The 144,179-nt window shown below is 39.5% G+C and overlaps 1 protein-coding gene across 1 annotated transcript; it reads left to right on the forward strand.

Moving 5' to 3' along the window:
• The first annotated feature begins 5,629 nt into the window (after window positions 1–5,629).
• Window positions 5,630–120,338, forward strand: CPE (carboxypeptidase E). The gene is made up of 9 exons (XM_047091999.1): window positions 5,630–5,936; window positions 86,479–86,675; window positions 88,596–88,763; window positions 97,770–97,887; window positions 99,362–99,544; window positions 110,001–110,140; window positions 114,871–114,970; window positions 118,241–118,359; window positions 120,191–120,338. The coding sequence occupies exons 1-9, from the start codon at window positions 5,630–5,632 to the stop codon at window positions 120,287–120,289; spliced, it is 1,431 nt and encodes a 476-aa protein (XP_046947955.1). The 3' UTR covers window positions 120,290–120,338.
• Window positions 120,339–144,179: the final 23,841 nt, after the last annotated feature.

A 144,179-nucleotide genomic window follows, 5' to 3' on the forward strand; every position in this document is an offset into this window, starting at 1 on the left:
ACAAGCACAAGTGGAAGTGGCAGGAACACTGTGGTGGCACACCTGACTGACCTTGATACGCACACAACCCAGCGGTGAGACAACTGCGAGAAATGTGAGGAGTGAGAAGTGAGAGCAACAGGAGAGCCTCTACAGCCCTGGCCAGGCACACGGGGGTCCGCCAGAGTGTGAGCAGAGGAATGGTTGAGGGGAGGCTGGCTGAGAGAATGTCGTCAGTGCTAGCAAGGAATGTCAGACATCAGTGTTTGGGGTTCAGAAGGGAGGAGGAAGGATGCGGGAGCAAGAATACCTAGATGGGGTGCTGCAGTGGCCAGTGAGAGGGTGCCATGATGGCGGTTCGTCCCAGCAAGGAGTGAAGGGGCACGGAAGGCTTCCGTTTATAGAGCGCTTCTCTTGTGCCCAGCCCCTTGCTGGCTTTATTTCATGGAATGCTCATAGTATCCCTCGTTTTCAGATGAAGGCATTGAGCAGTTTCCAAAACAAGAAGGCCTGGGACTAGAACGCTGTCCTGTCAGATGTCAAAGCCAGTCTCTTGACTGAGTGTTCCTCCAATTTGTACTGCATCAGAATCACTGTGAGAGGGTGGGGTGGTGGGGTGGGGAGAGCTTATTCAAATGTAGATTTCCAAGCTCTGTCCCCAGAAAATTAGATTCAATTGGTTTGGAACAGGGCCATGCTTACTAGGTGATTCTGATACAGAAGTTTCATGAAAACTGAATAACGGTACAATATCGCCTCTGTGGGGAACTACGGAGGAGGGCCAGCCATAAACGGAGGGCATACTGCTAAGTGAAGAATGGAGACTAGAAATAAGTATAGTAGTTTGTTGGAGGCAGCTTGACCCACTTGCAAGAGCCAATTGTTAAAACTTAAGACATCTTATGAGGCACTTATTAAACACAACCAGTCTTCACAAAAAATAAATTATATAAACTTGCCATTAAATAAATTATATGTAGAACAAAGGCAATAAATACTCAAAATTCATCACTTCTTAATTTAAAAATGTTTATTTATTTTTGAGAAAGAGAGAGACAGAAAAGTAGAGAGGGAGAGGGAGACAGAATCCCAAGCAGGCTCCACGTTGTCAGCGCAGAGCCCGACTCAGGACTCAAACTCACAAACCCTTAGATCATGACCTGAGCTGAAATTGAGGTCAGATGCTTAACCGACTGAGTTACGCAGGTGCCCCCATCACTTCTTAGTTATGTTGCCGCATTGTTACCCTCTTCTGTTCTTGAGGTTATTTGTGTCTATTGCATCTGTATCGAGGAAATAACTATGTGTATTTGTTATTGGGTGCTGTGTAACAAATTACTCCATCAGCAGCTTAAAACAACATCTATTCTCTAACAGTTTCTGTAGGTTAGCAATTTGGTTGCTGCTGAGCTGGGTCGTTTTGGTTCAGGGTGTCTTCTGAGCTTGTAGTCAGCTGTCAGAGATGCCACCATCTCAAGGTTTGGCTGGGACTGAAGGATGTACTTCCAAGCCTGTTCACACGGTTGTTGACAGGCCTCAGTAATTCACAGGCTGATGCACTTAAGGATGTCAGTCCCTCTCAGCTGTTTGACAGAGGCTTCCGTTCAGGTCCTTGCTATGTGAGCTTCTCCACAAGGTGGTCCAGGGCGAATTGTAAGAGGAAGAGTGGAGGGAGAGAGAGAAAGATTGAAACTGCGGTCTTTTTATAACCTGATTTTGGTAGATACGTCCCATCACTTCTGCTGTATTATGTTCACTAGGGGTGAGTCGGTAAGTCCTGCCTACACTCACGTGTAAGGGAATTAAGCTCCACCTCTTGAAAAGGAAGAGTAGAAGGAATGTGTATGCACACCACGCCATCTAAAGGTGTGCTAATGCCTATCTCTGCTCAACACCTGTGCTCGGTAAGGTCACATCCTTAATTTGACATCAGCCACGGTGGGAATAATTACACCGCGGAAGTCAGCAAACATTCTAAATCAGGTCTCCTCACCCCACCCCTGGAGAGCTAAGTGGAAAACGTTTACCAGCACACCACTGGATGGATATAGAGCTACGTGCTCATGGAACTTATGTGGGGTAGATGAATTTTAGACAGGGCTTTGGAAGAGAGAATAAAAGGCTTGGAATAGAGGAAGAGATAGTTTCCGGATTTGAAAAGAGTAGAAATGATGCAGGAAATGGAGGCTTGGGGAGCTTAAATATGCCCATACCGATGTCCAAAAGTGATGTGAAAAAAGATCTCTCTTTTTTACACATGCACAATTTTAAAGTTTATTTATTTATTTTGAGACAGAGAGTGAGAGTGAGAGAGAAAGAGAGAGAGAGAGAGAGAGAGAGCAGAGAGAGCATGAGTGGGAGAGAGGCAGAGAGAAAGGGAGAGAAAGAATCTCAAGCAGGCTCCATACTGTCAGTGCAGAGCCCAGTGCGGGGCTTGAAATCACAAACTGTGAGATCATGACCTGACCTGAAATCAAGAGTTGGAAGCTTAACCTACTGAGCCAGCCAGGTACCCCACAAATGCCCAATTTGAAATGTAGGTTGCATACTAGATTTAACTGTAGGTATACAAAGTCAAACACATTAGAGACTTAGCATGCAGGATTTTCTATCTGGCAATAAGGATATATGTGTATATATATGTGTGTGTGTATATATATGTGTATACACACATATATATGGCTTTTATATAATTGGCTATGAAACCACAAACAAGTAGTATGTGCTCCAATGAAGATGACCTATACCTAAAATAGTCCAGAAATTCAAGGACCAAGTTTTAATTCCTTTAGACTTGTTCCTTAGTGTATGTAGTATGCCTCCAAATAAGGAAGGAGCTCTATCATCTATCATCTATTTTTTTTTCTAAAAAAACTCTTCCAGAATCATAACATTTTAGATCTGAAAAAGACCTTAGGAAACATGTAGGACAGGGGCACCTGGATGGCTCAGTTGGTTAAGTGTCTGGCTCTTGATTCCAGCTCAGGTCGTGATCTCACTGTTGGTGAGTTCAAGTGCCGCATTGGGTTCTGTGCTGAGAGTGTGGAGCCTGCTTGAGATTCTTGCTCTCCCTCTCTCTGCCTGCACCGTTCCCACTCATGCTCTCTTTCTCAAAATAAATAAACACTAAAAAAAAAAAAAAAAAAAAAGAAAGAAAGAAAAGAAGACATTTAGGACAGTATTTCTCAAGTGAGATGGTCCATCAAATATCAAAATCGAAAATACTTGGTGTTCTTGTGAATACTTGGAACACATGTCAGACCTGCACTGATGGGGTTCATGAAGCTGCATATTTTACAGACTCTCTAGATGATTCGCTTGTCCTCAAATGAATAATCCAATCAGAGCCTTTTGTTTTCTATACAAGGGAAACGAACTTCTAAGGTGCAAAATTTCCTCCTTAAGTGAGACCACATAACCATTAACATTCCACCCACTTAAAAACAAGTAAAAGCAACCCATAAAAATGAGATTTGGAAAAAAAAATGAGATTTGGGAAAAAACAGAAAACACGCCCTTTGTTTACGGAGACAGCTAAAGGGCAACACAGGACTTCAATGAATATTATGTTGTGCATGTGTATAGTTACTAGTTGATATGCCCCACCTAGCCGCAAATTAGTGTGGTTACCTTAAATTGCTAACATGAAAATCTTAACTTCCCACTTCTGAAGGTATTGGTTTTAGCCTCTCCGTTTTCTTTTTCTAGGTTTCCAAGGTTGCTCTTTTGGGCATGATTTTAGAAATGTAATTATAACTCTGGTTTTAAACTTCTGGACTATGTAATCAAGCACAGACTGGTCCTGGGGGAAAATTACAGTTCTTAGCTCTGTGTACATTGACAAGGAACATGACTGTATTCAAATCTAATGAGTGGCATATGTCTTCACAGTGGCAGCTTCCCCCCCCCCCAAAAAAAAAAGAAATCCAAAAAAGAAGACCCATGCTGCTGTAGGAAATGTAGACAGAGGGGTGTGGAACCAGTTTCTCTAGAAACATTTTTCTGTTTTTCTTTTTTAAGTATATTTATTTATTTTGGGGCGGGCAGGGTCAGAAAGAGAATCCTAAGCAGTGTCTGCCCTGTTAGCATGGAACCTGAGGTGGGGCTCTATCCCACGAACTGTGAGGTCCTGAGTTGAGCTGAAATGAAAGGTCCAATGCTTAACTGACTGAGCCATCCAAGCACCCCAAAACAATTTTTTTTATCCAATAAAATCATTTAAATGTCTGGGTCCTTTTCCAGGAGAAAGCTTTTATTCAGTGTGATACATTGTTGGGCAGGTAGAAAAAGAGTAAGTTAAGGGAAAAAAAAGTGTCTAACATGAAAAATGACCCACACGGTGTCCAGTTTTTCTGCTTGCTTAGAGTACTCGATGGATTATTTAATTAGATGTATACAGTTCTTACATCCAAATGGCAACCTCTTCAGAATCACATCTATGTCAGAGTTGCTCCAGGAATATAAATCTTGTCCAAAGGGTGGGCATTTAAAGCTCTAAATGATTACAGATTTTTTACAATAACTTTAGGAGGGTTCCGGAGACATTATTTCTCAGGATCAGAGTTTTCTTTCTATAACAGAATTTCATCTTTTCATTTTTAAATGTTTTCTTGGAAAAGATTCTCCAGCCCCAGTCAAGCATTCAGATGACAGCAGTCCCACCCAACATCCTGGTTACAATCTAGTAAGAAACTCTGAGCCAGAACTACCCAAATAAACTGCTCCTGAAAGATTTAATCTTAATGCCAAACTACATCCATTGTCCCCAGCGTTACACTTTGTTTTCCAGAGGGGTGTTACAGATGGATGTTGGCACAGGAACTGCCAAATGACAGCCTCTGTTTGTTTTTTCCTGAAAGAATCCAGAAATGTGCATTTAACGCAAGTGAAGACAGTATTTGCAAGATGATAGAATGCATTTTTATTCTCTTAAGCCTCTAAATCAAAGTGCACAATATTCTGTTCTCCAGCAAGACCTTGCAATAAATGAAAATCCAACTCTTGGGTTTGTGTTTGGACTATCAATACAGTCATTAGAGATCCATCAGAGGAACAAGGTAACTGGCTGCCAATACTTCCTCTTTCTTTCTTTCTTTCTTTCTTTCTTTCTTTCTTTCTTTCTTTTTCTGGAATATTCTCTAATTATCGGTGCATCAAGATGGAAACCCTGGTCTTAGAACAGATGTTACTTTAAAAGCCTCCACCAGCAACCCAAGGGTACTTTTCCGGTGCCGTGGGTCTCTCAATGACATCAACGTTCCCAAACCCAGCCCTGAGCTGTCACTTCACCTGCGTCGTCCCCTGCGCCATTCCGCGTTTGACGTGGTTCCGAGCCAAGCACGCCAGCAGCCCTCCCCGACCACTACCGAATCCCGCTCGCGGGCGCCGGCCCCCTCCTCGCAGTGGTTTCTCCTGCTGCTCCCCTGGGCTCGGCGGCCGGTAGTGCGGCCCGGAGCCGGCGCTTCGCCCGTCCCCTGTGGGTGGCCCCAGCGCGCAGCGCGCACTCAGTGGCCCGGGGAAGGTGAGGCGGGCGGAGGCTGCTGCGGAACTTGGCGCCCACAGCAGCGCCGGCCGGCAGAGTCGCCGAGCGCAGACAAAAGAGGCCGCGGGCGCAGCGAGGCACGGGCGGCGGCGGCGGCGGCGCGGGGCGATGGCCGCGAGAGGAGGCCGGGCGCTGCTGGCGCTGTGCGGGGCACTGGCCGCCTGCGGGTGGCTGCTGGGCGCCCAAGCCCAGGAGCCCGGGGCGCCCGCGGCGGGCATGAGGCGGCGCCGGCGGCTGCAGCAGGAGGACGGCATCTCCTTCGAGTACCACCGTTACCCCGAGCTGCGCGAGGCGCTGGTGTCGGTGTGGCTGCAGTGCACCGCCATCAGCAGGATCTACACGGTGGGGCGCAGCTTCGAGGGCCGGGAGCTCCTGGTCATCGAGCTGTCCGACAACCCCGGTGTCCATGAGCCTGGTAAGGGCGCTGCACCCTGCCGTCTCTGGGGGGCGTCTCGGAGGGCCGCAGAGGGGTGGACTGGTGGCGGTGGGGGAAGGTGGGGCCCGGGTGCCTTTTGGGAAAGGGCGGCTGGGGTGGAAGGTGAGGAGTGCAGGGAGGGATGGCGATGGAGATGAACCTGACCTAGAGCGTTGCGGGTCGCCGGGTCCCCCGTCCCTGCGGTCCTTCCTGCCCCCCACCCCCCCACCCCTGTCCCCAGCCTCGAGCCCACCCCAGCCCTTAGCTCGCCCTTTGGTGAACATGGGCCAGAGAGGCTGGCGGGGTGGAGGTGGGAGCGCGGAGCAGGCGAATCTGCGCGCGAGCAAAACGCGGTGTTCACTTGGCCGAATCAACGACCCGGGAGAATAACTGAGAGTCCCCAGCGAGGACATCAGTCCTCCTTGCAGACAAGAGTAGAGAGACGAGGTGCAAAAGTCAGGGACTTAGAGGAAACGAGGAAGAGCCGTTTATCATTCGTTTCCTCATTTGCAGAGGACCAGCTTACTGGGTCCTGCGGGCTCTGCATACCCATCCCTACCTGTGTGTGTGTGTGTGTGTGTGTGTGTGTGTGTGTGTGTGTGTGTGTGTGAGGTATGCGCGCCGCTGGGGTGCTCTCGGGGTGTTAAAGATAGCGGCAACACGGCGGGGGGGGGGGGTGGCGGGGGGTGTGCAGACACGCAGGTCTTCCTCCCAGGGTGCGAAAGTGGCCTCTGACAGACGTTTCCATTTTGAAACCGCAGAAGGCCTAAGGAAAAAGGAATACCCCATTTCCCCTGCTTTAGCCAGTTGACACGAATAGTTTGTGACCAGGTTTTTATTTCAGCTGATGTTCCCATAAGGAACATTCTCATAAGGCGTTCTTAAGCACCTTCTGTCTAAATATGTTAAGCACGTTTTATTTACGTTAAATAGGATTCATTCAGTATCAATAAAGGGATTTAAAAAATGTTCTTGGGGCCCTTTTCAATATGCTTCTGCTCTTTGGAAATGATGTAACTCTTAGAGTGATATAAGGCCTTGTCTTCTGATAGTAAAGATACTGTTAAAATAATCTGGCCTACTAATATCATCATGGGATGCTTGTTTGTTTGTTTGTTTGTTTGTTTTATGACAAAGAAACCTAGAAAATAGGCTAAAAATTTTCAGTGTAGGGCCAGGATAGTTTTATAATGATATTTAAGAATCAAATTGAAAAAAGATGAAAGTTAAGTGACTAATAGGGACACTTGGATCTTCAAATGCAGAGTGTATGGGTTGATCCATAGTAAATCTTCAAACAGGAAACATTTCTTACCTTCAGCTAATATAAGAGGAAAGGTTTGTATAAATTTGCTGTCAAAACCCTAAAATGAAATCCTAGAAAACATTTTATGTAGTAAGGTCTAATAGGACTCAGCGTGTAGACTTAGAAAGTTTGAAGATTAGTTTCTTACTTACTATTATCTGAAAATAAAGGAACATTTGAAATGTGATGACTCCTTTTCGGTTATTTCCAATAACCAAAGTCCAGGTACCTCAAATAACCAAAATCTCCAATAACCAAAGCCATGATATCCCAGGCACAGATAAAGCTAATCTGAATATTTGTGTCTCCTGTTGCCTGTTTAATAAGAACCTTTTGTTATTCTGCTTTTAGAGACTGTTCCTCAGAATTTGTTACATTGTTTCTTCAAGATTATATGAAAGCTAATGTTAACGTTTTTGTTGTCTTGTTTCAAGTTTAGAAATAAAATTCTTAAAAAAATTTTTTTTCATGTTTATTTATTTTTGAGAATAAGAGAGAGAGCACAAGTTGCGGAGGGGCAGAGAGAGGGAGACACAGAATCCGAAACAGGCTCCAGGCTCTGAGCTGTCAGCACGGAACCTGATGTGGGGCTGGAGCCCACAGACCGTGAGATCATGACTTGAGCCGAAGTCAGATGCTTAACCGACTGAGCCACACAGGCGCCCCTAGAAATAATATTCTAAAGTGATATTACTCTTAGAATGCAATGTGCTTTTGAAGATGAAAACAGTAATTTTTTTACTTTAATACCTGGAACGTATAGACTTTCAAGATTTGCAAATTTTTCTTTTAGATTGCAAACTCTATAAGCGGAAGGGAGGGGGTTGGTGGATGAGGGGGACTATGCCTCCAACACCTAGCCTGAATCTGGCACACAACAGGCACTCAATATGTATTATGGAAAAAATGAAATCAGTCATTAGTTGAATAACACAGTGTTTTAAAATAAAATGTTTTATTCCTCATAAAGACAACAACAAAAAAACAAGCAAACCCATTTTACAAAAGTGAACTCAAATGTTTTACATTATGTGCTTTATAGTTCCTTGTTAAATGAAGGGAACTTTAAGTTCATGGTATTACTTAATAACAAAATACAAATGTCTATCCATTGTATTTTTATTTGTTTTTATTTTATTATGATTTTTAATTAGGCTCCACACCTGATGTGGGGCTCGAACTCACCATCCCAAGATCAAGAGTCTAATGCCCCACCGATTGAGCCAGCCAGGTGCCCCATCCATTGTATTTTTAAAGGTAGAAATGACCTATTATGACCCAACACTAAAAAAAACCACAGGGGTAATTTCTCCCTCTACCACTTATAAGAGGAAATAAGTAGGTTAGAGATTTTCAGTGAACTAGTGTTAAAAAACAAAATTTAACAGTAAATTTTAAAGATCTTATCGGCTTTATTCACTGATTCATGAATGGGGTAGCATCCAATCTAGCAGATAGAAAGGAGCTCCAAGGAGTTGTGCAAAATGAGCACATTTTATGCAAAATAAGCAGTAGAGAGCGGGAAGAAAGAAGTTAGGCAAAAAAGCAGATTGATTATTGTAAGGTTACTTTCCTTTAGGGGATGGTAGGGATCTATCAGGCAGAATCCCGAACTAGTGCTGATCACTAGTTTTGATTGACTAGTGATTCCTGATTGGCTGGTTTAAGAGTTTATTTCTGGAACAGATAAAACTGTAATTAAGTTAAGTCTTGGTTTGGTGATGTGGGGCTTAGCATAAATGACTCCACTTTGGGCCTGTTGTCTTATTTCTAACACTAGTAAACAGAGAGGTCTGATTAATACATAAGTTTGATACGGGACGTCTGGGTGGCTCGGTTAAGCGTCCGACTCTTGGTTTCAGCTCAGGTCATGATCTCACGGTTCGTGATATCGAGACCCACGTCAGGCTCTGTGCTGTCAGGCTTGGGGCCTTCTTGGGGTTCTCTCTCTCCCTCTCTCTGCCCCTCCCCTGCTCCTGCTCTCATGCTTGCAGTCTCTCTCTCTCTCTCAAAATAAATAAATAAACTGAAGTTTGACAGTACTTGTATGAATAACTTCTTAGGGAGTTGGAGAATATCCACCTTTCTCAAATGGTTTTCAAATTCTTTTTAGAGTAAAATATTTTAAGAAATGAAAAAGAAATATGCACACTTATTCTGAGGTAGAAATGGATGCATTCAATGCTTTTTTTGTTGCTGGTTTTTGTTTTTGTTTTTGTTTTTTTGAGCACCCCACACTTTAAGTGGGCCAAGTTCTTTTTTTTTTTTTAATTTAATTAATTTTTTTTTTTTTTTTACATTTTCATCCAAGTTAGTTAGTGTATAGTGCAACAGTGATTTTGGGAGTAGATTCCTTAATGCCCCTTACCGATTTAGCCCATCCCCCCTCCTGCAACCCCTCCAGTAGTCCTGTTTGTTCTCCATATTTAAGAGTCTCTTATGTTTTGTCTGCCTCCCTGTTTTTAAATTGTTTTTGCTTCCCTTCCCTTATGTTCATCTGTTTTGTATCTTAAAGTCCTCTTATGAGTGAAGTCATATGATATTTGTCTTTCTCTGACTGACTAATTTTGCTTAGCCTAATATCTTTTAGTTCCATCCACGTAGTTGTAAATGGCAAGATTTCATTCTTTTTGATTGCTAAGTGGGCCAAGTTCTATGGGCTCCGCAGTGATACCCAAGCTACTCCCTGTGCTCTGGGGAATTGAGAATTAGGAACTGGAAGAACAGTGTGGGAGGACTGGGTAAAGCAAGATTGGGATCATTAAGTTACTGAAGATTGGAGGGCAAGAAATGTGCAGTTGATGTATGTTTTAACAGAGTCCTGTGCATCTAAGGTCAATGTCTTAACTATTTTCACCTTGTAAGTATCTTTTTTGTTTGTTTGAAATAATATTTCTTTCCTTTTTTTTTTTTAACTTTAAAAAAAAATTTTTTTAATGTTTATTTTTGAGACAGAGAGAGACAGAGCATGAACGGGTCAGAGAGAGAGGGAGACACAGAATCGGAAGCAGGCTCCAGGCTCTGAGCCATCAGCCCAGAGCCCGATGCGGGGCTCGAACTCACGGACGGCAAGATCGTGACCTGAGTAGAAGTCGGACGCTTAACCGACTGCGCCACCCAGGCGCCCCATTTTTAAACTTTTTAATGTTTATTTACTTTTGAGAGAGAGAGAGAGGGAGAGAGACAGAGCATGAGTGGGGGAGGGGCAGAGTGAGAGGGAGACACAGAATCCAAAGAAAGCTCCAGGCTCTGAGCTGTCAGCACGGAGCCTGCTGCAGGCTCGAACTCATAAACTGCAAGATCATGACCTGAGCTGAGTTGGATGCTTAACTGACTGAGCCGCCCAGGCACCCCTGAAATAATATTTCTGATTAAGCTAGCAGGAGATAATATTGGGGTTAACAAATTCATTTACTTGATTAGGACTTTGATCAACTTGCCAATATTCATTTTACCTTCCAGTAAGAGAGAAGTGTCACGTTTGTTAGTTTCCTAATCAAAATTGTAGCAAATAAACTTTAAACTTAAAAAAAAATGAACTTTAGAAAAATGTAGCAAATGACTAAGGATTTAGTTATTATAATAGAAGAGCTCTCCCAAAACAAAACAACATCTACAGTACACATAAAGCTTTCCCTGTGGTAGAACTGTCAAGTAAGTGGTTTACTTGGTTAGATTAGCAGGTTATGGATGGAAGGTGTTGGTTGACATCATCAACTGTCTTTCTGAGCAGAAAGAGGTGACCATCATACTTGCTTGGTACTAGGCTGTGGGCTGAGCTCGAACTTCTCTACTGAAAATGATTCATTCTCTCAGATATTCTGCATTTGAATTCATCAAAAGGGAAAGAAAGTTCCATTTTGAATTGATCAGCAAGGAATATCCATATCTATTCTGTTGCGGCACCAGAGGAATCAACTTGATTCTTGACTGGTTGAATGTTGGGTCTTAGTTATTATTTTGTATCACTTGGAGACCCACAAAACTGTATTGGAGGAGGGTTGTGGGTATCAGCCATCCTCAGTTAGAAGAACCACAAGTAGTCCTGGAACCAGATTCATCTCCTCACACTTTGTGAGTCTGGACCCCAGATGCAGGACTAGAATGAGGGCTGGGATAAGAGTGAGTCCGTCCTCCAACTGGGCTCTTGGCTGGTCCTAGATTCTTAGATGTGTTCCCTTCCATACGATACCTTCCAGGACTGTCATGTTCCTTATTTTTCTTCCTGTTTGCTTATATCTTATACTTTAAAAATATTTCTACACCTAGGGACTCATGTGCTCAAACCCAAACATATTCTCTCCTAAGCATGCATATCCATCATCGCAATACTCATAAAAGAAACCTATAGTATTAATTTATGTCTATGCAATGAATCTTTATTCCCAGACCACTCCTCCCAGAGTTGAACTGGAGTTTAGATTAGTGTATTTGAAGAAATAAACTAATTTGAAGAAGAAGACATGAATTCTTTTACATGTAGTTTAAGATGGCTCTTGGGAAGTAAATCTGATTTATAGCTAAAATGCTATCTTAGAAACATTCTTTGGAGCATAGATTTTTCTCTCTCAAAGGCTGGAATGATTATTTTGGACCTATTCCTTCCAAAATCTGTTAAAATTGAAAGTGTACGAATGCCAGTATTCATTTGCCAAATATTGTGATGGAACATTTAATGTTGGCAAAATTTCTGTCCAAATTAAAAACAAAGTGGGGATTTTGATTATTTCGTATGGCCTTTTTCATACCAAGCTAGTATGTTATGTATTCATGGGAAGTGATTACAACTGAATAACACCTTATAGTTAGTGAACATAGAGGTTAGATTCTGGAGAAGGATCTAGATGTGCACCACATATGGTCAAGAGTTATTTTTAGACCTGAGTCATTGCAGCTCTTGCCAGAAATTGTGTATTTGATTGACGTGTGATTGGCTTATGGAAGCGAGGAAATGGGACTGGCCCCTAACATTATATCCTGTGCTCAGTACCAGTTTTTTATGGAAACTGATTTGAGAGATGGCAAAGGAATCACCTCCCAGCATTCCTTATTGGCATACCCTACGGGTGAAATCCCCACATTTGCAGTTACTTCCTTTGGGAATGATATTTGTGACAAATACAAAAATAGCCCCCATAAAGGGTTACACATAACCTAGCTTTCCCCCAAGTATATTCAATGGGACATTTGTTCAGCTTGACTTGAGAAATATTAGGTAAACAAAAATAAATAGGCTTGTATATTGCAAGCCTTATCAGAGCCCTTAAATAAGCTAGCCTATATTTCAAATCTCCAAGTTCGATGTATACTATACAGTATTTTCCAATATTTTTTCCCCAAGGGCTCTCCTCCCCCAACCCTCCCTTTTTTTTTCCCAAGGAACTCATCTTGGAACTAGTATTGCACAGAAGCATTAGTACATTATCATTCATTAACATATTATGCAGGATTAGTTTGGCAATTCTGTAGCCGAGAGACTCATACAAGGAGTTCCTCAGGGATGGAGAGCATATGTTTTCCTTTTTTATTTTTGCCCATAAACATCTAGCATAGTGATTTGTGTAAAGTCTTTAGATATGCTTATTGAATTGAGAAGTACGGTTCTGAGGCAATCATAGGACAGATAATTTTGATAGGAAAGGTTAAACTAACAAATGCGTTCCAATTCCTTTACTGGGAAGTAGCATTATGCCTTTTTTTAAAATTTTTTTTTAATGTTTATTTATTTTTGAGAGAGAGAGAGACAGAGTGTGAGTGGGCGAGGTGTAGAGCGAGAGGGAAACGCAGAATCTGAAGCAGGTTCCAGGCTCGGAGCTGTCAGCACAGAGCCTGATGCGAGGCTCGAACTCATGAGCTGTGAGATCTGAGCTGAAGTCGGACGCCCAACCGACTGAGCCCCCCGGGCGCCTCAGTAGCTTTGTGCTTTCAATTTCTGTTTACCTGTTTTTCTTATCTCTAAAACAGGAATACTTAAAAACTCAGACCTCGTAGGGTTGCTGTGAGGCCGAAGCAGTAGAATACATAGCAAATAATTTAGTGAGGTCGCTTGCCTCTAGTCATTGAGAAGACGGGCTAATTTGTTAAAAATCTTCACTTTCAGTCAGTCTGGAAAATGTGCTCCATTGGCTCTGCTCATTTGGAGAAGGCCTTCTTGGCTGCGTTTTCACATGACACCTGACGGATGCTTACCTGTTCTGATGGTACCGCACAAGGCCAGCTGACAGCCCAGGGGGACTTTTCCCTGCTTGTCACTGTTTCTTGTTCACAAACATTTGCCTTTTATCGATTTTTCAAATATGAGGCTTTTCTGCTTTTCTTCAGTTTAACATCTCCTTTTGCTTCATTCAGTAAGAACAGTGAAAGTGTTCATCATTATTTGCGAATGTCTTTATGCTTGTTCCTTCAGGTAGCTAAATAAATCCAGGGCAATCCCAGGATTTACTTTGGCAAACTAACTTGTTTTTCCAAAAAGTTTATAATGAAACTGTTCAGGTCCTGAATACTTTATTCTTTTACAGACTCAGTGTGAGTGAAAGCTCTTTGAAACCTCCTTTCTCACCCCTCCCTCATTTTGTTACTCTCAGTGGGGTCCATTCTTTGTTTTCCATAGTTCTTTGAATAGCTGTAACATAAAGGTTTATAGTACACACATTGATGTCAGGAGGGTTTTGTTCAAATTTTGTCTCTTCCTATTTTTTTTTTCTTTTCCATCTCTTCTTAGTTTTAATTAATTGCTCTTGGGTGAATTACTTAACTTCTCTTTAAGTCTGAAATTCATCACCTATGAGATGACAATAATCTGATGTTTTTAAATGAAATAGTAAATATAAACTCCTCAGTCTATTATTACCTCTATTATGGTATTTTCCAATGTTGGTCTGTGTTCCCCTAGTGGACTGTGAGCTTTTTGTGGGCAGGGATTGTATTTATCCTAAATGTTTACTACTGTGTGTAAGACATAGTGGCCACTCAGAGAATGGTTGTGGAATAAATGAAATTTCTCAGACAGACAAAAATGGTGCATCACAAAACGAAGCTGTATTGAAGGTCAGTGTTGATTTCATGCATGCTAGCATACCAGAAGTGTGACAACAAGAAGGGGTAGAACTGGGGCGCCTGGGTGGCGCAGTCGGTTAAGCGTCCGACTTCAGCCAGGTCACGATCTCGCAGTCCGTGAGTTCGAGCCCCGCGTCGGGCTCTGGGCTGATGGCTCAGAGCCTGGAGCCTGTTTCCGATTCTGTGTCTCCCTCTCTCTCTGCCCCTCCCCCGTTCATGCTCTGTCTCTCTCTGTCCCAAAAATAAATAAACGTTGAAAAAAAAAATTAAAAAAAAAAATTAAAAAAAAAAAAAGAAGGGGTAGAACTGGGATTTTTCTTATATATACACTGATGCTTTGTTGTGATGCATCCAGTTTTGCTTAATGGAGAATCCACCACCTGTACGTTTCAGTAATGGCTTGCTGTGTTTGTTGTCTGCTATAACTAGACTCCTCCCCTTGAGACATTGTAGAAAAATCAGGTGGCTTCTTAAGCATTAAATAAAAGTTCTAGAGATAATCAGTAAAAATTTACTTAGTAAAATTTTTGACCTTTAAAAAATCTGCATGAGCCTTTGGTGTTGTGTACTCTTTAAAAAAAAAAATTAAGTTTATTTATTTTGAGAGAGAGAGAGAGAGAGAGAGCGAGCACAGGTGGGGTAGGGACAGAGAGAGAGAGGAGAGAGAGAGAATCCCAAGCAGGCTCTGCACTGTCAGTGGGGCTTGAACTCAGAACTGTGAAATCATGACCTGAGCTGAAACCAAGAGTTGGATGTTTAACTGACTGAGGCACTCAGGCTTCCCTAAAACTGTATGCTCTTTTGAACATAGAAAGCACACTACCCAGGTTTTAATCATCCCTTCCTTCATGAGATGGCACTCAAATCATGCCTTTGAAAATGCCATAGAAAAGGAGGTTTATCTGAAAGCCAGCTGATGGGCCGAATGAGCTCAAATTTGAAATACGTTTAAATTTGCTCTTTCCTTCCCTTGTTAATTACTGTAATTGCTGCCAGTCCATTCCTCTGCGAATGTTTCTCTTTCTTCCAAAGTTCAGGCTATGGTGTTTTGTAGGCAATCCAGCAGCCAGCTCTTTCTAATAAAATGTGGCTTCAGAAGAGATCCTGTCTGTATTAGCAGAGCCTTTTATTATTTTCAAATGATTGCCTACATCTTTAACTGTCCTCAAATAGTGATCCTTAATGGATAAGGTGGCTCATGTAGGGAATTACAGAGTTGATTCTTAAAGAAGAAATGAATGAATTATAATAAAACTCAGAAATAATTTTCTACTGCCAATAAATACCTTGTGTTCTTTTTATATAGAAATCTGTTTACTCTGAAGTCACTGCTAAGCATCATAGTTCTATAATAATAATAATAATAATACCTCTCATTTTTAAGACATTTGCTTTCAAAGACAGATTATTTAAAAAATGGATACAGATCACTCATTTCAAAAATGAGACTAAATATCTTTAACTTAAATCCTGGTTCCTAAAAAAATCCCTTGTTGTGGTTTTGTGTGTTGGGTAATTGGGAAAAACAACAATGATCTCACATATTTGCATTTGCAGGCAACGACTCACATGTTCACATCCCAGAGCGATGCTGTCTGATTGGACCTACCCCATTTCTCTTATTACATGGCTTAAATTATTCAACACCAGAAAATTTTCTCTTTACCACATAGCTGCTATTCACCGCCATTGTGCAATTATTTTCTCCCAAGGAATATTTTGTCTCTAGGGCTCATTTCAACAACTTGCACAAATCATGAGCTTCACCATGAGTTCAGAGTAGGAAAACCTCGATATAAATATTGGGCTGTCACCTCCCTGATCAATATTCTGAAACTCCCCCCCCTCCTTTTTTTTCTTTTTCTAGTCAAGGGATAGTTTTAAAAATGGCCTTTTCTCATAACCATTATAAAAAATTGCTATGTAACATCTCAAGGTAAAGGCATCTTTCCAAGATGAAAAGAAAATGTAGGCTTTTGTCAGTGTAGCTAATACCATTCTTTTAATTTAGAGAACTTTTACTGAATCCCCATTGAATCCCCACAATAAAATGCTATTTTATTTTCTCTGCTAGTCACCCCTTCAGGCAATGCCTTTGCATATCATGAAATGAGTTATTTAGTTTCTTGACTTGCATTTACTCTTTAACACACATTGAGCTTAATTTACATGCTGTGTCACTAGTGGTCACATTACTTTATTCTGTAAAATGTGTGCTGCATATAAATATAAGGGTCAAAGTGTTCCCTATTCTATTCTTGCTGGATCACTCGTAAAAACAGTATCTGGAGGGGAAACTACTGGAAATGTTAGACATTTGCAAAACAAAATGTCTTCTGTCCTTTTTGTGTTTTGAAGGTGCAGTGTTGGACATCTGTTTTAAAGTACAAACAGTCTTATTGAAATAGTTTAATTTGTCTCAAATTGTGACATTGTTCAGCACAGATCTTTATTTATTTATTTTTTTGAAGTTTACTAGAGCAAACCAGTCTCATTCATTGTGGAAACTCAGTCACTCTTAAGCCAGATTCTTCCCATAATCAGCTTTATGGGAATTAAGTTAAGGGACTTTTGGGAACCTGTATTAACTCTACACAGTCAAGAGGACCTCTAGAGTGCTCGCACAAAGAGAAACCCAATTGTAAATGTATTTTCTCAAGAGTCAGATTCAGTCTTTGGAAGATGCTAAAGCAATACAAAATATAGATGGATAATTCTCATGTGAATATTTTATGGATGTGAATGGTACTACATAGACAAATAGACTAAAATACTATATAGACATACAGGCTTTGTCTAGATGATGGCAAGATAATCATGAATGGAGAAATCATTTTAAATTATTTGAAATTTCAAATTGGTTTAAGTATTTATATTCATAGATTCCACTTGCATCTCTAAAATGGCCTTCATTTTCCTTGTTTTCACTCCTACTCATAGCTACCATCAGGAATGAAAGACGTTTATCTTTTATCTAAGTGGCTTATTAAGAAAAAAGTCTTGGGGCACCTGGCTGGCTCAGTCGGTAGAGCTTGCAACTCTTGATCTCGGGGTTGTGGGTTTGAGCCCCACGTTGGGTGTAGAGATTACTTAAAATTGAAATCATAGGGGCGCCTGGGTGGCTCAGTCGGTTGAGTGCCCAGCTTTGGCTCAGGTCATGATCTCACAGTTCCCGAGACTGAGTCCCACGTCAGGTTCTGTGCTAACAGTGCGGAGCCTGCTTGGGAATCTCTGCCTCTCCCACTCTCCCTCTTCCTCTTCCCCATTTGTGTGCTCTCTCTCAAAATAAATAAATAAACTGGAAAAAAAAGTCTTCTCAGAAGATTTTTTCTTTCAGGAAGGTTTTTTGAGTTATTGTTGCTTTCTCTAAATCTGGTCAGATATTCCACCAGGGTTTTAGATATTTGGTCAGAGTTGCCTTTATTTTCATGAGGATTCCAGCTAGATACCCTCTGAGGTAGGTTTGGAGAACCTAATGGGTTAATGTGGGCCCACATTGTGTTCCCATGCCACCTTTGGCTATTCCTTTCTTCTGTGGCTATTAAAATGGAGTCGTCATCGGAATAACGATTGGGAGGCTTTTGTCTGTTTCCTTGGGGTTATAAACACTCAGGGATGTGTACCAGCTCTTTTCCTGCCCAGCCTTTATTCAGCAGCTCTCCCTCTCTTTGTAAACAGCCTCCAGTTTGGTCCTCCATGAACTGATTTTCCATACCCGTCACAGGTGAGGAATTGGAGAGTATTTATCTTTATGGGAACTTAAAGATGCAGAAAGAGTCTGCCTATTGTTGAAAAAAAAAACAAAAAACCAAAACATTTGAAAGATTTCCTTGTGTGTTTTTTTTTAGGATCTTGTCACAAGTGATCTTAATTAATCCCCTGTAAAAATGCACATAACTTGCTGTTCTTTATGCATTAGAAAAGACTTCATAACCATATTAAGAATAGTTACACTATAAAAAAGACAGGTAACTTGAGGAGGTTATTTTTTAAGACCCTGAAATCAAGAGTCAGATGCTCCACCGATGGAGCCTGCCAGGCACCCTTCAAGGGGGTTATTTCTAAGATGTGGCATGGGGCCGGGCGCCATGAGTGGCTCAGTCGGTTAAGCGTCTGACCTCACCTCAGGTCATGATCTCACAGTTTGTGGGTTCGAGCCCCCCATCGGGCTCTGTACTGACAGCTCGGAACCAGGACCCTGCTTCGGATTCTGTCTTCCTCTCTCTCTGCCCCTCCCCTGCTCGCACTCTGTCTCTCTCTCTCTCTTTCAAAAATAAACATTAAAAAAAAATTAAAAAAAAAAAAAGAAGTGTTATAGGGCTGTAGAAAGAAGAGTCTGAGTCCTCAGGCACATTTGGGTTAAGTCTATACTGTCTTTGTTTATCAAACAGGGACAGCCTATTATCAGCTACACAAAAAAGCCGAATTTCTTGGCTTCCATGTCCTGAGCATCGTCATTTCATTTATCGCAAAAATCAGAGTTGCAAAATGAAGTTTCAAAAATCTGGTTGTATATTCAGGTACAAGTTAATAATGTAAATCATTGCTTGTGCTGGAGTTTTCCTTTTCTCCAGAGGACTAGGCCTTCTTGCTAATTTTTTAATTGATTTGACAAATATACTATATACTATATTTAGTATGCAATTGAATACTCTTTCAATATTTGTAAGAGTAGTGTGACTTTGTCAAACAGAGCGATAATGGAAAGAAAGAAAATAGCTTTGAAACACGATGGAAATTTCTTGGGGCATCTGGGTGGCTCAGTCAGTTAAGTGTCCGACTCCAGCTCAGGTCATCATCTCACTGTTGGTGGGTTTGAGCCCCTCGTCCGGCTCTGTGCTGACAGCTCGGAGCCTGGAGCCTGCTTCGGATTCTGTGTGTCCCTCTCTCTGCCCCTCCCCTGCTCGTGCTCTCTCTCTCTCTCTCTCAAAAATAAATAAACATTTAAAAAAATTAAAAAAACATTGAAAATAAAGAAGCAAGATGGAAATTACTAAATTATTTTAAGAGCCAAGGAAGTATGAAGTCAAATTAGTGGTATAATCCCCTGGGAGGGAATTGCCAAATCCAATTTGTCTTGAAAATCAGATGAAGAGAGGGCATAAACCTAGGGAGGTGGGTAGGTCACCATTGCTGTCTTAAGTTTTGCAGTTCATGAAGTAGAAATTGAGCTCAACATGGCAGTCAAGGTGGTGACAAAAATTGCCCCCAATAGCTGTCAGCTTCATTTGACCAGAACTTCAGCCAACTGAGGTGGTAACCCCCGACACTGCCCACATTCCTTTGGGAAGGTAACCCCAAAACTGTGTGGCTCGACGTAGCTGTTTGCTTTTGAGTAAGACTCTTAAACCCTAAAGAGATTTAGAAATAATTTATATATTATTGGGATTTCAAGGACTTTTAAAACTTAAAATGTTTAATACAATTTGGTAGGTTCCATTGTCGAAAGATTAATCTTGTAATTCCAATAAGAAAGTGTGTTAATTATGATTTTTAAGATGAAACTTTAACAAGTTTGTAAACTGTATTAGAACATTAAGAGAACGTAAGAATCACCATGTATGGAGCAGGGTGTGGGAGAAATGGGTGAGCTATTTTTGTTTTGTTTTGTTTTGTTTTGTTTAAATAAAATTAAAAGAAAGAATGATCATATACATTTAATATTAAATTTACCGTATTATGTAAGAAGGAATGTTTGTCAATCAAACAAAGTACTTAAAAAGGAAATTGAACGTATTAAATTTAGTTTTACAGTTTGAAATATTTAAGATAATTTAATTCAGTGAGCAGATTTCCCTTGAAGGTAGGATTATAGAATCTGCTAGATTTGTAAATACATCGGTATGATTTATCAACTGAACTTAAATGCTTAAGGAATAACTAGGATTTTGAGTTTATAATTTGTAACTCTAATAAGTTCAATCTTGAATTTTAAAAACCAAATTAATTTCTAAATTGTTTCTGTTTGCATAAATCACTCTTTCGGGTGTCAAAAAGCTTGCATTTAGCATTACTTTCTGTATGCAGTGGCTCAGAGGTCAGTAGGGAGATTAAAGTAGGGAGACATCCCCCTCTGAAAGAATTTTTGCTTCCCAATTCAGGAGCGATAGGAGATTTTGGAAGCGTTGTACATTTGCAAAATATCTGATAAAATGCTTCCTTCTGTCTGCTAATGGATGGGAAGGATCCTATAAGCTTCCCTTACATCACCTTCTCCAGGTTAGAACAACATCTGGGCCTGTGTGTTGCTTAGAAGTCTCCCCAATATACTTACCTGGTGTTTGGTTGATTCCAGTGTTTCACTGTCCACTGTAGTGTCTGGGATTAAGAGTTTCATGTTTTCATACAAGTGAGTGATGCACAATTTTACTGTACTGCTCAAATCCATTTCAGCAACTGATTTTTCTCTCCTCTGGTCACTGTGGACTGAACTGGAGAACCTTCATTAAAAAAGTGCAATAATTTTACTCACGTGTCTAAATTGGTGGTGTATGTTGGGAATGACTCTAAGCCTTGCACTTGCAGTGAAAACCATGAACTATGTGTCAGTTGTTTTTAGTATTTCTGAAACCTTTGTTCCATTATTTTTAGACTTCTGGGTATGCTTTTTACAGTTGATTCAGATTGCTGGATAGATGGGAGTTGGGGTACTTGATACTGTTCTAATAAACATTTCTCCTCTTTTGACTGTAGTTTAGTTTGCAAGACAGTATCTTAAAAAATTACATGTAACTTTCAGGAACATTAAGTATTTCTTCCTGAATAGTTTTATCATTGCTGCCATTGTTATTTTAATATCGAAGGTGAACCATTGATCGCTATAATTCAGTGAACTCTGTGTACAGGGAGAGGGAATGAATGAGAATGTGTTTCTTAAATGAATGTACAGAAGGGTGAGATGGGCTGGTATTTCCCCCAAAATTCATAGAATAAAGTTAATGTATTTATGGAGTCTGTAAAGACAGTAGTATAAGCAAAGCATTTATACCTCTGCCAACATTTCCAAGAGGACAAGAAGGCTCTCATTTGTAGACCATACCACATTTTCCATGATGTTCTTAGTTCCCAGACCAAGGTAATAAGAACACTGTATTATCAAAAAAGGCCCTACTTACAACTTGCAGGTATAAATCACCCTAAATGCATAACTAAAAACATTCATTCACTAGGCATTTAGAAATGCCGGAGAGAAGTGCTTTTAACCCAGTTCACATTTGGAAATCCAACTCTGGGTAGTAGAAGTCAGTAAATGATGTGCATCTTTTATTACTGTATATTATTATATTTGTATCTCTAATGAACCTATTTAACAATAATAGCAAGGTACTTATGACTGACATTCTGCAAATTGAAGAGATACTTACAAAAGGAGCAACAAACAACAGTTTACCAAGTACTTATTATGAAAGTATTGACTCAGATTCTGTAAGGGGTTGATAGAGGAATCATGAAGGGAGGGCTTTCAGAAGGAAGGGGGACTTGAACAGGTCTTAAAGTGAATCAAATCTGGAAAGTGGAGGAGAGGAATTCATTCTATGCCAGTATAAGATTATTGTTGTATCTTTTTCTTCACTGTCCCTGTTAGTGGTGATATGTAAGTATTCAATAAATGTTGTGATAGATAATTACTTTTCACTAACATGTGAAATTTTTACCTCGTTAAAGAGAATACAGTGTTTAGAATGTTGTCCCTTGGGGTAAATTTCCCTCCTCCGGAGGGTAAAACTATTCGGGATAGAGATTATGCTAACATTATATATTATAATGTTATATATATATATGTAATATGTAACATATTGTGTACATTATATATAACACTTTATAAATTAAGCATATAAATGATATGGTCATATCAGATATCATAATTATATTAAGCACATAATATATATTATATTGTAATAAGTAACAATTAATTACCAATATTTTTCCACCTCTACGTAGCTATTACTGGAAATTCGCTAAAAGTCTTGGAGTAAAAAGATGTCAAGTAATTTTGATTTTGTTGGACCAAGTTCCTGCAGTTAAATATAGCTCAATTATACTTGACTATACATTTCAAAAACTGTCCTTAACAACAAAATAAGAGCAACACCAAAAAATGATGTAGTTTGAATTATTGAAGGAGAATTCAGCCCATAGCTCTTCTCCATGTGTTGGCAGCCATTCCAGAATGTTCATCCAGATGTATTTGTGTAACATTTGAATAATGATCATGTAGTTTGTCAGACGATTTTGGGAGAGAAATTCACTATGCAGAAATATTTAGTATTTAACTAATTTTTCAAATTATAGCTTTTTGATTAGGGTAAAATTATTTTAAATTGTTCCTAATGTTAAGCCCAGTCTTTATTAGTGCTACATAGAATTGTGAAATGGAATCATAGAATTTTTTTTTTTTCCTATCTGGAAGGAACACTCTCATTTTATAGATGAATAAATTGAACCCCAGAGACAGATTAAACAACCTGCCAAAGCTTATGTAGCCTAGGAGGCCTAGAACCCGTTTCCTGATAGACAGTTGGGCATTCTTTTTAGAGCATTTCCCATAGCGATGTGGATACAGAGAGGGGAATAAACATGACTGTTTCTTATGTGGCCGTTGAGGGTCATAAGCTATTTGCATGGACTGAAGTCTGTGAGGGAGTTTACAGGAATGTGACTTGTCCGTGTTTTCAATTCCTTGGATTAGAATTTCCCGCCTCTTGTGCTGTAAATGGGTATGGGTGTGCTGGAGGTGGATGGACAAGGCCAGGCCCAGGGAGGCCGGAGAGTGTGTTAAGTGGCCGGATCAGGAAAGGATTGAAATGAATCACTTCAGCATACTCTAAGTGTATATAGAAAATGTTATTTATTTATTTCTTTTGGCTGTAGTAGCTACTCTCTAGGAAGAAATAAGCCTTTGTTGGAAGATTGTTCTGATGAACTCTTTTGAGGGCTGGACATTCAACCCTGAAGAATTTGCTAACTTGAATAAAAAGGAGAGGAACATGTTCAGAGACGGTGTGGATGGTCAGAGAGGGAGAGAAAGACTTAACGGCTGATGGCTTACGAAACTTTGGGGAGGACAGAAATGCCGAATGCAGAAGTCAGCAGAATCTACTATCCTCTGTGATGCTTTGTGGAGTGCATTACTTTGGGAGACAAGATGGGGTACTTTATCTTGCTTCAAGATAAACACTGACAAAACCAGAGGTTGTCCAAAGGACACTTACACATACGCTACATTTATGAGAATTTATTAACAAAGGTCAGATATGCACTATATCACAGCACTTCCTAGAAAACATACAGGCAATTTGGGGGGAATGTAATCCAGACATCTCCCATCTCACTGACCCTTTATAGTGATGTCTTAGATTCCTAAATTATGTATTCCAAATTGGAATCCTAGTCCCAGGAGAATGTAAACAGTGGGAGAAGACCTTTGTGAGGGTGTTGTGGTTTGTAAGGCCAGCTCAAGGTTTGTGTGCCCCATGCAGAATGAATCATACATTGTGTTGTTGGAAGTCAGGGGTACAGAATAGAAATAACTAATATTGGGTGAGGTTTCTTTTTCAAAAATAGTACTTGTGTTGCCCTGTTCCTATGTCTACATTAAATTTTAACGTAAATAAAGTTACTTGTGCTAAAGAAGAGTACATATTTACTGAGAATTTTTTTCAAACCAACAATCAGGACACAGTTTCTTAAAGAACTTTATTTCTAAGGACACCTGGGTGGCTCAATTGGTTAAGCATCCAACTTCAGCTCAGGTCATGATCTCACAGTCCGTGAGTTTGAGCCCCGCATCAGGCTCTGTGCTGACAGCTCAGAGCCTGGAGCCTGCTTCAGATTCTGTGTCTCCCTCTCTCTCTGCTCCTCCCCTGCTTGCGCTCTGTCTCTCTCTCTCAAAGATAAATAAGCATTAAAAAAAAAAACTTTATTTCTATATTTGTGTATGTTTTCTAAAACATAATGGTAGAAGAATTATTAATATTATACTGCATATCTAATAAATAGGCTATATCTAAAGGATACAGTTTTGTAGGTACTATACCTCGGAAAAATGCCCCTTAAATTATTGTACAGAAAATAGTGGTATGCATTATTGGAAGACATTAAGAATGTATATGAAATATATATGGGTGAATCATTTTTGTTTTGTGTTTTGCCATTTGCGAGACCCTATCAAGATGATTTGATGATAGATTCTGTTGGTAATTTACAGGCAGCATTGGGCAAGCAGTAAAAATGCTAGAATCTTCAGGCTGATGTTTGAGTGAGAGGGAGGGTGTGTTCTCATGAGCAGGAAATGGGTTCATACTACAATGAAAAGAGTTGAGATAAGTTTAAGTTAATTCAGGATAAAATAACTTGCCTTCTGGTTATCATATTGTTTCAGGTGAAAGCATTGTGTCTGAATTATTCAGACAATGGCTCTAATTCCCCATTTGCTCTGTGCGTGGTCATTTGGGCATCCATGAGGGTGGGAGTCGAGAGGCCAATTGGCGCGAGGTCAGGAAGAAGGGGTGGGGAGACAGTCTTCTGTGTGTTAAGGGTCAGGGAATAATACTGGTAATGATTTGCTTGGGCAGTTTCGTCAGCAGCTACTTCTTTGCCAAGTTAATAAAAAAGTGACTTTTTAGGGTCGTTTTCTAAGTTCTCTTATAGCAATGGATTAGAATGAAAAAGAGTGTGGATTACATTTCAGCTTGTTTCTTACTTTCTGTTAAGGATATGCTCTGCTTAGAAGCTGAATAGACAATGCAGGATTAAACCTGAAATCACAGATGCTGCATTTTTATGTGGTTCAAAGGTTTTATGTGATATTTCACATAGAAAATTTTACAGGACTCTTGTGAAATTTCTTTTTGTTTTAAGTTTACTTATTTATTTTGAGAGAGAGAGAGGCTTGTGAGAGAGTGCACGTGAGTGGGGTGGGGACAGAGAGAGGACCCATCAGCACAGAGCCCGTCATGGGGCTTGATCTCAGGACCTACGAGATCATGACCTGAGCCGAAATCAAGAGTCAGACACTTAATAGGCTGAGCCACCCAGTCGCCCCTGGAAATTTTTTTCAGAGAATGCTAGCTGGGCACATACAAGGCCTGTCGATGACTGAAGGACTTCAGAAGTAGAATGACCAAAAATATTTATAGTGTTTGTGACAACCCAGTCTTGCATGTATGGGCCAAAGAGTGGGCTAATTCTAGTATGAAGAAGAGCCATCCCTTGTCGTAAGTAAATAAAAACTAGTAGACTTTTTATCCAGTCAGTTATTCTAAGACCACTGCAACTTTTTTCTCCTCAAAAAAGGACTTCTTTTTTTCCTCATAAAAAGGAGTTACCACTCAAATGTTGCATTCACCCTTTCTTTTTTCCTCCCTTAAAAGGAAAAAGAAAGTGTGTTTGTATTGTGTGTGTTTACATATGTTGAAATTTTAAAGTTAGTTGCGTTTTCATGAAAAAAATGTTTTAGTTAATCAAATGTGTTCTTTGTGCAATGAGGTTTTTTGTTCTTGGGAGATATATTACATCCCGTTTCTGAATTCGTTTCCTGAGCTATCTTTAACTGGACTGAGGAATCTATTAGGTTGTGTGCTTGTGTCAGACTCATCACGGTTTACGGCCTGGGGTCTTTCTGCTATAGCTTCTACAGCCTGTCTTTGAGGTAGCTCAAAATGGTATAAATAAGGGAGAGTGAAAGAGCAAACATAAGCAAAATTATCGAAACGTTGTAAAAGGAATAGGAATTGATTTTGTGTCTTTGCTCATACTTATATAATGCATAGTATGTGCCAAGCACTGTTCAGAGGCTTAACTCCTCTAATCCTGAACCCCTGTGGGATTGGTACTGTTATTATCCCCATTCTACAAATTTGAAAACAGACGCACAGAGAGGCGACATTTAACATCACAGGCTTGTAAGTGGCAAAATCCAGATTAGAATATACATGGGTATATAGCTACATTGTTAAATCAATACACAAAATCAGTACATTAAGACACCTGTTTGCTTCATCCATCCCTTTCTTTTCTGCTCAGACCAGTTCCTCTCTTCTTGCCTCTCTCTCTCTTTTCTCTTTGGAAAAATTCTCCTTCTTATATGTGATTTGAGCAGGGGTCGCTGCTATGTTCCTAGACATCCTCTCTCCTTGCTTCCAAGGTCTCCTTGCTACCCCACCACCATATCTTGAGTTTACAGTGTATTTCCAAACACTAGGTTCTCTGCATTTTCATCAGGTAAAACGAGGTTATCTGCCCTTGGGCAAATTATCATTTCAACTTAAAATTGGAGTTGAATTAAAAATAAGATTTAACTTATGTAATGTAAGTTATGCAATTTTATTTGTATTAGATAGCTTAGAGGCTGGTAATAATACCATTCTGGTCGTTTGTACATTATTTATTTCCTTGATTAATCTCTTTAATCAGATATAATATTAGCAACAGACTCATAAGAGTATGTACTAGTGAAAATTTTCTAAGACATTTGTCATTATATTTAAAACTTAGCCTACCAGTGTATGCACACACACATACACACACCTTTAAATGGAGCGTGTTTATCTAGGAAATCAAGAGAGTTAGAAACAGTATAGATAAACATTTCAAAATGGAAGGGCAAATGACTCTTCATAGGTGGACCTGATGTGAGATGAGTGAAAAGATCTAGTCAATTACTTTAGCTAAAGTAACCTGATCATCATAGCTTGGAACATACTGGAGTTTTAAGATGGGTGCTCATTTTCACTGGAAGATCCAATATATTTTCTGAAGTAGGTGTTGCCATGGTGACAGAATGGCTTAGCCACTGAAGACTAATTTCATTGGTTGAGTGTCTGAAGACTTGCTTGTTGAGTAACATTAATATGTTGCCTCCTGCTGTTTTTTTATTGAGGAGACCATCTGGCATTAAGCCGTATTTAAAGGTACAGTTCTGTTAGACAAAGAATATCGGGTGACGTACGCTGAGGTGTTAAAAATAGGTTTTGTAGGAATTAGTTGTTTTAACTAATCCGTGACTAAGAAATTATACCTCAAATTACTGCATATTATAGCCAATTTTATTAATTCATCTAGGCTTTGACACTAGGAATTAAAAGCTTTATTTTTGAGCTTGCTTATGTTATACAAATTTATTTGCCTAAATATACACCTTTACATGATCATATTAATCTTGATGTGTCCAAAAATGAATCCACTTGATAAACTGTTCTCTCCCATTGTATGTCCACAAACCATATGGTTAGAGATATATTGTAAAAATAATGATTATTGAAGATGTTCAACATATTGGAACAGGAATAGTTGTCAGTTTTTCTTTTGTGTTTGAGGGTGATAAAAAGAATGGATTTTCAAGTAAGAAGTGAAAAGATGTGAAATGCATGTATTATCTAAATAAGTATCCATTCTAAATAATAAGTGTCTGTTATGTATAAAGAGATATACCCAATTTTTAAAAAATTTTTTTTTAATGTTTATTTATTTTTGAGACAGAGAGAGACAGAGCATGAACGGGGGAGGGTCAGAGAGAGAGGGAGACTCAGAATCGGAAGCAGGCTCCAGGCTCTGAGCTGTCAGCACAGAGCCCGATGCGGGGCTCGAACTCACGGACCGTGAGATCATGACCTGAGCCGAAGTCAGACACTTAACCAACTGAGCCACCCAGGCGCCCCGAGATATACCCAATTTTTAAGAAGCTTCCAATATGGTAGGAGGGGATAAGGTGCATATATATGATAATCAAAACAGAATATGGCAAGTACTTTAATAGAAATGCAAAGTGAAGTTTGAGATTAAAGAATGGAGGAAGATATATTCAATAAGGATTCCAAGAAGTCTCTGAGGAAGAAGTGATGCCTGATTGGCCTGGATCTTAGCAAGCTTAGATGAAGAGAGGATTCTAGAAGAAGCAATAACATTCATGTAAATTATAACCCTTTCCCCCGAATTGTAACCCCAAGCTCTCTAAGAATGGGTTCCAAGGTAATTCATGTTTGGAGAATAACAACAGCATACTTTGTGTCCAGCGCTTACCGCACATGCAAAGGCAGCAAAATCTTAACAGACAGGCTTTAGTCATATTATGATGTCCTTAAGTAGAAAACGTATGGGCTGCTAGTTTAAGAAGAAGGGAATGTGTGCTTTTGACAGGTTTAGTGAGGTGTTGTGGACCAACCACCAGGAGAGAGATGTATGGTCATTAGTTTGAAATGAAAACTCTCAGGAGAGAGTTTGAGGACAGAGGAAGAGTTTGGGGAATCATTGGCATGGCTGGTGCAGGTGAAAGTGGTGCTTGTGGATGAGACCGCTGAGGGAGAGAGAATAGACCAAGGAAAGGAGGTGTCTCAGGGGAGAGCCTTAGGATTATATTGACATTTTAAAGATTAGAGGTGGTAGATGGAACAGAGAAGTAGTCAGAGAAGTGGAGACAATTGATAAAATTCAGTGCCATAGAAATCATGGGAAGAGAAAGTTTCAAGGGCCGGGGGGCTAGGGCAATGCCAGGTGCTGTTGTGGAAGTTGATGAAACAGAGGTCTCAGTGAAGGTCACTGGCTTCCTGGACCAGCTGGAAGTCACTGTGACATGTCGGGGAGCAGGTTCAGTAGAACTGAGAGGAAAGAGCCAGACCAAGGAATAAGGAGTGAGTGGAGGGTCGTTTCCCCTCAAACACGAACCCTTTCTTATTCATCCATCAAACCAAGCTTCTTGAAAGATTAATCTCTCTCTGCCTCTTCGTTGCACTCATTCCAAACTCACAGCAGTGTGGTTTCCATGGCATCACGCTATTGAAACTGTTCTCATGAAGGGCACTCATGATCTCTTCCTAGGGTGACCTTGGGTCCTGGCTTTCACTGGAGCCATAGTCTGTGGTCCTCAATCTGTGGTCCTTGAGTATTTGTTAACAGAGCCTCGCTTTGCTCTCAAAACTGTCCTGGTTTGGATAAGTTCTGAGTCACCTTGGCTCTCAACTACAACTTCCACTGAACAGTTTTCAGTCTTTGTTATACTTAACCTTATTTATTTATTTTTGCTTTATACAGTTGATCACATTCCTTTATTGTGACTTGTAGCTCCTCTTCTTTGAGTTGTGCTGGGTAAGTCCCCTGGTTCTCCTTTTATCTTCTCAATCTTTTATTTATTTTATTTTTGAAGTTTATTTATTTATTTATTTTAACGTTTTTATTTATTTTTGGGACAGAGAGAGACAGAGCATGAACGGGGGAGGGGCAGAGAGAGAGGGAGACACAGAATCGGAACAGGCTCCAGGCTCTGAGCCATCAGCCCAGAGCCCGATGCGGGGCTCGAACTCACGGACCGCGAGATCGTGACCTGGCTGAAGTCGGACGCCTAACCGACTGCGCCACCCAGGCGCCCCTGAAGTTTATTTATTTTGAGAGAAAGAGAGAGAGAGAGAGAGAGAGAGGCAGAGAGAGGGAGAGACAGAATCCCAAGCAGGCTCCACACTGTCAGTGCAGAGCCTAATGCACGGCTCGATCCCATGAACCGTGAGATCGTGACCTGAGCCGAGATAAAGAGACACTTAACTGACTGAGCCACCCAGGTGCCCTTCTTCTCAGTCTTTTTGAGGTATCCTCCTCTGTCTACTCTTTCAGTAGTGGCATTGCCCAGAGTTCTGTTCTTGGTTTTTTCTCTTCTCGTTACACAGCTTCTCTTTGGACAAGCTCCTTCATAGAGATAGGTACAGTTAAGTACAAGCCAATGCCTGCAACACATAGCTCTAGTTTCTCCCCTTTAACTTCAGGTTTGCATATTCATCTACTTGGTCGACACCTTTACTATAAGGGAAACTCAACATACAGGCAAGAATATGAGCATTGGAATAAGACACACATAGGTTGCCAGCTCTGCCATTTAGTAGTTTAGAGACCTTGAAGAAGATATTGAATCTATGGCTCAATTTTCATTCTGTAAGATCACATATGAATGGATAAAGAAGATGTGGTGTGTATACACACACAGACACACACACACACACACACACAGACACACACACACTAGAGTATTACTTAGCCATCAAAAAGAATGAAATCCTGCCATTCGCAACTCTGTGCACGGAACTAGAGGGTATTATGAGGACTTTAAGACACAGAACAGGTGAACACAAGGGAAGGGAAGCAAAAATAATATAAAAACAGAGAAGGGGACAAAACATAAAAGACTCTTAAATATGGAGAACAGAAGGTGACTGGGGGGGTTGTGGGAGGGGGGATGGGCTAAATGGTAAATCACTGTTGCACTGTATGCTAACTAACTTGGATGTAAATTAAAAACAAATAAAATAGAATAAAAAGAAAACCTATCACATAAGGTTTATGTGGGGATAAAATGAGATAGTGCATGTGAAGTGCTTTACATAGTTCATGGCACACAATGTACATTTAATGAATAATAGGGATTGTTTTTATTCCCCAAACCTTGTTCTCCCCCCCCCATATTTCCTGTTTTGATGAGATATGGAATACCTACTTGAGTGGAGGAGGGCCCATGTTTGGGGGAACATGAAATATTTTTGAAGATTGGTGTGGGATGCTGAAAGCTGGACAGAGGAGTTTAGATATGATGGTGGGTAACAAAGGCTCTTGTGAGCTTTTAAGCATAAGGGTAAATCTATGAAAAGTGGTATGTTTGTAAAATTTGTTATTTTAATGTTAAGCTAGATGTATTAAAAGTAGGGGTGGGGTAGGGGAGGCTGGCCAGGCAACTGTTGAAGTAAGAGTCAGATAATTTGAGGAAGAAAAGATAGGTAAAGAAAGGTGATAAATCTACAGATTATTTTTTTCATATTAGTTCTTCTTCAGCAGACTACAACTTTATTTTCATCTGCAAGATATATTTAATAAAGATTTAGTAATTTTTTATAGACCAGGATGTCATTACGTTTTGTTCCAATCTATTAGTGGTAGAAAACGAGAATGTGCCAGTGATAATGATGGCAAACATTTTCAGCCTGATTTACTCACTATTTAACTTAGATGTTAACTTACCTCTTCAGGTTCAATCTTTGAATGAATTTTGTAAAAGACTGGTCCCATTTGTGATACATTTACTATTGTCATAGTTACAGTCTGTTCGTGATATGTAATTCACTCTTGGAGGAGGTTTGTACTTCAAATGATTCTGGACTATTGCATGGCACCATGTGAATTAAAATACAAACTTTCAAGTATATCACAGGAAGATATACTCTCCACTGAACAGGAAAGAGTCAATATTAAAAGCTCAGAAATTTGGCAAATTGAAAAATGGAAAGGAGAAAACTACCCATGTCTTTAAAAATATTTGTAAATTTCCTTCTTCCCTCCCTCCCTTCCTCCCTTCCTTCCTTCCTTCCTTCCTTCCTCTCTCTTCCTTTCTCTTTCTTTCTTTCTTTCTTTCTTTCTTTCTTTCTTTCTTTCTTAATAATTACTGTTTTGAAATCTGTAATGTAAAATGCAAGACTTTTCCTCCCCGTTTCAGGTTTTGAAATAACCAAACATTAGGAAATATTTGGTCCTGAAGTGAAGAGCAGACTGACCAAATTTGAGCTCAGATTTAAAAAGTCAGCTCTGGGAAACATCTAACAATAATGGTGATCATGAAGATTATTTAGGGGCTCCTGGGTGGCTCCATTGGTTAAACATCTGACTTTGGCTCAGGTTGTGATCTCATAGTTCCTGAGTTTGAGCCCTGCATTGGGCTCTGTGCTGACAGCACAGAGCCTGGATCTGGCTTCCAGTTCTGTGTCTCCCTCTCTCTGTCCCTTCCTGCTCACACTCTGTCTCTCTCTCTCAAAAATAAATTAACATTAAAAAAAATTAAAAATGTATTTAGATGGCTACTTGATTCTTTCATAGCTCTGTATAAGTATCTAGACAAATTATTAAAAGGAAAAGTTTGAATGGTGGATGATTTATGATTTGTTTACATTACAAAGGAAACCATCACAGCAAAGGTTCAAGTCAATTAAGTGTGAAAAGAAGACAGTGTAAGAAATGTAAGATAAAAAAAAAATCTGCATTCTTCAGGCCATGAAACATATGTTCCAGAAGACAGTTTATTAGAATTTCATTAAATAAAAACTAATGTTTGCATACTGATGGGGAAGCAGTGTGAAATGAAATGAAAAATGTTAAAGAAGTCTATTTTTGTAAAATTAGGGGGTTGGGAATAGACCCTCACTGGAGCCCCTGCTCTCAAATCCTGCCGCTACCATTAAATGTGACAGTTGATTTCATTGTTAAACAGAATTTAAGTTATGACATATGCTACTGATATTTGTTTTCTGGCTTGCTAATAACATAAAAAGAGGAAGTCAGAAACACTTTATAATTCATTTTTTTGGTCTCATTTTCTTCTTTGTATTTCTTTTGATACATTATAACTAGGAGTATATAATTGAACTGACTTCATAGTTTTTTTTCTTGAGATTTCAGAGTTATACTGTTCTCAATCTTTACCCTAAAACTTGCCTCTTTTATTTTAATGGCCAAAAATCCTTGCTGTTATCATTTTTATTACAGATTTATTGAGATAGACTTCACACACCAAACAAGTCACATAGTGAAGGGATAAAATTCAGTGGTTTTTAGTATATTCACGGACCTGTGCAGCCTCCATCATAACCAATTTTAGAAAATTTTCATCCCCCTGAAAAGAAACCCTATGCTGATCAGCAGTCACTCTCCATTTCCCCATTTCCTCTCCACAGTCCCCCACCAACCCTAGGCAATTTACTTCTTTTTTGTCTTTGCAGATTTGTCTATTCCGGATACTTCCTATACATGGCACCTTATTATATGTGTTCCTTTCTGACTGGCTTCTTTTATTTAGCATAATGTTTTCAGGATTCATCCATATTATAGCATGTATTAGTACTTACTTTTTATTACCGAGTAATATTCCATTATATGGATTTTTCCACTGTTTACGTATCCATTCACCAGTTGATAGACATTTGGGTTGTTTCCACTTCTTGACTGTTATGAGTAAGGCTGCTATGAACATTTGGATACAAGTGTTTGTATGGACATATGTTTTCATTTGGGCATATACCTTGCAGTGAAATTTTTGGGTCATATTGTAACTCTTAAACATTTTAAGGAACTGCCAGACTGTTTTCCAAAGTGGCTGCACCATTTTATATTTCTACCACCAGTGTACCAAGGTTCTAATTTTCCCACATCCTCTTGAACTTGTTATTTTCTGTCATTTTAGTTATGACCACCATCCGAGTGTAAAGTAGTATTTAATTGTTGTTTTGATATATATGTCTCTAATGGCTAATGAAATTGAGTATCTTTTTATGTGCTTATTGGCTATATGTATATCTTCTTTGGAGAAATATCCTTTCAAATCTTTTGCCCATTTTTGGTTGGGCTATTGTCTTTATTGTTGAATTGTAAGAGTTCTTTATATATTCTGGGATCAAGTCTCTTATCAGACATATGATTTGAAAAGTTTTCTCCTATTCTGTGGATTGTCTTTGCACTTTCCTCGTGGTATTCTCTGAAGCACAAATGCCTTTAATTTTGATGTAATTTAACTTATCTATTTTTTCTTTTGTTTCTTGTGTTCTTGGTGTTATATCTAAGAAGCCATTGCCTAATTCAAGGTCACAAAGATTTACATATATGTTTTCTTCTAAGAGTTTTACAGTTTTAATGCTTATACTTAGCTCTTTGATCCATTTTGAGGTAATTTTTGTATATGGTGTGAGGTAGGGGTCCAACTTCGTACTTTTGCATCTGGAATCCAATGTCCCAGCACCATTTATTGAAAAGAATATTCCTTTTATTTTTTTTTAATTTTTTATTCTTTATTTTTGAGAGAGAGAGAGAGAGACAGAGTTCAAGCGGGGGAGGAACAGAGAGGGGGGGTGGGGACACAGAATCCGAAGCAGGCTCCAACCTGATGCGGGGCTTGAACTCATGAACCACGAGTTCATAACCTGAGCCAAAATCAGATGCTTAACTGACTGAGCCATCCAGGTGCCCCTGAAAAGACTATTCCTTTAAAAAGTAACTCTCCCTCACAATATTTTCACCTGTCATGGATAAGCTTTATTGGTTTCCCTAGATATAAAGGATTGAGATAACTTCCTAAGACCTTCTCTAAATCCCAGAATACAATATGGGTGGATAGTTATATATTTCTGACTGAAAGGAGTTATTTAACAAACAACTTCTATAGTATAAAGTTTATGTGGATACTGTAAGTATTTGCAGTGACTGTTTAGGGATTTGGGATATTGATGTCTAAACTTTAGTCCTTTATGTCTAACAAAGAATGGAATTCTTATTGTGGCAAAGATATGTCAGGAGTTTGAGATAACAGGAGAGTCACTATGAGATAAAGCAGTAAGGATTATTGACCTAGAATATTTCCCCATTGGCATTTTACGTGACTTTCCTCTTCACCCATTACCTGTATCTATCAGTGGTGTTGCTTGCAGACACATGATTTGGTTCCCAATGGTCGTGCCTATTCTTTTAATTTCATTCAGTTCATTTGGTTTAGTTAGGTAAATAAATGTGAGAACAAAGTATTTTCAGTGTTGACTAGATACCTGGGGTTGATGATACAAAATACAAAGACAGCAGTATAAAAATAAAGACAGACATTATTTGTCATGCATCGTTTAATGTTCTTTCCATTTCATAGATGAGGAGGGGCAACTCAGAGATGTCAAATCACTTAATATCATCATGGTACAGTAGGAATTAAAAAAAACAAACAAACAAAACCTTAGATTATCTGCTTCCCAAACCCATAGTTGTTTAAATATAGTGGAGGTTCTCAAACTTGAGCCTGCATCAGAATCACATCAAGGACTTGTTAAAAACGTAGGTTACTGGGACCCATCCCTAGAGTTTCTGACTCAATAGATCTGATGTGGAGCCTGAAAATTTGCATTTCTAACAAGTTTCCAGCGATGCTGATGCTGGTGGTCCAGGGACATTTTGAGAGTCACTGTAATATAATCTGATGATTCCCCTAGATATATGTATATGGTTTCTGATACTCAAGGAGCTATTAGTTGGAGTGGAAGGAGACTCAAGAGAAAATAATATAAAGTCAATAATAGTTACAAAGTGCTAGGAGTACATAGAGGGAAAAAAAACACATTGACTCTGATTATAGGATTAGGACAAGTTTCTGCAGGAGACATTGTGGGAATGGATTCATTTATGTATCACAAGAATTTACCTCCAACTGGTGAAATCACAGAGCAGCAACTGACCTTTCTGATACTCGTTTTGTCACAAATATGTCTAGAGCAGCTAAGTGCATGACTGTATGAGCAAGCTCATCATGGAGGGCGTGGTGGTTCTGGGGAAATACGGAAAGCAGCCAGATTATGAGACTGAATACTAGAAAGTAAGGTGAGTGAGGCTGGTTGGAATCTATTAGGCACTCTTATATCCATGGTCAGGTTCAGTGACTTGATGCCATCTGTATGAAAGACTAAAAATAAACTTAATTTGATGATTCTTTTTGCTTCTGAGTCTTTCAGTGTACAAATGAAATCTTGATAAAGAAAACATCAAAAATAGCAGTGTCGCAATGCTTTTCGAAGAAGCTGCGAAATACTGTGGTGGTCTGGTCTACTATGGTAGGCTGGTCTTTATTGAATTGTTTTATGCCATAGTTCATTTAGGGTGTATGCTCACCTGGTACCCTTCATATTGCTGAGTTCTGTAAATACAGACTCAGTATTAATGGGCTGTCCATAATCTCAGGACTGTGAACCTGTTGTCCCTCTTCCTGAAGTAGTTTTGTCCGTCAACTATACAAAGCTTTTAAATGAATTAATTAAAAAAAATTAGAGATCTTAATGGGTCAGTTTTGAAATGTATGAACAATTCACTCAGAAGAACAACTTCAATTTATAAAGGGTCAAAAAAAAATAATCATTGAAACCCAGAGCTATGAACTGATCCCTTTTTAATGCAGCCTCATTATTAAAGGCCCTATTCACAGCTGTGCCTAAAGTAGAAATCACACTGAGCTGAGTGAGTAAACGAAAGGGACCAGTGACTCTCTCAGCTGCTAAAGGTCCAGCTATTAATGGAGATTTATTTTTATTACACATTTGGAAACTTGTCATCCCAGAGGGTGCCGAAATAGAATCTCAGTACTACTTGATTTAGGAGGCAGAGGTTTTATACGTGCAGTTACTAAAAAAAAAACAAACCAAAAAAAAAAAAAAAAGAGGGAGGGGACCATATTTGTCTTTGTATTTGTTCCTTTCCCATAATGGAAGGTGGAGTAATTTATTAGAAGATATTTTAAAGGCCTCACAGAAAACCTGGGATTAGTTTAGAGAGTGGGGAAATCTTGTTCAAAATTAATTTTCTTTTCATTTATTGTGCTGTCATCTCTTGTGTGTGTGTGAGTGTGTGCACGCCCATGCAGGTGTATGTGTTGGAGTTTTTGAGGATGCCATAGGATCTGAGGCTTAAAGGACAACAATTCTGTAGAAAGCCTGGTTTCAGGGGATGTCAAAGGTAATTTCCTGGTGGCACTGGTAGATGAATCCAGGACCAGAGAGAATGGTGAATGTAGGACATTCTATAGTCTTTCCAATGTTCAAGGAAATAAGGAAATGACTATTTCAATATTATCTCATGGGATCTTGATCCCAGTATTACTTAAGATCAAAACCTAGCTCATTGTATCTAAGAGGTGGTCTCTTTCTCTTCTCTAGAGGGAATATTCCCCCCCTTTTATTTCCTCTGAGGAGAGAAATTATTAAAATAAAAGACATTGTTGGAAAGGAAGTTTTTGTTTGTTTGTTTTTTAGTAGCATAAGAGAAGTGCTATCAGTTCTTGTTTACTTAAAAGTGGATTTTTTGGTCAAGTTTTTTTCTTTCATCCTTTCCTCTTCCCTTCCTTTGTTCCTTTCCCCCCTCTCTCCCTTCCTTCCCCTTTCTCTCCTCCTCTTTTTACTCCTTGCATTCCAACTTCTCTTGATTCCTTGTTTTACTTGGTTTATCTCATTCTGTGGAACTCACAGTCCATCAGGTAGACTACACTTGACGTTCTACACAGCTGATAAATCAGTGCCATATACATGGCTAAATCATTGGCCAAGAACAGCCTTGATCAATGAATGCACTTCCCCTCCTCATTCTCTGTTGAATGAAGATGGAAACCAGTTTTCTCCTCTTTGGGGGTGGGGGTATGGCCACTTGAATTCTAACTCTTTATAATACACAATGGAAACCTTGTGATGTGCTTAGAGCGGTTTTCTCATGGGTATCTAGATTCCTGTAAGGGTGTAGGCTACATGGCAAACACATTCTGTTTATCGGATCAAATGATTAATGAAATAGTTTTATTCAAAATGAAGAGTGTGCTCTCATACTATGTGGTAAATTGTTCAGTGGATTCTAGTCCTGCTAGTTGAAACTCTACACCTGTTGCTGACAATTTGAGAAGCAGACCTTCCTTTACCAGAAATGGGGAGAAGAGCAGTGTGGGGAAGAGAATAGGACCCGAGTGTCCCTTAGGTCCATGAGGATGAAACCATCTCTTTCAATATAAAAACATTTTCTGAACACAAGGGAACCGTCTTTTTTTGTAATTACTTGTAACTTCTAGCAGGGCTCATTGGCTGAGCTAATATGGCTTTTAAAGGTGTTGAAGCTGCTACCAAGGTCTTCCAGTGGAACAGCACCTCTGCACATGCAGAGCGGGTTTAGATGATTTTAGAGGGCACTTGGGTGCTAGCCAGCCTGAAGTTAAGGTGTACCAACTCATTCAACAGAAGTCGTCTTGTTTGAAGGAGTAAAGCACATTCTGGAAAACATAAGAAAGAAGCAAAAGAGAAGAATGTAAATGAACTTTTATGTTTAAAAGAACATAATTGTGTGGTTTATGTAGAGGCTGTGGATTTTTTTTTAACGTTTATTTATTTTTGAGAGAGAGAAAGAGACAGAGTGCGAGCAGGGGAGGGGCAGAGAGAGAGGGAGACACAGAATCCGAAGCAGGTTCTAGGCTCTGAGCTGTGAGCACAGAGCCCAACATGGCGCTTGAACTCACGAACTGTGAGCTCATGACCTGAGCTGAAGTCGGATGCTTCACTGACTGAGCCACTCAGGTGCCCTGAGGCTGTGGATTTTTAAAAATATAGTTTGGTGGCAGGAAAATTTTGGGCAAGTATATTTTACAGTTACAGTGACACCTTACAATGATGTAGTCCTTTATAGTTTTCAAATAATTACTAGTATCAGTAAGCATTTTCTACTTACCAGGCAGAGTTCTAGATGCTGGAGAAGGCCATAAATAAAACAGGCATTGTTCCATTAAGTCCTCTCAAGAAACACGATGAGTCACCTTCTATTATTATCTCTATTTCGTCTATTTTATGTGTTAAGAAACTGAGTCACAGAGAGGTTTCAGAGGAAGAAACTGAGTCACAGAGAGGAAGTAGAGGAGCCAGGATAACACCCAGACTGTCTTACTCCAGAGTCTGTGCCCTTCACCAGCACTCTGTCCCATCTCATGCGATCAGCTCTGTCCCCACGCATTGAATCTTAAAAACAACCCTGTGAAGGAAGCAGTGTTTTATTCACACTTAAAAAATGTGCAACTACGAAAAAAATTTAAAAGTGACCTATTTAAAATTATATGCCAGGAAGAAGTTATATAGTCTTTCTCGTCTCTGGCCTTGATTAATGTCTGTCTCCTTGGCTTCCCAGCCTCTCAGCAGTCACATCCCTCCATTGCCCTTTCTTCCAATTGTGGCAGAGTGGCTTTTCTCAAACACAAAATCTTTGTTGCTCCTCTGCTTAAAACCGTTTGCTTGTACTCTTAGGATCGTGCCCAAACTTCTCAGCATGCTTTCTTGCTCTCTCTCATTTAAAAAATTGAGATAGAGTTGACATATCACACTGAATGAGTTCAGGGAATACGATATGTTGATTTGATACATTTATCTATTGCAGTAGAGCCGCCGCAGCATCATGAGCTGTCACATCTGGTAATTGTCATTTCCTTTTTTTGTGGTGAGAACAATTAGGATCTAGTTTCTTAGCAGCCTTGAAGTTTCTGGTGCAGTGCCGTGGAGACTTCTTGACGGACTCTTGCCCCCCTCTGCTGCCTCATCACTTGCTACTCCCCTCTCCCCCTCCAGCTCTGGCCCTACTCAGTTTTGTTTATTTTAAACTTTTTTTAAAGTTTATTTATTTTGAGAACGAGAGAGAGTGGGGGAGGGGAAGAAAGCGAGGGAGGGAGAGAGAATCCCCAGCAGGCTCCGCACCAGAGGCATGAAGCCCCACATGGGGCTCCAACTCACAAATCGCGAGATCGTGACCTGAGCAGAAGTCCACGCTTAACGGGCAGAGCCACCGAGGCGCCCCTCAACTTTGCTTATTTTAACAAGACGTTCCATTTCTTGCCTCTTCCATGTTACATATGCCGTTTCCTCTGCCTCAAGCATCTTCCCTTCCTTCCTCTTACTCTGCCTTTCTTTTTAAAGTTGTTAAATCCTATTTCTTTTTCAATCTTCACCTAAATACCACTTCTCCACAACGTGTTGTATGTTCATTACTTCCTACCCTGGCCTGGAAACCCCATGACGATGGAGCTGAAGTGGAGGCTGGGGGGACAGGGGATGGCGATCTTATTTACTCTTGTTCTCTCTAACACAGAATGCGATGCAATCATACGTTTACTCAATACACGGACATCTTTTGAACACCAGCATTGGCAGGTAGGATGCTAGGTATTGAGCAGAAGTGAAGTATAATGGGGAGTGAGGGACTTTGGCATCAGATAGCTCTAAATTGAATTCTAGCTTTTTCACTTACTACTTTCGAGACTTTAAACCAGTTATTTAACCTTTCTATGCTGTTTTCCCAAATAATAAAAAAAAAAACAAAACAAGGATCACTCAAATGGCTTGGAAACATATGTGTGGGAAACTGACTTGTGCATAGGTGATTACGGCACATGCTATGTGTTGGGCATGGGCAGAGTGCTGTGGGAACATAGACTGAGGGGCAGCCAGCACAGCCCAAGAGATCAGGGAAGATACCATTGAAGCCTTTCCTTCGTCTTCCTCAGAGCTTCTGGCGTAGAGGTGCCTCGAGATACCTGAAAATTGGCAAGCTGCTCATCTTTATAGAAAAGGGTAGTCCAAAGTCTTTCTGAGCAAGTGATCTTCCATTCATGCATATTTATGATTCTACTCTAAGTTAAATTATTAATAACATTTGGAGAAATATTCTATTTTTAATACGGACAAGAAGAATGTTCAGTTTGAAACATTTCCTGAGCTTTCTTATGGCATACTGAGAAAAATTGTCTTAGCTTTGTTATTTTCTCAAGATAGTTATATGTTTTTCCTGCAATAAAATAGCAAAATAAAATCCATGAAGGATTTAAATTACATAAAGCTTATGTAATTCACATTTTAAGCTTTTATTGTTTTATTAGTTTTCCTAAAATAACTTAAAGGATTACTATTTGAAGAGAGTCTTAATCTATCAAATTGACCAGATGAATGTATCTTGAAAATAATTCTACATGTTTGGATAAAATTGGTTTTATTCCAAAGAAAGCTTTTTTATGACAAACAAAAGCAAAGCTATATAATTTTAAGAATCTTATGATAAATAAGATGATCTGCTTTAAAGAAGGGTGAGTTTAAATAATCTTAGTGTATTTGTATAGAACTTAAAGCCAGATGTTCTTACTTGAAAAGCAAAATTTGTTATGCTTCTAAGAATAGTTTTTATGTAAGAAAAATGAAAACAGCGATGCAATCAGGAAGCTAAGAACATTTTCTTACGTAAATTGTGTTGTGTGTGTTAATAGCTTGAATTGTGTCCCTCGTAGACTACCTGGCTCCATCAGTACAATATTTGGTGAAAATCAACAGGTTTACACAGTTTGTCCAAAGAAATGTTGAACAGAAATAACACACACACACACACACACACACACACACACACGCAAAGTAAAGTAATCCAGAAGAAGGCATCCAGAAATAAAATGGAGCTTGAAAAGTACCACCTCGCATGAGGAAGGGATAGCTGGTTATTTGCTTAGGATAATATTTGCATTTAGAAGTGACCTGTAGTGACTGCAAAGTGCCACGTTGGGAGAGCAGGAAGCCATTTTTTTTTAAGCAAAGTATAATTTACAGTAGAAGAATGAGTTTTCCTATAACTACCTAATTATAAGTGCATTCCAAATGAATATGTTGAATGAGACATTGGTCTGGAGTCTGTATTTCACCCTTAGCCTTGAGGCTCCCAAATCATAAGCAAGTACAATGGTGAAGATGTCCGTAGTGCCAAACCTGAAACTGTGTGTGGGTCATTGACCTTCTGATTTGAGGAAGAGCCTTCAGAGAAAGGTTTTTACAGGTTTCCACGGCAGGGAGCTAATCTACTTCTCCCAACATGGGGGCAGCAGACAAGTGTGTTTCTTCCTATGTTACTTTGTAGGATTCGTTGCTGTTCTCTGGGGAGCTATTGTGTAAGAACTGACTTGAATTATCTTTTAAAGCTCCTCCTACCTGGAGGGTAATGTTAATAAATTCTTTTATCGTGTGGATTAAATGCAGCAAAGTGAAAGCAGCACTATTCAGGGTAAGGGTCACCACAATCCTTACTATTTTCTCAGCATTATTTTCCCTGAAAGTATGTTTTGGGATAATTAGCAATAAACTAATACTTAAGTTTTCACCATGAGTACAAGCTCATTGGTGAACATTTGTATTCCGTGTCTCTCTCTTGTCTCTCTTCCAATCATCACCTAATTATTTTATAACTTGAAAGTGTGTAATTTCAATGTTCATTTTATTTATATTTTTAGAGAGAGAGCAGGGGAGTGGCAGAGAGGGAGACAGAGAATCCCAAGCCCTAACACTGCAGAGCCTGATGCGAAGCTTCAACTCATGAAACATGAGATGATGACCTGGGCCAAAGTCAAGAGTCGGACACTTAACTGACTGAGCCACCTGGGCGTGCCGAAAGTGTGTAATTTCAATTGAGTACAATGTGTAGATAAAAATTAGGACAAATACATTTAGTTAGTGACATATTACATGTTATCTTTGCCACATATAGGCCTTCATCTACTTTGTAAGTAAGAACTGGAGAGAGTAAGAACAGGAGAATGAACTAAGCATCATTATGCCATTATATACACTCTTCAAAGGAGACAGATGTTTTTGTTTGTTTAGTGTTGTTCAGGATGGAGACCCACCAGAGGTAAACACTAAATGCAAAGAAGAATTCAACCTTGGCTTTAGTTTTCCAGTTCTAGGCATGGCATTAATGTTTTTTTGGAAATGTAGGTGCCGGACGAGGTCAGGGATGTTCTCATCTGTCCTCTCTTGGCAGTTCAGCCACCGTCTACACTCCTGTACCAGCTCACTCATAACTTTTGATGAGGCCAAATCAGTGCCGTCAGGTGAGGAAGGTGTAAGGAAACTCTCTGGCCTCCTCAAGAAGGCTAAGCCACATCTTCCACATCCAGTGCTGGAGGAGAAAGTGCACGGGGAGGGTTTAGCGGAGCCTCTGACCCTGAATCTGCCCACGTCCATTCACCTGCCTCTCTGAGTGTCTCCTCAGCTACGCTGCCACTGTGGGGCCAGCTCTGTGGTGCTGCTCTCCTTAGCTCTGTCCCAAGTAGGGACACATAAAATACTGTTTCAAATTTCCAGTAGCATAGCTCCTGGTAGGGTGAGATACTTAAACAAAAGGGAGCTGGAGGCTTTGAGTTAACAGAAGGAACCAGCAAGGGGAGAAAACGCAGTGGACAATTTAGATCCCTCCATGTAACTTGCTTGATCTCCAGAGTCCCAAAGCCTTTTCCACGCTAGGCTTTGCACTTGCCTTTCCTCTGCTGACACTGTTCTTCTCCATCAATGTCTGGCTATCTAACCCATTCACTAGATTTCAGTGTCGCTGTGATGTCCCCCTGATTCTCCAGGCCTGGCTTGGGTTTGTTTGTTCCATATGCTCTAGTAACCCTACACATGCCTCCTCATTGCCCCGGATATCCTATTTTGCAGTTGGATATCTTATTAGGGCCACAACTCAGTGAGGTGGGAACTTAGTTTTTTCCCTGCTGTATCCTCAGCACGGTGCTTGGCACAATGTGGCACTCAACAGATATTTTTGAATGAGTCAGTGAGTGAATGTCCAGGATTCCAGAGAAAAAGAGTCCATCTAGCTTCCCTTCACTAAATGGGATGCTTCTTTTACTGTAACCTTGCAGGATCGGGGTTGGATTTTATTTAGAGAATTGGTGGGTTTCCTTACAAAAAGTGCACATCAACCAATGAATTTAAGAGGAAGAGAGAAAAGCCCATTTTCATTATCTTTTTTTTAAATTGAGATTCAGTTGCCATGTAACTTTATATTAGTTTCAGATATACAATATAATGATTTGATATCTGAGTTTATGGCAGAATGATCACTATGATAAGTCTAGTTAACATCCATCATCACACATAGTTACAAATTTTCTTTTCTTCTGATGAGAACTTTTAAGATCTACTCTCAGCCCTTTTCAAACATACAGTGCAGTATTATTAACTGTAGTCACCATGCTGTATGGCACATCCTGTGATTTATTTATTTTATAACTGCAAGTTTGTACCTTTGACCCCCTTCACCTATTTTGCCCACTCCCCACCCTGCCCCTGGCAACCACCGATCTGTTCTCTGTATCTATGAGTTTGATTTTTTTGTTTCTTTTGGAGTCTATGTATGAGTGAGATTATACAGTATTTGTCTTTCTCTGACTTATCTCACTTAGCATAACAGGACCATTTTCTCAAACTAGAAAATAATATGGAATGGAGTCGGGGGTGAGGGATCAGTGCCGGGTGTGGTGTTGATGATTATGGAAATTGGGAAACTGTCCAGTTCCTTAGTTGGGACTTTTTTTTTTTTTTTTTAATGAATGAACTTCCTAACAGTCAGATGTAGCCTTATAAAAATATTTGGACTAAGTTAAATATGATTCCTTTGATATTATTGGATGATATCTGATGTAGAGACAGATCATTATTGAACAATATCTATGGGCCAGGACTTCATATGGACCATCTCCTTTAATACAAAAATCTGATGAAGTGGGAATTGTACTTTCATTTTACAGATATGGAAACAAGCTCAAGGAGGTTCATTAACTTTAGAGTTGTAAACAAACAGTAAAGCTGGAGCTTTCATTTATTCATTCACTCATAAACAAATATTTATTGGCAGTAAGTGTTTTTCATCACTGGTTTTGTCTTTTTTGATGGCATTTCACTTAGAACCATGATTTAATTTAAAAAATTGTAATGTTTATTTATTTTTGAGAGAGAGAGAGACAGAGCCAGAGCGTGAGTGGGGAGGGGGCAGAGAGAATGGGAGACACAGAATCCGAAGCAGGCTCCAGGCTCTGAACTGCCAGCACATAGCCTGACGCAGGGCTTGAATTCACGAACCGTGAGATCATGACCTGAGCTGAAGTTGGACACTTAACCGACTGAGCCACGCAGGCGCCCTGATAACCATGATTTTAATCCACACAAAGCTATATAAACAAGAGCATGAAATTATAGTACACCACACATCAGTATAACTGTGAAGCTGTGCCTGGACGTTGGTGGGAACTTAGCAAATGATGGATAGTGGATGAGAGAAGTCAGAACTGTAAATCATTTTCTGTTCAGTATTAACAAAGTCTGACATATTTTGGTTTGGTATCTGGGTTTTGGTTTAGTTCTGTGTAAGGAGTATTTTGTCAAATGTACATTATGAAACACTTTAAGGATCAAATTCATGTGCCACTGTTACACACACGTTTGGATTGAATTCTGAGGGGAAATGAGAATTTCTCATCTTCTAAGCATTTACCTTAAGACAGATGACATCAATATAGGAAGTCGTGAAGAATAACAGATTTAAGAACTTAATAAATGTGTTGATTTAAAACACAAATGTCATCAGCTAGCAGTGAGGCAAACAGATTCTGTGTGAATGAGAACTTAGCCCACTGGTTGACATTCAAGACCCATTGGAAAAATCAGGAAACACAAGAGTGGAAAGAGCCCAGAGTCAGATTGGAGCAGCTATCCAAAAACACAGAAGGCCAGAAGGTGGTGAGAAAAATGCCAGACAACAGACTGTGGAGAAAAATAAACAAGCCAAGAAATGTCCTATTTGGCCTTAAAAGAGGCAGATGGTGACAGGAAGTATTCAGTGAGCGGTGATTGTGCTAAAAATCACAAAGACTGTAAAATTATCCATCTGTAGTTTGCAGTTTTGGGGAAAAATGAAAACTCTTTGCTAGTATTACAGGAAAGGATGATTGGTACAGAAACAGAATATTAAGTAAGTATGCATTTAGTCAGGATAATAGAAATGTGAGATGCATTATTCTATTAGAACAGAAGTTTTGTTTATCTAGAGATTGTGACCAAAATTATCAAAAGTATTTTGTTTTGCCTAAAAAGAGTTGGGTTAGTATTGAATCTGTTTCTTTCACATTTTTGACGTAAGAAAGAATTATCCTGAGAATATTAATAGGTTGCTAAGGTAGCAATCATAATTTTCTAACTAAAGAGTGCACAAAACACTCTTTCTCGGTCTCTCTCTCTGTCTCTCGCTCTCTCCTTCCCTAGAAAGGTCTTTGGGATGGGATATAGAAAATGAGAAATAACAGTGTTGAGGTTTGAAGTAAAGAATATTAATTTGAAAGTTGAGATTGTAGTAGAGAAAATCGATGGTTTAAAGTAGTATTGGGAGAATTTGAAAAAAAAAATCATTGTCATTGTCAGTGTTTCAGGATAGACACAGTTGAACATTTAGAATTGGGAATAGTTTTTACCTAACGGACCTAAGTTTAAATTTTGATTGAGAACTACCTATTTCATTTTCTTACAGCAGTGTCCAACTTATGAAGTCAGATAAAGCGTGGGTTTTTACAACCCTATTCTGGACCACTGAAGCATTTCTGCTATGTGCTGGAATATGTCTCTGATTTCACGCAGTGGAGATGTTAGGTGCTTCACTTCCTTCTTTAGAAGAAGCAGTTAATAATGTAATATATTTTATTCTTATCTATTTTCATTGTTTTGCTCTTGGTTTTTTAACTACTTAAGAGTAAGTATTGTATTTTAAGTTGGAATGAGTCAAGTAAAAGACTGGGAAGTGGATTATGTGATGATGTTTCAGCCCCTTTCCTTGAGAACCAAAGGCAAAGAATTAGATATACTAAGAAAATTTGTTTTACTCAAAAAAAAAACCACAGTTTTCAGAGAAACAAGCTTATATATCAGTATACTTTTAAATGAGCCAGAATCATGAGATCTGGACACTTTACATAAACTATTTTATTTAATCTTCAAAATAACATTTTGAAGTAGGTATTATCATCCTCATTTTATAATAGGGGAAGCAGAGGATCATCTAAACCAAGTCAGCGCCCTCGAGTCGCATACCTAATAAGTAACAGAGTCAGGATTTGAACTCAGTTCTATACGTCCTCCAGCTCTTGCCATTTGTCGGTGCTTCTTAATAGGGGAAGGGGAGCTGCACATTACAATACTTAATTCCATTGTCCATTGGACTACTTGTCTTTTACACTTATCCAAGGGTGGTACCTTGGCAGGTGAAGAGTGAAAAAATTGCAGAGGATGTTCTGATTCCAGCCTTTAGTTGGCAACTGCTGAATGCAGAGTTTCAAACACCAGCCAGCCAACCAACCAACCAACTAACTAGCCAGCCAACCACCCAGTTAACCAACCAACAAACTGTCCCACTCATCCACCCACCCACTCAATTGTATGGTGGTAGGTGAAGTGCTAAACATTATTTTCTGCAAGTTGCTAGCCAATTGATCTTGTATTTTTTAACCTCAGATTTAGAATGCTTTTTTTTTTTTTTTTAAATCAGTGATTAGGAAATATAATAGGTTATTTCTGGGAGCTATAAACACATATTTAGACCTAATTATTTTTCTCTTCTTGTTCTCATATGTAGATTTTTCACTTCTATGGCTTTATATGTGTAGGTATCTCTTAATATCTCAAACAATTAGTGCTATCCTTATCCTAATTCTCAGGTCTCATCTCTTTACTGATTTTCTTTGTTTTGTTATTCCCACCATTTTTATTTTCTAAGAGGTCTTAAGAATCATTTTGTCGTGTAACAAAAATATCTTCTTTTATTTTGACCTAAGATATATCAAAGCACGAATCTGGGAAAAATGGAAATATTTTACGCCTTTTTTCCAGAAAATTTTAGCAGTTTTGTTCATATTGGTAATCTACTTCTCATTGAAGTCATGGCCATATGAACAGTATTTTTCTTGCTACTGTGGATTAATTCTCTTTCATCGCATTTGTAACTCGTTATTTCTGCAGTAAAAGAACTACTAACTTGTCATATATATATATATGGGAGACACGGAAACAGAAGCAGGCTCCAGGCTCTGAGTCATCAGCCCAGAACCCGAGGTGGGGCTCGAACCCACGGACCTCGAGATCGTGACCTGAGCTGAAGTCGGACGCTTAACCGACTGAGCCACCCAGGCGCCCCTCAGCTTTCAATTCTAATAGTTGTCCGGTTGATTCCTTTCAGTTCTTCTAAGTATACTGTGTAATCTGTATACAATGTTTGCATGATTTGTCAAAGTTTGTATATCCCAGTTTATTCGCACACATGTATTAAAGGTGCAGAATTTCTAGTACGTTGTTACATGGTAACATCAATAAGCATCTTTCCCTTCTGTCTTCTTGGGAATGGATGGCCCTTCTCACCGTGTATGAGCGCCAGTGTGCGAACCTAAGCACGTCAATGACTGTACTCCTGTAGTTGCAGATGAGATACGTTACACCTTTGTAATACTTAATTAGTTTTATCAAATGTCATTTTGATTTGAAATGAATTTTTATTTAAGGGATACTAGGAATAAACTGGGGCAGATTATTCTTTTAATGTATTTCTACTCTCTGATATTTTATTTAGATATTAATATCTACATTCATGAAGGAGATTGGCCTGTACTTTATGTAAACGTTCTCAGATTTGGAGTTGTAACTTATTTTGAGAAAATTATTTCATTGAGGTCTACCTATTTATTAATGTAATAAGAAATGGCTCTATTTAGGTCTGCATCATACAGGAAAATTATAGTTCTTAGCACTCTGCCAGATGACTAGTTATTTCCCTTTGACTGCCTCAGACTGGTCAAATTAAGCATTCTCTTAAGGCAGAAACTTACTGGGAGTGCAGTAATAAAGTAGAAAATATTTTACAGTCCACCTAGGATTTGGAGACTTTTCATTACTGTGCTCTGTAGGCTAATGGTTTCTTTAGGGCAGAAAACAACAAATCTATTGAAAGGTGTACTTTTAGGGCAGGGAAGGTACTGAATCTTAATTTTGATGTACCTTGTATGGTTGGTCAGCAAATGACCTCTGCCCCCATTCCACCTCCTGGACTTGGCAGTTGATAGCTTGGGTCCTCTGTGTCCTCCTGTCAGAGATAGGGTTCATTCCCAGATTGGTGGATTTCTTGTTCTTCTTCAGGTTTGCGCAAAGAACTCACATTTGCCTAGAAAACCACGTTTCTTTCCTGCTTTTACAATAGGGACCCTGGACGTTTGTCTCTCCTCACATAATATAGCTTTCCACCCAGGAGAGGACAATGTGCATTGTAGTTATACAATGCTACCTTAGTTTGATATAAGCTAATATTTTCTGCTCACGTTTTCATCCATTTCATAATTTGAGTTAAAATCACAGCCTAATTTAAATCCCAAGTTTTATATAACCTGGAAGGCATATCTTGACAACGAGCACTTTCTTAAATCATGTTCTCCCATTTAACTTAACGTGTAATTGTGCACAGACTTCCTTTTAACACATACTTCCATTTCATTGTTTCTAATCTATTTCTACTTTTTTTCCTTGATGGTTTTGCTAAGGGTTTTTCTGTTTCAGTATTTTGCAAAGCTCTTCTCCTCTGAATACTAAAAAATGGCAAGTGAACTTGGGAAATTCTACTAAATACCCCTCTTGAGGATTCAAAGTACATATTAACATAAGAAAAGATCAGAGAGGTTTTAAAGTAAAAAAGAAAACTTGTGAAGTCTATTTAATGTTTTAAAGAACTTAAAAATAAAGAACTTATTTGTGTAGAGGAAGACTTTTTCTTGGCATGGTTATTAGTTTTTTTTTTCTTAACACCAGTTTGAGAAGTGCTAGCCCGTTCCGTCATTATTATCACTTCAAATGGGGAACTTTGGAATTTGTTTATTCAATTCATTGTTTTTCTTTCTTATTATTTTGTGCTTATATTTTAATTATTTTTTACTTTTTTTTTTTTTTAAGAGAGGGAGAGAGAGCTCCCATGTGAGAAGGGGCAGAGAAAGAGGGAGGGAGAGAATCCTAAGCAGGCTGCATGCTCAGCACAGAACAAGGTCTCAATCCCACGATCCCGAGATCATGACTTGAGCTGAAATCAAGAGTCATATGCCCAACCAGCTGAGCCACCCAGGCGCCCCTAATTTTTTTTTTTTTTACTTCTTAAAGAAAATTTTCCATCTTTTTACAATTTAAAACTAGTCTTGCTCATTTATTTTCATGTGTAAACTTGAAAAAAAATTAAAGCTATGACAATGTCTCTGAGAACCAATCCTAAAGGTTTTAATATTTAGCAACCTCATTATTGTTCTTTTCAACGTTTTTATTTATTTTTGGGACAGAGAGAGACAGAGCATGAACGGGGGAGGGGCAGAGAGAGAGGGAGACACAGAATCGGAAACAGGCTCCAGGCTCCGAGCCATCCGCCCAGAGCCTGACGCGGGGCTCGAACTCACGGACCGCGAGATCGTGACCTGGCTGAAGTCGGACGCTTTAACCGACTGCGCCACCCAGGCGCCCCTCATTATTGTTCTTTTATAAATACTTTTTTATATTTAATTTTTCCTTTGCTCTCTAAGAAAAATTTCCAATTCTATGCTTCTTTTCAAACTTTTATTAATTTCTAGTTTCACTGTATGATTATTGGAGAATATGATCTAGTCTTATTGTAAAATTTTGCTTTTTAAAATATACTAAATGTTTCTCTATGACCGGTTATGTAATTAGCCATCATGTTTCATATGTACGTTAGAAAGTGAATTCCCAGGGCACCTGGGTGGCTCAGTCAGTTAAGCGTCTGACTTTAGCTCAGGTCATGATCTCCCAGTTCGTGAGTTCAAGCCCTGCATCGGGCTCTGTGCTGTGACAGCTCAGAACTGGAGCCTGTCTCTGATTCCGTGTCTCCCTCTCTCTCTGCCCCTCTCCTGCTCATGTTTCGTCTCTCTCTCACAAATAAAAAATGAACATTAAAAAAATTTTTTTTAAAAAAGAAAGTGAATTCCCCATTTCTAGATTATCCGGTCGGATATGTTTTGGTTAATTTTATCTTTCTTTTAAAAACCTCCACTATCCCTTCTTTTTGTCTACTTGACTGATTGTCAACTGGTGAAGGCGTGTTGGTCTCTTATGTAACTGAGCTTTGACTGTTTTCTGCTTGGATTTCCAAGGGTGTTTGTGGCATATGCTTTTCTTAATGCATTATCCAGAGTTACATACTCAGTAGATACTGTGACTTCAAAATACTGCTACTTCTTTTTTAAAAAAGTTAAAGTCAACTTGGCATAACTACTTTACTTGTTTTTTAGTTTTGGGTTTGCTTAATATGATGTGCAAATTCTGGTTTTCTGTTTTTGTTTTTTTAGTCTCTCCATATAACTTTTTTAAGGTATATTTATCAGAAGTTGTAGAATCCGTTATTTTCTCATGATGTTATAAACTTCTTTTCCTCTTTTATATTTAATGTTTATTTACTTTTGAGAGAGAGAGAGATAGAGACAGAGACAGAGCACAAGCAGGGCAGGGATGGAGGAGGGCAGAGAGAGAGGGAGACACAGAATCTGAAGCAGGCTCCAGGCTTTGAGCTGTCAGCACGGAGCCCGACCTGGGGCTCGAACCCATGAACTGCAAGATCATGACCTGAGCTGAAGTCGAATGCTTAACCGACTGAGCCACCCAGGCGCCCCTGATTGATGTAATTATTATTATTGATCCTATCATTATTTTTATGCTTTTATTTTTTATTACTATTTGCTTTCTATTCTGCATTGTCCAATGAATGACATATTCTTTACTTTTAGTTTCTGTAATGATTTAAAAAGTCAAAATCTCTTTTTTTTAAAAAAAAATTTTTTTTAATGCTTATTTATTTTTGAGGGAGGGAGAGTGAGAGCAAGCAGGAGAGGGGCAGAGAGAGAGGGAGACACAGAATCTGAAGCAGGCTCCTGGCCCCGAGCTGTCAGCACAGAGCCCGATGCAGGGCTCGAACCCACGAACCGTGAGATCATGACCTGATCTGAAGTCATACGGTTAACAGGCTGAGCCACTCAGGTGCCCATAAACCTCTTTTTTTTTTTTTTAATGTTTATTTATTTTTGAGGGAGTGCATGAGCCGGGATGTGCAGAGAGAGGGGGACAGAGGATGTGAAGTGGGATCCTCACTGATAGCAGAGAGCCTGAAATGGGGCTTGAACTCACGAACAGTGAAATCACAACCTGAGCTGAAGTATGAGGCTCAACTGACTAAGCCACCCAGGTGCCTCAGAAACCTCTTTTAAATTACATTGTTTCTTACCATAAATATAGATCTGTATTTTCATAGTAATAAGGGAATTATAAATCTATATTATCTTTCAGCTTTTGTTGGTGCTTTGTATTTAACTCAGGAGTTTTTACTCTGATTTTTAAGTCTTTTTATCTTGTGAAAGAAAACACTATAGGGCCTTTTTTACTACTTCTTCTAGTTCTTAAATTAATTTCTTGAGCCTGAGGAATTTACAGAACTCTGCTCAAGCAATATTTTGGGTAAGTATTCCCTTTATGTACCTACAGATAGAAGAGAGAGTGAAAGGTATGCCTGCTTTTTATTTAGGAAAATAGAAAATTCCACCTGCCTATTTCTTCGTTTGATAAAGATGAGCAAGAAGTAAAAAATAATCTGCCAGAGTTACTAAGATGTTGATAATACAGTGAGCCCCTGCAAATATTGTTTAAGGTCAGATCCATTTGAAAACCAAATATTTCTTCTAAAAGTCACTTAATACCAATAAAGTCCAAGTGGACATTTTATTTTTTATTTAAAAAAAATTTTTAACGTTTATTTATTTTTGAGACAAAGAGAGACAGAGCATGAATGGGGGAGGGTCAGAGAGAGGGAGACACAGAATCTGAAACAGGCTCCGGGCTCTGAGCTGTCAGCACAGAGCCCGACGCGGGGCTCGAACTCACGGACTGCGAGATCATGATCTGAGCTGAAGATGGCTGCTTAACTGACTGAGCCACCCAGGCGCCCCCCAAGTAGACATTTTAGACTAGTGGTTCTCAACCGGGGGAGATTTTGCTCCTCAGGGAACATGTGGCAATGTCTGGAGACATTTTTGGTTGTCACAACTCATGGAGAGGTGTTACTGGGATCTGTTGGGTAGAGGCTATAGATGCTGTTAAACATCCTGTAATGCATGGAACCACCTCTCACAACAACGGGTGATCTGGTCCCAAAGGTCAGTAGTGCCAGTTACACCTGCTTTGGCTTAGGTGACTCCTTAGACTAAATCAATATGTACAACAGTAAAAATAGATTTTTATAATGTAGATGTGCATTGCGAGACAGAATGTCTTTTCTAAGACAGAAGCACACATCTAAATACCTATCTAAATACCTGAAAGAATTACTTGAAGACTTGAGTAATAAGCTTTTCTGTATTATTCTCTGTATTTTGGATTTCAGGGCTCTCACCAGCAACACTGTAGGGTCTTCAGCCAAATCAAAATAGCTGATAATTTTCCACACTCAAAAAAATTCTCTTGGGGAATGTCTTTCAACATTAGAATTTTAAGTCTCTGTCAGCTCTATCTTTAGTGGCTCAACCAAAACTTTATGTAAATCTGTAAATGCTGTTCCTTCAAGAGGGATGTGAAACAAGCTTCTGTTCTGTATTTTTAAAAACGTGAAATTGAAGGCCAGGTTATTGGAGCAATCCTTTTCACTGAATTATAGTTTAAAGTTAGCCTTTGTTAGGTGTGGTGATTTATTCTGTTTAAACAGCTGCAGAAGACGATAAACCAGTCCAGTTATAGTGATTAAGTCATCTCAGGTGCCCCACGCCATCTGCTCCCTGTGTCTTTCCTTGTTGCTTAGTGTGGTGCCCACCCCTGTCCCTTCTATTGGTGGCATCACCAACGTGTAGATCTTGCTCAAAATGCAGGCTCTTGAGTCCCAGACCTGACGCCTCGAATCAGAATCTCCATGTAAATAATCCCCAGGTGATGTATATGAACAGGAAAGTTTGAGATACAGCTCTTTTGTTGGCTTCGGTTTTATTTTCCATTTCAGTGGTCTAGTGTATGTAATATTAAATCGTGTAAAATGCTGCAAATTCATTTAGAAGTAGGAAGAAGTAAAACTTTTCATTTCTATCTGATGGGGACCATTTCTGTTTTATAAAAGAAACATACACACACACACGTGTTTGGGAAAATTCAAAAAAGTAGAAATAGTTTAGCTGTAGTAATCCTTCGGCATTGTTCCCTTTTTGTCCTCTTTTTATGTGTATATATGTACATGTTATAATTTTGTTCTGCCTTTTAAAAATATTGTGTCATAAACACTTTCTCAACCGTTTTCTACAGTTATTTGGAGGACATATTAATTGTTGTGTTAAATCTTGTTTAATGGATATGGCATAATTTAGTTACTTATTTTGTGGAGGATTATTTCTAAATTAAAATGGAAAAAAAAATAATGTGGGCATTGGTTAAGACTCTACAAGAATTTTCAATTATTTCTTTCTGAATATTAGATTCTCTAAAGGAGACCCTGTCTTCTACAGTTTGTATGGATCTCTTTGTCTTTGATGCTTTATTCCTCTAAGAATGTATCAGAAGTATCCCATTGTACTAGTCAGATGAAATAGAAGTGGATATAATACTTCCCAATATTTTCTATGACATGTTTCCTAGCAATAAGTTGTAGTGTAGTGATTTAGAACCTACACCACTTTTAGGGTGTAGTCCAAAGCAACTATATCTTGCACATTTGATATTTATTTTAGATGTAATTTTCTTCATGAAAATATTCATATGAATTCATATTTCATTCTACAAATGTGAAAATAATGTTCTTTATTACTTACTAGTTAAATGGGCACTTTCCTTAAATTTTCCTTAAGATTATACACTTTATGTTGTATTTTCTTAAACTCCTGGGCAAGATTTAAATATTCCGATGTGAAAATACCCAAACATGACCTGGTGCTCAACAAAAAAAGACTTGTCTATAATGGTGTTGCAGGATTTTTTTTTACCTCAATATGCAGGATTTGTTGTCTCGCCACTTTGAAAAATGAAGAGGTGGACCCAAAATGAGCTGCAAGCGAAAGTTTATTAGATTATAAGGTCAGAAAGGAAGACTAGTATGAAAGTTCTCTTTACAGAGAGGGGACATCTGAAAGTGAATGCCCGCGACTATGAAACCTTGTTTTATAAGGTTCTGGTTAGCTCCCCCTTCCCTTCCCCCTTCTTTTTTCCCAGGTTCTATCTTTATTGGCTTGATAGCTCTAGGTGCTGGGTTGTCCATTCCCGATTGGCTCGTTTCCATTGTGTGAGGGGTAGTCTATGGCCGTACCTTTACTTGTGGGTCATGTGTTTTATGGTCTACCACTTATTTTTTGTCAAATTCCTGAGGGGGACCAGAGGTGGAGTAAGTGGTGTCTGTTACTTTCTTTCTTTTTTTTTTTTTTTAAACATTTATTGTTGAGAGACAGAGAGCATGAGCAGGGGAGGGGCAAAGAGAGAGGGAGACACAGAATTCGAAGCAGGTTCCAGGCTCTGAGCTGTCAGCACAGAGCCCGACTCGGAGCTTGAACCTGCAAACCGTGAGATCATGACCTGAGCTGAAGCTCAACTGACTGAGCTACCCAGGTGCCCCTGTCTGTTACATTCTTAAGAGGAACTTTATGCCTGAGGGTGTTTGCTGTGGTCAGACACTCCCAGAATTGTTCCAAAATATGTGTTTTTCCCCACCCAGGACCTCAGGTCCTAATCTTTCCCTCTCTGCCTATTTTATCCTATCTTTTCCCTATCAAAATGGGAGATAATTTTTCCCTTGACATCATAACATAAAGACCTCCTGGTCTCCCATATACATGTATTACCCAATATATTAGTTTCCTGTGGGTTCTGTAACAAATTACCACAAACCTGGTGGTTTAGAACAGACATTTATGCTTTAAGATTTTGGAGACCAGGATTTCAAAGTTAGTATTTGCTGGGGTGAAATCAAGGTGTTGGCAGGGCCACTGCTCCCTCAAGAGGCTCTAGGGGAGAATCCCTTCCTTTCCTCCTCCAGCTTCCCATTCCTTGTCTTCTCCTCTTCTGTATGGGAAACCTCCATTATAAGGACATGTGTGGTTGTGTTTAGGACCCACCCAGATAATCCAGCATAATCGCTCCATCTCGAGATTCTCAACATAATCACATGTGCAAAGACTCTTTCATTTTTGCCACATAAGACAATATTCACAGGCTCTAGGATTAGGGCATGGATATCTGTTAAGGGGCCATTTTTCAGCCTACTACCCTGTTAAAAACAAAACAGGTCCAAAATGGAGTTGCTTATGCTTAGCCCCATATCACTAAACTGAGATTTAATTAGTTTCATCTCTTCCAGAAATGGAATTTTAAGCCAGTTAGTCAGGAATCATCAGATCAGCACTAGTTAGGTAATCTTCTTGATAGACCCCTGCCATCACCTAAAGGAAGTAACCTTGCAGTAACCAGTCTGCTTTTTTTTTTTCTTTTTTGCCTAGTATAACTTCTTTGTTCCTGCTCCCTTCTGCCTTTACAAGTCATTTCGTACAGCTCCTTGGAGCTCCTTTCTATCCACTAGATTGGATGCAGCCTGATTCGAATTAATTCGTGCTCAAATGAACTCCTAATTTTTACTGTGCCTGAGTTTATCTTTTAACAGCACCAATCTTTACTCTTTTTCTTAACCAATCTTGTCACTCTTCTCTCCTATATTAGTTATCTATTGTTACATAACACACCGCCCCCAAAACTCAGTGGCTTAAAAACAATCATTTGCTTTTTTCGTAAATCTGTGGGTCAGCAATTTGGGCTATGCTCAGCCGGGCAATTCTTCTGCTAGCTTGCTGTAGTTCACTTAGAAACTGGCTGGTTCAGGGATGCCTGGGTGGCTCAGTTGGTTAAGCGGCTGACTTCGGCTCAGGTCATGATCTTGCTGTCCGTGAGTTCGAGCCCCGCATCGGGCTCTGTGCTGACAGCTCAGAGCCTGGAGCCTGTTTCAGATTCTGTGTCTCCCTCTCTCTGTCCCTCCCCCGTTCATGCTCTGTCTCTCCCTGTCTCAAAAATAAATAAAACGTTAAACAAATTTAGAAACTGGCTGGTTCAATGGTTTTAATTATTCCTGTCTATGCTGGATAACCAACTGTGGATAACCAGCAGGCCAAGGGGCACTATACATGGATGCGGGCTCAGGGAGTTGTGACTCTGAGGACCATTAATTTAACAATTTCTAATTCCCTTCATCTCCTGTTTTCAATGCTTTTAAAAATTGAAGTTTGTACAATAACATTTCCAGACTAAATGTATTGGCAAGATTCTTTGTTCTTTTATACACATTTTTTTTAATGTTTATTTATTTTTTTGAGACAGAGACAGAGCATGAACAGGGGAGGGTCAGAGAGAGGGAGACACAGAATCCGAAACAGGCTCCAGGCTCCAAGCTGTCGGCACAGAGCCCTACGCGGGGCTCGAACTCACAGACCGTGAGATCATGACCCGAGCCGAAGTCGGATGCTCAACCGACTGAGTCACCCAGGCGCCCCTACACACACTTTATTTTTATTTTTTTAAAGTTCTTATTTAAATTCCATTTGGTTAACACATGTAATACTAGTTTCAGGTGTACAATATGGTGATTCAACGCTTCTGTACAAACACCCAGTGCTCAGCACAACAAGTGCCCCTCTAAGTCCCCATCACCTGTTTCGCCTATCCTCCCAGCACCCCCACCCCTGAACCATCAGTTTGTTCTCTATAGTTAAGAGTCCTTTTACACACACTTTAAAGATGATTAAGCTCCTGTCAGGTTAACAGCACTTCAAATTTATAAGAAAAATTAAATGCGCACATAAAAAATAAAAAGGCGATGATAAACAACCAAGACAAAATAAGGAATTATTATAAGTCCTTGTTTATTTATTTATTTTTTAATTTTTTTTAACGTTTTATTTATTTTTGAGACAGAGAGAGACAGAGCATGAACGGGGGAGGGGCAGAGAGAGAGGGAGACACAGAACCGGAAGCCGGCACCAGGCTCTGAGCCTGACACGGGGCTCGAACTCACGGACCGCGAGATCATGACCTGAGCCGAAGTCGGCCGCTTAACCGACTGAGCCACCCAGGCGCCCCTATAAGTCCTTGTTTATACTGTGCTTGTGCTTTTGGGTTGTTTTTTTATGCTGTATATATGACTCATAGGTAAGAAAAAATTTTATGCCTGACATCTAATCCCTAGGAAAATCGTAACCTCAGCTGGCAAGAGGCCTGCCATGACTGTGTGGGAATCATTCCACAGGTAATTGTTGTGCACCTGGAGAATCTGATTGTTTGAAAGTTGAGTGGAAATGTCAAAGAAAAATAGAATAATGTTATTACTATTGCTACTCTTCTTTTTAAAATGGATTGAGTCTAGTCTTTATTTTTCTACCAGTTTTTACTAGCTACAGAAATTACATAGCCTAGAGGTAGTTTTCATTAAAAAAAAAAAATTACTGCTTGCAAGTAACCATATGTGGCCAAATTGATTGCATGTGTTAACTCAATTTTTGGAAGAGGTACTCTTAGCCACACTTACTACAAGACTTTCTTGTTCTCTGAGGAAAATGTCACTTTGGGAAGTTTGCATAAAATTTTTTGAAAGCAGTGCAAAACAACATGTGACAAAAATAACATAAAAAATATTGTTTTGGGCCTGATTCCAAACTTAAGTGCTTGTGTGGGATTTCAGAATGATGTTTATAGATATATTCTGCAGGATCCCATTTCAGTGACATTTTGAAGGTAACAGACTAAGAGTGTTGTCAATTAATATTTAAGCTTCATCATTTCTAGCACAAATCTCCAAAGGAAGATAAGGACTTTCTGTACACTATGATGGATAGTTGAAATTGGGTGGTAGTAAAATATATAATTGTCACTCCATGTTGAAGTTTGCAAAAAAATATAGATCTACATGAAAGTGATTTTTATTTGTATCTAATATATGGTTCACAGAAGAAATATAAAAAGCAAGTTACTTAAAAAAAAAAAAAGAAAGCTATTTTAGGATATATACTTTCCAGGCCTACTAAGAGACAATGAAATTAAAAATTTTTTTTAATGCTTATTTATTTTTGAGAGAGAGAGAGAGGGGAGGGAGGGGCCGGGAGAGAGGGAGACACAGAATCTGAAGCAGGCTCCAGGCTCTGAGCTCAAAGCCGACAGCACAGCACAGCCCCACATGGGGCTCAAATTCACAAACTGAGTTCATGACCCGAGCTGAAGTCGGATGCTTAACCGACTGAGCCACCCAGGCGCCCTGAGAATGAAATTTAGAGTGAAGAAGTAACTTAAAAGCAAAAAAGAACAATCAGAAAATGAGTTGAGTTAAATATTTGGACACCAAGGTTGAAGAATGCTGGCACGGTCCTGAGGAAACCAGGGACTGAATGGAACTATGGGTAAGGCCTGAGCCACCATCTTGTTATTACGAATGCAGCCCCCCTGCCTGACTGGAAGAAATTCTGGCTTTCACGGTTGCTCATGACTGGCTCTATCTTTTCACTTTTTCCAATAAACTTGTCTTACCTGAGTGGAGACTTTGTGATCATTCCAAAGACAGCTCTTCAGCACCTGGCACCAGCTCCCTGCTGAGAGTGCTCAGTCTGGAATGGAGCCTGAGCCCCATTTCTGGTGTTTCCAATGTGTGCCCTGCCTTTTCCCAGCCTCCTGGCTTTCTTACCTTAGATGTCCTTATGTTGAGCTATGAGTCATATTTCGACTAAGCTTCAGGAGTTATAGTGTTGATTTTTCTCCATATCTCTCATTTTCTACTCTGGTAGGGCTTCCCTGTCCTAAGGTGGTACCTCTGTTTTCCACTGTCTTACATTATGCCACCTGGGTTAGCCTCAGCATTTGTTTTTGTATCTAAATACTAGCCTGGCTATGGTTCAGGCATGTCAGTGCTACAAAATCACCCTTTCGAGAAAGGGGAAAGGACTAGCAAAGCTATCTTTCTGTATTAGAGAGGGAAAGAGAAAGGGAGAGATAGACGAAAATATGTTGAGGGCATTCGGCCAGGTGCTTTCCATATATAATCTCTATATTTAATTCGCATAGCTTTCTGTGAAGAGGTGTTAATATCCTCATCAAGTAAGAACACACAGTTGATAATGGGGGGAGTTTTTCTGACAAAGACCCAGCTTTTTTTTCACCACAAGATGCTGGTTTCTCACAAGTTTGAAATATCTGAAATAGAAAGATTCTGCTCTTTCCGTACAACATATATGGCAGTAACTGAAATGAAGCAGCTAAGAATTTGGTGTTTGGAGCAGATATATGTGAAAGCTGATTAGATTTCTGTTTGAACACAAAGACATTAAAATATGCTAATGGGTGATAAAGGTCCCAGAGAATAATAAGAATATTTTAAATATATGAGAAGAGATCTGAAGGAAGGGAAGTACGTTGAAGGCTTTATGGAATAAAGTAGTCATTCCTATCCAGTGCAGTGGCTAATAGAGAACCTAGGTAACAAAGGTACGAGAGATAAATATAATAGACAAACAAAACAAAAAGCATCCCCTTTCCTGTTTACACACCACCCCACTGAAGAAAAAAGAAACAGTCAATGTAAGACAGACAGTGTAAGACTAACAATGTAAGACTATCAGGATGATGCCAGAGAAAATGGTCCAGGAAGACATAAACACTTCTAAAACATTTCAGCTCCTTAAAAAATGAGAAGCTCATTGGTGTAGGTAGATTCATTTGTGCCTGTCTTCCATCATTCCATATTCTAGTCATCGCGCTGGGCACAGATAATAGATTCGCCAAAGATGGATTATTCTTATTTGTAGCTATAGTTCAAGACCATTTTGATCTGCCCCCTTAAACTCAGTTTATTCTTTGTTTCCTAATTGCATAAGTGGTACCTCCTTACCGCTTGCTGCTCCTACCAGAAACCTGGGAGTCACGCTGGATCCCTCCTTTGCCTCACCCCAGCCATCACCAAAATCTGCCAGTTCTAGTTTTTAATCTTTCTCAAATCTGTCCATGTTCTCCAAGACCCCCCACTACTATCCTAATCCAATAGTATCTCCTGCTTGGACCATCACAGTGTCTCCTGACTTCTTAACTTATTACCTTCTTGGTCTTTGCAAGTCATTATCCACACCAGAGGTCGGCAAACTCTTTCTGTAAAGGGCCAGATCATAAATACTTCTAGCTTTGTTGGCCATACAGTTTCTGTCTCAACTACTCAGTCTGCCACTGAAGGGGAAGAGGCCAGAGACTGTATACAAACCAACCCATCTGCCAAACAGATAGCAGCAGGGCTGGTGTTCTGGCCACCGCTTACTGAGGATCCTTGCTCTACAGCGTGGCTAGTAATCCTTCTGAAATGCAAATCTAACCGCTTCTGACCCTTTCGGGAAGCTATTTAATTGCTTCACTGCTCTGCAATAAATAGGCAAAGCGTGGTTTCTTTATTCTGCGTATCTTGAGCCCCTTCCTTCTTGATCATTTTGAGCCAGTCCTAGTGGCCCTATTTCATTCAGATCCATGAAAGCTTCAAGTTCCTTCCTGACTTGGGGCCTTTACACAAGCTGTTTTCCTCTTCCTGGAAAACTTCACTTTCCTGACTCCCACTCAGCCTTCTGTTCTCAGCTTAAATGGTTTCAGGGAAACCTTCCCTATCCTTCCAGACTTAGATTTTTTCTGTTATATCCATACTTATTTCATAACTTCTATCTCACTTTTAATTAAGTAAGTACTTGTGTGATTGTTTGTCTGACATTTAGTTCCTTGTTAGACTATGAAATCTGAGGGTCAGGGAACATGTCTGATGTTTTGACTATCAGTTCTCATCATCAAATCCTGTGCGTTGTATAGTAGTCAGTTAGCAAATATTTGCTAAGTGAATACATTTCTTTTTCTTTTTGTTTATTTTGAGAGAGTGTGTGAGAGTGGAAGCTGGGGAGGGGGAAGAGAAAGAAGGAGAGAATCCCAAGCAGGCTCCATGCTGTCAGTGCAGAACCCTACTTGGGTCTCAATCCCAACAACCGTGAGATCATGACCTGAGCCGAAATCAAGAGTCAGATGTTTAACTGTCTGAGCCACCCAGGTGCCCCAAATGAATACATTTCCATCTATAATTTGTGTCTATAATGTGAAAATTGGTATTAGAGAAACTTGCCAGCTGGAGAATCAAAGTGAAATGGAGATGTGGTAGTGTTTGATTAGTGACCATGAAAGACACACAGGTTTTGCAAGAAAAACTTTTAGGCTGAACGGTATGAAACTGCCTATATTTGGCTATTCTTGGCCTACAGAGAGGGCAATTTCATGTGCCTCAACCTAATACTAAATATTTTGTGTGCCCTCTTTCTTCTAGCTATTTACTTCCAGCACCCGAAGAACTCGGTGGAACTGATGAACATCCACCGTGGGTCACAGTGCCCACTTGGCTTATGTTGCATTGAAATTTGTATTTCATAAGCTCTTGGTGGATGTGAGGTCCTGGAAGTACGAACAAGGGAAGCTGCCAATAGGGTATAAACAAGAAGACAGGTAGCAACAACTGGTAATTGAGTTCATGATAACGAACGATCTTCAGAGCTAGTTGGTCAAAACTATCGGAAAAAATATGAAAAAACCATAGTCTCACATAATTTACATGGACTCAGTTAAATGAAAAGGAACCATGATTTTGCCTATATGACTTTCTGAGAGAATTGAGATGCCAGTGTGTTTCAGGCTGCAGTAGAAAAGATCCCTGGAAAATAATTCAGAGAAGCAAAAGAAGAAAGGATGAAAGCTTGAGTGTGTGCTTATAAAGGACAGACATATAGTGAATTAATTAGTGGAACATGTTATGGGCTGGGTAATAATAGGAAGGAATTATAAACATGATGTAAAATATTAACAACGCCTGAAAGTTCTGGGAGTACGAAGACTCTAACCACTCACGTGCCCTTTTAGCTTTATGATTCATGAAAGGTGTAGAGGGAAGCAAAAAAATAATAAGCTTGAACATATTTGATATACCATATGTGGTATTATGTGTGCTGACATTTGTTCAGTTTGATATCATGTTCCTTAAAAATTTTAAGTAGCAATCTGTGCCATTTTACTGCAAAACTTTTTTCTGTCAGCCTTCACTCTCCTTGTTGTTTTGAATCAATTTCAATTAAGCTTTTGAGCCTACAGCTCCATTGAAGATTACCATCTCTATCACTGTCAGGATCATCAGTACCCACACTGCTAAGTACGATAGTAATTGTTTGGCAGTTGACTTTGTTGACCATGCCTTCTTTCTTAAAAAGCAAATACTTTCGTGCTTGATTTCCAGGACTTGGTGGTTTCTTAATGCTCCTCTTCCCCTATTGGGTGATTCTCCTCTACCCCTTTCACAGTTTGCTCTCCACTTCCCAAACTTAAATATTTAGAATACTCTCGGACTTTGTCCTCGATCTCTTCTTTCCCTGCACACATTTCCCAAGTCAGTGACTTTCAAACTTGTTTCGATCCCTATGCAGTAAAAAACACATTTTCCAACATTGCTGAGTACACACACACACACACACACACACACACTGAATCAAAGTCCTCACAAAACAATGCATTTTGATATATTCTTTACTCTTTTCTATTTCATTAAAAAAGCCTCTTCACACCCACAAGCTTGATTTCACTACCCACTCAATGAGTCACAACTTACAGTTGAAAAAACATTTTTCTAAGTAGGTCTCGTATAGTCTCATGGCTTTAGATGCTACTTTTATGCAGATGATGTCAAAGTATATAAGCAGTTTTCACTTTGCATGGGAGTGTAGGATCATAGAAATGACTGTACAAACTGGAAGCATGCAAAACAATCTTCATAATCAAGGGAACAAGTCACAGTCTTTGAAACTTTTTGTTAAAACGTTAAAAACTCTTTTAGGTTCTGGTCATAAATATAGAGGGAAATGGAAAATAGTAAGCCTCATATTATTTAGTGCACTGTAACTGAAAATTATAGAAATACTGAGAATCAGTGTTTTATTGCTTTGTAAAGAATGAATCAAGAGTAGTTTGAACAGTTATTGCTTGCTTCTTATATAACTTACCTTGTAGAATGAACTAAATGCCTTGGTAAGTTGTAGTGCTGCTTTCTGAATTTGGATCAGCTACCAACATTTTATTCTTTGCACTTTCAGTGTTGTAAAACATCTCCAAAAGTTCCTTTAAAGCTAAATGTTTTGCCAGCATTGCTTCCTCTAGGACCCCTTTATCTTTTTCCTCACCACCGCTTTCCTCATTTATGTAGATACGTTACCCTTCACTAAGTTCCTGTGGCTTCAGAGCTAGAGTCTCTCACATGGAAGCTGTGTCCTTGTAGCTAATATTCCCACAGTTAGCTGTCTCTTCCAGGACTCCATTGGAGTTCAGTTTGAATTTTACTTCCCGCAGTATTACCCTCCATTGCTTTGGTGCAATCTCATCTTTGTTGACCATTTTTCTCTTTTAATGATCTCATTTGTGAAAAGTCATACATGTCTATTACTGTGAGGTAAGAAGGCAACACAACTACGTGCTTTGCTGTCTGGGCATAAACAGAATGACAGATGTCCTGTAGCCAGTCACTAAGAAACTTTAAAAGAAGGGACGTGGTTGGTCACTCATCATGATTCACATCCGTTATTTTAAGGAGTTATTTGTGGACAGAAGGGTTAGCAGTGACACTTGGACTTTATGCAAACACTCACACCTAATACACCATGAAATTTGAGCCATGTTGTTGGGGACTGGTGTTTTTTAGCTAAACCATGGTAGCCAATATTCATGCATATTGGATCGATGCAGAGTGAAGACTGCATGTGTAACCCCAGAGAAGTTCAGACTTCTCTCTGAACTCCAGCATAATATATCTTAACTTTAATTTCTTATAGGTAGTTTGAACTCAATTTGTCTAAAACAGAATCTCTGAGGAGCAGACTGACCAGTCAGTCCTAAAGAGAGGTAGCCAATCTTTGGTTTGGGTCACTTTCATTCCTCTAATGGTCTCATTTGCCTTTTTTTCTGAAGGACCAGATAATAATTATTTTTGACTTTGTGGTCGTGCAAAAACAGCCATAGACAATACATAAGTGAATAGGTGTGGCTTTGTCCTAATAAAACTTTATTTACCAAAAACAGGTGGCCAGATCATGGACTATAGATTGCTAAGCCCTGATCTAGACTATTCCAAAGACTTTTTGGCAGAATCATTATTGAATCACTTTAGACATAGAAAATATGTTTTCGAATAAATCTTCGAACCGAGGAAATAGCTTTCATAATTCCTTTCAGAATATCTACCCTAATTTTACCAGCCCTACGATCATCTACATTTCTAACACATAGCCTGAAGATACACCAGAGACCCATTTCTTTTTACCCGCTTTTGATGGACCTAGGAAAGACCCAGTTATTAACTTTTGTTTAATGTTTCCTCACATTGCAATGAGTATTATTAAGTCAGACTCCTGGCTTTCCTCCTGAAGGAAAACAACTGTGTTCTTTTATTATAGCATTCTTTTTTTCCAAACTAAACTATGCTTTGTGACTTTTTCCAATTTTAGGTTCTTGCAGTGTTCTTTAATTTTGTAATCTTGGTTATGTAACAATCGAAAGGGTAATAATAACTGCATATCACGGGTGAAAGGGATGCTTTTGTATAGAGTCAGAATAAATGCTTTTTAGCTGTGTGGATAGTCGATATTTTTTCAGAGCAACAGCCTGGGATGGTGAGGGTATCTACTTTTGGGATAGGAGAGTCCAAATCTGGATTCTAGTATTGCAACTTGCTGGCAAAGTGACCTTGAACAAGTCACTTTACTTGGTTTCTGTTTTCTCACCTATCAAGTGAGATTATTAATATCAGGTCTGCATCATCTCAGAGGCTTGTGGTAAGGTAAAGTGATGATCAAATATAACAATAGTGTATAAAAAAATACCCCATAAATTGAAGAACACTATGTGAATATAATAAGTTTTTTTTCTGCTTACTTCCTTTTATCTGTGTAGGCTTGGTGTACAATATTTGCTATCTCTTTCTACAGTTTACCAGTATTCTAACAACTGCCAACTTGCATTGTGAGTAAAACCAATTCAACTGTTTTGTTCAATGTGAACCACGTTTGGGAGGGGTGTGCCCTATGCCGTTGTCTGTGGTCAGCCCTGAGCTGGATGGCATGGTCACCATATAAAGCTCTTTCTGTGTCTGAACTTTCACATGTCCTAAGGGCTCGCCTTCCACTGGGGACCTCTCTCATGCCTGCTGCCTCAATACCAGACTTGCTCCCCTTCATGTTCTCCAATCAGGGATGGCTCCCCTGGCTGCGGATGAGAACCTAAGGGTAGTTCATTTTCCTAAGCTGAAGGTGAGAAGCCCCCTCTACTTCCAGCCCAGACCCCTGCCCATCTGTGGATGGAGGTCAGAGATGAAGGACCTTAAACCAGTGGCCTCTACAGACGCTGTGACCAAAGGTGGCTGTAATTCTTGGCATCATGAAAGACTTCCTTGTGTTTGGGAGTTTTGTATCATTATGTAACTTCACCGTTAAAGCTCTTCCATCAAACAGTTTTTCTTCAAGTTAGTGTATGATGCTTTTACTCTACTTAAAATGCCCTTAGACATTTAGTCTGTTTCCTATCAAAACACATTTAAAGAATAACATTACGTTATTATTGGGCCAGAGTTTTCCAAAGCCCAGCCAATTTCTTATTTGGTCTATTTTAGAGACAGTCCAATGTAAAACAGATTTTAATAATTTATTTAATGTGTTTTAATTTTTATTTTATTTTTTTGCACCTCAACTCAAGTGTATTATAGAGGAATTCGGGGAGTAAAAAAACCCCTCAATTTTGACATACAGAAGAATTTTAACCTTCACTAGTTACTATTCTTTATTACTTTATGTATTCAAAATTGGTCTGGTTTGGGAGCTTTGATATCTCAAGTGGTTATTTAAGTTGGACACTGTATAGAAATTTTCACGGTGAGTGACAGACAGCCTAACTCCAGGGAAAAAGAGATATATTGGTTTGCAGAAATGGCAGATCCTAGGATAGATCTTGCCAGCTTCAGGCATGGTTGGATCAGAGTGAAAGTGAGATCTCAAGGACTTGGTCAGGGAGAATGCTCTCCTTGTTGTCTGCTATTTCAGACGGGCACTTCTCTTGGGAAGGATAAGTTCCCACAGAAGTCTTTCATTGAGTCTTCTTGGTCTGACTTGTATCACATGTTCATATCTGAAACAGTTGTTGTAGTCAGAGAGACGGAGTATGCTGATTGGGTGTGGTTCATATGAATTGAGAGTGGAGGAAATCATGGTGCTATTATTACTCAACAAAGGGAATATGAATTCTGGGCCAGCAAAAGCATCAGATGTCCACTTTAGATCGCGTTTAAGTTAGGGATCTTTACTGAGGGTATGGATCTTGAATGAACCAGCTCTATTCTGTCAACCTCCCTGCACCTGAGTTTATTGTTTTCTCAAGGACTGGAAGTGGGTGGGGGGAGGATTAAACTGAATACTTGTTAAATAATAAATTCAGGCAGTCTGCTAGATCTTGGATATATAAATAGAGAAGGCACCGTTGTGGCTCTTGAAGTCATTATGTCTAATAGGAGCCATATAAACATATGAATTTAAGACAATGGAAGATTTACTATGATGTCATCCTGTGCTGGGTATCATGGGAGGAAAGGTATACAGCCAGTCTGGGGGCAGCGAGTGGGGTATGGAAAGAATTCAGGCAAGGTTTTCTGGAGGAGCTAACATCTGAGCTGAATCTTGAAGTCTGAGTAAGTTCTTTTGGATGAAAAAGTGGGGAATGAAGAATCTGGGCGGACAGAACATAATGTGCACACATATGGAGATGTGATAGAACAAAGTGTAAATGGTGAGCTACAAATGATTTAATGTTGTTGAGGATGAAGTATGAGTCAGAGAGAGGCTAGAAGGGGTGGATGAGGGCCAGATATTGGACATCAACATAAGCTACCTAGAGTTTAGATTAAGTTCAAATACAAAATAATTTGAACTTTATCCTGTGAGGGCTAAGGAGATCTCAAAGGAGCTTAGTTAGGGGAAAGGTAGTCTGATGTGCATTTCAGAAGCATCACTCTGGCCATCGTGGGGAGGATGAATGAGGGGAGGGTCAGTTCTGGTAGGAAGTCACCTTAGGAGACTATTTTGATAGACTTAGTGAGAGATGATGAGGAGAGTGAAAGGAAGAATATTCAGAAAGGAATGGATATAAGAAATATTGGCAAATTGTGGTAATTGGATCAATGTAGGGGGTTTGTTTTGCGGTACGGATCTCTTCTAGGTGCCAGCGCTCAGGTTAGGGAGGCCATTTTGGTCTAGCCAAAGCAACAAGTGTATTTAGAAGTACAAAAAAGCCACTGAGGAAAGAGTAGGGGAAATAATTGGGCATCTCTTCTTCTTTATTTGAGGCACAGATATGCTGCACCACGTTTCCCCCTCTATTGATCATTCCATCAACATGTATCTATTGAGCATCTTCTTTTATGATGGTCGCTGTGCTAGGGTCCTCATAATGGACAAAACAGTCACAGTCCCTGCTCCCATGTACCCTACAGTCTAGTGGAGAAGACAAATGGATAATTTGAACAGGAAATTTCAAACATTAGTGTTACAAATCCACGCAAAAAATATGGTCTTAAAAAGATAAGACAGTTTTAATGCAGTGAAAGGGCCCATTCTGGCTTTAAGGCTAATGTGTATTAAGAACTGGATGGCTTTAAGGCTAATTAAGAACTGGAAAGATTCATGCCAGTGGCTGCTACTGGGGCAATATATGGAACTGATTTTGGATTTCTTGTAACTCATGGATGGCAGAGTTCCTAATAGAGTTTCAAGGAGTGTTTGCTCAACGGATGAGCACCAACAGCCAAAAGCAGGGGTGGAGATCCTTAGACTGACCTGTAGTGCAAAGACTTGTCCCTTTAACCTAGGGCAGACTTGGTGCAAGGCACTCCTGACTGAGATGTGTCCTGGTATTTTAAAAGGGCGTGTGTAATTTTCCAAGATGTCTGACTAGTAGTCAGGAAGAGGGCATAAGCTTTCAGAGAATCTGGCTCTTATAATTCTGACTTAGAAAAAAGGAAATAATGAGGAAAACTTCATTTGGTTCATGAGAGGTGTTTTTGGATAAAAAGCCTAGCTTTATGTTTGAAAAAAACAACCAATCAACCAATCACCCCAATATGAACAACTCTAATAAAAAAAAACCCAAAAGCCCAAACCCCAGATAACAACATAAATGTGATTTGTCTCGTAATTGGCAGAAGGTAGCCTTGGGTTGAAGCAACTTTAAACTTGGGTAAGGCAACAGAATATATGAAAAGGGAAATGGGTAAGGTAAAAGAAGAGGAGATAAAGACCAAAGACTTAACTGGGGAAAGGATAGTAGACCATGTCTTTGTTGTTCATCATTCTGATTTATAAGTCAAGAGGAATTCATTTCCTAGTTAAATTGTTAGAAATAAATTATTCATGGAGGAGCCATCTGTGTTCTCTATTGCCGATTTATTCACATAGAAGGAACAATATGTTGTAGCAAAAGTCTGCTGAAACAATTTTTTATGTGACTCATAACACTTTGAAGATATACTTCAGTTTCAAACTTTTATCTTATATCTCAATGTGACAGGAAGTTCATGCTATACTTCTCATTGTTATAAAAAATTCAGAGAGACTACCAACAAAGGATACCGTTACTAGTGAGAATATATGTTTATCGTGGGTGTTAGAACTTTCTATATACCGGGAGATTGGGGCAGCCATCTGATTAGAAAAGGGGAGCAGCTTTCTTAAGATGTACGCATCAGTGTTCTAGATAAAAGAACGTTGAGGTGATGGGGAGCTGGGGGAATAATGAGAGCTAAACCATTCCCCAGATCAGCTCTAGACTGATGGATGAACAAAATGTAATTTGTTTGTTTGTCGAGTTAGCCTCTCTGCTTTCTAGAATTTTTTAGATTTTAATACCTTAGCTCAAAGCTTATCATTTGCATAATACAATTATGCTGTTATATAGCTTCATGTAACACTTCCACATCAGCCTTTCTTGCTTTCTTTAGTTTTTCCTGCTAAAAACACTGGGCTGTGTGTGTTTTTCTCTTTTCACTCTCCGTGTATCCTCTCCAAATTTTCAACATGCATCTCATGCCGTGACGTCTTTAACCAGAAAGGCTGTGTTTTTGTCAGTGCTGAATCACCGGGAGGGAGGAAGAAAGGTGGGTTTAAAGTTAATCTTTGTCATTATAGAACATAACCTTGTCTCTTCACGTATCCAGAAGTCAGATCAGTTTGAGCCATGTCCCTCTTATAATCCAGATGTTGGCCATTGGAAGTGTTATGAAGATAATCATTCGTAGCAGAAATGAACCAAACATTAGTTTCAGAATTCCCCCAGCTACCTGCCATACCGCTCCCAATATGGTTTCTGGAGCAGTGGTATGATTGCCAGGGCTTGGGGAAATGTCACTGGTATCACGGTTCATAGGAACGTGACGGAATAAGCAAGAGTAGATTTCCATAATAATGTATGCACTTAAAGCCCTATGAACTTTATAAGATATCTTCCTCGTACCCTCCCAATTGCATTCCCATATGGTGTCATGACAACCTGCAGCCCTTAGTAAACATGAGAATCAGTGCTGGGAGAATTCCAGGGAGTGCGCGAGAAACTACCACCTCTGCCCCTATTTCTCAAATTGGGAAGTATTTGCCTTGAGGGATTTTGCTCAGGGTCATTTGAGTCCTTAATAAACACTGGTGGTTATTAGTGCTTGAAAATTCCCTCTGAGATTGGGACTTCTCAGTTCCCAGAGAGGCTCTGGTGCTCCTTATCTCATGGACAGCATCGGCAAATGGCAGCAAAAAATTTATGACATAAATCTTAAAAATTCAGTCCTGACAATTTAATCTCAACAATAAAAGAAGGATATAAAATACTGTTATGTTAAAGGAACTGCAGGATATCTCTGGATGGAAAATTCATGGAAGAGGAGTGAAACCTAACAGTGGCACAGCTGTCCCAGAAATCAGAATCCAAGACCTAGGATACTTTCAGGTTCAGGTCTAAGTCTGTTTTGTTTTCCATTGTAACCCCAGAGTCTGGCACATAGTAGACATTCAATAAATACTTCTGTGATTGAATAAATGAAGGAGCTCAGCCAAGTTCACTTAAAGGGGCCGACTACAAAAATGTGGGCACTCGTTGGGGTTTGGATCATTTTGAAGGTTCTCAAGGAATTAGGAGGAAGAGTAAGTAAGAGTCATTGGAAAAGTCTATATAGAAGTCAACAACGAATAGAGCAAAGAGCATTTTCTCAGTGGTTCTTCCTTTTCCTTCTCTTCCTTTTCTTTCATCTTCCCTCACCTTCACTGCCATCATTATCAAGTAGCTAAACTTTTTGGACATTTATTACATGTAAGCCACTAATCTGTTTTTAATAGATTTTAAAAATTGAATCCTCTCAATAATCCTGTATGTAGGTATTCTTGTCATTGCTACATCTGAGTTGAGGAAACCGAGGTACAGAGAATAAATAACTTGCCCAAAGTCTCACAGCTGGTAAATGTTGGAACACAGACAGACATGTAGCCTAATTCCAGGACTTCCACGTTTAACCACTAGGGAGCGGTACTGCATCTTCTTAAGTTGGCAGCCATTTGGGTTTGAAACTAATTAGAAAAAGAAATAACTGCTGATTGAGGTGGGGTATGGAGGGTAATGACAGCCAAGTGGGGGAGACAGGGCACAGCCATTGTTACTGGCTCCTGCTATTCTTTGTTATGCTTGCCAATTCTAGTTCCTGCAGACTTCCTGCTACCCCAGCCATATCCTCTCTTCCTAGCCTCACTGTATTCCCCCCAGTTTTATTTGGTAGCAATTCTCAGTTGCACTAGCCTCGTGAACAGGATGGCTGTAGCAACTGAAGAACAAGATGCTCGTTATTGAAAACTGGATGACATTCTCCAGTTGCTTTGCTTTTTTTCTTCTATTATTATGGTAAGAGCACAACGTGAGATCTATCCTTTTAACAGATTTTTAGAAGTACAGTATTGTTGGGGTGCTTGGGTGGCTCAGTGGGTTGAGAGACTGACTCTTGATTTTGGCTCAGGTCATGATCCCAGGGGCTTGGGATAGAGGCCTGCATTGGGCTCCAAGCTGGGTGTGGAAGCCTGCTTGGGATTCTTTCTCTCTCTCTCTCTCTCTCTCTCTCTCTCTCTCTGCCCTTCTCCCCCACTCGTGCACACACACACACACACACACACATACACACACTCTCAAAATAAATAAATGAACGGTTTTTAAAAAAGAGTACAGAATTGTTAACTCTAGGTACAGTAGATCTCTAGAACTTACTCACTTTGCATAACTGAAGTTTTATACACGTTGACATGGATTTCCCCTACCCCAGCCCTGGCAACCATCATTTTCTTCTTTGCTTCTATTGAGTTAGACTATTTTGGATACTTCATATAATTAGAATCATACAATATTTGTCTTTCTGAGACTGGCTTATTCCACTTAGCATAATGTCCTCAAGATTTATCCATGCTGTCACATATTGCAGGATTTCCTTCCTTTTTAAATTTTTTTTAATGTTTATTTAATTTTGAGAGAGAAAAAGGGAGACAGAGCACAAGCAAGGGAGGGCAGAGAGAGAGGGAGAACAGAATCCGAAGCAGGCTTCAGGCTCTGAGCTGTCAGCACAGAGTCCGATGTGGGGCTTGAACCCATGAACTGTGAGATCGTGACCTGTGCTGAAGTCAGACGCTTAACCAACTGAGCCTGTCAGGTGCCCCAGATTTCCTTCCTTTTTAAGGCTGAATAATGTGCCATTGTATTTACCCACTTTCTTTATCCATTCATCTGTCAACGTTCACTTAGGTTGCTTCCACATCTTGGCTATTGTGAATAGCGCCACAGTGAACATGGGATTGCGATACCTCTTTCTTACAGTCCATACCATAGCTGCATCTTGTGATGTGTGGCACCTAACTGGGACAGGAAATGCCTTACTTCTGTCTGGGGAAGGGAACCATAAGAAGGAGACACTGCTGGCTCTGACCCTGCTGGGAACTAATAAAGACTGAAGCAAAAGGCGACCTCATTTATTACTGGGTGTACTCTTATCCTTCTTACCTGACCCCTTCGTTCTACCACACCTGTAGCAGTGAGCTGCCACACTAAGACACTTTTGATCTTTCATCCAGTGTCCAATGGATTATTGGATGTCAGTACCCTAGAATTTGGATATTCAGGACAAAGCAGAATGGAATATTAAAATTTGATTAAGTGAGGCAGATAGCAAGGTAGTTAAATAATTTCCTATGGTGCTCAGTCATGGGTGTCGAATCCCAGCACTGCTCTTAGTAAGGTGTGTGATATTGAGGACACTATTTAGATTCCCAAACCCTTGGTTTCTTCATCTATGAAATGCAGATGAAAGTAGTGCCTACCTCATAGGATGTGTGTGCATGTGTGATTAATTAATAAATAGAAAGTCCTTGGAACAACCCCTGCCACAGGGTAAGACCTTAGCATGTGCAGGCCATTGTTAATATCACCAAACCTAGGTCTCATACATGGTATAGTTGTGACATGATTAGTCTGTGTTTACCGATGTCGTAATGATAATGCCTACATGTATACCATGAGTTGAAGAAGGATAAGATGAGATGGAGGTGAATAAACATTTGAACATTGCCGTGTGTGTTAATGGGTTCACGTGTGACACCAGAAATGTTGAGCTGCCAATTTTGCTTTCAAGAATACCAGTTTATCTAAGGAGGGATCTAATTCGTTTTGTGACTTCTGTTTGTTAATTTTCATGACTGCCCTTGTTGCTCTGTTAGGTATGTCTTTTCATATTTACACGCTGTGGGGATAAGACATATATAGATCGAAGAAGTGAGTATGAAGACAGGAGAGTCATTGGTAAATAATGAAAGGAGAGTACCAGATATATGAAGGAAATAACTGTACTTCCTACCTTAAAGTTGAGATATGTGATTAAACTATGTAGATAAAGCTGTAAAAGTTTTTGTGCGTTTGCTTTGGTGTCGTGCCATTTCATGAAGGATTTTTTGGGTTGTTTTTTGTTATTTAATTATCTTATCAGAAAAGAAATTCTTTTCTTGCTGGGCTTGGGATGCAGTTATTTATCCTTTTTTTTTTTTTTTTTGAGCGGTTAAGCACTTAGAAATTATGTTTAAATGGCAACTTTTGATATAGATGATTATTTTCACCATTACACTTGAAAACCAATAGCCATTTATTTTGTTTACAAAGAAATGTTTCAATAAGAATATTTTGGACATCGTATCTCACACCATCCAAATACAGGATCTTAAATAACTTTAAAAGAATCCTGAACAAGAAAAATGACAAGGTTTCAATATAAAATATTGTATTGATGTTTTGGGATTGTAGGTATTGTTTACTTGGGGACACATGAAATTAAAGACGATTAATTAATACTTAGTAACTGTCCTTATTTGTTTTTTTTTTAATTTTATTTAGCAGAGTATTTCCATATTATTTTTTTATATAAAAAACACAATGTATTATAAGATCAGAGATCTCTAGTCTTTGTTGGGGAGTGCGTGTATCTGTTTAGTTGCCAACTTGTCCTTGGATGAGATTTTGTTCCCCTCATTGTACTACCCTCTCCTTTTCATTGCAAAAGAAAAGAAAAGAAAGAACACAATAATCTCAAGTGCTTATCTTAGTCCCCAAAGAAATAAATAAAAGAGTAGCAGAAGATGGGTGAGATGGAGTGGGAGATAAAATTAGGATAGGTGCAATATGTAAAAATCTTGAAAGTACTTTACTGGGAGAATTATACACAAAATATGATACTGCATAGCCTATAAGAATCCATGACTATTCATAATTTATTCATAACTACATTAAAAATGTAGAGCCATGGATAATTATTTAATGTATTTTAAAAATTTAAATATTGGATATAAAATTGAGAAAAGCCATATACTTTCCTATAATCTGACTAGTTCTAGAGCAGTATAGGGATGTTTCAAGAAGTCCTGTAATACTCTACCATCCTCTTGTATCTAACATTGGGTTCAGGATACATCAGCAGATATTTTTTTGTTCATGCAGTTTAGCATTTACAGTGAATCTTAGGCCTGAGGCCGTGTAGTGGCCTCCACAATTATACTGTGTGCCTTTGGGTGGGCGGGCACACACGTTGGTTGCAGCAAGCCAACACTAAGAAAAAACACTCAAGTTTCCAAAGAGTCTTTTTGTTATTTGAAAGTCAGTCTCTTGGGGCACCTGGGTGGCTCAGTCAGTTAAGCGGCTGACTTCGGCTCAGGTCGTGATCTCACAGCTTGTGAGTTCAAGCCCCGCATCGGGCTCTGTGCTGACAGCTCAGAGCCTGGAGCCTGCTTTGGCTTCTGTGCCTCCCTCTCTCTGCCCCTCCTCGACTCACACTCTGTCTCTCTCTCTCTCTCTCTCTCTCTCTCTCTCTCAGAAAATAAACATTAAAAAAAATTTAAAGGAAGTCAGTCACTTGCTTTTTCTTTTTCTCTCTATCCCCACTCTTGGTTCTGGAGGTTCCGAAAGGCCCTCCTATACTCAGAGTGCTCCACAGACCAGCAGCAAATGCCGCCCCCCCCCCCCCCGCCCCGACCCCAGCACACACACAAGGGGGCTCATTAGAGTTTCAGGCGGGCCCTCCTCCAGATCTGCTGAATTGGAATCTGCATGTTAACAGGATCTTCAGGTGATTGACAGCCAAATTTGAGGAGCCTGCCCTATGGAATAGGTCAACACTAGGCTGATATTTTTATCTATACACCTAGAAGGATTGGTTAATTTTCCAAACTCACTTAGGCTCCACAGCTCTTTGAAACATCCCAGGACCACCTCGTATTACTGTTGGAAGCTTCTAGCTTCTATATGTTTCCAGTATGGAAGATTGTTTATATTATGTTAATAGCGTCAGTCATGAGCAACCATTTATTGGTTACCTATTGGTTGTGGGCATGGCACAAAATGTCTCAAGCTGTATATTTTCTCACTTAATCTTCTCAACAACTCAGCAAAATAAGTTTTAGTAAGCCAATTTACAGAAAAGAATCCTGAGGCTTGGGGAAGAGGTTATTTGCAAAAGCTTAGATATACCATGTTAGAGCTGAAATTCAAACCCAAGTCTGTCTTCTTTAAGTCCATGCTCCCCAATCCCCTAACTTTCTTTTAAACAGTGCTTTGTTGCTGCCATATTGCTGTGTTCCATTTGCAGTAAGGAAAGGCATGAAATAGTCTATTTATCTGGATCAGGAAACAAGCTTATGTAAGAAATGTATGTTGATATTTATCTGGGCTGCGATTTCTCTCTTTCCAGATTCTGACTTCTAAATGTCTAGTACAAATTCCTTAAGTCTGTAAGATCTTTGTATAGTTTTGCGAACTTTTTTTTGCAAATGTGAGGGAAGAGAACTCATACTTTTGTTTAAATCAAATTTTAACAAAAGCTCCAATGACTCATAAATTAAGAGCTATCATCCTACTCAGTCTGTATCCCACTGACCCTCACCATTGGAATTCCCAATTTTCGGCTAGCATCATTGAACTCATTCTTTCTTAATCCCAGAAGGGCATCAGGATCATCTCAAGATCTTTAAAAAAAATACAGTTGCTCAGACCTCTTCTCAGACCTCTTGAAGTATGATCTTTGGGACTGGCACTCAGAAATCCGTATTCGTAAGAAGCCCACAACTGATTCTTACCTAGAGAGCAGTTAGTCAGCAGTGTTTTCTTTAACAACTTTGAATAAAAGGGGATACTTCACGCATGCCCTGGTATGGAATAATCTCCCGGTGGGAGACCTAGAGGAGACCCAGCCCTCCCACAAGGGAATCATCACCACCTAGTACAGGCTTTCTAAGGTGCTGAGGCGTGCAGAGAGATCTGGAGGGCTCTGTTTTGCTCCTTACTCTCTAAAGTATACTCTCTTTTATTGCCCACTGCTTCTGATACTAGTGTGTGTTTAGCGTTGCCAGCCTTTAGTTATGATTGAGAAAATAACAACCTGAAGATGTTTTGATAAGTCCATTTGACCTTTGAGTTATCTTCTTCCTGAGAAGAAGGAAAAGAAAGTTCCAAGGAGTTTCTGGGAGGAGATTGTTCACCTGCTTATTAGCAAACTGAAGTTTTTCTCCATTTATCCGTGTCTGCTAGAAATGCTTGACATTTTCCACCCACATAGGTTCTGATGACATCACTTTCACTATCACCTTTGGAGTAAGATGGGCTGCTTTTTCATGCGCATGCAGAGTGGTGATTGGTGGATACGGACTTGTGTTTTTCCATTACTTTTTTGTAATCTTGTTTTAGTTCACGATGATGATCTGCCATTTTCTCTTTGTTCCAGAGAACTGTACAAGCTGTCAGGTAACATTTATTGAGAACTACAATTTGTGTAGGGCAAGTTTAGAAGCTCAGACACCAATAGTTTGTCAAAGAAAAGCTATTAGGCTCTGTTTCTGTGGAATCCTAGGATCTGAGGTCATCCAGTCCAGCTTCTGCAGCATGGCTTCGAGATGGCTCTGTGCCTTCTAGGGGAGTTGATGACTTCACAACAGCCGTTCTGGCTTTCAACAGCTTGAGCTGAAAGAAAGTCTGTTCTTTAGCTGTGCTAAATACTCTCTCTTTAGACTTTCTAGTCACGATTCCAGTTTTGTCTTCTGGAGCTTTGCAGAATTGTCCAAACCTTTCCCCTCACAACAGCCTTTGGGAACCCGATGCTGCACCTAAACTTCTCTTCCCAAGCTACAACATGACTCCTCATGGACAGTATTTTCTAAAATGGACACATTAATCACAACCACATATGTTAGTGAGAGAGCCAGCAAAGACTGAATTGTCATCATTTGCTAGAAACCAGGTCCATTTATGTTTTCTTTCCCTGTCTTCTGGTGCCAGTTCATTGAACTCTTCTGTTCTTGGCCCCTTAAATATGTTAATCTTCACATTTTATTTTATATAATAAAAATACTCGTGAAAGACAAGAGAGCCTTTAAGAGTTATGTAAAATACAATTACTTTTATTTTTATTTTTTTGATTAAAAATTTTTTTAATGTCTACTTATTTTTGAGAGAGAGAGAGAGAGAGAGGAGAGAGAGAGAAAGAGAGAGAGAGAGAGAGGAGAGAGAGAGAAAGAGAGAGAGAATGAATGGGGGAGAGGAAGACACAGAATCCAAAACAGGCTCCAGGCTCTGAGCTGTCAGCACAGAACCCGATGTGGGGCTTGAACCCACGAACCATGAGATCATGACCTGAGCCAAAGTCAGATGCTTAACTGACTGAGCCACCCAGGTGCCCCAAAATAAAATTACTAAAAGATGCTTTAAGGTCCAGAATCCATTTTCTGTAAATACTTGCACAAAGGCATTCTGATAAACATTTGATGTTATAGATATAACTATTATAGTACTTTAAAAATAATTCTGTCTCTCCTGGTGATTAATATCTGCAGAAAGATTTCATGATACTGCATCATTAAAATAATCTCTGCCTTATCTGATTTCTATATTAAAATTTGTTCTATGTTCATGTCACAATGCTCTTAAACAAATCAAAGATTTTTTTGAATCTAAGACTTTTCTAGTTAGCCTTTCTTTAGATAGTAACTATAAAAAGTTTCATATTACTAATTTTAAATAATCAATTTCTGTGATTTTTAAACTATGGATTTCTGTGAGTGGGCACGGGAATTATACTGCCTTTTTCATTGTGAAGATAGACTTGAAGGTCAAGACAATAGGAAGAACAGAAGAAATTTTGAATACCTGGAATGATAAATTTTTAGAAAAACTACTTCATAGGTTAAAGTAAATTTTTTTCATTGATTTATTATAATTAGCGTTACACCAAAGAGTGATATAATCCAGTCAATCAGTAACTGCTAGAATAAATCACTCAGCCCCCCCCCCCCCCAAAAAAAAATTTCTCTACTCTTCTCTTCCTTTCCTTCTCCCTGGAATGAATGGGTAATGGTGCAGTGCTTTAGTAAAAAGCTCTATCTCAACAGAAAAAAACTCAAACCTCTTAATTCTTACTGCATAAAATGAAACATAATGAAAGTATGGTAGATGCTAGCCTAAAAAAATATATAAATATAAATAAGCAAAAACACACATATTTAAACAAATCTATGTGTGTGTTTGTTTTTGTTTTTGTTTTTTTGAGAGAGAGAGAGAGAGAGAGCATGTGCACGTGCCTGCATGCGAGCTGGGGAGGGAGACAATCTTAGGCAGGTTCCTCTTCCAACTTGGGGCTCCATCTCATAACCCCAGGATCACAATCCCGCAAAAATCAAGAGTCGGAAGCTTAACTGACTGAGCCAATCAGGTGCCCCATGGTTTTATTTCTTATAATGTGTTTGAAAATCCTTCAGATTTCTTAGACCTCAGATTCTGCTCCTGGAGAACTGGTGAAGAAACTGTAAACCATATATTCCAAATGATTGCTCTCCATATGCAGTGGTGTGTGTAGGCTTCAACTGGTTTATGAGACCTATTTTTAATTTTCAGGAAATTTGTGAGCTGACCTCACATTGATAGCTTCAGATTGGCCATGATGGGTGTATTTATACCATGGAAATTGGCAAAGAGCTCAGAGCTGGTTGTTAAACATTTACTTGCTCATCATTGAATATGGGTATTTATAAAAAGTTTCTAGGATACTGGTATAAAAACAAATGTTTTAATTTAAAAAATTAAAGGTATATGTTAATATTGGGAACTCTGACATTGTTTTTATAGACTTGTAAGGCTAGGAGTATCTTCTGCTCTTTTGTTTGTCCGTCTTTCCTCAGGATCTTACTAGACACACGCTAGATGTCATTTGTAAGAGAACTTTAAAATTACATGTTATGGCTAATGCATAACTAATATTTTCAAAAATAATTCTGGAATGCATCTCTGCAGAAAAATTCTGTAATGCATTCTCTTTTGGCTGCCCATTAAAAATCAGATGAAGTAAGATTTTACTTTCAAGATGTCATGTAAATTTAGTTATTTTAAAATAGGACTATGAAGGAGGAAGCAAGGGGAGGTAATATAATCTTCCATACTCTGTGTTGTCTTCTGCAACTGATTCGTTCTTCTTTTGCCCTTCTTTGGTTTATTTTCTTGCCTTCCTTCTTTATTCTCCCTTCATCTTACCCGTGGAAGAAGAATCTATTTTCATGTCTATACCCACCCTCTTCCGTTACTTATTTGACCCTTGGAGATTTTTTTAGGAATATGTTCAGCATTTTTGGCTGCTAAAATGTGCTAAAACGTGAGCCAATTAATGACATATTTATTGACAAGTTTTAGGAAACTTGCAGGGTTCATTCTGTGAGAATGATTTGCAAGCTATAATATGTTAGAATGTCAAGCAAGTGGAAACAATTAGTAGCACTAATGTCTTAACCCCAGGTTTACCACTGAGAGAGGGAGATCATTGATGAAAAGGCCCATCTGTTCCAGAGATGGTTCCAACTTGCTTGCATAGCCATTTGTAAAGCAAATCAGTTCAGAGATTATACTGCCTGTATAGCTATTTATATATCTATTTCTCAAAATCGTTGGTTTTGTGCACATTTTACCATGTTTTTGAGATATAAGACTTTATTTTTGGATACTATAGTTATTCAGCAATGTGTTTAGTATATTACACGCACCAGGAACATGTATTTTGAAATTGTTGCCAGCTCTAAGAATTGTGAAATCAGTGAGTTAAGTATACCTTTCAGATGAGTTAGTGGACTTAACATTTTGGCAATAATTTGATGTTGGAGGAATAGATTCAGCTCAGGATGAGTTTCATTTCTATTTACAGAATGAAAGATGGTAGAGTTCTGTTACTAGAATCAAGTTCTTTCTTAAAATACTCTTAACCTACTTATTTTTTTCTAAATAATGATGCTACACTTCTTACATAGAGTTTCACGGTTTACCACCTATTTTCACATTTACCTCATTTTTCCATTAGATATCTGTCCTCTGCTCTTTTCTTCCCACGTAGAAGTCATTGAATTATTGACTCTAAGATTTGAAAGGGCCTTACAAGTCATCTGATCAAGTCCTCTACCCAAGTGGTCAGCCTGTCAGCTGTTTCCAAGAGGAGAAAATATTAGAGACAGACAGGGTGACCATTGGGTCAAATAAGGTAGTAAAAGCAGAATTTCTTTTTTTGTGAGAAAGGCGGACAGTATGATTTCTTTACTTTTACCCCTTTATTTGATGATGATGATGATGATGATGAATTATTTTGGCTCAGCCTACTGAGCCTGTGAACTTCCGGTTTAGAGGCTCTCTGGTCACTTTAAGGCCATCAATTCCTACCATCCGGGGCCTTTGTCAGTCTGTCAGCTTCAACCTTTACCCATGGGCCAAGCCTAAGGCGTGTGACTTTCTGGGATTGTAAAATACTTGTGTTTTATTTCTGCAGCAATTGATATTTCTTCAAGTTTTTTTCTTTTCTTTTCTTTTTTTTTTTTTAGTGATTTAGTTATTTCAAATCACATTAATAAACAATTGGAACAAATGAAGAGTTAAAAGTACGGAATGTAAAAATCGTTTGCCTGCTCCAGTTTGAAATTTATTTATTTCTGACTTCAGTAAATCTTTGGCTCTTATTTTAAAATGCTTATCAGTTATTCTTCTCTTGTTGTGATGAGGATACAAATCCAGGCAGGTACATTGGTTGTTCTGTGACGCAGATGGAAAAGACGGAAACCCAGCCAGGCTGGGGCTTGGTTTGTCAGGTGATTATCTTTTAATCGTGGCTTGATCGATGACTGTATGCCATGTGAAGTCACTGGAAAAGTGATGGTTACGTGAAATTGTGGAAAGATTGATGCAACAGGGGGAACTGTGCTTCCTGAGTCAATGCAATTGGCAATTTGGCAAATTGCGCAAATATGATTCCTCAGCTGCAGGATCAGGAACTCAGGGTAATCACTGTGTAAAAAGGAAAATGAATTCGCTAGCGAGTGCAGAAGGTAAGATGAATGTAAAATCAACCATCTCCAAGTGCACTAAGAGTAGTTCTGCCGCCTTGGCTTCCCGCTGCCAGGAGAGGGATGAGCTAACACCTGGGTGTGTGTGCGTTACCAACTGTGTCCACAGGAGATGATACACCTGCTAAACCTGGGATTCGTTCTGTATGGACACCGTAAACAGGCATGCACACGTCCTCCATTTCACAGCCCATTGTTAACTCCGGCTTTAGAGCCACAGAAAAGAAAATGAAGTGTTGATGAAAAGCCGTCAGTCCTCCCGTAAACAAATGCAAGGTAAACGGACTTAGAGGGGCTTATTGTAAGTTCAGAGTCTTCAATTTTATCTCTGTTTCCAAATGAAGGATTCTGAAGGCAAAGCCTCTCCAGGACTCTTTGTTTAGACTTTACAACAAAAATAGTCTTAGGGAGTTCTTGCCTAGAGGTTTTGTGGTTCTCTTGTGACCATGGAGATTAATCTTCTTCCTGGGAAATCAGCTGTTCACAACACTGCTGCTTTCATTCCCAGAGAATTTCCATTCCCGCCTGGGAATGTCGGATACAGCAACAAGCATTGAGGTCTCTAAATATTGCCCCCAGGTCACGAACTCCCTGACCCTGTCTCAAGTCCCTTTCAGTTATTCATTTTCCTCCTCACTGTGCCAGAAAGTTTTCAGGTGGCCACAGCCCAGCTGCATCTCAAGGGCACTTTCTGCTGTTGGTGATACTGCTGGGAGGTTGGGAGTGAAAAGCAAGACCATTCATTTATTCATTTACTCATGGATTTATTTAATCAGTATTTATTGTGCTCTTGTTGTGTTTCAGGCTCTACGTTGGGTAGGAGTAGTGCACTAGTGAGCTAAAAGAGACGCCATCCCAAGACTGACAGACCGTGTAGTCTGGGGGTGCAAGATCAAACAATCACACTGATTAATGTATATTTTCACACTGAGGTATTAAACATAACGGAAGAACTGGAGTTAGACTAGAGATACTCTGAGGAGACCATAGTTTTCCATGACTGGAAGAATGTGAAGGCAGAATGGGTGTGAGAGAAGTAAAGAGGCCAGAGCCCCAGTGAAGGAGGTGCCTATGGAGACTAGGGAGGTGCAGCAGGCAGAACCACAGGGAAATTAAAGCCCTTGTAGAGAATTTTGGTCTTTATGGTGAAAACAAATGGGAAGCTAGTTTGCTGATGGGTTTTAGATGGAGGAAACCCAGTGGGGGTTGTGTCATGAAAAGATAATTTTGGCAGTGGGAGGGAGAAGGGCCATATAGGTGGCAGGGATATTCCTTCCACTTTAGAACCTTGAAGCTGGTTGGTTATGTATCCAACATTTCTTCATCGTTGCCTCACTGCCGAATACTGTTTGTGTGCACATCTGTGTCCTCCTCCAGACCCTACATTCTTTGAAGTTCGGGACGCTCTTCTATTGGCTTTCGGGTCTCCTGTAGTGTCAGACACCAGTTTTGCATATGCATCCAACAGATGCTTTATTTAAATATTTTTTTTATACAGATTTTTTTTTTTCAACGTTTATTTATTTTTGGGACAGAGAGAGACAGAGCATGAATGGGGGAGGGGCAGAGAGAGAGGGAGACACAGAATCGGAAACAGGCTCCAGGCTCTGAGCCATCAGCCCAGAGCCTGACGCGGGGCTCGAACTCACGGACCGCAAGATCGTGACCTGGCTGAAGTCGGACGCTTAACCGACTGCGCCACCCAGGCGCCCCTAAATATTTTTTTAATATTTATTTATTTTTGAAAGAGAGAGACAGTGTGAGTGGGGGAGGGGCAGAGGGAGAGGGAGACACAGAATCCGAAGCTGGCTCCAGGCTCTGAGCTGTCAGCACAGAGCCCGACACGGGGCTCGAGCCTGCAAACCGTGAGATCATGATCTGAGCCGAAGTCAGCACTTAACTGACTGAGCCACCCAGGCGCCCCCAACAGATGCTATATTTAAAAAGTGTGGCTCTTCTTCATCTCACAAGACACGTCAGTAAGCTTAACACAGCTCTTCTGTATTCTGGGGATGGCATTATCTAGCAATCTAATTTGTTCCAGAAGACAGTGGAAGATAAAAATACACTTGCCTTTTTCTTTTGCTAAGTCACATGTGCCTTGAATTCCATTTCCATACATTAATGTCTTCTAGAAAATGACCTTTACAGTTCTCTCTTCACGTCAAACTAAAGCATTGCTATTGTCATTATTATTACTATCTCCTCATAAATATAAGAGACATTTTAGGGGAGATTTGCTTCTCAGAGAAATTTCCTACAGAGTTGAAGAAACAAAATCACATCGGAAATTTCCTGACTTTGAAAACCAGGCGTTTTTGAGGCCATAAGGGTGGTAATGCTTGTGTCAGAGCCTAGAGAGCAAGTTCTTTGCAGAAGCATTCAGATTCAAATATAAAATATACTGTGATGACCAAACACACACTGGGGGGCTAAGCGAGTATGAGTTTGCTATTTCTCCTTTAAATGAGTAAATGTGTATACATATATGTGTATGTGTGTGTGTATGTACATATATATATATATATATACACACATTTTTTTTAACCAGAGAAGTAATACAAAATTTCAGTGAGTTAATCTATCTTATCTTATCTATATCTTACCTATATCTTATATATCTTATATATCTTATATATATGTATATATATATCATGATATATATATATACACATTTTTTTTTTTTAACCAGAGAGGTAATACAAAATTTCAGTGAGTTAATCTACTATTTTGGGTTGTGGGCCAAGCTCTTCGGAGTGACTGAAGCCTCCAGCAAAGCTGTGCTTAGGTGAGGGGCAGGACCAGACTGCCTCCCACAGTGCAGTCTTCTCAATAACTTTGTCAAAGAGGCTTGTAATCTTCCCCTGGCTGTTTGATCTCTATTTTCTTTTGTAGCGGACTGCTACAGTTTCTTTTGTGCCTCAATCAGATTAATATCCAGTAGGGGAAGGTATAAAGCACATGAGTTTGACAGAAAGGAAGAAGGTTATTATGACATTTGAAATCAGAAGCAAAGAAAAGATCTCTTCTCATATACCTTGTGGGCAAGTCCCTGGGGGTAGTTTTATTAGCGACTTTCACTGAAAGTAAAAAAATGAGGGGCATATAAATAGCACTGATCCTGCTCCTGCCTAGATTAAGATTAGCTTAAGTGCGGGCTGAAAGGTCACACAAGGGCATGGTTCTCTGTAATAGGTAATCATTTAAATCACACACTCAGGAATCTCATGCAAAGGATGTTCAGATAACATATTTCCAGAAGAAAAATATTTCCAGCTTTTCTTTTACCAGGGGTGAGAAGTTCTAGTTGATTTTGTAAGTGGGAAAATTCTTTCCACTGCAGAAATTGGGCCTGGGGGAAGGATAAAGCAGAAGGGAACAGAACAACAGGATTAATTAAGATCATTTGCTGCTCTGCTCCACAATTTTATTACTCCTCCTAAAATGCAATGGAGAGCAGCAGAAACGGGCCACAGTGATTTGTGTTTGAATTCTGAGCCCTTCAGCAAAACGTATCCTCTATGGGCTGCATTTGTGCAAGAAGAATGGCAATAAAAATATCTGTCTTTCCCATTTTAGTGGGCTTTTGTAAAGAAGAAATTAGATTATGTAAGGAAAACACCACACTTGTTATTTGCCAGGCACCGTTCTAAGCATTTATACTCATTCTTTCACTTGGTTCTTAAAATAATCTTATAGGTAGACTCTATTCTCTCCTTTTATAGGGAAAACAGAGCCACGGAGAGCCAAAGTAACTTGCTCAAGGCTGGCCAGTAAGTCTTGGTGCTAGGATTTGAACCCATGCACTCGGGTTCCAGAAGTTCATGCTTTTAATCACTCGGATTAAAAAGAGGAAAAACAACAACAACAACAACAACAACAACAACGACTCTTAACTAAATGAGAAGACCAGTTTTTGAATCCTGGCTTCATGGGCTGTGTTACTGTGGTCAGGCCTCTTAAGCACTCTGAACTTCAGTTTGCTCATCATAAAATAACACCTACTTTTAGATGTTTGGTGAGGACTAAGTAAGAAAAAAATGCAAAGTTCAGTTTTCAACCAATAGGAGGCATGCAGTATATTATTATTTATTGAGGGTGGGATGGTATATTTGTCTGCTCGGGTTGCCCTAATAAAATACCGCTGACTGGGTGAACAGTCAGAACAACAGAAATCTATTTTCTTACAGTCCCGAAAGCTGGAAGTTCAAGGTTAAGGGACAAGCAGGGTTGATTTCTGAGACCTCTCCCTGGTTTTCAGGTAGTCTTCTCGCTGTGTCCTCAAATGGCCTTTCTCCATGCACCTGGGGAGAGAGAAGAGGGATTGCTGGTGTCTCTTCTTGTTGTTGAAAGGATTAGGGTCCCACCCTTATGATCTCATTTAACCTTAATTATTTCCTTAAAGGTCCTGTCTCCAAATATAGTCACATTGGAGATTAGGGCTTCAACAAATGAATTTGGAGGAGACACAGTTCAGTCCTTATCAAGCTGGTAAGCTGGGGAGAGAGAATTGGAAGGAAAGAAGCATTTGGAGTATTTTTGATATTTAAAGTAGATTTCTTAGGTAGCAATTCGGGAGGCAGAAGAAACTGTCAGCTATGTGTAGTAAATTAGGAGATATACAATATACTCATAACTGTATGCCATTTGTATTCCATTTGGAGCTATAGAGAGTGTCTCCATACTATCGATTTTTGCTCTCTTAGGTGAGCCTGAATTTAAGTACATTGGGAATATGCATGGTAATGAGGCCGTTGGACGGGAACTGCTCATTTTCCTGGCCCAATACCTGTGCAACGAATACCAAAAGGGGAACGAGACCATCGTCAAGCTGATCCACAACACTCGTATCCACATCATGCCTTCCCTCAACCCCGATGGCTTTGAGAAGGCTGCATCTCAGGTGAGTTCTGGCCAGCTCAGAGCAGGGCACGCTTTCTTCATTTCATATGTTTGTACCTGTGTGCTTATGTGTAAGTAATATACTCATATGAAGTTTACGTACAGGGCAGAGGAGGATATAAGGGACATGCCATTCAACTTGCTGGCAAGAAAAAAATTTAGAAGGAAAGAGATGGGTGAGTTTCTTCAGCAGAGATTGCCAATGAGAAATTTTGTTAATAAGTCAATATTCAATTAATGTTTTGTTGTTAAATAAATCATATTTATTCACCCACGTTTGTGACTAGATACATTTCCTTTCTTCTAAAAATCTAAAAATAGGACTATTGCCAAGTGTTGAAGAGTAATGCCATGGCTGTCTCTGAATGAGGTGATGTCCTAGCGCCCTCTACTGACAACGAGGAAGAAATATTTTGGCCAGATGAATGTTTAATTCTTGTCTATGTATGATGAGTAAAGTAAAAAACAACAACAACAAGAACTCTTCGTACATCAAACATGAAATTAATTTAATACATTGTAACTGTTAGAGAACCTGGGAAGTAATGACAAAATTGTAAGAGAAAATATATGGTATGCGTTCCCTTTTTGTTTGCACAGGTATGGAGAACCTTAGCTGCAGTTTTCTTATTTTATAGGAAGGTACTAAAGTATATAATAGGATGCTTATCTCCAGGTAGAAAGTTGATTTGTACCCTAAAAATGAAAGGTCCAGTGATCTGTCTGTTTGACATTGTAAGAAACCCAGACAGTGAATTTCTGTAACATCGTTACAATTTCTAAAGTGATAAAAGGAAAATTCTAATAACATAGAGAATTAAATTATTTACTATCTCAAGAACTGTAATATTATTTATTATAATTAATAATTATAAATATAATTATTTCTATTCAGAATTGTAAGACAGAAGGACAAAAAGATTATTATGTTTATTTTCTGTTTTAGATTTTTATTCCTTAGAGTCTAAGTTATCTGGGCTTATATAATCTCAAGAATATGGGAATTAGCTCTATATCATAGATTATGTATAATTTAATAGTAAAAAAAGAAATATGCATTATGGAATATAGCTAAATGTCTTGGAAATTCATTAAATTTCCAGATTATGCCATTACTGGAATAAAGGGCTTAAAATTGAACAGAAATTTTTCAACTTACAGACTCTATGAAGTTGTTCATGAAGACTGTAAGAGGGAGGTATATTACTAATATGTAAATAATTTATGTTAAACTCATTTAAAACCTCCGATCTTTAGTAATTTCTTTTGAATACTTAAAAGATTGATTGCTGTGATTTACAAAGCCAATGAATATTTTACTTAAACCCAAATCTAGACTGGCATGATTCGTTTAATAAAATTTTTTTTAAGTGTTTTTTACTTTTGAGAGAGAGACAGAGACAGAGAGAGAGAGACAGAGCATGAGCGGGGGAGGAGCAAAGAGAGAGGGAGACACAGAATCCAAAGCAGGCTCCAGGCCCTGAGCTGTCAGCCCGATGTGGGGCTTGAACCCTGGAATCTTGAGATCATGACCTGAGCTGAAGTCAGATGCTTAACCGACCGAGACACCCAGGTGCCCCTAGATTGGCATGCTGTGAAAGGTATCATCTATTACTAATATATACAGATATTTTTTGCAGTTTGATGATACATGTCTTTTAAATGTAATTATTATTACATTTAAAATATTATTATTTAAAATATTAGTCATTGAAAATATTTTTGAAATGAGCATAACAAATACTTTAAACCTGATACCTTCATATGTTTGTCAGTAAGAGAGTGAAAATGCAGCTTTGAGAGGACATTGCTGAAATAATTAATCTTAATAAATTATCTTAAAAGTCATTAATGAAAACCTTAATTAGATAGTAACAATGGTACTAAATAACTTATTATTTTCCCCCTTGATCTTTTTCAGCCTGGTGAGCTCAAGGACTGGTTTGTGGGTCGAAGCAATGCCCAGGGAATAGATCTGAACCGGAACTTTCCAGACCTGGATAGGATAGTTTATGTGAATGAGAAAGAAGGTGGTCCAAATAATCATCTGTTGAAAAATCTGAAGAAGATTGTGGATCAAAACACGAAGGTAGAGAATACGTGTGGTTTACCTGGGTTCTGTCCTCTAGCCTAAGGAAATTTGTTCTAATATCTTCAACATAATGGAGGACTTAAGAGTAATACTAAAGCTTGTATGGGATAATTAGCCAGTGCCTGGAAAGTCAAGGCTGGAGACCATGGAATTGGGCAGGGGGTCAGGGGACTAAGAAGTGGGGTGGGGACATGAAGGAAGAACCCAGTTGGGGGTGTCTTAAAAAGTCTTCACGGGCCTTTCAGAGGTGCTTTATCAGCACATCAGAGCATTTCACACTGTTGATCTTTTTCTTTTTTTCCAGAACTTTCTCCTTCTTTGCTTTGCACAACTCCACTCTCTCATGCTCCTTCTACTGCCTTTCCAATTACTGCTCGACTTCTTTCCCGGCTTCCTCTACCTTGGCTAAGTGCTGGCCTTCAGGGTGCAATCTGCTACCCTTATCTCTTTCCCTGCAGACCCATCTCTGCAACTCCCGATCTCCTGTGGAGTTCTCTTTCTCTATTTTACTTACTCACTGAGTCCCTTTATCTGGCGACACCCAGGGCCTCAAAAAGAAACATCTTCCATAAGAAAACAGTGTTTTCTCATTTACCCTATCATCAAAGCCTTGATTTTCTCATCACTGTTACCACCAACCAGCAATCAGTTGGATCCCAGTGATTTGAGGGCCATAACACTTCAGTTTCCTCTACTCTGCAAATTCATTCCACTTTTTGGTTCAGGCCCCCACTGTCTCCTGCTCTGATGAATACAGTAATCCCCTATTCTTGCTTTGGGTTTCAGCCTCTCCCAATTCTGTTCAATCTTCTCAGATTCCTCCAGAGTGATCTTCATACACAGATTACTGCCCCATTGCTTATAAAGCCTTGCCAGCTGTCCACTGTCCAGAGGATAAAGTAAAAACTCAGTAGGTCAGAATTGTGTGATGGCTTGGCATGGAGACTCTGGAAGCAGCCACCTTGGCCGCCCTGGCTCCATATTTGCTGCATGAGTTTTGGAAAGTTATTTAACCACTATATGCTTCTGCTTCTTCATCTGATATGGAGATGATAATGTCTACCCCATAGGATGGTTATAAGGATTGAACGAGTTAATAGATATAAAGTACTTGAAGTCAGGACCCAGAACTACTATTATTATTTCAGCATACTTTCTCAGTGCTCTGTGTCATGTACATCAGAGTGAGATGGATGCATTGACATCTCCACTAAACTTCGATGCTCCTTCAAACCAATATTGTTTGAACGTTGTTTTCAGTTACCTGGAGAGAGATAGAGCCCATAGTGGAGGAAAGGTGGAGAACCGCTGTTGGCAGCTTTCAGTTCCTCTTCGATTTTTCTAGGCCATTCTGCTTTGGCTCACCAACTACTTCTTGTACCTTTCCTAAGTGAGAATGTGGAAAGTATGATTTCTCCGTTTTATTATAATGCCAAGGCTGCTCAAGTGTCCCTTGGGGTCCGGCAGCTGCTGGCCGACCCGTTCCTTAATTGGGCTCTCATAGTCCATATACCTAGTCCACCGACTCCTTTTTTGCTCCCTAAGCACACCACTTTCTAATGATTTTTTTAACATTTATATATCTGTGAGAGACTGAGTGACTGGAGGAGGGGGGGGGGCGGGGACAGAGGATCTGAAGCGGGCTCTGCGCTGACAGCAGCCAGCCCAACGCAGGGCTCAAACACACAAACTGTGAGATCATGACCTGAGCCGAAGTCAGACACTCAACTGACTGAGCCACCCAGGCATCCCCCTTTTCTTATTATTTTATGCCTATTTATGTGTTGTTCCAACTGTCTGGCATGCTCTCTCCTTTCTTTTCCATGTCATCTCCTCTGTGAAGCCTTCTTCAGCTCTTCTAGACAGATCCTGTTAAGCTTCCTTGATGTTCTTTATAAATACTTCAGTGTGGTGCTTACAATTATATAGAGCTTTGTGTTTGTTATAATTACTTCTATAACTATTTTGCCTTTTAATTGTAGATTTCAGTCTTTTGGTTGCAAGAATTATAGTTTATATTTGAGTCTGACATAGCAGGCTGGAAATCTGTTATGAATGAATGCAATCGAGCTTGGCAAGCAAATCACAATATCTGAAAATCCACAGCTGGGGTTTCAGACAAGCATTCATCATGTGGTTGGGGCACCAGAGAGAGGATCCAGGAGATAAGGAGGGTCCTGGATTCTTGGTGTAAAGTTCTTAAAACTCTCCTGCCTATATTTAGGATTCATTCCAGAAACTTGGGCTATGCCTACAAGTGGAAACTGGTCTCAGAAAAGGGCTGGCAGGGGCTGAGGATTCTAGTAGAACCTGGTGAGTGGGTGACTTAAACATTCTTGCTTCTGATTCACAGATACAGTTGCATTTTCTCAGTCCCCATGCATCTTTCCTGGATGAAGGGAGAGCCGGAAAGGCAGGGGAGTGGGTAGGGTCAGCGGAGGTGAAAAGAGGGCAGTCCTGTGTGATAAGCTGTGAGGGAGTAAGAAATGAAAAACTGTTGTGGGAGCCCAATGCTGATATTAGCCTACAGACTTTACCCATTGCTTGCATTAACCTGCCTTGCTGTCTTCACCAAATCTGAGAAATGAGAAAAGCAATTCCTGTCACCTAGCAAAGAAGAATCTATGAAATAAGTTCATGTTGACAGGACATTTGATTGGCAGCCTTTGTGCAATGCCATTATTTTCTGTCAGCACTACCTTCCTCTTCCCCAATAAAGCTTGTGTAATATTTGCATAATCTCTGTATTGGATATTTTCTTATTTCTAGCTTCAGCAATACTTACTTAAAAGGTGTATCTTCATGATACTTAAAAAAAATTAGAGCTTTCATTGAAACAATCTCAATGCCAATACTTTTTCTGGGTAAAGGTAAATTAAGGAGAAATACATAAAAATTAAAAATTTGGTCTCTTTTCTGGAACAGAAGCAAGGTGTGTTTACATTAGACTAAATCTTCAGTAAACCTGCCTAATAATCCTGGGATGATATTGCTCATGTCTGGCTCATCTTGTCTTGTTTCCATCTCTGTCATTAAGACTGACACAGTGTTTAGACTGTGCCTGGTAGGAGACATATATATAGTAGGCATTTACTTAATATTATTACACATTTCCCCTTTTCTGACTTCTCCTTCTCAGCTTCTATATCCCTATAGTAGTTTCAGTTGACGTATAACATACAGTTGGAGATACAGTTGACATATAACATAACATTAGTTTCAAATGCGCCGCATAATGATTTGGTGTTTGCATATATTGTGAAATAACCACAATAAATCAGTTAACCATTAGTCACCATACATACAGTTTTTTCTTGTGCTAGAACATTTAAGATCTACTCTCTTAGAAACCTCAAATATAGAGTACAGTATTATTAATATAGTCACCCGGTTGTACATTATATCTCCATGACTTATTTTATAACTGGAATTTATACCTTTTGACCACCTTCACCCATTTCCCTCCCCATCCCCTAACACTGCCTCTGGCAACCGCCCATCTGTCCTTATAATGGTTTTTAAATGTCCAGATTTGTAGGAATTAGGGGTTAAAAATGCAGATTTAAAAAAAAGTTTTTATTTGTTTATTTTGAGAGAGAAAGAGACAGAGAGCAGGGGAAGGGCAGAGAGAGAGAGAGAGAGAGAGAGAGAGAATTCCAAGCAGGCTCTCAGTGTGGAGCCCAACACCGCTGGAAACCACGAACCATGAGATCTTGACCAGAGAGCTGAAATCAAAAGTCGACGCTTAGCCTATTGAGCTACCCAGTGCCCCCCCCCCCCCCCCCCCCAACACGCAGATTTTTATGAATGCTGATTCAGGAAGTCTGGTGTGTGTGTCCTGGGGAAATGGGTGATGAAGAGGAATCTACATTTTTACCAAGTGCTCCAGCTGTTTCCTTGTTCTTCTGAGCCTCTGAAAAAAGTTCTCTCTTGCTCCTGTCTTTTCTCATCTGTTCTTGAGCTCTTTGGCCTGGTCACCACCACTGTTATCTGGGTTTAGTACATGAGCCTTGGCCTGGATTGTTTGAAAGCAGAGTGGATTAAACCAAACAATTTTATTAAATTTATACTTGTCTTTAGTGGCTAGAGTTGTGAAGAAAAGGAAATAAATACAGCTTTAATATATTTTAAAAGCCAAAGCCATCTAATTATAGAACATAACATTTGAGCTCTATTTACAGTTCTTAAATGGAAATTTTAAAGATGGGTCATAATTGATTCTAGCTTCTGTTGGGGCTTAATCTTGAAGGTGTTCCAGAAGTTTCTCTATGGATTACTTAAAGACATAATTACAGTACAAAGAGGATCTCATCATTTAGACAGCCTAAAGCATTCTATTAATAGCCAAAGACAAACTGAGTTTAATTTGTCAAATTGTGGAATTTACTCACTTAATTTACTCACTTAATTTACTCACGTGTTACTGGTAACACGTCTATTAGCAACAGTGTATATATAAGAATTAGCAGTAGGTCAAACCTAATGGCCGAATATGACTTTGTGTATTCAGGACTGTAAAATTTATTTCAAAAGCGGTTCTTAAAAATGTTTTTTATTACAAAATCAATATGTTATTATGAACAAAAAGATAAAGTAAATATAAATGAGGAGAAAAATAACCCTTTATCCTATAGTCTTACATGACCGCCATTCACATTTTGGCATGTATCCTTCAGGATTATTATTATCTTTTAATTTTTTTAATGTTTATTTTTGAGAGAGTGAGAGAGAGAGAGAACGAACACAAGGGGGGTAAGGGCAGAGAGAGAGGGAGGCACAGAATCCAAGGCAGGCTCCAGGCTCTGATCTGTCAGCACAGAGCCCAACGCAGGGCTGGAACTCCTGAACCACGAGATCTCATGACCTGTCTGAGCCGAAATCCGACGCTTAACCGACTGAGCCACCCAAGCACCCCAGAATTATTTTGTATGCATGTATCAATCTGTGAATGTATGGAAGCATACATGCACACTGTTTTGAACCCTCTCAGGCGAATAATAAACACAACAGTAGAGTCTGTCACTGTATGGCTTTGCCTCCTGACCTCCCACTCAAACCAGTCCTTTGCACCAGGGGGTGCTTGCCTACTTCCTCCAAGTGTGCTCTCCTCCTTTCTTATTTTTACCACTCCCCTTTCCCCTTGTCCAAACCCTGCCTTATTTTCCCCCGAGGCATAGTGGAGTTACACCTCCTTCCTAAAGTCTTCAGAGATTTCTGTCTCTTCTCAACTCATTGAAACAATTGTCAGTACCAATCACTGGGTTTGAGTGAATAGGAGGAATGAAAAGGTTGAACACGGAAGGGGATTGACAAGAAATTCAATAGTATAATGAAAACTTTAGGCAGAACATCCTAAAAGAATGTGTTACACTCATATCATATGACACTATTGCCATTTTTTGAACAGTCGAGCCTAATAAACCATAAATTCATCACAAAGAAAAGCATATGCATTTTTTGGATTAAAGATTTTTTTGATTAAGTGATCCATATATGTTCTTTTAAGGTTGATTTAAATCAAAATTTAAACTGGATTTAACAAATTAATTTGAATTCCAGAAACAAATTTAAGTATGTGTAAGAATTTAGTATATGGTAAAGGAATGTTTCAGATCATTGTGGAAAGAAAGGATAAATTCTATATATGAAATTGAGACAAATCCATCTCACAAATATCAGCATAAATCAACATAAAATGTATCTATCTATCTATCTATCTATCTATCTATCTATCATCTATCTATCTAAACATGAACCTCATAAAGGAAAACTTTGGTAAATATATAATTTTTAGAGGGGGATAGAGCTTCTAAATGCCTTATATAGAAAAACTGGCACACGGTGACCACTCAATAGCTTTTGAGTGAATGAATAAAATAAAAAAACAAAGGAAGAGACCATAAAGAAAAGATAGTAGATTTGACAACATAAATACCTTAATATGTTGTATTTTAATTATTATCATTATTAAATTTGAAAGAAATAAACTTGAAAGACAAATGACAAACTTAGAAAATGTCTATAGTATAGATGGTCATGTTTTTACTGAGTAAAAAACTCTTGCAAATTAATAAAAAAAAGATCAACATTTCAATAGAAAAATCAGTTAAACCACGTATAAAAGTGTCACCAAAGAATAAACATGAATGGTGACTAAACATATAAAAATGGTTCTAGTGTTGTTAATTAAAGAGGCATATTTTTAAAAAATTCTAATTTGCCATGTATCAAAGTGACAGATTAAAACACACACACATATCCTATGTTGGTAAGAGTGATGAGAAATAGCAGGTTTAATATACTATTGCTGTATTTTACAGACAAGCAATTTAGAATGCATGTTTAAAATTTAAAAAATGTGCTTAGCTTTCGGTTTGATCATTCAATTTTTAGGGAAATTTCCTTAAGCAAAGTATAGATCTGCACAAAGAGTAACTACAAGCATGTTCATAGAATTTTCTTTTATAGTGAACAACTCAATACCCAATAATTAGAGATCCTATCCCCCAGCTTTGTTGAAATGTAATTGACAAAAATTGTATAGATGTAAGGTGTACAATGTGATGATTTGATATATGTATACATTGTGAAATGATTATCACAATCAAGGTAATTAACATATCCATCCTCTCACATAGATGCCTTAGTTTTCTTTTGTGGTGAGAACAGCTTATAATCTACTCTTTCAGCAAATTTCAAGTATACGATACAGTATTATTAAGTCACCATGCTATGCATTAGATCCCCAGAACTTGTTTATCTTATAACTGAAAGTTTGTACCCTCAGACCAAAATGCTCCCTTTCTCCCCAAAACCTCCCACCAATTGGAGATTGTCAGTGCTGGTGCATTGGTCTGGAGCCAGACTGACTGGGCTTGAGTCCCACTTACAACTGACTGGCCTCATGCTATTGCCTAACTTCTCTGTGTCTCAATATGCTCATCTGTAAAATGGGAGTACATATAGTCCCTATTTCATAGGACAGATGCGAGACTTCAATGTGTCACACAGAAAGTATTTAGTAAGTATTAGCCATTATTTCATTCATGTTTAAGAATGATACATCTAGGGGCGCCTGGGTGGCTCAGTCGGTTGAGCGTCCGACTTCGGCTCAGGTCACGATCTCACGGTCCGTGAGTTCGAGCCCCGCGTCGGGCTCTGTGCTGACAGCTCAGAGCCTGTAGCCTGCTTCCGATTCTGTGTCTCCCTCTCTCTCTGACCCTCGCCCGTTCATGCTCTGTCTCTCTCTGTCTCAAAAATAAACATTAAAAAAAATTAAAAAAAAAAGAATGATACATCTATACATTATATACTACTCAGACATTACCACAATAATTTAGAAGCTATTCAATGACATGAAAAAGTATTTGTTATCTGTTGTCAAACAAAAAAGGTCACATATGAAATGACACATAAATTATCACGTTTAGAAAATATATAAGTGTTTGGAAAAAGACTGAGAAAGATATATGTAAATGTTAGCAATGGGTATCCTTAGAAGGTAAAATTATGAGTAAAATAATCTTCTTTCTTTGTGTTTGTCTCCTTTACATTTTCTATAATAAACATTTTTTAAAGGTTATTTTATTTTGAGAGAGAGAGAGAGAGAAAGGGAGAGAAAGGATCCCACTCAGGCTCCGCACTGAGTGCAGAGCCCGACATGGGGATCCATGTCAAGAACTGTGAGGTCATGACCTGAGCCGAAAGGCCGAGTCAGACGCTTAATCTACTAAGCCACCCAGGCACCACTACGGTAAACAATTTTTATAGGGAGAATGAGATAAGCCATTAAACAAATAATAAAAACATCACCCTATTCTAAATCACACTTTTTCACAAATTGTAAGTTGCCTACGTGGAAAATAAGATATTTTTGATACATTAAAAAAGTTGACATACTGACAATAACATGGGCTTTATAGTTTCATAGACTGAATCCTCAGCTGTGTGAACTTGGATGTATTATTGACACACTCAACCCCTAGATTCTTCCCTGTGAAAGGGGGATGAATATCTGTGTATCCAATGGGGATGTGTGATGCTCATTCACACATTGCTCATTGAACAGAGCTCATTGAACAGAGCTATAGAAATACAAGATCTTACTGTAACCATCAAACTCTATTGATGCTGTTAGATTTTCTGTCCCAAGGAACAGTACAGATCACATCTCCAGGAAAATATTTCTCTGTTTTTAAATCAATGAGGTACTTGGGAGTTTAAGAGTCTTCCTAGTTAGTATTAAAAACTCATCACATGAAAGATCAAGCTTCTGGCTCCAGATTAATTCTTTGCTATAAATTTCTTCCCTCTTTTATTACCAAGATATGAAGGGCTGTGAGTCGTTAAAAGACAACATGAATTTCTGAAACTTTTGCCTTTGTTTAAGATGGTTTTCTTAAAGTAAAGTGATGTTTTACAGTGAGTTTTGAAAGAGACCCAGTTTAATATTTTTTACAGGGACAGTGTTAAAAGTAGAGGGAATTGGAAAAATAGTAAGCAATAAAAGAAAATAATAAATAATAATTATTAATAATAAAAGAAAGAAAATCTCCCATATATTTCTAGAGTTTAATCACCATAGGGAAAGAACCTAGTTCTTCAGTCCAACTATTTTCTTTTTTCATTTTCTTACTCTTAGCTATTATTAACAAAGATCAGATGGAGACGCCCCAGAATTTGAAAGTGATTTGCACGATGGTTTTCAAGTTTCAAAGAGAAAAAAGCTGGCAGCTCACAAAAGTAAAACTTCTAAGGAAACTTAAACACTATTGCAATATATTTTTTTATTATAAGTGAGAATATAGAGATGGAAAGACTGTTCTTACTGGAATCTCTTTTATTTTTATGAAAACAGCCACAAAGTTCTTGAAATATGGCCTATGCCCAGCTTTCAATGATTGTTGTTCTTGTTGTTTTTCTTTTCTGTGCCTTTCCTGTCAAGCGATCCCCCCCAATGATAATCAAATTTATAATCCTTTTAACCTCTAATCTTGAATACAGCTTGCTCCTGAGACCAAGGCAGTCATTCATTGGATTATGGATATTCCTTTCGTGCTCTCTGCCAATCTCCACGGAGGAGACCTCGTGGCCAATTACCCATATGATGAGACGCGGAGTGGTAAGTGTTTTTCTTGTTTCTTTAATGGTTCAAGGTTTACACTTACCTTATGAGGATTTATAGAATGATTTCTATAATATCCTTTTAAGGAACTGGTCCTTAAGTGATTTTGCCTATAGAAACACATACGTTTAATAGGAACATCCCTTATTTCATGTGGCACGGGTATGTATATTTGGCAGCAAAGGACTGTAAGTTTTTCATAAGCTTTAGTTGAAGAGGAATGTGATCTTGACAGAATGCAGGAGAAAGAGAGAAAACAGACATTATGAACTTGGGTCATTCTTGAACCCTGGAAGAATGGAGAGATAATGGGAGGTATATAGGTGTGTGGACAAGATGGCTTAAAAGTGGAAGCAGTCTTTTCAGAAGTTGATGAGGGCCCATGTGGATCTCTACGTGTTTTAACATACACTCACACTTTCACATTTGGAATGATGGTGTCGGGCGCGGGGGTGGGGAGTGGTACTTTGACTTTCTGTAACTAGTTTTAGTTAAATTTCAGGCACAGCAAGCTTTAGCCAGAGAGTTATTTTCAACTTTTTTTTTTTTTTTTTTTTTGCTCCAAGAAATTTCCTGCTTTGGATGGATTCTGAGGGCCTTTGGAGAATTGCTTTTTGTAAGCACAGGATAATTTTATTTTTTTATTTTTAATTTTTTTTAATTTTTTTAACGTTTATTTATTTTTGAGACAGAGAGAGACAGAGCATGAACGGGGGAGGGTCAGAGAGAGAGGGAGACACAGAATCTGAAACAGGCTCCAGGCTCTGAGCTGTCAGCACAGAGCCCGACGCGGGGCTCGAACTCACGGACCGCGAGATCATGACCTGAGCCGAAGTCGGACGCTTAACCGACTGAGCCACCCAGGTGCCCCACGGATAATAATTTTAGATATTGGAAACTCTGAGCATTGAGGAAAAGTCTCTGCTGAAACATCATTAAAATTTCGAGATTTCTTAGTTTGTCAATAGCTGGGAAATTTAAAAGCCTAGCATGTTTTATAACATATGAAGAAGAATATAGTGTATCAAAATATATATTATTTATTTACATATTACACATAGGAGATTTTTTAAAACATTTAAACTCAAATACTAAAAATATGTGTGAGAGTGGCTCACGGTGGCTGTGAGGTTGGTACAGGTACATTTTTGAAATTAAAAATTTTAGCAATGGAAATCTTACTGTTTTGTCAGGTCTAGTTCACCACAAGTTTATCACCTTTTCTCCTGAAGCTTTCAGTTCATAAATAGAATGTGCATTCTACCCAATTTCTACATTGTTGTATGGAACAGAATGTTATAGAACTTAAAAGCTAAGTGTAGCTTTTGAGCACTTAAACCTTCACTCCTTCCCCATAGCGATGTAGCTAAAGAAATACATCCGCAAGAAACAACACTGAATCACTCTTCAGAAAACAAGGAGTGCTCCTTGGTCTGTGTTAATTTCTTTAATCTGTGGGTTTATTTACTAGGTAGTGCTCATGAATATAGCTCCTGCCCAGATGATGCCATTTTCCAAAGCTTGGCTCGAGCGTATTCTGCTTTTAACCCACCCATGTCTGACCCCAATCGGCCACCATGTCGCAAGAATGACGATGACAGCAGCTTCATAGATGGAACAACCAATGGTGCTGCTTGGTATAGTGTACCTGGTGGTGAGTTTCCGTTTCGCTTTTTGATCATGTGATAGTGAATTCTTTATAATTACCATTTCACTTTAGAGATTTTTCAGTCCTCCTCAAACATTAAGAAATAGGCTAACCCTATAGTTCATTAAAATTAGCTTTCTGCATGAAAGGTTGTTGTGTACAGGTTTGTTTTTGTTGATTTTTAAAGATCAGGATGCTAATTGAAGACATAGAAGAAATGAACTAAAGACACACGTTGGGAAAATATAAACTGAATATTATTTACTGTTCTACTTTTGAAATTCTGGCCCTAGGGAATAAGATAGCTTCCTTATTACATGTTAGTTAAGCTTTTACTATAGGCAAATGTATTTTTTGGAGGGCAGGCTTTGGCTTTTAGCATATCTTGGTCTAGATACCTTTTTTTTTTATTTTAGATGATGGGATAATGGGGACTGTTTGATGTGTAATATTAGTCTTATCTTCACTGCTATAATAAACACTATTATGTCATGAAACTCTTCACCTTTTATGGGGTCTGAAAAGGGAAAAGCCCACATGCAGCTCGTATGCTGGAGAAAGCATCTTCTAGGCAACCAGGGGAGCACTCCTGAGTCCCTTTGCCCCACATGGACTTTAGAACTGTGGTTTCCCTTCCTTCCTTCCTTCCTTCCTTCCTTCCTTCCTTCCTTCCTTCCTTTTTAAAGTTTATTTTCAGAGAGAGAGAGAGAGAGAGAGAGAACAAGGAGGGGAGGGGCAGAGAGAGAGGGATCCCAAGCAGGCTCTGTGCTGTCAGCACAGATCCCAATGCAGGTTTTGAACTCATGAACCATGAGATCATGACCTAATCCAAAACCAAGAGTCTGTCACTTAACCAAGCCCCTACAGAGCTCTTATTTTCATGGCTACCCAGACCACCACAGTTGTGTAAGAGTCACTCTACTGAAGATGAAGAATGAAATGTGAAGCTACTGATGTGGTCTTTTCCCCCTCTTTGCCCAAGAAGGATTGTCTATGACCCACCTGAAAATGCAGGAGAATTAGGGCAGTAGCAGCACTAGCTAATTATAGGGTTTTGTTTGTTTATTTCTTTTATTGAATTATGCCCTGAGGAAAATATTATTCCTGATTTTGTTTCTGATATATGTCTATTCTGTTTCAACTTATATTTTGCATCATGCCAGATCAGATTTAGCACTTTTCTCCTCTATACCTTGAGGAATAAAGTCAGATTTAGGATTTAGACTATGTTGAATACATCATATGGGAAGAAATTTTATAATTCAGTTTTTATAAAAGCTTTAATGATACTTTTGGTCTTCCCTTTATGGACAAACAGTGTATTGTCTACAGAATACCAAGAAATCCCTATCTGTAAAATAATGACTATGATATTAATAATAATAGTATTAATCTTAGAGATTATAAACCACAGTAATCAGTCAAAGAAAGCCTTGACTTTAGTCAAGCTCTCTAGTGAATGAAATCAGTGCCCCTTATGTCCATGTTTTCTAGAAGCAGAGCCTGAGATAGGGATTTGGATGCTTGTAATTTATTGAGGAAGTGCTTTTTAGGAAAAACCCTGTATGGAAGTGAGGGAAGCAGAGTAAGGAAGGGGATAGAGCTGAACAAGGAAGTGATCCCAGGGACAGCATAGCCTTGGCTTGGGCTTTTGGGAGAAAGTATAAATCACAGGCAAGGTTGTCCTGCCTTGACGATTGCTGTGGAGGGTTTTGGAATGGGATATAGGAGATAGAACCCTGAAGCCAAGTGGGGTTTCCAATTCTCCTGGAAAACAGGGGCAGCTCTGAGCTCTTCATAGCCAACACTTAAACAGCAGTTTGGGGATGGACACTCCGGCTCAGGAAAAGCAGGGTCACTTTGGTGGCTCAGTCGGTTAAGCATCCAGCTTCGGCTCAGGTCGTGATCTCGCGGTTTTTAAGTTTGAACCCCACATGGGGCTCACTGCTGTCAGCACAGAGCCTGCTTTGATTCTCTGTCCCCCTATCTGTGCCTCCCCTGCTCACGCTCTCTGTCTCAAAAATAAATAAAAAACAACAAAATAAATAAACAAAAAGCAATCTGGTGGCACCAACAGCATTCACTATTAACTTGAATCAGGTTCAGAGTAAAATTGTTCTGGTTACAGAATCTTCTCTCTTGGTGCAGTTTGAATTGTTATTATTGTGCCTCAAATGTAGGAGATATTCAGTGATTGTTAAATTAATATGTACTATATATATTTTTTTAATTTTTAATGTTTACTTTTCCTTGAGAGAGAGACAGAGTGTGAGTGGGGTAGGGTAGAGAGAGAGGGAGACACAGAATCTGAAGTAAGCTTCAGGCTCCGAGCTGTCTGCACAGAGCCTGATGTGATGCAGGGCTCGATCCCACAAACCGTGAGATCATGACCTGAGTCAAAGTTGGACACTTAACTGACTGAGCCACCCAGGTGCCCCAATATGTAGTATATTATTAAGACTCTCAATCCCTCAGGATGATACTGGGATATTGGTTAGACTTAAAGAATAGTATGTTAGATCATCTTACATGACTGTTCAAGCTCTTCCCTGATAGAAAAGTAGGTTTAGAGGGACACATGTTTCTTCTGCAGGCCAGTAAGGGTTGAGTATTTGTCTTTTTTTTAAAAAAAATTATTATTTAAGAAATTAATTTTTTCCCCAGCTTCATTAACATATAATTGTATATAACATCATGTAAGTTTAAGGTGTATGATGTGATTTATTTCATGTATGCATTGTATAAATGATTACCTAATAAGGTTAGTTAACACATCCATCACTTGACATAATTACCATTTTTCTTTTTTTCTTTTTTTTGTGATCAGAACATTTAATATCTACTCTCTCAACAGCTTTCAAGTATATAACATAGTATCATTAACTGTAGTCACCTTGCTGTATATTACATGCCCAGGACTTACTCATAATTGACAGTGAGTACCCTTTGACCAACATCTCCTTATTTCCCTGTCCCCCTCTAGGCAACCACTGCTCTACTCTGTTTCTATGAGTTTGGCTTTTTACAATTTCACTTATAAGTGAGATCATTTAGTATTTGGCTTTCTCTGTCTGACTTCTTTCACTTAGCATAATGCCTTCAGGGTCCATCCATGTTGTCGCAAATGGGAGGATTTTCTTTTTTTTATGGCCAAATAATATTCCGTTGTTTATATATCCCACATTTTCTTTATCCATTCATCTGTTCATGGACACGTAAGTTGTTTCCATGTCTTGGCTACTGTGAATAATGCCTCAGTGAACATGGGAGTGCAGATATCTTCCCTGGATAATGATTTCTTTTTCTTTGGATGTATATTCAGAATTGAGATTGCTAGATCATATGGTAGTTCTATTTTTAATTTTTTGGGGAAGCCTCTGAACCTACCATTTTCCATAGTGAATGTAGCAATTTACATTCTCGCCAACAGTGCACAAGGGTTCTCTTTTCTTTGCATTTTTGCCAGCAATTATCTCTTATCTTTTTGATAATCACCATTCTAACAATGAGTGACATCTCATTGTGGTTTTGATTTGCATTTCCCTGATGATGAGTGATGTTGAGCATCTTTTCATGTCTGTTGGCCATCTCTAGGTCTTCTTTGGAAAAAATGTTTAGTCAGGTTGTCTGTCCATTTTTAATTGGATTATTTGTTTTTTGTTTTTTGAGTTGTATGAGTTCCTTATATACTTTTTATATTAACCCCTTATCAGATAGTTTGCAAATATTTTTTCCCATTCTGTGTATTGATTGCCTTTTCATTTTTTGGCTGTTTCCTTTTCTGTGTAGAAGTTTTCAGTTTGATGTAGTCCTGCTTGTTTATTTTTGCCTTTTTTGCTTGTGTTTTGCTGTTATAGCCAAAAAAACTATTGCCAAGACCAATTTCAAAGAGCTTTTTCCCTATGCTTTCTTCTAGGAGCTTTATGATTTCAGTTCTTACATTTACTTTTTCAATCCATTTTGAGTTAGTTTTTGTGTATGGTGTAAGATAAAATTCCAATGTCTTTCATTTGCATGTGGATAGCCAGTTTTCCCAACACCTTTGATTAAAGAGACTATCTTTTCCCCATTGAGTATTCTTAGTTTCCTTGTCAAAAATTAGTTGATTGTATGTGCAGGATTTATTTCTGGGCTCTTGATTCTGTACCTTTGATTTGTGTGTCTGTTTTTATGCCAGTATCACACCATTTTGATTACTATAGCTGTGTAGTATAGATCGAAATAGGAAAATATAATGTCTCCAGGTTTATTCTTATTTCTCAAAATTGCTTCTGTTATTTGGTGTCTTTTATGGTTCCATAAATTTTAGGATTTTTTTTTCTGTCTGTAAAAAAATGCCATTGGAATTTTGATAGGGATTGCATTGAATCTGTAGATGTTTTTGAGTACTATGGATGTTTTAATCATATTAATTCTGATCTATGAACACAAGATATCTTTCCATTTATTTGTGTCTTCTTCAGTTTCTTTCATCAATGTCTTACAGTGTTTAGTTTATAGATCTTTCACCTCCTTGGTTAAATGTATTCCTGAGTATTTTATTGTTTTTGATACTATTGTAACTGAGATTGTTTACTTTCTTTGTTTTTTAGATAGCTCATTGTTGGTGTATAGAAGTGTAATTAATTTTTATAGGTTTATTTTGTAGCTTGCAACTTTAATGAATTTGGTTATTAGTTCCAACAGTTTTTTGGTGGGATTTTTAGGACTTTCTATGCATAAGACCATATCATATGCAAACATTAACAGTTCTACTTCATTTCTTTTTTTTTTTTTCCAATTTGGATGTCTTTTTTTCTTTTTCTTGCCTGATTACTTTGGCTAGGATTTCTAATACTATGTTGCAAGGAGTGTTGAGAGTGGGCACCTTTTTCTTGTTCCTGATCTTAGAGGAAGCTTTCAGCCTTTCACCACTGAGTATGATGTTAGCTGTGGGCTTGTCAGATTTCCCATTATTATATTGAGGTACATTCCTTTTATATCAAATTTGCTGAGAGTTTTTATCATGAAAAGATGTTGAATTTTGTCAAAATCTTTTTATGCAGTTTTTGAGATGATTATGATTTTTATCTTTTCTATCAGTGTGGTGCCACATTTGTTGATTTGCCTATGTTGAACCAACTTTGCATCCCAAGTATGAATTCTGTGTGATCATTCTTTATGATCCTTTTAATGAACTGTGGAAATCAGTTTGCTAGTATTTTATTGAGAATTTTTGCAACTGTATTCATCAGGGATATTGACCTATAGTTTTCTTTTCTTGTAATGTCCTTATCTGGCTTTGGTATCAGGGTAATGCTGACCTGTAAAATGAGCTTGGGAGTGTTTCCTCCTCTTCAGTTTTTTTGGGAAGAATTTTAGAAGGATTGGTGTTAATTATTCTTTAAATGTTTGGTAGAATTCACCAGTAAACCATCTTGTCCTGGGCTTTTCTTTGTTGGGAAATTTTTGATTACTGGTTCAATCTCCTTACTAGTAATAGGTCTATTTCAGATTTTCTGTTTCTTCATAATTCGGTCTTGGTAGGCTATATTCCTCTAGGAATTTATCTGTTTTTTCAGGTTCTCCAATTGTTGGCCTCATTCACAGTAGTGTCTCTCTCTCTCTCTCTGTCTCTTGAAAGGTAAAGTTTTGTTGGTGCCTGTCTCTAAAAGGGTTAGGATCATTTTAATAAAGAAGTAAATAAATAAAATAGTTCCACTATCTCTGTTCTGTAACAGCAAGTTATTATAGCAAAAAAGAGAGTGTAGGTTTTAGATTCATCATGGGGACTGATGCCCAGTTACACCACTTTCTAGTTGTATTCACCCCAACTGTGACACGTGAAACATACGATATAAGGATGACTTTTAGCATCTATATAAACAACACTGCCCTGAAAATTTTTAGCCAGTGCAATAGAATAGACAAGAAAAAACAAAGATGGAGAAAAAACATGGAAATGTGAAACATCATGTTGCATTGAAACAGTCATTGTGCAGAAGACAGAATTGGCTACTTTCTTGATTAGAAGTCCCAATAGATTTTACTGGCTAAATATGGTATATACATACAATAGAATATCATTCAGTCTTCAAAAGGAAGAAGATCCTGGCATTACGACAACATGGTTGAACCTGAAGGACATTATGCCAAAGGAAATAAGTCAATCTCACAAAAACAAATACTGCATGATTGACTTATATGAGGTGTCTAAAATAGTCAAGCTCATAGAAACCCAGAATATAGTAGGCTGAGAGTAGAGGGGAATGGAGAGTTCAATGGGTATCAAGTTTCAGCTATGCCAGATAAGTAAGTTCTAGAGGTCTGCTGTATGACAAACTGCCTATAGAGAATGATACAGCATTAGGCACATGACAACTTGTTAAGAGGGTAGATCTTATGTTAAATATTCTTAGCACAAAAGAAAAAAGAAGCATGTATTTCTGTCATTTCAGTTGTAATGTCTTCTCTTCAATTTCTGATTTTTTTTTGAGTCATCGCTGTCTTAATTCTTAAGTCTAGTTAAATGTTTGTCAGTTTTGTTTATCTTTAAAGAAAACCCAGCTGTTAGGCTTGTTGATCTTTCCTTTTGTTTTACTTGTCTCTATTTCATTTGTTTCTGCTCTGATCTTTGTTATTTCCTTCCTTCTGCTAACTTTGGGCTTAGTTTGTTCTTCTTTTTCTAGTTTCTTGATGTATCAAGTTAGACTGTTGAGATTTTTCTTTTTTCTTAATGCAGGCATTTATTGCGATAAACTTTCCCCTTAGAACTGCTTTTGCTGCATCCCATAAATTTTGGTATGCTGTGTTTCTATTTTTGTTTTATGATATTTTGGTTTGCCTTTTTATTGCTTTTTTGACCCGTTTTTCAGAAATGTGTAGTTTTAATTTTCTACATAATTGTGACTCTATACTGGACAATATTCCATGTGGGCTTGAGAAGAATGTGTAATTCTGCTGTTGGATGGAATGTTCCATATATGTGTGTTAGGTACATTTGGTCTAACATATGGTTCAAGGGCAGCTGTTTCCTTATTGATTTCTGACTAGATGATCTATCCATTATTAAAAGTGGGATGTTGAAATCTCCCACTATTATTGTATTGTTGTCTATTTTTCCCTTCAGGTCTTAAGTATTTGCTTAATATATTTATTTATTTATTAAAAAAATTTTTTTAGTGTTTATTTTTGGGAGAGAGAGAGAGAGAGCGTGAACAAGAGAGGATCAGAGAGAGAGAGAGACAGAGAGAGAGACAGAATCCGAAGTAGGTTCCAGGCTCTAGCTGTCAGCACAGAGCCCGATGCGGGGCTTGAACCCACAAACCGTGAGATCATGACCTGAGCTGAAGTCGGATGCTTAACTGACTGAGCCACCCAGGTGCCCCTTGCTTAATATATTTAGATGCTTTAGTGTTGAGTGTATATATAATTTTCAAGAGTTATGTCCTTTGATGAATTTACCCTTTCATCATTTTTTAATGACCTTCTTTGTCTTTTGTTATAGTTTTTTGGCTCAAAGTGTATTTTGTCTGATAAAAGTATAGCTACCCCTGATTTTTTTAGGTTTCCACTTGCATGGAATATCTTTTTCCATTCCTTCATTCTGAGCTTTCATTGTCCTTACAGATGATGTGGGGCTCTGGTAGGCACCATATAATTGAGTCTTGTTTTATTTTGTTTTGTTTTCTTTTTTAATCCACTCTGATGCTCTGTGTCTTTATGGAGAATTCAAACTATTAACATTTAAAGTAATTATTGATAGATAAGAACATAATACCATCTTATTGGTTCCTGGCTGTCTTGTAGTTCCCTAGTTCTTTTCTTCTCCTCTTTCTGCCCTTCTTTGTGAATTGATGATTTTCCTTAGTGATATACTTTGATTCTTCTACCTTTATCTTTTGTGAATTTACCAGGTTTTTGCTTTGTGGTTAGCATGAGGCTTACATCTTATAGACATAATAGTCCATTTTAAGGTGATAACAACTTAATTTTGATCACTTAGAAAAACTCTTTGTATTCCTTTTCCCACCAAACATTTTATGTTTTTGATGTCACAGTTCACATTTTTTCCTGTTGTGTATCCATTAACAAATTACTGTTGCTATAGTGGTTTTTAATACTTTTGTCCTTTAATCTTCACACTAGAGTTAAGTGATTAACACACTACTATATTATAGTGTTAGAGTATTTTGAATTTGACTATATATTTATCTTTACCAGTATGTTGCATATTTTTATGTTTCCATGTTACAAATTAGTACTCCTTCATTTCAGCTTGAAGAACTCCTTTCAGCATTTCTTGTAAGACATTTCTAATGGTGATGAACTCCCTCAGCTTTTGTTTGGGAAGGTCTTTATCTCTTCTTCATTTCTGAAGGATAGCTTTGCTGAGTAAAGTATTCTTGGTTGGTAGTTTTTTCTTTTAGCACTTTGAACATATCATTCCACTCTCTCCTGGCCTATAAGGTTTTTGCTGAGAAATCTGTTGATAGCCTTACTTGGGGGTGGGGAGGGATTCTTTTGTAAGTTACAGACTGTCCCCCCCCCCCCAGCTGCTTTTAAGATTATCTCTTTGTCTTTGATTTTTTGGCTGTTTTATTATAATATGTCTTGGAGAAGATCTTTTTGAACTGAAATTTTGGGGGGACCTATAAGCTTCCTGAACTTGGATGTCCAAATTTCTCCCTGGATTTGGGAAGTTCTAAACCATTATTTCTTGATATTACCTTTCTGCCTTTTCTGTCTCTCTTCTCCTTCTGGGACTCTAGTGATGTGTAGATTCATGGTATTCTGTAATCTTGTAGGCTTTCTTCACTCTTTTTCATTCTTTTTTCTTTGTTTTCCTATGACTGGATAATTTCAAATGACCTGTTTCTGCCCACTGATTCTTCTGTTTGATCCAGTCTTTTGTTAATGCTCTCTATTGCATTATACCCACTCCTCCCCTGCCATTTAATTCTTTATACTTTTTAGCTCTCAGACTTCTGTTGGTTCTTATGATTTCTGTCTTCTGTTAAAATTCTCATTTTGTCCACATATTATTTTCCTGATTTCATTGAATTGTGTTTCTATTATTGAATTGTGTTTTCTTATAGCTCACTGAACTTCCTTAAAGCACTATTTTGAATTTTTTATTGGGAAAATCACAAATCTCCATTTCTTTGCAGTTGGCTACCAGAAAATTATTGTGTTCCTTTGATAGTATCATGTTTCATTGATTTTTTTCATGTTCCTTGAAGTCTTGTGTTGCTGCCTTCACATTTGAAGTAGTTACCTCCTTTTGTCTTTACTGACTGACTTTGGTAGAGTAATAACTTGTTAGCCCTGCTAGAGATTCTGAGGCTTTCCCAGACCTTTTCTGTGACATACCTGCTCCAAACTTCTTAGGGGGAGAATACTTAAAATTGCATGCCTTCTTTTGATCCTACAAGGTCCAGATCAATTGCTAATAGACTCTTGTTTGTTTTCCCCAGGGCAGTGCTAAACGCTCAAATTTGTGTCCTTTCTCTCAGGCCTGCAGATCTGGGCCAGCTTCATGCATGCTGTATGACTCATGAGGCATCTTCAAATGCTTGCTGTTGCTATTGTCAGTGGCATACACAGAGAGCTGGCTACAGGGTGAGAGGTGTGTGGATGGTGTATGCAGAATGTTAGGAGTGCCTGTGGGCCATTGGGGGGGGGGCGATATTCAGGAAAGGTGACCCCAGCAGCTAATGGGCAGGCTTCCTGATGGGATCTGTGACATGGTTAGTAAGATCCACATCCCTTTGATGCACTCTGAAAGTCTTGGCTACTGTTTGCTCAGCCAAGCCATGTAGCATACTTTAGTTTTCTGGATGGGATGAGAAAGAAGCTGTGACCAGCACAGCTCATTCACAGGATCCCACTTTTCCTTGTGGGAGGAATCGTGGACCAAAAAGTTCTCTCTTGGCACTGAGCTATGCCGCCGTGGGGAAGGGGTGATGCAAGTAAAGCAAAACCATTACTGTCACTTTCTTCAATGCATCCAATCTTGGACTTTTTCCACCAATGGTGTACTGGAACTTCTACACTGGACTCTCAGCCTTCCACAAAGGCACGCTGTTCCATGGGTGATTGCCCAAATCGGTGTTCTTTTTCGAGGAAGATGGTAAGAAAACCCCTATTTTGTCATTTGGATGTCATTGTTGCCAGTTTTCTTCTTCGAAGTCAATGCCAACAATGCAGAACACGGTTGGTGCCTGCTTTGGCACCCTGCAACAGCAATGCACTAAGTAAATGCTTAAGAACCTGCGAGATTTTGTGTTCTAAGGCAGTAACAGTCTCCCAATTATGTTTTTCTGTCCCTTACAGGAGGTGATTTTCCTTGTGGTTTCCCACAGGCTACTCAAAATGTACTGGTTGGTGTATCTTTTACTTGGCTCTCCATTCAGCAGAACGGCTTGTGTAGAGTTTTAGTCTCCACATGTGTATTTTGACTTTCCATTTGGTGCTTTGGCAGGAATGCAAGACTTCAATTACCTCAGCAGCAACTGTTTCGAGATCACCGTGGAGCTTAGCTGTGAAAAGTTTCCACCTGAAGAGACTCTGAAGAGCTACTGGGAGGATAACAAAAACTCCCTTATTAGCTACCTCGAGCAGGTAAACACCATCTCCAGCATAAAATGGGAGATCTAAGAGCATTTAAATCTGGCATACAATGATTTCCTCAGAGGAGTCCGGTCCAGAGGAGTCCATCTGACTCATAATGAGGACTCTACATTTGGAAAACATGTCAGTAGTGGTCCAAACAGGCTTTCATTTGTCAGAGATTTTGTGGTTCATGAATATTCCCTGAGAACTGATTAAACTGAGATTTGTGGGAAGTGAGGTGATACCCTGTTTTCATTCATATTGCTCTAAGCCAGGCAGTCCTAGCACCCTCCTCCATCCTGGTCATCGTGGGCCAGTCAGGCATCCCTGGCAGGACTAGGACAAGAGTGAGGTAAGTGAGACACTGAGAGCCCAAAATTTAAGGAGGCACTTTTTCTTGGAGGCATGCGGGTATAGGATTAGCACCTGAGTGTGAGTGCTTCCTTAAATTCTGTGCCTCACATGCTCCACTTGTCTCAGCCTCGACTTAGTGAGATCTCAGGTAATCATAATAATTACCTTTACGGGGTGTTTACTGTTTCCCATGCATTGTTCTGAATGCCTTACATGTAATCGTTAATGCATTTAATTTTCACAACAAACCTGTGAGGGAAGTGGTATCATCATCATCATTGTCATCTTCATCATCTTCATCATCATCATCATCCCTGAATTAAAAGTGAGGAATCAGAGACCAGACAAGTTAAACAGCCTGCTTGAAGTCAATCAGGCAGAATTTTATTTTATTTTATTTTATTTTTTATTTTATTTTATTTATGTTTTATTTATTTTTGAGACAGAGAGAGAAAAAGCATGAGCAGGGGAGGGGCAGAGAGAGAGGGAGACACAGAATCCGAAGCAGGCTCCAAGCTCTGAGCTGTCAGCACAGAACCCGACGCAGGGCTCGAACTCACAAACCGCGAGATGATGACCTGAGCTGAAGTCAGACGCTTAAAAGACTGAACCACCCAGGGGTCCCAATCAGGCAGAATTTTAAACCAGGCTGTCTAGTTCCAGAATCACCATGCCCTATTGCCTCTGGTGACAGAAACTTAGATCTTCACTAGACAGGCACTTATATAACCATTCCTGTGGAGTCTGTACAGAATTTGGGGGGGGCGGGAATCTCATCATCTACCAGAGTTAGATACCTTACCTACTGAGACTCCATACAGGCCACTCGCTGCCAACCCCACATCTCTATACTATGTAGACATTGGCACCAGCGGCCATGGGGGCGAAACAGACCTAAAGACTCTGTTCCTTGCCTGCAGTGCCGTGACAGTCTTCAAATTGCATTCTGTATATGGCTGTTTACACCCAAAGCCAGATAGGGTGATATCAGTTTCACATGCCAGCAGATAGTCCAGATTAATTTAAACACTAATTTGATACAAACAAATGCTATGAAATAAACGTGAATCTATTTGCATATACGTTGACATACAAACATGCATATGAGACTGATGCATTTAAAAAGCTGTAAAATCAGCTCAAGCATTCTTTTACATGTGTCAGATATCCATATAGTACCTTACCAAAAGAGATTCTCGTGGAATAGATCCACTGTTACTCACAATGATTAAAAATTACTTATTACACAGGATTTTTTCAATCAGTGGAATCCCGCTTCATGTTAATATAGAAAGGCATTTTCAGCAACAAAGGCTAAGGATAATTAGCCATGTCGACCCTAGAACGACCTTGATAGGAACCCCTCTAATAGTGTCTCCTTCAAGGAGAGCTGTAAATGTATTTTCTGAGTAGAGGAAGTAAGACTGGGCTATTTGGTCTGTGTTGTCCATTTAGATATCAAATAATGTCTCTTTAATACAGTGCTTTTCATTTTATTTACATATTTTTTCAACAAAAATTTATTCAGCTACTCTAGTGTCCTAGGCACACTGTGAGGCACTGGGATAGTGACTGACTTCATATTAGTAGAGTTCAGAAACATCAATACCTAATCACAAGAGAGGATGATAAATGCTAAAATAAAAGTCCATTACAAAATCGGTGGAGGTACACTGGGTCCCTAATCCAGTCCTGGCGGTTCAGCAAAGGCTTCTTGGGACTACGGTAAGATTTACTGTAGTTGAAACACCAATAAGATGATTACTCTGATCATCAATTAAAAAAACAGATTCAGCTGCTGCTTAAGTCTTGGTTCTTAAGAAAAAACTCAATATAAAACAAAACCCACAAAGGTATACCATCAGGAAAGAGGAGAATATTCGTTATATTTATGGTGGCAGGTAGGCATGTATTAATTCATCTAAGAGCTATATCAATTTATATAGAAATAAACTGAAAAGAAGAGGGTTGTACATACCTGTTTTATGCCACTTGGAATAAGAATGTGATCTGTCCACAGATCAAGTGGTCCACACTGTAGGACATCAGTATTACGGTGCAAGTTGTGTAGAAGCAAGAAGAGTGATATTTACAATGAGCTCATCCAACTTGCTTCATAGAACACTCTAATTTAGGGACTCAAAGGCTGATGACATATGAGTGAAGACTGCCAGAAGTTCTGTGTTGAAATTATTTCATTGACAATGAGACACAGTATGGTGGGAATTAGTAATTGAACACCTGGACCTAAAGTCTAACCATGGATTAGTTTACGACTCATGGAAAATAGGTGATTAGGAGGTCTAATTCTATAATTGGTTGAGAGGAAATCTCTTGCAGAGTTTTAAAGGGATGTTTGTAGGAATTGGAATTGTAAAGTTAATTAGTGCAATTTGCTGTGGTGGAATGCCTCTCTCTCAATAGCTTTGGAACAGTCTAATTCTCAAAATTCCTCACAAAATTCACAAAGAATGGTTCGTGGGTGCCTGCACCAGAATCACCTAGATTCTTGTTAAAAATGAGTTTCCTGTTCCATCACTGAATCCCACTCCCTGCATGGTAGGACCCCCAAGTCTCCATTTCAGCAAGCTCTCTGGGTAACACTTAAGTATAGGAGGGCTTAAGGGTTACTGCTATGCACAGTTTTAGTAACAATGGAGAATCTTCTGGATGTTCTTTGTTTTTCCAGCTTTGGTTGATTGATGTCCTGGAATCTGAGGAGAGAACATTACAGGAGGGACAAGTGTAGCAAATAGTTTCTTCAGGCATGAGTGAAATTTGAATTTCTCTGTGATTTCCTTTGCAAAAGCCATAAAGTGACAGCTGCATTCATGTAGACTTGTGAGAGCCCATAACATTTCCATTGAGATTTATTACTACAGTGGAAGTTTTCCAACAGAGAAGTTTGCTCCAAAAACTGGCTTATCAGAGACAGATACTTATTTCACTATTTGTTAAGCTACAGACCGTAAGTCTTGGGTTGCAGAGGCTGAAAAAAGTAATGAATATTAACTTGGTGTATTTGTGCCTAATGCAGGTGAACTATATGTTTTTGGAGTGATTGTTTGACTTATTTTCCAATGATAAGGAAATTTAAAAATGTATTTCTCTAAGGTTTATAATATTGATAATACCGGGATTTTGGTGCCTCAAGATGAATAAAGTACATGTAGGTAAATAATTGCTTGTTTGCAAGCTTTCTAAATTTCTTTGATGAGCCCTCATCTTAAGAAATTTAAAGATTGTATTTTCTTCCCTGATTTTCTTCTCTATGTATATCTTTCTTCCTTTTCTGTAAAAATTTTCAGATCCCCAAATTGCCTTTAGAGGAAAGAAGTACATGTGATTTTTGTAGAGTTTCAGAGGTTTTGCTTTAAAAAAAAATAGCAAATGCAAAAGGATTTGCTGATAATCAGGGGCATCCCCTTGCTAAAACATTGTACCACTGTCAGATTTATTCTCTGATGACAAAAGCATACTTGACACTTATTGTGCCTTCTGTAGGAAAGATTCCATTATCATCGGTAGCAAAAGAATATTCACTTTCTAAGGTTAAATTGAGTGAGGAGGAACCTGAGCCAACCTGAGCCTTTGAGAGTTCGGGAATCTTCTGTTAAGTAATTAAGCTTAATGAATTACCATTTGGTTTTCCAGAAGCACTTTCCAAGAGACCTGAAGTGACTCTCTGTCACTTCAAACACATACTGATTTAGCTGAACCATTGTTTCAAAATGAGGGGAAAAAAATCTGCTTTTATAGTTTGTATTGCTTTAGTTGTTGACTGCAACTTAATCTGGGGGGCATTATTCTCGACAGCATCTCCTTCATTTTCTCTCTGAATCGAATCTTCAGTTTTGAAGTTCACAGATCTTTCATGTCACTTATTTTCAAGCAAATAATATTGTTCGATTGCAAGAGCAATCACAGTATGTGTTTTCATTCAACATGAACAAATATTAAAGGGCTGTAATGTAATATTATTCTTAACTGGCAGTGGCCATACAACCTATATATAGGTGACCCAATATAAGAGGGACAAAGTCATGAAATATGCTAAGACCAGAACTACTTTACAGATGTGATAGACAATTTTGTTTTTGTTTTTGTTTTTCATTCTGGTGGTTCGGAACGTACTTTAATGCCTTTCTTTCACTCAGAACGAGATTTCAGTTTTCAGGTTTTTGTTTTTTTTTTTCTCATTTGTCCACTTGAGGAAAAGCAGTGTAAAGAGTGTTCAACAAAATTCAGCAGCCTCATGAGCATATTTTGATCCTTAAACAATGAGGATCTACAGTATTTTGCTAGCAAATAAGGAGATTCTTGACAGAGATGTGTCGTCAGATCATTTCTAGTATGATTTTTGTGGTTGTTCTTGACCTTTACAGATACACCGAGGAGTTAAAGGCTTCGTCCGGGACCTTCAAGGTAACCCAATTGCCAATGCAACCATCTCCGTGGAAGGAATAGACCATGACGTTACATCTGGTGGGTGTTCTCTGCCGTGATCTGGAGGCTCTAGTGTTATATGCAGAGCACGATTACTTGTTATTATAGTTAACAATTTTTATGCTATTCTAAGCAAAACAATTGAATGCCTCCTGTCTCTTTATCTCCCTCTCTCCCAGCTTTGACCTAGTTAAATTTCCTTTGTGGGAGCGAGTCAGGCAGTTACTCTGGATGGCTGCTGGCTTAGAAATTGGGGTGCAGCAGGTGGCGCCCTTTCCTCAGCTGTCTCAGCCTGGAGCTGCCGGGTGGTGCCACCCACTGGAGATTCTGTGGAGTTCCTGAGGCAAAGGCAGATGAACTAGCTGGAGTTGAATTATCAGTGTCTCCCTTCTGTCTTAAGTGCTAATAAGCTGTTAATGGGACGACCTCAGGAGGGAGTGAAAAGAGGGGGAAAGAAAAATGCCAGTGTCTAGGATTCCTCACACATTTCTTTATTTCATCTGTGTGAAAAATCCAGACTCATTCAGGGTTAAACAGGATGTTAACAGAATTGAGGTGGATGTTAGCTATTTCTGAGTTCCAAATGCCGTTTCCATTTTCCCTATTTGGAGACAAGGATGTATTTTCCTGGAAAACCTACGTAGTCCCGTTCCATTTATCCAGCAACAATATGTTTTTATGTATAATCTACTCATTTATTTCTAGACCTTGTAATTAATGAACCTTTACCTTATTTTCCAAACCACTCTATACCATTACTTCTTTCTTAACCTCCTCATTTATAACTTGTATATTTAAAATTTTTTTTTTCAACGTTTATTTATTTTTGGGACAGAGAGAGACAGAGCATGAAGGGGGGAGGGGCAGAGAGAGAGGGAGACACAGAATCGGAAACAGGCTCCAGGCTCTGAGCCATCAGCCCAGAGCCTGACGCGAGATCGTGACCTGGCTGAAGACGCTTAACCGACTGCGCCACCCAGGCGCCCCTATAACTTGTATATTTTAAAAATCCTTAACGTTTCCCCTTTAAAGCTCCATTTATCTATTTAACAAATATTTATTAAAACCCCAGAAGATGTGGCCAGCACATCTTGCCAACAAATATACCAGAATCTGTGCCAAGACATTGCTCCCTTAGCCCTCGGGAAGCCCAGACCTTGATCCCCTCTGCCACATGAAGTCTCTTCTGTCTGTGAACCCTGGTGCCATAGAGATATGATTTCCTCTGCATTCCATGGTATGAGAATTTTAGGAGAATGTAAGGGGGAAAAAAAAAACATAGGTAAGAGTGAAATCTGAGGAGTAAGAGTGAAACATAGGTAAGAGTGAAACTGTGGAACACTCCACCCCTTTGAGGGCAAAGTAGTAAGGAGGAATGGAGTCTGAGGTAGAGAGAGAACCAAGTGCATTTTCCTGGGAGCCCGGAAGTATTTCAAGATGGAGGGACTGATCCGGAGTGCCAGGTAAACTAAACCTTTCGCATGAACCAGTGTGGAGAATCCCGACAGAATCTGTTTCCACGGACCAGTGGGAGCCTGATCGGAGGGTCTAAGAGAGACTAGGAGAGACATTAGAAAAAAGAGAGTATTGACAAATCTCTTCAGACATTTTGCTGTAAAGCGAAAGAGATAATGATGGCGCCTGTTGAAAGGAGATGTGGGGGTCAGAGGAAGACCGAAAGAGGTGGCCATGAGGGTTTTCTTTATTCTGATTTCATTTTCATAGTGAAATAAGATGTAAAGCATCTACTGGGAGTGAGGATGAAGAGGATGTGTCGGCAGTGTTAGGAAAAAGGAAAAAGTGTGAAATGTCTACTAGGACCTTGCTACTCAAAGCTCAGCCCCCACCAGCAGGTGAATTCAGCACTGCCCTGGAGCTGGTTAGGAATGCAGAATTTCAGGCCTCACCCCAGGGCTTGTGAATTAGAATTCGCACAGTACCAAGTTTCCCAGGGGATTGATATGCACTGGTCTAGGAAGATGGGAGTGTGAAAGGACCAGGGAGGAAGGGACCAGAAGGAAAGCAGGGCAGTTCCATGCCCTTGGTTAGGTTGGTGTGTATGTGTCGGAGACTGATGAGCGTGACGGTGTGTTTCCTCTGGCTGCATGCAGCTGGTGACAGGCGGAGGGCCGAAAATTATCCAGGATTGGTGGCTTGCCAGGCATGTATAACCAAGAGGGAAAAGCAAATAAGCTGAAGGCACGTGCTTTCAGTGATTATAGGGTGGCCAGGGAACCTAACCTTGGTTAGGAGGGAGCTGTGGACATGTGGGGTGAGAAAGAGTGTGAACCTTACTTCTGCTTAAGAATTCTCCGGAGAACTTACTGAAAATGCAGTCCCTCCAAGACCAGCACTCCAGAACAACGTATTCTGAATCTTCAGAAAGAGATTTCTCACAAGTTTCTCAGGGTTCTTTATCCCTGATGGATAAAGAAGATGTGGTATATACATACAATGGAATGTTACTCGGTGATCCAAAAGAATGAAATCTTGCCATTTGCAACAACGTGGATAGAACTAGAGGGTATTATGCTAAGTGAAATAAGTCAAAGAAAGATCAGTATCATATGATTTCACTCATATGTGGAATTTAAGAAACAAAACAGATGGGGAAAGGAAGGAAGATAAGATAAAAAGAGAGAGGGAGACAAACCATAAGAAACTCAAATACAGAGAACAAACTGAGGGCTGTTGGAGGGGTGTTGGTAGGGGATGGGCTAAATGGATGATGGGTATTAAGGAGGGCAATGTTGGGCTGAGCGCTGGGTGATGAATCACTAAATTCTACTCCTGAAATCATTATTACACTATATATTAACTAACTTGGATTTAAATAAAATTTAAAAATTATAAAATAAATAAATAAAATCTAAAAAACAAAACAAAAAACAAGAACAAGTACCTCAGGTTTCTGATGAGGCTTTCTTGGACCACACTTTGTGAAGCACTGATCTAGACTTACACCATTGGGTCTTCATGTCAAGATACTTGGCCAGAATCAAAACACAGCATCAGATGCCCTGACTCCATGTTTGGGGGCTTTCTATATCTTTTTACCTGTGCCACACCTGACATGATTATGAAGATCCATTATCTTATAAGATTTATTGACAATTTGACATTAGTATTTGTAAAATTGCTATTAGAAATTACTTCCTCTAAGAGAATGTAACACTGATTTCAATGGAATGTTATCGAATTCCATAAACATTTGCTTTCAAAATAGGGAATCAAAGAAATTAAACGAAGGTATACTGGGTATTCCTAAAATGGCATAATTATGTGATTTGATATTTTGTTTCCTTACAGCAAAGGATGGCGATTACTGGAGGTTGCTTGTACCTGGAAACTATAAACTCACAGCTTCAGCTCCAGGGTATCTGGCGATAACAAAGAAAGTAGCAGTCCCTTATAGCCCTGCTGTTGGGGTAAGAAATCATAATTGCTAAGATTTATTAAGCAATTAATATGTGTCAGGCATATTTAAGTGATTTATATTTAGTCTTCGTAATAACCCTATGAGGTAGGTACCACTAATACCCCCATTTAACAGATGAGAAAACTGAAGCTGGCAAAGTTAAGTGACTTGACCAAGGGCTCCTTGGTCGATTTTATACCATTCAATGTGAAGCTCCCTTATTGCTTCTCAGTTTTTTGAAGACCTACCCAAGAACATCAAAGACAACTTAAAGAAATTAAACTTTTATTTGCCACAGTGATTTCAGTTTAAATGAGATTTCTGTTCCATTTATCTTTTTATTTCCAGCATCCAATATAATACTTTACTGAATGAGTAGTTGGAAAAATTGATCATGCCTGCAAGGTGATTTTAGGCATTAACCAAACTTTTATTAAGCACATATTATGAGAAAGACCCTCTGCTAAGCGGTATCAAAAAGTGCATCTCATTTAAGGAGGTGCCACCTATTTTGCTAGGAAGGTGAGGATTCTACTGCTATCTTTGCATTACATTTTTGGAACCAGGAAATGGCCTGCAGACTTTCCAGTCGAAAGACTTACTTGTAAAGAATTTATTGCATTTTTGTTCATGCCCCTGAGTTGGAGTATAAGGGCTTGGTTTTGCAAACAGAATACCTTGAGTTTTTTAACTGATGCTTTGGTTTTCATTGTGTGTATGTGTACATTAGGCTGTATATGTATTAAAATCAGGAGATAAATTTGGGCAAATGAAACCTGGAAAAAAGTAGCCCCAGAAATAGGTTGTAAAACATTTAATTATTTGGATCTTAGCCTTTCTGACCTGCGTTACTTCAAGGAGGTAGTGAGTATAGTCATATTCCTAAATATCTAGGGGCTTAAGTGGCCAGATGAAGGAACTCTTGGTTCCTTTTTTTTTTAATATCATTTTTATTTCTGATTCATTTTTCTGTTTATTTATTTGCTTAGTTTTTTGAGACAGAGATAGAGTGACAGAGAGAGGAAGCACGCTCGTGCATGCGAGCAGGGGAGGTGCAGAGGGAGAGGGAGAGAGAATCTTAAGCAGGCTCCACGCCCAGCAAGGAGCCCCACAGGCAGGGCTTGATCTCATGACCATGAGATCCCGATCGGAGCTGAAATCTGAAGTCAGGAGCTTAACCAACTGAGTCACCCAGGTGCCCCAAGGAACTCTTAGTTCTATTTGCAATGGGGACAGAAGTATCTAGAGGCCCTGAGAAGGGTTGGGGTTGGGGAGTACAGATTTTGAATAGCCTTTTGTGTAGATGTAGGGATTGCCTGATAAAAACTCTGAGAGTTGAGTTCCTGGGCCCCTGGCCTCTGTGGTTGTTTGGAGATGTATGTGCCTCCATCAGTTTCTTTAACAGATTCAAGATTCTAGAAAGCAGAACTTATGGTTTGGGACACCAGGACACTGAACTACATTCTTCCATATTTTCCCAGCTATTAGGAGAAAACTCGAGGTTTATAGGAGAAGCTCAGTGAAGAGTCAAAGTTAGAAAATTCATCCTAAATTACATCTTCTTATTGGAGGGAAAATTGACTTAAAAAAATCTGCTTTTAAATAATCCTACAAGGCTATTAGATCAAAGCACATTTCAAACATAATGGCTTTTGATTTTTTTTTCCTCTGAAAGTATCTTTTGTTTATCACAAGAGATTTTTAGGATATACTATAGCTCAGGTGGCTATACTGAGCTTACCCTATAAGATCTAAAACTGCAGTATTTTTTTTTACTTAATTTCAGCTTTTAAAAGTACACATGCAGTTGGTAACAAAATATTCTTGTTTTTCTCCTTTAGGTTGATTTTGAACTGGAGTCATTTTCTGAAAGGAAAGAAGTGGAAAAGGAAGAATTGATGGAATGGTGGAAAATGATGTCAGAAACTTTAAATTTTTAAAAAAGCTTCTGATTAGCTGCTTTTAATCAATCTATCTATACAATGTAGTATGATGTAATGTGGCCATTTTCTTTTAGATCTTGTGCAATATTTAACATTGATTTATTTTTAATCATTTAAATATTAATAGATATCACTTAAAATAAACAATTAGACTTTTAGGTAAAAGTATAAGAACTTGGTCTGTTTCTTCTCATATAACATTCATTTTCCTACATATATTACATGGAGAACTATAGGAAAGGTTTGAGTGATCTGCCATTTTAGACTTAAAGGAAATATTCCATGTGTTATTTACGATCCAGAAGTTTTTGAGTAATTCTGGCTTTTAAAAACTAATGAAGTCCTTTTAGTGTAATGGTAACAGTGCCACATAGTGAATGCCACTGAAAAGGTCAACAGCTACATTTTGGTGTTGTGAGCATTATACCGCAAGACTTACATAGTTCAGTATAAATTGTCATTTGTCTTGTGCTGACTAGCTATATAAGCATGATCTTGTTAATGCATTTTTTGGATGGGAAGGAAAAATAAATGTTTAGAAAGGGATTTTATGATGAGAATTGACTTCCTGCTTGCACATATGGGGGCGATACTGTTATATTATTCAGCCTGCTAACACTACTTAAAAGCTTAGGGTTTTCTCTTGGTTGTAGATTGGTCTAGAATTGTATTCTGAATGAATAAAGGTAAAAAAAGATATCCCCATGGTCTTTATTTTAATTCTCTGTGATTTTTGGTCTAGAGCGGTAGTCTTGTCATTAAAAAGTGTATTTCCTTGATAATGGGCTCTCACTTGTTAATCCTCGCCGTTTTAAAATTTGGCTGTGATGGCCGTTTGCCAAGCACAGTGCAAACTCCGTGTATATTATTGTGGTGGACAAAAGGTTTTGAATCCATGGATCTTATGGATCAGTTTTGGACATAGGCTTTAAATATAGGTACACAGAAATGAGTATGTAATTATCCATTGTGATAAGTAAAATGGCAGGAAGAACAGGATGTGCAGGAGGAGAGCATGATAGAGAAACTTAAATGAGACCAGCTGAGGGGACTCAGAAATAACCTCTTGATGTATGTAAGCCCAGGTCCAAAATATGAGCAGGTGTGAGCAATGCAGTGACTGAGTGTATGGGTGTGTGTGTGTGTGTGTGTGTGTGTGTGTGTGTATGTGGTAGTGGTGGTGGTATGGTTGATCAACATCCAGGTATGGGTGTTTGTTAAAGTAGCGTTAACTGTTGTAATACTAGACCCCAAATATATAATGGCTTAAGCACGATAAAAGAGTAGTTTTGACTCAGACACATGTAAGAGATACCTGAACTCACTTCCACCCATGGCTTATTGCCCAGAGCTAGTCACACAGCCCCATTGGATGACAATCTTTAGTGAGCAACACTGTCACTAGTGTAGTTCTGCCTTCTGGTTGCCAACATAGGTCTGCTCTCCTTTCTTCCAAATATAGAAGTCACTTAACCCCGTAACAAGTGAGGCAACTTAAATCAAGGCTTTGAGCTTCAAGTTTGGGATTTCTGAGTGATCCCACAATAACCTCTATATCAGATCAGCATGTGGCCCCTCTTGCTCCACAAATCTACAAACAAAAAAGACAGGTTATTGCATCCTTCACTCCCAACATACGACAGAATACGGTCAAGATAATGTCATAAACCCTCCAACTTGAAATGGTGAGGAACGAGAGGTGCATAGTATCCACTGGTCTACAGCAATTCTGAAATCTTGCCAAGTGGATATTCTAGGCCTCCTCTTCTGGGGATGGAGAATGGTCCTGGTTTCAGAATTGATTCTGGACTCTGGAAGGTGCTTTTCTGCTTTTATTCTGCAAGACCGTGATGTGGCACTCTTGGACTCCTTCTCTGTCTTTCATTTAAGACCTAGGTTAATGGAGGTGCACCACCTGGTATGTGGGACCTCCCCAAGTCACGGAAGCAGATGGAAAGAGAGACTGAGGAATCAAGAATGGACCTTTTATTGACTTAGCCTGGGGAAGACACATGTCGGCTCTTCTCACAATCTGTTGGCCAGGGCTAGTCATATGCGTTTGCCTAACTGAGCAGGATGAAGGAAATATGGAGGAACAAATAGAATATCTGTCTCTGCCACCAGACCAAGTCAGCTACGCATTCAGCTATTGGAAGGAAGGTGTTCACTCCATGTAGTCTTGCCCTTGAATCTATTTGTTATGAAACAGGGTTTCAAAGGTCTCCACTTTCCTGGCCATGCCCTCGACATGCTCTGATTTATCAAATGAAGGGTTTAGAATCGAGTGCTGTTGGGAGGGAAAGTCCTCTTGGTCAGTGTTTCTCTGTTGAAGGACCTCCACTGGGATAAAACTGGCCTCTGTTCCCATGTCTCACTCACTCTTCCTACAGTGAAGTCAATCACTTAATTGTTGGGTGATGGCAGGTAAGCTGACCTAATCGGGTGAACAAATCTATCAAAGGACTAAGCTTCCTCTTTCCCTTTCTTCTCTGACCTGGACAGAGGCAGTTCCAGACTCTCCCTTAGGTGCTGCGGTAGGCTTTGGGTGTGTGCGCAGGGACAGGAAGGGCTTGTGGGCATAGAAAATTAATAGGCTCTTTGTACCACAGATCTAATGTCACTTTTTCCAATTAGTTTATCAATAACAAAGCTGTTTAACCTGTCTGTTGGTTTCCTGTGTCTTACTTTTCAACTGGTTCTGAACTCAGGAATGGAAGAAATGGGTACTATATGTTGGATCCCTAAAATTTTCAAGAGGTATAATACTTTAATACATGAGGTGTTTCTGTTTTTGTTTTTGTTTCTTTCCAAAAGTCAAGAGGGACCAGCCGCTATCTCATTTTGGTTACCATACTTCTCTTAATACACTCTAAGACGGACAGACATTTTTTGGAGGTTTTATGTCACATTGCTGCCTCACATAAATTTAGCATAAATGAAAACTCTGCGTTAAAGCTTTGATTTAGTTTGAAAGTAACTGTTAGAGCAGGTAAGAATCTGGAGGCTATCAGGGCTGAGTATTAACCAGATCTGGATTATGAACAACAGAGGTAAATTGTTGTAGGTAACAAAAATCAGAAAGGGAGGGGGCTGGGGAATTGATTTTCATGAAACAATGAACACATTTTAAACTGCTTTTTTCCCCTTCATAGACAGAGAAAATCAGACATATTATGGAAGAAATAGCTAATCTCCACTCACATTTTGATTTTCAATTCTTTGCATAAACAAAGATAAACATTACTTGCAGAAAGGGAACCATGAACTTTGATATTCATATTTTATTTATACAACCTCTGAAATCTTTCCATGATTTGGTATTGCGGGAGGCTAAAAAATCATCACTTGTTCCAACATATGACTCAACTTCTCTTTTCTAAATCCTCATGAGGATTTCTTCTGTGGATAGAACTGGACAGCCTTTGGAGTTTCTGCCTCAGAAATGTCAAGATAGAATGTACTTGGACCTTTAGTTCGAAAATAAATACACTACATCCTGGTCTTGCTGTTCTTAGGTAAATATCATTTCTGGTGCTTACAAATGTTCTGATTCTCTACCCTTTGCTTCTTTTTACTAGACAGCCAGTGAATCAATTCAATTATAACAGGGGTTTCCAGGGTAGTGTATAACTTTAGTTTCGTGCGATTAACTTAAATCATTGAAACATTTCCTGAGGATCAGTGTTTTTTTTGTAACTTTTTTTTAAAGTTTATTTTCATTTATTTTGAGAGGAAGCTAGAGAGAAAGCAGGGGAGGGCAGAGAGAGAGGGAGATAGAATCCTAAGCAGGCTCCGCGGTGTCAGCTGGGAGCTGTCCACGCTTTGTGTTGGGCATTTGAAATATAGGATTTTGAAACCCCACCACAAAGCTGTAAGCTAGGAACTATTGCAACATTGCTGTTGAACAGATGAAGAAATAGGCTCAGTATTTAAGCTAAATTTTCTTACCTCACAGAACTGGTAAGTGGTCAGACCAAGATTAAAACTCATGTCTGTCTGATTCCAAGTGTGTTTTTACCCTACTTTGTTTCTTTAAAAAAATTTTTTTTTAATGCTTATTTATTTATTTTGAGAGAGAGAGAGTGCGCAAGCATGAGCAGAGGAGGAGCAGAGGGAAAGGGAGAGAGAATCCCAAGCAGGCTCTGCACTCCCAGCACAGAGCTAGGTGCGGAGCTCAAACTCATGAACCGGGAGATCATGACCTGAGCTGAAGTCAGACGCTTAACCGACTGAGCCACCCAGGCGCTCCTACCCTACCTCATCTCTTTAGCATGACCTGGAAAGGACTGAATTCTTGATGAAACATATCTTTGTTTTATATTCCTTTGACTACTTCACATGTGCTGATCACTACACTTCTGGGTTCTGAGCACGATTTATGACCTACCCTTTAAAGATAATTTTAAAACATTTTGCAAATAAATACAAGTTCCTGTTTTATGGCTTCTTGCTATGTAGAATTACTAGGAATCCAATTAGTTTGGTCCTGTTCCCTGTGGACATGGTGATGTTTGGCCCAGATACTATGCTTGACCCCAACATTAATGCTGTGAAGAGACACATTTCAGGATACCAGGGCACGGCCAATAACTTAACAGCAGAACAGGGCATGTGAGGATAGAATGATGTGGCATCATAACTTCCTCCTTGCCTCTCACTTGCCCCATGGGGGCAGGGACTTCTGGGCGCCTGACCAGCTGCAGGTTCTGGTTGCAGAGGTCGTGTCTCTCTTGAAGTTGTAGTCAGGGCAAACTACAGCAAGGTAGAGTAGGAGGGTAGAAAATTAAGTATTACGGTTCCTGAAATCAGGCAGAAAATTGATGAAGACAGTGCTTTGATAAAGGTCCAAGCTAAGGGACACAGTCCCTTAGTTTCAAGGTGGCTATCCGTGGATAGTGAGGCTTTTGCTCCTGGACATTCGTTCCTGGTCAGTCTGTCATCCTAGAAGGAAGGCTGGCAAGGAGGACCCGTGTTGCACATACTAAATTAATTAATATATGTAAAGCACTTAGAAAACTGTCTGATATACAGCAAGTGCTAAAAATGGAATTGCCTTCATTATTACTCAACAATACATGACTATTATTCAAAAAAGTGTGGTTATTTCTATTCCTACTACCTTCACTGCCAGGTTAAGTTATGAGATTTGCTACTTAGAAGCTGGGACCACAGAAGAAACCCAGGTAAAAGACCCACAAGTGGGACCAGCACTTGGGGATGAGGTGAAAGCCTAGTTATTATAAGAGTGATGGTGTAATATTGGGGTAGAGATAGGATATAAATATGCCTATGTTAGATCAAGATCAGTTAGGCAAGCGCAGTTCACCTGAGTCTGCTGATGGTACTCAGTGGAGAGCAGAAATAAAGAGGCATAAAACTGGCCGGACCTCATGTAAAAAGGTATTCTTTAGTAATAATGTTAGCATCAACTATAGTCGTATTTAGATACCTTAAAAATTATTTAAATAATTAGTTGTATTTTTTCTACTTGCTGTTGTGTTTAATCAGCAATATGAAGGTCATCTGATAAAATGAAAAAGAGAGACAAAACCATAATGAATTTACACCTAAAGATTTGTGAGGTCAGTGTCCAACTTGCATTGTGAAAGCTTAGTGTTTCTGAAATGTTATCGGCTAAGTGTCCATCCGGCGATGACAGTGACCGAAGATGGAGAGATTGCCCAGAAGTTCTGGGTGACTGTGCATGTCTATCTGCAGGGATTTGTCGGAGGAATGAATGCATGTTCAGAGAGGAGAGAGCACAGTGACAGGTGAGCGGCATACACTTGAACTAAAGTGCTCCAACATCAACCTATAAATAAAATCAGAGCCTCATTGGCAGCATACAATCTGACACAGAAATGTAGTGGGAAGAAAACACTTCCCGTTGCCATCGGTGCAGATAACCATGCACTTCTACTTTGTAAACTCCCTCAACACACATTTACCTACTGCAGTTGCTACAAAACAGGAAGAAATACAGTCTTTTTGTCATAATTATTTTCTACGTAATTTTTGAGAATTAAACTTAATGGCTTGGTGTCTTCAAATTGATCTGGTTGAAATCGTATTCATAGACTTAAGAAGACTGACACATGAATAGGGTATTTAATGAGTTACTAAGACATCACAGGTGATTATTAGAAGACAGAACATAACACATGTGTAAAATATGTAAACCAGAAAATGATATAATGATTTTTTGAGTAGCTGAATCAGCGGTTGATTAGCCAAATTTCATGACTTTGAATATCATAATAATACATTCTACCTGGGGCGCCTGGGTGGCTCAGTTGGTTGAGTCCGACTTCGGCTCAGGTCATGGTATCCTGGTTTGTGAGTTTCAGCCCCACGTCTGGCTCTGTGCTGACAGCTCAGAGCCTGGAGTCTGCTTGGATTCTGTGTCTCCTTCTCTCTCTTCCCCTCCCTGCTCGTGCTCTGTCTCTCAAAAATAAATGTTAAAATAATAATATGTTCTTCCTATTGTCCTGATTATGTGACTTACAGTTTTTCAGTGAACTCTCTGACTAAAACTGCTATTTCCTCTTACCTACATTTACACTAATATTTATTCTAGAAATTCCTTAAAAAATCAGCCCTGATACTACCAGGCACATTCCCATTCCCTGCCCTTGCAATGAAACAATCTCAAAGCAGCTGGCCATAGTCATTGGTCTACTGCTGTCCTTTGCTCCAGAAACTTCATTGCAGCTTCTCCTCTGTGTTTATTTTAAATCTTACATTTGAAGAGCAAGGTGGTGAGAAAACAGCATTGAGTCTAATCAGAGCTTCGTAGATTTGTTGCTGTGGCTTATCTGGTTACATGAACCACTGTTATGGGATTTGGGGTCTAGTGAGGGGAGATGAAAACGGTGGGTGGTGTAGCATTCTTTGCTTTAAACCTAAAATACACTTTCTTATGCATTAAATACACAGAGGTATTTCAAAGCCAAGTATGGGTGTAATTAAAGTGAGAAAACGCCAGCTTAACGTGCACACCTCCAGGTCCCAACCACCACATGTGCTCTTTGTCAATCCACGGGAGGCACCAACAGATATGCAGAGCTGACAGGCAGACATGAAAAGGAGGATTAGATGCTGGATTTTTGGTTGAGTGCTTTGCCAAGTGGAACAGGCCTGCGGGCTCCTGCCCTCACAGATGTGGTCATAGTATCTCCTCTTCCTCTTATTCACCCGTCCCGGCTATCACAGCACCAGACTCTAATTGTATAGCTGAGGCAGCTGTGAACCACCCATCCACGTGAGCTGTATGTGGCCTTCTTAGGTGCTTGGAGAACGTGCTCATTACAGACAGATGCTTTGGGATTGCAGCTCAACAAACAAACAAATGGAAAAGCCGAAAGTAATTTTTTTCCCCACTTAGGAATCATTTTCAAACCCAACATCGTCTTGAGTTTTTGCAACCTAAAATATGGTGCCCATTTCTCTTGCATTTCTACTTTTCTGTTTTCCTGATCTCCTGTCTCCCAGATACATTTTGTCTGTCACAGGCTTCCGTAACTTCCCTTTGCCTGGTGTCTGTCCTTCTCTTCTGCCTCCTCTATTTTTCTTCCTTTGCTCTCTCTCCCTTTGCCTTTCTGGACCTCTCTGGGTCATGGCCACATTTAGGCAGAAAAGAGGCTGAGAGCAAGCTGTGCAGACTGTCTTCTTCCTCCTCCTTTCCTTGGGAAGGGGCCTTCCTCAGAAGGAGTCTTCCTAGCCTCAGCCATTCCCAGGGTGGGTTGCCTTCTAGAGAACCCCCTTGACCTTCTCCACAGCCATGTAACTCCCCCAACCCTGGCCCTGACCCCAAAGAGCACAGATGCTTATTTTGGAATCTGTCCTGGGTTATCTGAAACCAGGTCTCCTGGGCAAAACAAATTTCATGAAGAGTTAGGTTGCTTCCTTCACTATTGACAAATATGAGAAACTGCGACCAGATACATTAAATACTGGGAAGGATCGGGGCACCTGAGTGGCTCCGTCAGTTAAGCTTCCGACTTTGGCTCAGGTCATGATCTCATGGTTTGAGTTCAAACCCCGCATCAGGCTGTGCACTGGCACTGAGGAGACTGCTTGGGATTCTCTCTCTCCCTCTCTCTCTCCTTATCTCTCTGCCCCTCCCTGACTTGAGCTTTCTCTGTCTCAAAATAAAATAAATAAAAACTTAAAAAAAAATAAAACACTGGGAAGGATGAACTCAGAAGAGCAGGAAGTGTGGTGGAAAAGAAAGAGCCCTGGATGTGGCTCAAACACCCAAGCAGCAACCTCAACTTGTTGAGTGACAGGCTTGGTGAATGGGCGGGCACCTTTCAGAACTTCCATGTTCCCGTACTTAACTAGAAGACAGTTGTTATTAAGATATTATTAAAGTTCTTTTCCTAATATCTCCTAAAACTACGAATAGGAAGTTTCCTGTAGAACGTAAGGGAAGGTCAAAATGGAAGGCACAGGAAAATCTTGAGGTTGTGATTAAAATGTGCCATGGCTCAGAAATCGCTTTCTACTGGCCATGCTATGTGGCCATAGAACGTGCTGACTCATAACTGTTGGTCATGTTGCCTCTCTGAGCACAACACACGCTCAAGTCTTTAGACATACTCCCTCCACCACCACACCCTCACAGAGTGACTCCTAAGAATGTAAAGAAGCCTCTGAGTCAGATGAAGCAAACTTAGGGGGAAAGGAGTTAGTGAAAACTGGCCCTGATGATGGCGGACAGGTGCTGGGGCAAGAGGGAGCAGGGCAGTGGGGCAGGAATGCTCAGCAGGTGTCAAATCTGAACTATACGGGGATGCTCTGAGTCCAACCATGCCCTGCTGATATGGGACATATCTTATCCTTTCCCCCTCTCTCCCTCGCCCTCCCCCTCATCCTCTTCTCTCCATCCCTGCCTCTATGTCTATAGCTAGCTATGCCCAGGAGCTATCAGCACCTCATTCAGTATCAGCCGCATCCAAGGTGGTTGGGGGGTAGGTAGCAGAACTCTGAGGGGATCCCGTCCCAGAACCAGGGGTGTGGGAGAAAAGACAGGTAGGTAGAGGGTGCCACTTCTGCCTTCATCTACTTTCTGTATTCAAAACAGACCTGCTTCTTTTTCATTTTTAAGAACCTCGTGTGAAAATGCCCACCTCTTAGAGTAAGCCTAAATAAGCTGTCTTTAAACTCCTCTCCATGGCTCAGAGGGCACTTTGAAGTAGTTTTTCTGCTTAGTTATCCGAATAGTGTAGAAAAACAATGGGATTGTATGGCAAAACTATCGTGCTGTGGACATGTATGCAATTATGAGGATGTCTGTTTCCATGTTAAGTGTGTGTGCCAAATAATAGCAAGGCAGTTAAGATGCCTCTGTGGGAACATTGTGCATAATTTCTTGGGGGAAAAACTCATTTCTGAATTTTAAAAGGGATATTACTTTTTTCTTGCAGGAGGTTGTTTTGCTAAAAGACAGAAGCAAGTATGAAACAGGGTCCAAGTGAGAAAAAGACGCTCCGCCTGAAGCTGCTTTGCGGTAACATGTAGCCACAAAGGTTCCTCAAGTATAAACATTCTTTGTAGAGTTCAGACCACACAAACTCTTAGTTTTAAAATATTGCAATTATTATTGCAATAATAATTATTGAATGTCAAATTTTGTCCTGGTCTTCCATTCTTTTTCTCCTCCTCCTTCCCCTTCTCTTCCCCCTGCCCCTTCCCACTCCCCCTTCCTACATCCTCTTCTCCTTCCCTTTATTTTTTATATTAAAATTTTTTTTAATGTTTCCTTATTTTTGAGAGAGAGAGACAGAGCACAAGTGGGGGAAGGGGCAGAAGGAGAGAGGGAGACACAGAATCCGAAACAGACTCCAGGCTCTGAGCTGTCAGCACAGAGCTTGAACTCATGAACCGTAAGATCATGACCTGAGCCGAAGCTGGATGCTTAACCAACTGAGCCACCCAGGCGCACCTTCCCTTTAAAGATAATCATTTGGGGTATAAGAACAGGCAAGGGCATGCTGGTTAGCTAGTGACTAAATAATTCAGGATGCAAATATTAACCTAAACTGAGAGTAGGTCTTTGCTGCTAGGAGGGAACAGTTGGTACTTCCCATTTGCTAGAAGTCACATTTAAGAGGAGCTCCTTTTATTTTTTTCTTTTCCCTCCATATGTACATACCATTGAAGAACCACTTAGCACAGTGCCTGGGTCATCATAAGTGCTCAACAAATACTATTATTAAGTCTGCTCTGGTTAATTTTGGCATCCTTTACCAGTGAGCAATAGGTGTGTGAGAGAGGGTATCACAGAATTTGTCAGGAAAATGAGCTTTGGCTGTGTATCTAAGGTCTAGAAGAAATTACAACAGGACAGGATAAGCTCACGAGGGAAACAAATGAACGTTTTGAGAACATGAGGGAAAGAAAATGAACATTCCTGTGCTCTTTCTGTGTCCCCATTTGGGTTCAGGTTGGCATGGTTTTCTTTGGAATCTCCTTTTGGAGAACCACAGTCCATTTGCTCCAACAAGCATTTATGCTCTCTGAGTTCCAAACAGCAGCTGGACTGAAGGGTGGGTGCAAGAAACAAATGGGGTGTGAAATAAAGGGGCAAAAGAGTTATAGATTTGGTAGCCTGGCAAGGGCTGGAATGTTTCAAAATTGGTTTTAGTGTTTTTTAATGTTCATTTATTTTTGAGGGAGAGGGAGAGAGAGAGAGAGAGGCAGAAAGAGGGCGACACAAAATCCAAAGCAGGCTCCAGGCTTTGAGCTGTCAACACAGAGCCCAATGTGGGGCTCGAACTCATGAACCATGAGATCATGACCTGAGCCTCAGTCGGACATTTAGTCAACTGAGCCACCAGGTGCCCTGCAATGTTCTACCTTTTTAAAAGAACTATGATAAGCAAAAACGAACTTAAGTATATTTACAGAACTTGTAACCAGCTTAATTTTACATAAAATAATCGAAATATTTCTTAGACACATAACTGAATAGTGAAAAATCCAGAATTGTTCTGGCTAAACCATTAAAGAAATGAATATAGAGTGGGGATTTTTTTTTCTTTTTATTTACAAAATAAGGAAATGGCGAACAGAAACTTGAGTCTGTCATGGTAAGGATATGGAGTAATTCAAAGGAAAATGGGATTTCCATTTAGCATTTAGTGGCAGTTTGATACGTTTCTGTGGAATTGGATTTGGGTTTTATTTTAGAATTTTTGTCTAAGATCAGCAATTCGTTTTTCAGGAGATCTCACGGAATCAGGTCATGTCAAAACAGAGACAACTCAGAAGTGAGATGGGACAAAGTGGTGGTGGACCATGGTCCCCGGGACTCAGGTGGTAGTGATGGTGATAATAATCATGATGATACTTGCGATGATAATAATAATAGTTGGCATTGTTGGAGAAGTTACTGTGCAAAAGCACATTTCCTACTGGGTTTCCTTTCCTCTCCCTAGAAAATCTAGGGAGAGGCCCATTTCACAGATGGGATCTGTGGGAATCTAGGGAGATAGAATCTAGGGAGATGGGTCTAGGGATCTAGGGAGATGGGATCCGTGGGAATCTAGGGAGATCCCCATTTCACAGATGAGGAAACCAAAGAACAGTTAAAAATGCTGTCAATTAAGGGGTGAGTGGTAAATCATGAAGCCTATGCTTGCAGTGGCCAGTGACCAGTAGTCATTTAGCATCTCTGGGATGTGCCCTTGTAAGCCTTCTACTAATAATCTTCATTAGGATTAATGTGCATTCGCTCATTGTTTCTGTAGTTACAAATCATTTTCCCACTTTATGATCCTGGAATATTCCTTTAGGTGGGGGTTTCCCAGCCTCAACACTACTGATGCTGAAGGGGAAAATTCTTTGTTGTCGTGGGCTGGCCAGTGCGTTGTAGGATGGTTAGTAGCATCGCTGGCCTCTATGCATTTAGATACAAGTAGCATTCCCCAACTGTGACAACGACCAAAAATGTCTCCAGATGTGCCAAATGACCCCCAGGGCGGGGGCAAAAGAGGCTCTAGCTGAGAAGCTATGCTTTAGAGTGTTTAGAAAAGCTTCTGAGATCATCACAAAAATGTCCCATTCAAGGTAGTTATAGGAACATCTTATATCACCTAGGTACTGGTCACCTAAAAAATTCATAGTTTTTATGAGTACTAGTGAATGGTAGTGACACTGCCCCCTCTCATTTTAAAAAGATAAAGATAGGGGCACCTGGGTGGCTCAGTTGGTTGAGCGTCCGACTTCAACTCAGGTCATGATCTCGCGGTTCATGAGTTGGAACCCCGCGTTGGGCTCTGTGCTGACAGCTCAGAGCCTGGAGCCTGTTTTCCATTGTGTGTCTCCCTCTCTCTGCCCCTCCCCCACTTGCCCTGCCTTTCTCTCTCAAAAATAAATAACCACAAAAAATAAGATAAAGATTACTCATCCCTCCTGAAACGATTACTTCTGAGAACAGTTTTTCATTTGACATATTTTCACTGAAGCACAGTAACACCAGCGCATTGATGCTGATATGGGGTCTATCATCTATGGTATACATGGTCGTCTAGTTTTCTAAGGCTGCTATATAATAAACCACCACCAATTTGGATAGCTTAAAATGATAGCTATTTACTAAGTCACAGTTCTGGGACTAGAAGTCCAAAATCAAGGGAGAGGTGGGGCTGTGATGTCTTCAGAGCCTCTAGGGGAGGATCTCTCCTTGCCTCTTCCTAGCGTCTGGTGGTTGCTGGCAATCCTTGGCATTTCTTGGTTTGCAGATGCATCGCTTCAATCTCTGCCTTTGCAGTCTTATAGTGTTTTCCCTGGGCCTGTGTCCAAATTCTCCTCCTCTTATGAGGACACCAGTCATTGGATTAGGACCCACCCTAATCCTGTAGGACCTGATTGTAACTTGATTACATGTGCAAAGGCCCTACTTTTAGATAAGGCCATGTAAACAGGAACAAGGGATTAGGACCTGAACATATATTTTTGGAGGATCCAGTTCAATACACAACGCGTCGTCTATTCCCACATAAGACAAAACGTATAAAGGATCCTTGTCGAACTATTTTTTGTTTCTCCTTCCAGCTCCATCTCTACTTTTCATGCTCTGTCCTGGACTACATCCAGGCACTCCTCTGCCTTTGGACTTGTGATTGGGTGACAACAAAGGAAGATGTCAAGGTTGGAGGTCAGGAGGAATGTGTGCCTTCCCCAGGCTACCTCCATTCCCTGGCACTGAGTGTTGGCTCCGTTCTTCCACCAAATCCCACCAATCTTGTCAGGTGGCCCTTGCTGTACGGCTTCTCTCTCTCAGGTCTGTCCCCTCGCCCCAGGCTTAGGGTGGCAATAAGTGGTTCCTCTGTTTCTGGCTGTAGTGCTGCCCCATGCCTGTCGGTTTCCCTGGTTTCCCTCAAGTCTATCTTCTACTGTCGTTAACTCTCCCCCTGAGCTAAGAGGGAGTGTGCCCTCTGGTCTTTGCCAGAGTCTGACTGCTTGCAGTAGTAAACACAGCAATAATTTGTTTAGAAATAATGTCTGTGCCTGCCTCTTGAAGTTACAGACCCGAACTATGCTCCAAATTCACATTTTTCCTACCTCTTACATGAACAGATGAAGTCTCCGACAGGTTGGCTCTGGGCCACATCAGATGAAGACGTACAGTCTCTTCTGTTTAGTCTTCTGGAACAACTGTAGTAAAGAGGCACCGGCCTTTGCAGGGCAACAGTCTTCCCTCTTAAGAGCAATTCACTGTTTGCATCCGTCCCCTCTTTTTTTTTTTTTTTTTTGCTCATGACATCTCATTTGCCTTTGGCTGCAGCAGAGCACAGGTGAGGAAAATTGGTCTCCTTGTATTTTGGAACCAAACCAATCAAAGCTTATAAATCATTCATCAAAATGGAAAGAAACTGAATTTCTTGGTTGGCCCGTAGCAGCCCAAGCCAAGTCAGGTGCCATTAAGCAGCTCTCCACAGAGGGTAATGTAATGTCGGGGCTGGGCTCTGTGGCTCCCTCTCTCCCCCTGTGAATGGACATTGCTCCTTGGGGACCAGGTCTGGGCTACATCTGACCCCACTCACTGGAGTCTTGCAAAAGTACTGGTGAGTAGGAAAGAATGTCACCTTGTTGATGGTAAAGGCAGCACATAATAAATATTCACTTTCTCTTTTTTTCCTTCTTTTCTCATTTTCCCTACTTTTAAAAGGCAAGTGGGAGAGGGGAGCTGAGGCAGAGCGGGAGGGGAGGACTTTGGAAGGAGGAGAGAAAACATCGTAGGTCTTGGAGACGGAAGGGGGACTGGTGGGGTTGTGGAGCTTTGATGAAACTTTGTTGGCTCTGGAATGTTTGCTCATAGACTTTTGGTTTGACAGTGTCTGGGGGGCCCTGGAGTGCACCCTCCCTCCTCTTCTGCTGTATTTTTGGCTCTGTGGAGGTATGAGGTGCTGGAAGCACCCGTCAATTCTGATTGGCAATTCTGAAGCATTGGTAGAAAAGCCTCGTTCGAACTTGGCACATCAGCCACTTTGTTCAGCACTTTAGGTCCCATCTCCTGGGGGACACAAGTTCTAGCACCTGAGGGCTTGACTTCACCATTACCTTCAATAAAGTTAGCTTAACAAGCTTTTTCATGTATGCAAATTGGTTTTATTTTATAACAACCCTGTGAGATGGAGCAGCCAGGTATGGCATCTCCATTTTTAGATGAGGACATTGAGGTTTGGAGAAGTTAAATGGCTTGCCCTAGATCACGCAGCTCACGCGTGTTTCTACCAGTGCTTCAGAATTGCCAAAGATCTTTTTGGAAAGTAGGGTTTAAACGCAGGAGTTATTTGACAATATTTGAGCCAGACGTAGAAAAATCACTCCAGTTGAGAAGAACACTCAAAGGTTTTTCTTTTAAGGTAGGGTGTTTGAATCTAGAGAATAGTTGCATTTTTTTAAATGAATTAGAGCTTAAAAATCATGGGGCCAACATGAGTATTCTCGTTTTACAGATGACTATCTCTGACTCTCAGAGATGTTAAGTAATGTATAGTAAAGAATTTGGCCTTGCCCAAAGAGAGGTCTGGCCTCTGCCCTTGATTTCTGGGAGATGATCTATATCATACCTGATAGAATGTCTTTGTTTACAGAGGAGGCTGACCACGCCTGACAGTCTCAGGGTGGTGGCCATGCCAAAGAGATCAACCATGTGATTTAGGGTGGGGGTCATAGGTTTTCAAAGTATCAGTTGGCCTGAAGGCTGAGTTCAACCACGAAGCCAAACAATGAATCCTGTCTATGTAATGGAGCCTCAATAAAAACTCTGTGGAAACTTGAGTGAGTACTCCATGTATATTGTTAACATTGATGCTGAGAGGGTAACAGGTCTCCAGGAAAATGGTAACTTCACATTTGGAATCCTTCTGGACTCTGCCCTATGCATAAATTGCTTTGCTAATTTTAATTTGTACCCTTGCCCTATAATAAACTACAAGCATGAATATAGCAGCTTTCAGTGAATTCTGAGTCCTCCTCATGCACTGTCATACTTGAGGTAGTTTTGGGAAACTCCCAAACTTGCAGTTGATGTCAGAAGCAAGGATCATCTTTTGTGGACCTTCCCAAGATTGTAGTTGGACTCTAACTTCTTGCAGGTGGTTCCAGAAGTCTTGAGCAGATTTGGAAGCCTGTAGGACTGTGCCCTTGAACTTTGCAGTTTGGCTTACTCCAGGTGAGTAAGCTGTCCACAGCCACGAGAACCAGGTCCAGAAATGGAACTCAACTGCTTATAACACAAATACATATACTACTACATATGAAACCCCAAATGCTGTTAATCACTTATTGTGGTGTGTCCTACAGGAATGTCTCAACTAGTGCAGAAACTGCCAAATCATTTTGCAGCAACAGCAGTGGCAAACAGGGCATCTGGAAAGTGGAGAAGATATGGAGGAGTCAGTGCACCAGCTAGATGAGGCTAGCCGCACTGAGAGGAAGTAACTGGGAGATCTTGGAATCGGATCAGTTGGCATATGGCAGGAAGCAAGGTGGTGGTTCCTAACACCTGACTTTATATACTTATGGGCAGTGCCTCAGGTGTGCTGAGATAGTGCTTCCATCCATCAAAAGCGGAAGTGGCTAAGCCCTCTCTAGCCTGTCATGCAAAGAGCTCTTAGGACAAGATAGGGAAGTCAGCTTTGGATTTGAATACCCATTTCTTTTAAAAAAAAAAAGATTTTTTTTAACGTTTATTTATTTTTGAGACAGAGAGAGACAGAGCATGAACGGGGGAGGGTCAGAGAGAGAGGGAGACACAGAATCTGAAGCAGGCTCCAGGCTCTGAGCTGTCAGCACAGAGCCCGACGTGGGGCTCGAACTCACGGACCGCGAAATCGTGACCTGAGCTGAAGTCGGCCGCTCAACCGACTGAGCCACCCAGGCGCCCCTGAATACCCATTTTAATAGGCTTCTGGCCTACGCTAAACCAGAGGGATAGGTTATGAGATTAAAGTATCACATATACCTTTTCTTTATAGATCACAAATTGTTACTGCTTTCTTCCTGAAACTTCAATATGCCAGGAAAGGAGTACAGCTGCAAGAATAACAGCGTTTCCCACCTTGAAGCTAGTGTAAGATGTATTATAGTACAGCGAAGTAATCACCTTCAACAAGTTTCTGTTCACTGTGCCCAGGAGCCCCGGGAGGCTTTGTATTCAGTCATGCCATCTTTTCTCTTCAAAGAAAATAACAGAAACCATCGTAATCCTCCATAAAATCTGCTATAATGTTCTGCTTAACTTTGGGGCTTTTTGATAAAGCTATCAGTTTACTTGTTTTGACCAATTCGAAGAGATAATTTCGTTCAGCAGTCTGGCTGTATTAAAAGCAAACATTTGAATGAGTTATTTGACTATATTTTTAGGTAAAGAGCATCTTAAAATGATCAAGGTGAATGGGTATGTAGTCATGGGGATTAGGGAAACAATGGAGGAAAATGGGTCACTGGGTACCCCCTTTGTACCAGCCACTTTTCCTACCTTATTTATTCTCACACCAACCTGCTAAATATGTGTTAATATCTCTGCTTTACAGATGATAAACTGAGGCTCAGGGAATTTAACCAACTTGCCAAAGATTATAAAAAATGGCAGAGACAACACTGAAACCCAGACCATTTTGCTGCCATCTCTTGACCTCTCATTATTCTCTGCTGTCTGCCCGTTAGAAATATAATCAGAAATATATTACACCACCAGATCATCCCAGGGGAATATTAATTTAGGAGTGTAAGTAAGAAATTCTGAGGTAGGCTCTAAATTTATCTCTGATTTATGGTATATGTATGTGTATATCTTTTCCTCTGATTTTGTCCAAATGTGTAGAATTCAAATAGCTTCAACATCTATTCACTAAATATAGTTTGTCCAACCATTCCTCCTCCTTTTCCTAGGAAAGATTGATTCCAATTTAGAACCTGCTATCGATATAAATACATTCACTTATATTTCCTTTGTATGTTATATAGTTTACACCCAGAAGTGTGTTGCACTATCTTTTGAGTATAGACATAATATACTAAGTGCTTCCCTTTGGAATGGTTACTGCTTTGTGGGATTTGCAATTATATGTATTAATTGGCAATCTAGAGTGGCATGCGAGATTTGGCATAATTCTGAATAATTCTACCACCCAGATCTTAAGGGTGGTAGGTTTCACCCTTCAGTCTCCATTCCTGAACCTCACCTAACCCCTTCTCTTGCCTCATAGTCACCTAATGCACCTCATCCTTTTGGCTGCAAAAGGATGTCTTTCTCTCAAATGATGGAGGCTTTAGTCACATAAGTATTTACTGTATGTTTCAGGACTGCTCCCCATGTAAGGGCACAACGCCGAACCCAGTGGACCCAAATCCTGCCCTTAAGGAGTTTCTGTTCTTGCGGGACATGTCCACATCAAAACTTCTATTGATGAGTATTTTAGCTGTGTTTGAGGCAATTTGATTATCTTATTACCTTTGGATGCCAAGGTAGGACGCGAAGGACTTACAGGGAGTCTTTTCTTGGGAAAAAAAAAAAAAACCAAAACACTGGTAATTTAAATATACGTCTGATGAATAACATATAAGAGACATGTATCTACCTTTCCCCTCCTCTGAGATTGATTCTTCTTCTTCTTCTTCTTCTTCTTCTTCTTCTCCTTCTTCATTTTGAGAAAGAGAGAGAGGGAGAGAGAGAGAGAGAGCACGAGTCGGGTAAGGACAAAGAAAAAGAGAGGGAGAGAGAATCCCAAGCAGGCTCTGCACTGTCAGTATAGAGTCAGATGCAGGGCCTGAACTCACAAACTGCAAGATCATGCCCTGAACTGGTCGGTCACTCAACCCTACTGAGCCACCTTGGTACTCCAAGATGGGTTCTTTTAACTCGCAAATAATGAATTATAGAAAGAATGTCTTACAGGGATATTTAAAATTAAACTATTTGTAAGTTCTAACATTAAAGGCTACTTTCAAATGTTTCTCATTTTTCCTTTATATATGTACGTTATATGTTTCCTGCGGGTGGCACTGGGGATAACAGTTGTTGCTGTTTACGCAGCCAGCAGGTGAGAGAGTGGAAACTCAAACCTAACCCAATTCCATTCTAAGACTGGGTGTTCAAATCTCTAAATTCTGGCTGCCTTTCTATACGTAGTTTTAACACAGCCATTACTATTGACATATAACTTTGGAAGCAGTGCTGTCTTATTTTGAAACTTGCAACGTCAAGGAAGAAGAATGCAGAACAGACATTTCAATGTCACTGTCAACCTAAAGTGGAGACAACCTGATGGGGGTTTATACACATTTAAAATATATTTCTGTGGTTCACCTTAAAACTTTTTGTACTTGTAGCTAGCTGGATATCCGCAGTTCACAAGTCAAAGAATACATCAAGCAGGCCTGATGTTGCTGCTTAGAATAGCGTTCTCTTTGGAAACAACTCTTATGTTACGCTATGTTAGCATTTGGCATTACAAAAACAAACAGACGAAAAACCCAAAAACTCTGTTGCTTTAATTTTGTACTGAATTAGACATCCAGAGGTAGTTGCATGCAGACCCACTGATGCCAAATCCAAATCTTTGCATAGCTGTAAATTTCAAAGAGAGAAAGCTAAAGCCTTAGGGACAACTTAATAAATTACTATCAATTTGTTTTGTATATATCTGTGCTCTTCTAAAATCTTATTAAGAAATAAAACAATCTCTTTAAAATTGCTGTTGGCAAATTTAAAAATAATCAACAGAGGAGATTAAGTGAGCATAGGTACGTTTTCTCATATTGAGGTAGTGTTAGAACTTCTCACTGTCCTTTTATTGAGTTTGGATATTGTTAGCAGACCATTATCAACTTTATCATCCCATCTGTTTCTAAATGGTTTAATTGGGGCTCCTGGGTGGCTCAGTTGATTGAGCGTTGGATTTCGGCTCAGGTCATGATCTCACTGTCCGTGAGTTCGAGCCCCGCGTCGGGCTCTGTGCTGACAGCTTGGAGCCTGGAGCCTGTTTCAGATTCTGTGTCTCCCTCTCTCTGACCCTCCCCCGTTCATGCTCTGTCTCTCTCTGTCTCAAAAATAAATAAACGTTTAAAAAAATAAATCGTTTAATTAAAGAAACACTCTGTCTTAACTTGCCTAAAAAGTTGCAGATTGAAAAAGGAATGGGGGGCAACATATCCCACTTTTTTTTTTTCTGGTGAAGATTACCCACACAGACGTTCAGGTAAAGGAAATTTGGCATGGCTATCAAATGCCAGTGGGTGAAACAAACCAGAATGTCCACTGTCGCCTGGAATTTGCAACAGACAGTATTGCTTTTCCATGGATTAGCGTGTGGGTTGACAACATACTCCTCTACTTTTTGCTAGCATTGTACGCTGATGGTTTTATTGGACAAACCCAGACTATGAGGTGTGAGTGTACTTGTGTAGTTTAATATTCTGGTCGAATGAAATGCATGATAAAAATGTTATGATAATCACGTATAACTAAACTGTGTAATAATTAGGCAACTGGTAACCAATTTCCATAAGTAAGATCATTTGTGTTAATTTACTGAGACAAACTCCATTTCTACTTTTTAAAAATCATTTTAAAAGATTGATTCTATTAATAATTATTCTCCTATTTCTTATAATATATGTAATATTTTAGCAGTATTATCTTTACAAAAATTTTTTTTTAATGTTTATTTATTTTTGAGAGAGAAAGAGAGACAGAGTGAGAGTAAGGGAGGGGCAGAGAGAAAGGGAGACAGAATCGGAAGCAGGCTCCAGGCTCTGAGCTGTCAGCACGGAGCCCAATGAGGGGCTTGAACACACGAACTGTGAGATCATGACCTGAGCAGAAGTCGGATGCTTAACTGACTGAGCCACCCAGGTGACCCTCAGCATTATTATCTTAATCAGAATGTTCACCAACAGCAAAACACATAACTGATACACATGAAAAGAGAGAGATTCTGGACTTTCTGTTTGGGAAGGCAGGGGAAATTGGTTGGTTTTATATGGAGGGGGACAGAGACGACACTTTCTGGAACAAGGAAGACTCTCTGGGGTGCTTCTTGGTATTTTCACATTCATTTGTAAAAGTTAACGGAAAACTACAAAAGTGGAAGGAGGCAACTGGGGATTCAGACCCATCCATCACACATGAAGGTTTGGTCACCCTATCAGTTAAGAACCCCAAGTAACTGAGGTCCTGGGGGAGGGCAAAAAAAAAAATCATGGAATTAGAAATAAAAGAAGGAAATTGTAAACATCAACCACAGGGCCCCTCCCCCAAGTCTCTTGTATGTATGTATGTATGCATGTATTTATTTATAAGTTTATTTATTTATTTGTTTGTCTAATATTTATTTATTTATTTATTTATTTATTTATTTATTTATTTTTGAGACAGAGAGACCATGAGGGGATGGGGCAGAGAGAGAGAATGCTGATGTGGGGCTCAAACTCACCAACTGTGAGATCATGACCTGAGCCAAAACCAAGAGTTGAGCGCTTAACTGACTGAGCCACCCAGGTGCCCCAAGTCTTTAACATTTAATAATTTCAAGCTCTTCCCTTCATTTCCTTAGTCCTACAGATGGCAATCACTTCCTGCAGTTACTACCTGTACTATGTCTCTTTTTACCCTTTAAGTTACCTAGTTAACAATTTTTCATCTACTAAACTATTCTGGAAATCAAATTCTCTCTGTTCAAATATGGGATGTAGTTTCCGCCTTCCTTAGGCTGGACCCTAACTGATAGAGTTCTCTTATTCCATACTTTATAAGTGCAACTCTACGGGCTTCAATCTTATAGTTCTATCCTGTTTCTTAAAATTTGAAGGGGCCTAAGCTGGTGAATTCCATCTTCCTAGTTATCTCAATAGGCCTCACAGCACTGTTCATTGATGAGGCTGTCTTATCTTGTGCCCTAAATATCAGAATGTAGGACTTGGGGAGCTACTGAGGAACCTCACAGAGTGTGGGGTGAGAAACAGAAAATGGGAGCAGGAAAGGGCAGGAATCACATCAGGCAGACTTGTTAGGAGCTGGTTGCAAGTTATGTACAGTGTGGTCACCATCTGTCCAGGGATGACAGCAGTGGGAATGAAAATAAAGATACTGAAACAAGTGTGAAGGAAGTGAAGAAAAAAATCTCTGTGACAGAGGACTTTAGCCAAGGGACCTGGGTCCTACTTGCCAAGTAGCTGCAGCAGGATTGAGAGTCAGCATCTAGTCTGGGCCCAAACACAAGACGACCTCTGTGTTTGCACATAGATACTTCCTGAACAGTGTGCAAAATAGACCATCAGTAAAGCCAGAACTCAAGAGCCTAATTAATTTATGGTATTTTATGACGTAGACTGTAGCACAGGGAACACACCTGAAAGCACGATTAGAAATCGGCAGAGGTGGGGCGCCTGGGTGGCTCAGTCGGTTAAGCGTCCGATTTCAGCTCAGGTCACGATCTGGCGATCTTGCGGTCCGTGAGTTCGAGCCCCGCGTCGGGCTCTGGGCTGATGGCTCAGAGCCTGGAGCCTGCTTCCGATTCTGTGTCTCCCTCTCTGCCTGCTCCTCCCCCGTTCATGCTCTGTCTCTCTCTCTGTCTCAAAAAAAAAACGTTAAAAAAAAAAAAAAAAAAGAAATCGGCAGAGGTAAGTTAGTTTGGAAGATTAAAGATAAGATAGATAAGATCTGAGGAGGCAGGAGTGAGAAAAGTCCCAGAGTACAGGCACAGAGATCATGACAAACAGGCTTGTAAAGGCATTTCATTAATATGGCGTCAGGCATTTCGGAGCATTCACGAATGCTTAAAGCACTTGATAGTGTTTCCTTCCCCTTCTGTACCTAAGAAAGTCATAGGTCAAGGGAAGCCCTTCAGTGTATATTTTATATGACAGCTTGGTAATAAATCCTCTCCAAAGGTGTGCCGGCCTTCAACCACCAGCTGCCTGTATGTCTCTGCCCTATAAGCTTCATTATTGCATTATTGATAAATAAAGGAAAAGGGGAGATAAAGATGACCTTTAACTGCATCCTTTGTGGTAACCATTTGATGCAGAATCCTTTAGTTACATAAATTCTGGTCATGAGGTGTGTTGGGGGCAGGAAACAGGAAACATGCAAAAGTAGCCGATGGGTCTGTCAAGTCCCCATCATTCATGACCCTAATAAGTCAAGCATTTGAGTCACTCAAAGTTGGAAGATTGCTTAGCTTATCCCTCTTGCCACTGGCTAGGTTTTGGCAGCAAAGTAGTGGTTTTAGACGTGCAGTGAGGAGGCCAGGTCTCTGAAGATCAGCCATCCAGTTTAGGAACGCTCAAACGCATGAGGAACATGGAAGGATTCTGGAAAATATAAAGCTCTACAAAGGCTGGGAACTATCCCAGGAAGTGGAGAGAGGCTAGTGAGTCAGGAAGCTCTGAACTGAAGCTCCCGTTCTGCTCAATGCCTTGTTTCATTCCACAAAGCACTGGTGGCCTGCCTGACGATCAGGCCTCATTTTTACTCATTCTTCCCCTGGCTTGGAGCACTGCAGCCACTCCATGGTCAGTTCCTGGAATGAGCCAGGCTGCTTCCTGTCTGAGGACATTTGGGACTGCTGATTCTTCTGGATAGAAGCAGGCTCCCCCCTTCCTTCACTAGTCACTTTTGCCTTTGTACAGGGTTTTACCTCATCCTCTGGCTTTACATTTTATGCTACTTTCTCAGAGATGCCAGGCCTGGAGGAAAATGTATGCATTTGATAAGTATTTATAGAATGAATGAATGCTTTGTAGTGGCTGAAAGAGGTAAGGTGTATGAAGAGTATAATGGAATGTTTGACAAACAGTAGGGGCTCCTGAATTACTGGTTTCTTTACTCTAAAGTTCAGGGGTTTTGAAACAGTCTTAACCACACAGGAAGCGTTATCTTTAGTTGTAATCCCAATACCCATTAACCATTGAAAAGTTTTGCAATATGTATACACATATTATTATGATTCAAAATAATCCCATGAGAGACAGAAAGAGAACAGTGTTTGCTATCTCTTTTGATGGAGATTTTCTTTGTATTATCTTGCTTGGAGTCCTCTGAGCTTCTTCTGTGGCCTGTTTGCCTTTTATTAATTTTAGAAAATTGCTGTCCATTATCATTTCAAATAGTTCTTCCTCTCTTCCTTTTCTGAGACTCCGACTACCTGTTTCTTTTAGGCTATTTAATATTGTTTCACAAATATTAGATGCTCTTTTCCATTTTGACTTTCTTTTTTTCTTCATTGTGTTTCAGTTTGGATCATTTTTACTGACCTATCTTCAGAAGCATTTTCTTTTCTTATGTTATGTCCAACCTAGTGAAGGAGTTCTTCATCTTTGGAACAGTATTTTTCACTCATTGCATTTCCACTGGCTCTTCTTCTCCTCC

This window comes from Lynx rufus, unplaced genomic scaffold (assembly GCF_022079265.1).
Source record: "Lynx rufus isolate CCGP_SWC_20201006 ecotype Redwood Valley unplaced genomic scaffold, mLynRuf1.p SCAF_3, whole genome shotgun sequence".
Taxonomy (NCBI): Eukaryota; Metazoa; Chordata; class Mammalia; order Carnivora; family Felidae; genus Lynx; species Lynx rufus.

What these genes read in the sequence shown, in the direction of transcription:
- CPE (XM_047091999.1), top strand. Translation starts at nt 5,630, where the DNA reads ATGGCCGCGAGAGGAGGCCGGGCGCTGCTGGCGCTGTGCGGGGCACTG. An exon ending in TTGTGGATCAAAACACGAAG is followed by an intron (nt 88,764 to 97,769) that starts GTAGAGAATACG and finishes TCTTGAATACAG; the next exon opens with CTTGCTCCTGAGACCAAGGC. An exon ending in TTGGTATAGTGTACCTGGTG is followed by an intron (nt 99,545 to 110,000) that starts GTGAGTTTCCGT and finishes GTGCTTTGGCAG; the next exon opens with GAATGCAAGACTTCAATTAC.